This window comes from Lissotriton helveticus, chromosome 8 (assembly GCF_964261635.1).
Source record: "Lissotriton helveticus chromosome 8, aLisHel1.1, whole genome shotgun sequence".
NCBI classification, from domain to species: domain Eukaryota; kingdom Metazoa; phylum Chordata; class Amphibia; order Caudata; family Salamandridae; genus Lissotriton; species Lissotriton helveticus.
The window spans coordinates 556,502,526-556,646,704 of NC_136069.1; positions in this window are offsets into that span (position 1 = coordinate 556,502,526).

A 144,179-nucleotide genomic window follows, 5' to 3' on the forward strand; every position below is an offset into this window, starting at 1 on the left:
TCAAATGTTGTGGCTCATTGGTCAGAGTCACCTGGTTATATGATGACCTAAGATCAAGCTTACAATAGACTCTTTCTCCACTCAAGTTAGATACCATATCCATATAAACTATTCTGGGTAAAGGAAATCCATTGACCCACATTGCCTTACTGAAAGATCGTAAATCTATGAACATTTTCTTCCCTGCAACAACAATGGATGACAACTACAATGAAGACTCGATTGGTTCAATCACCCCATCCTTACACATCTTCCTCAACCGTTTAGACAACTCATCCCTTACACTCCAAGGTACACATCTCATCTTATGTTTATCAGGTTCAACACATTCTTTCACTTTTATAATATGTTCAAAGTTTTTGATCTCAACCAATTATTCTCTAAAGATGTAGAATGTTATTCCAACAACTGCACAACATCACAAACACCTAATATTTTCTTTACTTCCCCAGGCACAAAACATGTTGAGCATGACGAGGTTTTAACACAATGTCCAAACACCCTTCATGGTCCCAACTTAGAATGTTCAGGACCATCCGTAGAAGAATGCATTTTCCTTTTCAAAGATCTTCCATTAAATTTAATTAATCTAATAACAAACTCAAAATGCCCCTCAGAATACAATTTATAACCCACCAGGATTAATGACAGGGCTTGTTTACAGCAGTGATGCAACAAAATAGTAATTTTGGAACCCAATTCAGTCTTGAGGTGAACCATTACACCATCCATGCAAAAGATCCTTAAAACTGGGCACATCCTTTTCATGAAAATTAACACACAATACCAGAATATTAACTTTGTCATTGAAATTTAGGTCATCTTGGTCTTCTGAAACAATATTGACTCTTCCACTTACTCACTTACGTGAATTATGCCAAACTCTGGCAAAATTCACAATCACACCAAACGTCAAACAACGTTTTTTGTTTGCATTATTCATTTAAAAAAATCAATGGGGTTTTATGAACCACAGCAAACACACGTTTCTTCAAAACTAAGATTTTCTTTTTTCCTGGACTGGATATCCTAATCTCTTCTACTATTTCTTACAACAGATATAGTCTCTTTTTCTTCCTGAGAAGTATTTAACACCTTTCCTGAAACCTTAGAGTCAACAACCTTTCTTGTATCCTTTTGATAAAACTCCCGGTAACAAATTGGTCCTTAATAGGTTGATTTATTAGCCTGCTGTTCACGTGAAAAAAATGTAGGTCTTCTGACCAGCAAATTCTGAAAAATGTTTCTCTCTTCTTTTAACAGCCTCATCATACACATCGAGTTCATCATCATCAAGGGTAAAACCGGTAAGTCTTCTAAAATTTCTTGGCCTTCTAATCCAAGGGAATGTTCTCAAAGCCAGCATTTCCTACCTGCTTTGAATTTAAAACCATAGATAGCTCCAAGATAGGCACTGAAAGCCCCAAACCATTGCTTCCATATAATGGGAGGTTCACCAGGAGATTGCAAGAATGGAGGTGTAGGACTTATGGACTGCATTGGTGAATAAAAAGAAATTCTAAAAACAAAAAATAAAAACTAACACTACAAAAATGACACATTGAAAAGCATTTAACCAATGTACAATGGCCATCACTCTGAGTCCATGACTATGAGATTTTTGGTAGACAAATACTTGAATACCTGCCTATTTAAACATGGCAACCATGTTAGCTTCAAGATTGTGATGGTGTAAACCAGACAGCGATTGATAACACTTAACCGATTTAAGATGGATGCCACATTGATTCCAGGAGCATGAATTCATAACGAGCCAAGCAAATGTTTAAGAACTCAGACTGACTGAAGACAGCCACCATGCATGACAGCGTGATGATGTTGAAGATGGTACTGGTAAAAACACCAGAAATAAAACTATGTAGACCAAATAAATGGCTGCTGTGCCCCCCAGGTGATTACTTATCCCACTAACCAAAGAGCAGCATGTCCATTGGCAACAACACTACCTAAGCCGCGGCCGGTAGTGGGAGTACTGGCCGGGCGGTGATGTGAGGAGGGGGAGGGGCAGGGTGGTGGGTAGTAATGTATGGATTACGGACTTTAAAAGGTAAGTAAACATAAACATAAATAAAACGAATTTCGTTGCACACACTGCATCGCATTTGGTGATGCAGTGTGTGCAACAAAATTTTTATTTTTTATTTTTATGTTTACTTACCTTTTAAAGTCCGTAATCCATACATTACTACCCCCCATCCTGCCCCTCCCCCTCCCCTCATCACCGCCCGGCCGCTGCTGCACTACCTCCAAGTACAACAACAGCACACAAGGGAAACACTGCTTGTCGCCAATCTGGCATATAAAGAAGGAAGCAAAGTCAAATTTGTACAGAGGAAACAAAGCCTATAATCAAAGAAAGATAAATCCAATGTAGGGGCAACAACAACTGATGAGCACATATCGATGCAACCGTTCTTCCAACCGTCTCTGCTCTCCCTTCCAGAACTCCCTGTATCACACATATATAGAATTCTAAAATGGCAAGCAGCACAAGACATAACACAGTCTCAATATGCAAGGCTAATGCACTGTCTGAGCCTATGAGCACCTTTTCACTGGCAGTAAAAATCTGCTTTCATGACAAGCTTAGGCCCCATGCACAAGATAAAAGCAGAGGAGTCCTTTTTTTCTGAAATCTTCACCCACTGACTCCTACATCCACCCTAGGGCACAGGGTGTTAGCCTTCATCCTATATGCAAGATGTAACATATTTTTCATTATACTGATATTGTTTCACAGATTGCTAAGGCAGGAACAAACCACGTCAATGCAGTTGTACCTCATACGTTGTGATCTGTAAAGCTGTTAGGGCACTAAATCATCCGATCCCCTTCCAATTGGGTATCTATGACAGATATACAGCAATAATGAATAATAACAATTGTTTTCCATTGTCATTCATTCTGCTTTGATTGTTTGTTGTGCTGTGCCCTATTATGTTGCTGTTGTGTTGCTACTGATTCTATGCATTCTGCTATTGTGTGGTGGTATGTTTTTCTTAGCAGGTATTGTGGCAAAGTCAACACATGGTGCTAAATTATGAGCCAAAAATCAATGCATTCCTTTAAATTTCCAAACAACCAATTACCATTGCCTCATGTTTCGATGTATTGTTCCTCAGAATTTTCAACCATTTAATACTCTAGTCAGCCATAACCTGTGCAGAGACCTTGCCTTCTATCAGCACTTCTCACTTAATGTGATCAGACATTGGGAGTTGAATAATTGGACTCCTAGGAAGAACGCGCAAACTCCTTTTTAATCACGTAAAAGTAATCATCAATTGAACTAAGGTGTGTCAGTGCTATTTCGTAATTCCTCCTGAGTATGAGGAAAATGAAATCAAACCAGTAGCGTATCCCAACAGTGAACAACGTCCCCAAATGCACACGGAGTTATAATATTCAAAAAAACAATTCAAACGCATTTTTTTTTAATGGTTCCTTAAATTAAGTTTTTATTTTTGAATTTCATTCAATTATTTGATTTTTCACGATGTTTCGGGCTAAATGCCCGAAATGCATTGGGCAAGAAACATAATTATGTTTAAAGGATACTTATGATTTGAAAACAACATCATGAAAAAACAAATAATTCAAGGAAATTCAAAAATAAAAACTTTATTTCAAGAAACCATTAACAAAATTACTTTTGAATTGTTTTTTTTTAACATTATAACTCTGTGTGCATTTGGGGACGTTGCTCACTGCTGGGATAACGCTACTGGACTGAGTTGAATAATTGGCCCAGAAAAAGAAGGAATTTTCAAGGACAATGCTCCCACCTTTGTTTTGACTCTGTGGTGGGCTCCCTTGATAATGGACTGCAACAAGACAATGTAGATCATCATAGGAAGGTATACTGCTTAATGTGCACACTTTAGATTTATTTTATACAAAAGTGTAATCATTCTTATAGCATGCATGGCAAACTGTTGACACTCCCTGTGCTTAAAAAGGTGGTGATGTTAGTATTTCACCAGACATTTGTTTAATATTTTTGAAAAATTAAATTCTATGTCAACCCTTCCATGATTCAAATCAAACCTGTGATTTGACAGAATCACACACACATCATTTTATTATGTGCTTTTTTTTATAGCCGCTTCTTATTCCTAGACAGTTTGTTTAAAGTTCCTAATAATTGCAAGATATTAACTTGAAATCAGACTTAAAGGCATATTTATATGTCCCTAACGCCACAGCAGCGTCACTTTTTATGACGTACCTGTGGCAATAAGGGCTTCACCTCATTTACAAGGTGGCGTTAAGCCACTTAACATGGCTTAACGCCACCTTGTAAATAAGGCACCATTGCACACTATACTTAGCGTGAAAGGGATGGGCAATGGGTGATGTGGTGGGCGTTCTGCCACAACAACCCTTGATTTTGACACTGCCCCATATTTGCAAGAGTCATGTTAATATGTGGCAGCACCCAAAATTAAGACGACGTAAAGCCTATATCAGGAGACTTTGGGGAATATTGAGGGGAAGTAAGTATGTGGCTCCCTGCAGATTTCAGAACTTTGGTCTTAGCATGGCAAAATGTGGAGAAATTCTTTATTTCTCCTCACTTTTGCTGTTTCTATGTGTGCTGCATTGTGCACACGCCCCTTAGTTGGAGACGGAAGAGTGATTTTAAGCAATAGTTTTGTTCAAATTGACTAAATGCTATTGAGCAACAAGTGAATCAGTTAGGAACTGTAGGTATTGATTGATGGATATTTAGTTAGCACCTGAATAGTACTTTTGTAAGGGGTACTCAACGCAACATATTACACTCCCTAATTATGTTAAAGATAGATGCTAATATTCAACTGAAGGTTGACATTTCATTGATTTAAAGAATGGTTAAAATCCACTTCCCGCTCGAAGCTCAAATTTACTTCAGGAAATCAGGAATGGCTGGGAATTGCATAGCATTCATTTTAGCAGCAGTAACTAAACAGACCACTGTGATTAGAGATAGTTGTCAAATGGCAGGAGAAAATTAAAATGGACAGTATTATATATTTTAATTGTGCCAAAGGCTAAGAAGGTACAGCAGTTCACAATGTTTTATTTTATAGAAGGAATGGATCAAACCACAGTCAATGAAGTCCCCTCACAAGAGATTCCCCAGACCTTGTTTTATTCACTCCTGTCACGAGCACTAGTCCAAGTCAAATATGTGGTACAGTGTTTTTATCCATTTTCAATGTATTAACTTTATTTCGGCCACTAGGGCCATAAAAGTGCGAGAGCAATAAAACCAAAAATTTACACTTAAAGTTAAAAATTTGGATAACTCCCAATCATCTTCTTGCACAGAGTTCATCCCACAAGAGAACAAGAAAAAAGGAAACACACAGTGCATAAGAGATACAGCAGGGATGTAGAGTTATGTTTACAACTGTCTTCAACCCATTAAAACCAAAATAAAAGCAACCACCCAAAGATGAGCTGTAATTTAATTTTTACAAAGGCTAAAAATATAAGTCCCCAAGCATCTGTAAATAGTTACTCGACCTGTGCAAATTCAGTGCATTTATTTTTCCCCGTGGGATCTACTTTAGACAGGCCCGCCAGATGTGCCACATGCAACTTGAGGAACGTGATACAGCAAAGACAATCGGTGGATGGGTGTCGTAATTTAAAACTCTGTAGGCCTCAATGCAGAGCACAAAGCCCAAATTCATGCGTAGCTGGAATAACAAACACTTGCGTGGCAGTTGATAGGCAGGACAGAGGAGCAAAACATGTGGATTGGCTCCTCCTTGTAGTTACATGCAGGGCATTCACCCCTTTGGTCTTTCAACCATTTGCTAGTGAATGCTAATAGTGGAAGAGTCCCTAGTCTGAATTGCACATACAATTTCCTAGCCATTGGTGGTTGAATGAAATCCAGGAAATTTTCCTTGCTGTATACATCTTTCACTTGCAGGAATTCAGCTGTCAAACAACCACATGAGGTACTTTCTTGAATGGACACTAATTTGACTAGTCTAAAGCGGTTGACTAGTTCCAACCTCGAAATCGTGGTGCATGAAGTCTCAGGAGTTTTCCAGAGGTCTGACCTGCCTCTAAGTTAGGCAAGTCTGACCTCTGGAAAACTCCTGAGACTTCCTTATGTGGCAAAGCCATGGCATTTTCTTGATGGTGCATGGCTAAAGGTAATTTAACTCAGTCTTGTATACAGACAATTCTGGAGTCACCCATAATCTCCACCAGAAGGTTAGAGGTCTCAGGGAAATCTCTTCATCAAGATACCCCGGTCCATGCGAAGGGGGTTATGGGGGGTACTATGTGAGGAAAATGAAATTTTGCCTGACCAAGATGCCCCCTACGTGTACCCTATGTTACATGTGTGTGCATGTCACCCATGCATATTTCTCTTAGTGGCCTGAATCACAAGGCCTCTGCAATCACGTCCTGCATTAAGGTGCCTGTCATCAATTTTCCCAAACGTTAAGCTAACATGAAGGCCCATGTATTTTGCATTGTGCACTTTTAAATAAGTCACGATGAACCCTTTTTGTGGTTCAGCCTGAGCCAGTTTCTGGATTAGGGTTTTCATGACTCCTGACACACTGAAAGCTGCAGTTACGTATCTCTGACCTCGCATACTTCTAGCTCAGCCGAAAGAGACCCAGCAAGGGTTGCCAAGACTGTATTATGAATAACAGTTATCTGCCTGCTGTACAGAGTCACATTCCTGCCCAGTGAGGAAGGTAAACAGAACCCGTCCGCGGAAGATAGGGCCTCGCCTCTACGTCTCCATTGAAGTAAATCACAGTGCTTGCATCCATTGAAAGCTCACAGCCCCCATGCAATGCACGAAGAAATATATGCTTTTTCTGATTCTTAGCGATGAGCAGCCTTTGCTTCAGATAATACATCCCCTGACTTAAGATATCAGTTAGTACCAGACGTGCTGGTCGCCTTGACACTAAAGATCTCTCTACTAGACTGAAAGTCAGCTCTCCTCCCAGTTACACGTAAATTGCACGTCATGCTCAAATTGCGTGCACAAGTAGGGCAAAGTTCCAGCCTGCCATGTAACTCCTCCTCTATGTAGCCACCCACCTATCACCCACCTGTGACTCATCAAGTGTACACCCTCATGCACGCCCACATGCTCTTATCTCTTTCTTTCATGCTCTGCCTGGAGCGCTCCTCCCTATGTACAAGGAAAAATGTATATATGTGTTGTTCTTTGTAAATAATGTTAGAAGACCCTTCCTGAACCTCAGTGGTGATGGAACAGATTCTCCCTTAACTCGAGTTATTGGAATAAAGCCCTTTTAACCTGGACACCACGGACTCTCTGCCTCTCATTTGATACATGTTAATTGTTAATGCCTAGAAATTATGCCAGGGTAATATTTTATTTACCACATTAATTTGGCGCCCGAATAGGAACATATCCCTTTCCCCACGCGCCGAAGTTGTAGGTCCAGTTTTGCCCCCTTCTACAGCCGTGACGGACTTTAAAGTGTACACGCCATCGGGATTTCCTGCTACTCCCTCAGGCCCAGGAGGAGGACGGACTGTGACCAGGCATCCATACGAGGCGGTGAGGATTGCGGATCGTCTCAACCAGAGCCCGACCTGTGAGAGAGCAAGGGGTCCGAGGTTTCCAGAGGTCCACCCGTTCCGAGGCGCATGCGTAGACGTAGACGTAGATGCGTAGAAATCCGAGGCCTTCAAGTTTCAAGTTTTGCTTCTCGGTGAGTACCACTATGGGGAATGCATAAAGTTTCAAGACGGGTTCATTATATATGAACACGGTCAAGACGGGTCCACGTTATTCGTGAAAATGGTAAAGACGGGTTCACGTTATTCGTGGAAACGGTAAAGACGGGTTCGTTCACATGAGCACGGTCAAGACGGGTCCATGGTAAACGTGGGCACGGTAAAGACGTGTCTCATTTTTGAGACCGGTATGGTTGTACTGTATTCCAGTGCATATAGTTTTTCAAGTACATGTTTAGTTCTCTGTATTGGTTTAGGTCATGTTTGTTTTAATGTTATGATGTTTTAGTGTGAATGATTGTTGATTGTTTCAGTCTATTTTTGTGTATTGTATTTCCATTGTGTTGGTTTCAACATGCCACTGTTTTCAAAATTGCGTCAGATAGGGACCAGAAAAGGTATACTAGAAGAGTCAGTTAACATCCCGCCTAGAGACACACCTGGTCATTATATGTATAATAAGCATGGATTAGACGCCATCTTGTTTTTAGATTTATGAGTAGACTATACAAAGGACCTGGAGGAAAAGTATAGATGGCCTATCTCAGGAACATGGGATTCAGAATGCATTATGAGAGTAGAGGAAGCGCTATGGAAAAAGAAATCAAGACCCTCTCAGAAAGATGCCATCGAGTTATGGTGCAAAGAGTCACACAGGAGAACAGAGAAAGAATTCAATAAAGTAGAGAGAACTAAACAAGCAGGGGAAAGAGCCAAAGAAAAAGAATTGCGGGAGGAGGGGGAACGGGTCAAAACAGAACAGACTGATAGAGAAAGAAACGCCGTCGTTACTGGTATTTATCCCGTCCTGGCTGAAGAACTAGTTAGAGTGACCACCTCAGAGAGACCCAGTAGGTCGCGAACGCCACCACCTGTACCATATAGAGAACGTAGAGTAAAGCCGACAGCATCAGAGGCGTTCATTTCCTCGTATCTAGATGATTCCCTTCCGGACTACGTTAATGCAGGTTTCCCTCCACCCCCACCAGCAGATCAGCTCCAGCAACTTCAGCAGCAGCTAGTAAAAGATGACGTAGGTCCCGGGGCAGTGGGAGGGGTGCCTACTGTAGATGTAGCCATTCCATTTTGTGTATATGATCCAGAACCAGGAAAAGGTTCAATGGTCGTGATTTCACTTAGGCTAAGACAAGCCGTTGCATATCTAGAGACATTACCAGACATGAAAGAACACCTAGATAAAATGTACCGTTTTATTAGAACGGGGGAGGGACCAGATAGTATAGCACAAGCCATGGCACAAAGAAAGGTAGGGGTTAAGAACCATATCCTACGTTTTATTATTAATTGCCTGATCAGGGAACAAGACGAAGGAGACGGAGATGTAAAACAAGGTTTGATAGAATGGAGCGTGCACATAGATGCCGGTAGACATGATAAACAGGGACAGATAGATGCCATGTACAAGACAATACGAAAGGAAATAATAGAAAGACACAGAAAAGAGTCTGACGAGAAGGACGAGTCATCAGCGGAAGAGGTAGAGGATCATCAGGATCCGAAAGGCAAGATTAATTATGTAGGAAAAGCGCGACAGTTTGACAGACCCAAGTGCCTTGATTACCGTAAACAAGGGCCAGCTATAAAAGAAAGGTATTCCCTTGAAGCTCTATTCCAAGCTACTGAACAAGCCCTGAAAAAGCGGATAGGGAGTGAGAGACCTCCCACCTCACACGAAATAGAGTTGGCCCGGTCAGCCACCCAGTGGGTGTCCAATTCCAATATATACAGCAGTGATATAGTGGCTCAGACTTTCTTAAGCCTTCCACCTAATGAACAGCGTTTGGCTGGTATTTACATGGTCCAACACTTAATAACGTTGTATGAGAGTCAATATTCCGATCCCGGTAAACTGTATAAATTATTAGACGACTTGCTTCTAGACAGATGGACAGGTCTAGGTACTGAATTAATTAATGTTATCCTGGATCAACGACATAAGTACATAAATTCTCTGACCACATGTATGCCTCCAACCTCACACCACGGCGGAAATAACTTACACGTAGACAGACAGAACCCCCTACGAGAGGTACATCCCGTCAAAGATGCGGACAATGTGTTGCAACGGGTGTATGTTTACACCCCCTTAACAAAAATAGAAATACTAGAAATGAAAAAGATGCTGCCCTGCCATGATAAAGACCCGGGGGGGTTTCATCGAGAATTAAAAGACATCCTCCGCATAGGAGATTATACGTACGCTGACATTCTGAAGTTATTAAAAGTACTGTTACCTGCTGGTATCTATGAAAAGCTTAAGGAAAAAGACTGGGAGGTAGGCGAGAAAAAGTTAAGCTGGGATGCACTGGAAACGGAAGAAAAAGGTAGGCTCCCAGGGGTTGGTCTTGGGGAAAAAGCTAGAGAACTGCCTGAACTCCTGATACAAGTTTTACCGAGATTATTGATTACTAAAAAGGAAGACTGGGATGCTATTTCAGCATGTAAACAAAAGCAAGAAGAGGACACAAGTGATTTCTATTCTAGATTTGAGAAATGCTTTACTATTAATAGTGGCCTTAAGCCAGGTAGTGAATCATATCCACACCTTTTTGTGAGCAAATTAGTTGAGAATTCCTTGCCCCAGATCAAGAATAGAGTACTGAAGGTTGAGAGTACTTGGCAAGCAAACAGCCCTTCACAAATGTTACAGATGCTACAGTATCACCAGAACAGGATTAGAGAAGAGCAGGACCATGAAAAGAGACGCATGAAAGAGACAAAAATGAAAGTGCTGGTTGCCCAGACGGTATCGGCAAATTCAAACAAACATAGCACGACACCTGTCAAGGGGAACTGTAATTATTGCAAACAACCAGGTCACTTTGTAAAGGACTGCACTATTCTGAAACACAATATAGCTACAGGCAAGACAAAAGAACGACAGTACACTCCTAGACAGAATAGCACGCAACAGAACACACAACAAACAGTAGCGAATTTTCCTCCACCACCGCCTGTACAGGGCACACCACAAATGTATCAGTACACACAGTCTGACTATCCTGAGTATCAACAGTTCTCATGAAACAGCCTTGAGAGGGAAGTAGGCTTGCCCCTTATTGAGATTCCTGTAGATCAAGAGGGTCCATATGTACATAGTCGTGTACTAGGACAAGACCGAAAATTTCTGATTGACACAGGGGCGAGCAGGACTACCATCAGTCATGACGAGGTTCCACGGGTACCTCTCTCAGGCTCACAGAATGTTTCCCTGGGATTTTCAGGAAAGCCTATTGTTAATGAAGTATCGAAACCAGTTTCCCTCGGGGTTGGTCCACTGTCACGGACTACAGACTTGCTACTTACTAAGTCATGTCCAGAAAACTTACTTGGTATGAAGACATTAAAAGACCTAGGAGCAGTTATCTGCTGCTCTCCAGAAGGAGTACGCCTGTTCTTACGTGATTTTAAAGGTCATTATGTACTGACTGATTTTGACCACAGACTCAAGAATGTGCCACAGACTCTATGGGCACAAGGACCGACTGACGTAGGTTACATGGACATAACGCCACACCATGTCACACTCAAAGCAGGAGTAGTACTTCCACGTATTAGACAATACAAGTTACCACCTGACGCCGAAACAGCCTTATTGAAATTAGTTGACGAACTTATTGCACGAGGAGTAGTGGTAGAGACTGACTCGAATGTATGTAACTCGCCTGTCATCCCTATCCTTAAACGATCTGACCCTAGTGTACTGCCAGTGTACCGACTAATTATTGACCTACGAGAATTGAACAAATGTGTAGTACCACAATATCCAGTGGTGCCAGACATTTCTTCATTATTGACAGCTATTGATTCTGAGGCCACAGTCTTCACTGTCATAGACTTGAAGAATGCTTTCTTTAGTGTACCCATTCATCCAGATAGCCAATACCTTTTTGGATTTAGTTTAAAAGGGCGTAGTTTTGTCTTTACAAGAGCTCCTCAAGGTTTTACAGAAAGCCCTAGCATTTACAGTCAAGCATTGAAAGACAGCTAGACAGTGTTCACATGCCTCCCAACACTGCTCTACTACAGTACGTAGATGACATCCTAATTACAGCACGTTCAGAACCAGAATGCGCAAATGCATCACTGACAGTGTTACATTTTCTGGCTGACAAAGGGCACAAGGTGTCCCCTTCCAAGTTGCAATTCTGTGAAAAGCAAGTGGTGTATCTTGGACACTTGCTTTCCAAGGAGGGTAGACAGTTAACACGAGAACGTATACAGATCATTTCTAGCCTTTCACAGCCCAAGACACAGAAAGAAGTACGTGCATTTATTGGCCTCACCTCATACTGTAGGCAATGGATTCCCCAGTATGCCTATCTAGCCAAACCACTCATACAGTTAACTACACAGGAGGCAGCCACTTCGACTGTCCTCCCTTGGACACAAGAACATACCTTGGCATTTGAAGAATTAAAAAGAGCATTATGTCAGGCACCAGTTTTAGCGACTCCATGTTACAGCAAACCTTTTATGCTTTTCGTAACTGAACGAGATGGAACAGCGTTATCTGTCCTCACACAAGATCAAGCAGGAAAACACAAGCCTTGCGCTTATTTTTCTAGTACACTAGATCCAGTGGCTCAGGCTCTGCCTGCGTGCCTGAAGTCAGTTGCAGCAACAGCCCTAGCCATCAGACAAAGTGACTCGATAGTGTTGGGTCACCCTCTGACAGTACAGGTTCCACATGCAGTGGAGGTTCTCTTAAACAGGACACAGACACAACATTTGACTGTAGCAAGACTGACAGGATATGAACTGACATTATTTCAACCACACATAGAGATCAGACGTTGTAATATTCTGAATCCTGCAACACTTTTGCCCTCAAGTACAGTAAATGCACCACCACATGACTGTGTGGAAGTAATGAATATAGTGACGAAACCAAGACAAGACCTGACAGATATTGCACTTCCAGACCCAGACTTAACGCTCTATGTAGATGGATCATGCATGAGAACGAGTGCAGGAGAATTAGTAGCAGCATATGCTGTGACCACTGCTACTAAAGTCATAGAGACACAGAAAATAGACACACTATCAGCACAAGCAGCAGAGCTCATCGCTCTGACACAAGCCTGCATAAGAGCTAAGCACTTAAGAGTGAACATTTATACTGACTCACAATATGCTTTTGGCGTAGTTCATGATTTCGGGGTACTTTGGAGGGAGAGAGGTTTCTTGACCTCCCATGGGACCAAGATCCAGCACGGCCAGCTCATTCAAGCCCTGTTGGAAGCAATACATTTACCTACAGCCATTTCTATCCTGAAGTGCAAAGCTCACACCAAAGTTACAGACACCATTTCCCAGGGTAATGACCTGGCAGACCGAACTGCTAAACTTACAGCCCAGACACCAACAGACACGACAAGGACAGAGGTACCATTACTGACAACATGTATGACAGTCAGGGATCCCACTCAAGATGTACTCGACATACAGACACATGCCACTGCAGATGAGATAAAGAAATGGACTGAACAAGGAGGGGTCCAGACTGAACAAGGTTGGATGACTAAGGGAAAAGGCACATGGTTTCTTCCAGATTCCATGGTACAAGTAATCATAAACACAGCACATAGTCCAGCACACTTGGGAGAAAAGGCAATGATAGACAGCTTGCAGAATATCTGGTTTAACAAGCACATGCGTGCAGCAGCGAAGCAGAAAGTACGAACATGTATGATCTGTTGTCAGTTCAATCCAGGTAAAGGCATTCCGGTGGAACAAGGCGGATTTCATCCTCCTGACCACCCTTTTAAGGTCCTCCAGATGGATTATATCCAAATGAACAGATGTAGAGGTTACAAGTATGTCTTGGTAGTTGTGTGTGCACTATCTAGATGGACAGAAGCATATCCAGTTCCAGATTATACTGCTGTGACAACAGCTAGGCAATTAGTGCGCGAGTACTTCCCCAGGTATGGATTGCCTCGGGTCGTATATTCCGATAACGGTCAGCCATTCTCCTCTGAATTAATGAAACAAGTGTCTCTTCTGTTAGGATATACTTGGAAATTCCATTGTGTAAGACACCCTGAAGCAGCAGGCCTTGTAGAAAGACATAATCAGACAATCAAAACAAAACTTGCTAAGATATGTGCAGAAAAAGGCGTGGATTGTATGGTAGCCTTACCGGTTGCCCTCTTTTACATGCGTATGGTAGCTCATTCCAGAACAGGCCTATCCCCGTATGAAGTGGTCTTCGGTAGACCGCCAAATATGTGGGGTACGCCTATGCCTAAAAGAATAACTGATGTTGACAGTAACATGCTGACAGATTACCTGGCTTCCTTGATGTCTGCACTACTTTCTTGTCGTTCACAGGTTGCTGCCGCCTTCCCTGACAACACCCAGGTCAAGGAACATACCATAGTCCCTGGTGATTTCGTGTTTGTGAGGAACTTTGATCGTTCAAGCCCCCTTGAGCCACGTTGGAAGACGCCGAAGTTGGTGCTACTGACCACGAGGACCGCAATAAAAGTGGAGGGACGCAAAGGATGGCTTCACGCTCAGCATTGTAAAAGACACTTTGGACAATCTGGTACTTCAGTAAAAGACAATACAGACTTTGCGCCGCTTGCGCCGCTTGCGCCGCCTGCGCCGCCTTTACTAGAAAAGACTCCACAGCAGGAGTATAGGTCTAAGTTAAGATCTAGTAAGTCAGACGTAGTTTAATTGTTTAAGTCCACTCGGTGGTGAATCGGTTAGACTAGATTTCTGACATGTATAAGATCACATACGAGAATAGTAAGAAAAAAAACATGAAAGCAAAATACTGCAAGCTATTACGCAGTAGATGTATAGTTACTTTGATCATTCTTTTTATTCTGTGCATTGTTATAATCTGTGTCAGTTTATTACTACATATTTTCTTTCCTATTTCTTCACATATACACTCTTCCAGTAACAGCACCATAGAGCATACATTTAGTGAACTGCCACCTCATGAATTGTCATATCGACTTGCATTGCGTAACAATACTTTTATTCAAATGTTACACCATTCTCACCAGACCAGCAATGCGACTGATTGCTGGGTATGTGGCCAACTGCAACCTTATCAAAGGGCGAAGGGAGTTCTGCCCTTCTATCCTCTGCCGTTCTCACACAATGGTTCATGTGGAGCATGGTTTGCCTTAATGACCTCAATAGATAGAAAGTACATAGCTTATCCAGGTGGCTGGATATATGGAAACCTGAATAAAGTAATGAATGAAGCATGTTTTCCAGACAAAGACGGATTTCCCCAAAGGAAGGGAACCGATCTAGAGAATGAAGAGTACGAGCAGGAAAATGCATCCGTTAATTTTATAATGTTAAACGTTCAGCCCAAGCAAAATACAGGTCCACCGTTTATTTCAGTTCTACCAGCAAAAGGTGATTTATGTGTTAATAAGAAAGGCTCAGTACATATGGGACACAGCGAGTGTAAAGTTGTAGTTGAGTTTAATGATAAAGGACTTTCTTCTTTCAAAACATCACGCCATACCTATTTCATTTGCGGTCAGACAGCCTATGTACATCTGCCCTTAGACTGGGGTGGGACTTGTTATATAGCATTCTTATTACCACCTGTATTCTTGGCCCCATCCCATTATCATAGAGATTCACGACTAGAACATGTTAGAGTAAGGAGAGAGACAGATGCCTCAGGGATTGATCAGACTGAAACAGCTTGGGAGCAATATACAGATTTCAACAAAGGATTCTTTTTCTTCATAGGTCCCGTCCAAAACAGTAAACTGATACGCAAGTTAACAAGGACTCTTGAGGCAGTAGTGAATGTGACTGCATCTGCCCTGGCAAACTTGACCCAGGAACAGTCTGCTAATAGACTTGTTGTTCTTCAAAATCGTCTCGTTCTAGACGTCATATTGGCGGATAGGGGCGGAGCTTGTAGCGTGATCCGATCTAGTTGTTGCGTTTTCATCCCAAATAATGCGCCATCTGTGTATGCAGCGATAACAAGGCTCCACAAGATTGCTCATGGCATACATCAAGACCCAGGCACATGGACTTGGTCCAGTTGGCTCTGGGGTGTGATATCTGCTTGGGGATGGAAAGTGTTGTCCTTCCTAGGAATGATCCTACTTATGATATTTGGTTGCTGTCTCTGTCTGCAGTGTGGCCTGGCCATTTGCGGCCTGTGTGCAACTGCATGTGTTCCACATCCAAGTATACAAAGGGTTAAGGACGAACAAATGATGCTGTATGATCAACTATACGGTCTCATGAATATAGATGTATCCTGAAGGGTTAAGTAGGGGACAAGGAGGGAATGAGGAAAATGAAATTTTGCCTGACCAAGATGCCCCCTACGTGTACCCTATGTTACATGTGTGTGCATGTCACCCATGCATATTTCTCTTAGTGGCCTGAATCACAAGGCCTCTGCAATCACGTCCTGCATTAAGGTGCCTGTCATCAAGTTTCCCAAACGTTAAGCTAACATGAAGGCCCATGTATTTTGCATTGTGCACTTTTAAATAAGTCCTTTTTGTGGTTCAGCCTGAGCCAGTTTCTGGATTAGGGTTTTCATGACTCCTGACTCACTGAAAGCTGCAGTTACGTATCTCTGACCTCGCATACTTCTAGCTCAGCCGAAAGAGACCCAGCAAGGGTTGCCAAGACTGTATTATGAATAACAGTTATCTGCCTGCTGTACAGAGTCACATTCCTGCCCAGTGAGGAAGGTAAACAGAACCCGTCCGCGGAAGATAGGGCCTCGCCTCTCTGTCTCCATTGAAGTAAATCACAGTGCTTGCATCCATTGAAAGCTCACAGCCCCCATGCAATGCACGAAGAAATATATGCTTTTTCTGATTCTTAGCGATGAGCAGCCTTTGCTTCAGATAATACATCCCCTGACTTAAGATATCAGTTAGTACCAGATGTGCTGGTCGCCTTGACACTAAAGATCTCTCTACTAGACTGAAAGTCAGCTCTCCTCCCAGTTACACGTCAATTGCACGTCATGCTCAAATTGCGTGCACAAGTAGGGCAAAGTTCCAGCCTGCCATCTAACTCCTCCTCTATGTAGCCACCCACCTATCACCCACCTGTGACTCATCAAGTGTACACCCTCATGCACACCCACATGCTCTTATCTCTTTCTTTCCTGCTCTGCCTGGAGCGCTCCTCCCTATGTACAAGGAAAAATGTATATATGTGTTGTTCTTTGTAAATAATGTTAGAAGACCCTTCCTGAACCTCAGTGGTGATGGAACAGATTCTCCCTTAACTCGAGTTATTGGAATAAAGCCCTTTTAACCTGGACACCACGGACTCTCTGCCTCTCATTTGATACATGCTAATTGTTAATGCCTAGAAATTATGCCAGGGTAATATTTTATTTAGGTACTTTCTTGAATGGACACTAATTTGACTAGTCTAAAGCGGTTGACTAGTTCCAACCTCGAAATCGTGGTGCATGAAGTCTCAGGAGTTTTCCAGAGGTCTGACCTGCCTCTAAGTTAGGCAAGTCAGACCTCTGGAAAACTCCTGAGACTTCCTTATGTGGCAAAGCCATGGCATTTTCTTGATGGTGCATAGCTAAAGGTAATTTAACTCAGCCTTGTATACAGACAATTCTGGAGTCACCCATAATCTCCACCAGAAGGTTAGAGGTCTCAGGGAAATCTCTTCATCAAGATACCCCGGTCCATGCGAAGGGGGTTATGGGGGGTACTATGGTGTAGGCCTATAAGCTGTTGCATGAAGTTGTTCTCCACCATCATCAAGTTGGTAGTAGGTCAATGCCCCCACAAGTCCACCCCGTATAATGTGGCACCCCTTGCTTGTACTTTATAGATTTCCACCACAGGGGCGGCTGATTTGAAATCTAAGGTTCGATACAGTTTCATAATTCCGCCCACTGTCTGGATTAGCCTGTCTTGTTTTGTCCAACTGTGGCCCCCATTCAAAATGCTCTGAGAGGGTAACTCCCAGATAATCGAATATCTTCACTCTTTCCAGAGGAATGCCGCTTAACGAAGGGTTTGGATGGGTCGTGTTGGGGGGGTTGAAGACCATATATTTAGTTTTTGTTAGATTGATCTTCAGCCCTTGTTGCTTACAAAAATTGACAAAGCCATCAAAAGTGCGCTGGATACCCATTGGTGTTTTTTAAAGTAACAGGGTATTGTCTGCAAACATCAGTGTGGGGACCTCCCCGGAGACTAGCTTTGGGGGAATCCTTATACTCCTGATCCCCATCCTGACAGCGGAGTCCGAGCACTATGTCTGATGCCCGGTGGAGCTGCTCTGTTCAGCTATTGAGATCGGCCTTGTTTCATCCCCTGACCGTCACCTACCCAGCCGGGCTTTGGGCAGTTTATCTCCCCATCTCCCTGTCTTTCCCACCGCCCCATCGTGTTTCTGTGACTCTGCTTTTTCCTTGTCTCCTATCTATCTGTTCCTATTCAACATTCTTTTGTTCTTTGTCTACTTCCTTGCTCCTATTCCCTCTCACCTGAATCTTCCCCCTTGTCCGCTTCACCACCTAGCCCCCTGTCCTTTTGTGCCCTTTGACTAAGCACTCCTTCTCTCCTTTTTGGGGAAAGATCCAAGTTATATATGCTGGAGTCTCAGCATACCCGCTGAGAGAGTCCACAGCACCAAGGGAGCCACTCAAAATTGAGGTATGGTATGGCACCCCTTGCCAAAGCGCTCCCTCTCCCCTTTTTGAGGAAGGATCCAGTAGAGAGGCCTTGAAGTTTCCGAGACCCCTCTAAGAGAGTCCACTGCGCTTAGAGAGCCTCTTGCAACAGAGATATGGAAATGATTCAACTCCCCCTGGGATCATAGCTTCTTGACTTTGGGCACAGCTTTGACTCGTCTACCGGTTTGTGTCCCTGTCACCCTCCCCTTCTTCTTGCCATGCCGTGTCTCTAACCCTCCCCTCCTCTTTCCCTACTCCACTCTCTGTCTACTTCACCTGCTCTTACCCCCCCACACTCCCCTGAATATCTCCCCATGCCAGCTTTTCCCCCTACCTATATGTTCCTTTTTGTTTGTCTCAACCTTACTTGTAACTAAAATTGCCAGGCTCTAATAACTGTGTAACCTTTGTAAAGCTGTAACCTGCAATTTATTTTCTGATACCCATGTAAAGCGCTCTGATACCTCCGGGTCTAGCCAGCGCTATATAAAACCATAAATAAATAAATAAATAAATAAGATGGTCAATACACCTATCGTTAATCCAGGCGCATTTGTTTCGGCTATATTCCCTAGTACGCACAACCGGAAAAAATACATCCGCCAGTTTTGAGATAAGCTCTGCATATATTTTCCCTGGCTTATCTAGATCCAAGGTGGGACCCTCCACCTGTGCTGCCTCCCCATTTTGGTTATGAATGGAATTGCTAGCTGATAAACTTTAGCCAGCTTGGAGGGAGATTGTTGTAAGTGGCCCCAACTGACATTTCTTCTATTGTTTGTTACTGTTATTACACTGGTCACAGAAGGAGATTTAGAAATGCCAAGGTTCCATGGTTTTAAAATCATAATCAGGGCATTATGTTCACTGTCCTGCCTCTGTGTGAGACAAAAGTCAAGGACCTTGTCCCAAAGTCTTTTTTCCACCATGATGTAGTCAATTAGGGAGGCTTGACCTACTCTGCTAAATGTGGGCTGCCCTGGCTAATCGGATTTAGTCCGGCCATTACATGCCCTTAATGAAAGAGCTAAAGTGAGTGAGGTAAGCTGTATGGCCAGGGAAGACCGTACTTTAATGGGAGAGGTCAGGGGGTCGGGTACAGACCAGTACAGGTCTTCTTCCGTAGGGACTGAGTGAGAAGGGTCAGTGAGGGGTTCAAAATGGCAATTAAAAGCACCCCCATGATCAGCCATATCCCTGGGTCCATGGTTGGAATGCAATGTCCTAATTGGGCAATGTTGGTAGATTCTTGCCTGTTGTTAAAAGGACAAGAATACACGTTAATTAAGGTGATTTTTGTCTTTGTGGGAAAAGAGAGCAGGACATACTGAATGTCATTTGTGGGTGTTATCATCTGCTCTGCAGCCAAGGTGGGTGTCCACCCTGATGGATAAACCTCCCGAGGGTACTCAGCAAAGCATTAGCTAATTGCAAGAGGGAACTGGATCTAGCTGATCTTTGGTGAAATCAGTACCCCAACAAATTTAAATTCTCATTCTTTTTTTGCTACATGTAACTCTGCTTCAAGATTAGATTGTTCTCTTTCTACGCATAGTCTGAAGCTAATTAAATACAAGCATATACAGAATGCTTTTTCTAATCATACTATGGTTAAAATGGAAGGTACAGGATTTAAGATAGAGAGACCTGTGAGTAGATGGTTTTATAATAAAGTTAACCTAGAAGATGAAGAATGGTGCACAGAGTGACGTAATAAGATTTTAAACTACTTCAGGATCAATAATAATACTGCTCAAGTAGAGAATGTTTGGGAGGCCTTTAAGGCAACTATTCATGGATATATGATGACTAAAGGCATTTAGCTACAAAAAGTGGCATCCCACTGAAGGATGGAGCTGGAGGCTGAGTTACAACAGGCAATCATTGCACTAATGCAAATTAAAAATGCTGCAAATAAAGAATTATTCAATCGGGAAAAAATACACATACAGGATTATTACTATGCAGAAGGGTAAGTGGCAAATACCACATATCTCTAAAATGTATATGAAGAAATGAAATATGTGGGTAGACTATTGGCTTGGCAGTTAAGAGAACGACAAGTTAACAACAAGAAATAGAGATAGAGGTCTTTTTAACGAGTCCACTAGATATCCAGTGTGCTTTTTTTCAACATTAAGAGACAATATATAAGTCACAATATCAAGTGGATATCGCTCGACTTAAGCAGTTTTTAGATAAGTTTCCCATTTCACGGTTGAAAAAAAGGTCAAGCTCAAAACCTGTTAGCTAAATTCTCCCTAGAAGAAATAGATAGGGTGGTGAAATTGCGATTCTCCTATTACCATGACTAGAGTATCTGGATTCCATTAAAGACACGGAGGCTCACATTATGCATGAACTTTTAATGCAGTGTCTAAGCAGCCGCATACATCATAGTTAAAAGGTTCCATAAAAGAACATTCAGAGTAAATAAAGGGCATGAGCTAACAAGAGTCTGCCTCTTTTAAATGTGGAAATACAGAGAAGTCCGTAAAAGAACTTCTATCCTATGGTTAATCTGCAGAGGGAGCTGGCATTCCAGCACCACTATATAAAAGATTTGCCTCAATTTTAAATATGGAAATGTTAAAACTTGCAAACCATATACTGGAAGGAGGTGAGCTTCCACAATCTTTTCCTACAGATATTGTAGTTAGTTTCTAAAAATAAGGAAAATCTTACATCCTATAGGCCAATTAGTCTTCTTTTTTTTAAGTTTACATTTATTGAGAGAAACTGAATAAACACAAGAAAAACGTCATATATAATGTAGTACAGCATATTAAGATTACAATGTTTAACAAATAACAATTTATAAAAGAGGGACAAGGGAAGGAAATATGGGGGAGGGAATCAGGAAGGAAGGAAAAACAAGGGAACGAATATACAATATGATATTGTGACGTTAAAAGTTAAAATAACACCTGAACTCAATCTCTGTAAGCATAAAGAAGGTGTTTAAAATATACAGAGTAACTGTAGTAAGCAATACAACGAAAGGAGTAACCATAAGAGCGTATGCGAGTGAAATATAAAGACAACACATGCGTCAAGGAGGTTTCCGGACTTCATCAGAAGAGTTAACCTGTACAGCATTAATTGAGGCAATGCATGATAAATAAGTGGATAGAGGTAGCCATAAAATTTCTCTTTTAATGGATAGAGATAAGGGAACAACATAGCTAGTGTCTAGTCTGTGATGAAATCAAACAGCATTCCACCATGCCCTGAAGGTGACTTTGTCTGCATGCTTCCAATTAGAAGTTATTAAGTGGAGGGCTATTGCTAATAATAAATCAATTAGTTTGGGGTTGGATGGTGAATGGGTCAGGGGGATGATAACGAGCCTAAGAAAATGTTAGTAGGTGAAAATGAGATTTGGGTTTTAAACATTTTGTTGGTTTGGGACCAGACTAATTACCAAAAACGAAAAATGGGAGGGCATTCAAACAGCATGTGCTTTAAATCAGCAAGTGCACAAGGACAGGACCAGCAAGTAGAGGAAGAGTTTGGAGAAAAAGAAGCTAGTTTTGCAGGAGTGAATAAAATGTGTTTGTAAATGAAAAAAATGGTTTGTGAAGTGTTTGCAGCTCTGGAAGTCTTATGAATCTTGAGCCACAGTTTATCCCAAAAAGGGAAAGGCCAACATTCAGCTAAGTCTTTTTCCCAAGCCAAATCACCCTTCCTCTTGTTCCTATTAGAGGGAAGAAATAAGCATTTATATAACGAAGAAGCCAAAGATGGGGCCGAAAATAATGGAAATAGAATTGAGCATCTGGAAGAGGGAATGGAGTTAGACGGTAGGGAAAGAAGATACTGGGACAAAGATGAACAAAGTAAATCATATTGAGAATTACAAGAATATGGTAAAGAAAAATTTAATTGAAGATCTAAAAAGGATATAGGAGCATTATTGAGTATTAGCTGAGAGATCCAGAGCAATCCTTTGAGTCTCCAAGTTTTCCAATAGATGGTACGATTTTTGATACTTAGTAAATTATTATGCCAGATTGGCTACTGATCTAATGAGGAAGATGAAGGATAGGTGGAGGGAAGAAGAGGAGTAAGGATTTTACGTGTATGAGAAATTACAGGAAAATGAAAAAGAGAAATATTATTAGTAAAGGCAAGAGATTCTTTAGAGTCAAAAGGGGCTATAAAATGTTTTTCGATATTCAACCAGACAGGAGGATTAATAGATTGATCAGGAGAGAGCCAGCGAGAAGATTGTTTTAAAGAAAAGGCTTAATGATATGATTTAATGTCAGGAAATGTAAGGCCTCCAGATGTCTAGTCAGCTTTTAGAGTGGATAGGGTTATTTGAGGTGATTTGCTTTTCCAAAGCAATTTAGTTAAAAGAGAGTCAATTTTCAAAATAAACTGCAGGAATATGTACCGGAATCATGGAGGGCAGAGAGAGAATCAAAGGTGAAAGCATCATCTTGATAAAATCTAATCGTCCCCACCAATAGAGAAAGAGTGGGTGCCAGCGGTCAATAGAGTCGGATAAAGTCTTAGTACTATGATCAAAATGTATCTTTAAAGTTTCCAGAATGTATGAAGAGAACCATAAACCTAGATATTAGAGGTTTGCCAAGAAAAGCCCATATGTATGAGGTCTTGTTTAAGACAGAGTATATTTAAGGGAAGAAACTCACATTTGTCTGAGTTGAGACGATAACCGGAAAGTTGAGAGAAAATGTCAACTTGAGATAAAAAAGAGGGGATGGAAGTAGACGGATTTGAACAATATAAAAGAATATCAGACAATTTGACATGAGAGGTATTGAGCTGGAAACCAGTAATGTTAGCATCTAACCTAATTTTAGTTAAAAAGTGTTCTGAATCTATTATAAATAAAACAGGAGAGAGGGGGCATCCTTGACGCACTCCTCTAAAGAGTGGAAAATAGTCTGAAGTTTTGCCATTAACAAAGCTAGAAGCTCTGGGACCTGAGTAAATTGAGAAATAAGAGATATTAGTTTAGGAGGAAACCCTATCCATTTTAGCACCTGAAACATGAAATCCCAGCCAATCCTATCAAACCCCTTTTCTGCGTCTAATGCAATAGCATCAATGGGGTAATCAAGAGAGGAAGCTTTACCAAAAATATTAAAAACGACTCTAGAGTTATCAGATGACAGATGACCTTCTACAAATCTGGATTGTTCCAGGCCAATAAGATTAGGTAAGATAGGATCAATCCGGAGAACCAGGATTTTTGCAAAGATCTTATAATCCAACTTAACTAAGGAAATTGGCCGATAATTTTAGCAGAGAGATGGATCTTTATTCTCTTTAGGTATTCAGCAGATCATGGCCTCTTGAAAGTTTCCAGGCGATGAGCCAGTCATGATAAAGGCATTATAAAGTTTGTAGATTTACAAAATGAGCATAAAATTCAATGGTAAATCCATCCGGACCTGGAGTTTTCCCTCTTTTCAGTACCGAGACTGCATGCATGATTTCGGACAGAGTGATGTCTGATTCTAAAGAAGAGAAGTCAGTATCATAAGGTGAAGGGGGTTCAATGGATTGAAAATAAGTAGACAGTTTGGTTGTTGTTCAGGGGTATATAAGTTTTTGTAAAAAGAAACAATTTGTTTCAAAATATTGTTGTCTTTAAATAAAGATATACCTGTGTTGTTCCGTAACGATTCTATTTTAGTCGTTCATGTCTTATTTTTAAGTAATTCGCTAAAGATTTCCCCATCTTGTTTTGGCATCCATAATAATGAGCACTGCTTTTTAAAAGATAAGAGGATGCAGCTTCAGTAGATATTTTTATTAAAGGTAAATTTTGCTTCTATAAAGTTTTAACGCAGATTCAGAATTCGATTGGTAATAAGTGTATTCAAGTTGTTTGATCTTGGCAAGTACCTGGGAGTTTTTAGGCTCAAAAGCTTTTTTCTTTTGTGAAACACAATTTATAATAAAGCCTCTAGTGGCCACTTTAAAAGAGTCCCAAATCATTACAGGGGGAGAATTTGGTGTAGAGTTGTGGGAAAAGAATTCAGAAGCAAATGAGTTGAATTGGCTTGTAAAATTAGGATCAGATAATAACACATTGTTAAAACGCCATCTACGTGCATGTGGGGAAAAGGTATCAATTCAAAGTCAACAAATACTGGGTCGTGAAATGATATTAAAATAGAGCCAATTTCAGAATGGGAAACTTATTGAGATAGGGATTTACTAAAGAAGAGATAGTCTATACGGGATTGTGAGTGATGAGGAAGGGAGTAAAAACTATATTCTCAAATTTCTGGGTTGCAAAGCCTTCAAACATCAATTAAGGATTTGCGATGAATGGAGGAAGTAAATTGTGAATGCATCTTTGTATTAGAAAAATTAACAGAAGAGTTATTATCTAATATGGAATCATAAACCTGATTGCAATCACCACCAAAAATAATATATTCATCATCAAACAAGAGAGGTTTATCAGATATAAGAGTCCAAAATGTATTATTGACATTGACTGGTGCATACACATTAAAAAGAACTAGAGGTATTTGATTTATAAGTAGTTTGACAATTACCCAATGTCCTTCCAATCAAGTTCTTGATGAACTGACATCTGATATTTCTTATGACACAAGATAGAGACTCCATTTTTCTTACCTAGAGCAGGGAAGTAAAATCATTGCCTACCAAACTTCGTTTCAAATTACATGCTTCAATGTCTGATAAATGTGTCTCTTGAATTAATGCACTATCAGCATTTAATCTAGCTAGATGGGTTAATACCCATTGTCTTTTTATGGGGTTATTTACTTCTTTAACATTCCATGTTACAACTCTGAAAATAACCAATCTAATTGAACATGAATAATTGTTATGTAAACAATATAGGAATTAGAAATATTGCTGAAAACAGGAAAATAATTAGATAAGAAAAGGTTGCGCAAGAAACTCATGATTGAAGAGAGGGAGGAAAGAAGCACAAGAAAGTTGTTGTAAGGTATTTAATTGAGAAAAGAAAAAAGGAAGGAAGAGAGGAGCAAGAAAGGAAGGAAATGGGAGAGAGCAAAACATAGAGCAAAGACACAATACTGAATCTGAACAATGCTTATACAATATAAGAACCGGAATGATTGCTGAAATATAGAAAAGACTTAAGTAAGAAGATATGAAATAAGAAATTCAGGGACGAAAAGTGGGAAGAGAGGAACACAAAAAGGTTATTGTAAGGTATATCAAAGAAACAAAAAGAAAAAAGGGAAAGGAGGGGCAGGAAAGGAAAGAGACAGGGAAGAACAAAACACAGAACAAAAATAGAAAACAAATCAAACAATTGATAATAGAGAAAAATGTCAAAAAGACATACCAGCAGAAAAACAATATGAATGGGGATGGTGGAATCACATGTGGGAGGTAGCACATCTGACCAGACTCCATGAGGACGTGGTAAAGGGAAAGCAACCTCAAGGCGTATAGGAAAGTAACATGAATCAAAGGAGCACAAAACTTCACCTAAAAGAACCCAAAAAGAGGAAATATTAACAAAGCATCTCACAACTTAACTAAAAACATCAGGGAAGAGGAGAAACACAAAATAAAGATATAACATTGTTGAAGTAGTCAAAACAATTATGGTCGAGGAGTGTCCATAACTTCATCTCTGCAAGAATTCAGGAATTGCTGAAGTAGCACTGGATCTTCATAATTAGTCGTTCTGTTGTTATAAATAACTTTGAAGAGCATGGGTGGAACAGGCCATAACATGCATTCAGGAAGCGGAGGGCAGGCCTCATCTCCAGAAACTCCTTCCGACGATCTGCGGTAACTTTAGCGTAATCTTGCGCAAAACAAAGATTAGAGTCACTCTAAGTAATCCTCCCTCTCTGTTTGGCAGCTTTAAGGACTTTAAGTAGATCTGTGTACTCTAGAAAGTGCAAGATAACACCTCTAGGCTTCGTTGAGGAAGATGAGGAGGTAGAAGAACAAGAGACTTGACCTAAGCGATGAGCTCGTTGAATATTCAATGTTGATGAAGATGGAAGTCCAATAAGCGTAGGCAGAAATTATTGGAAAAAGCATATGGGTTAGATCTTCCAAGGCCCTACGCAAGTCCATAAATGCCTAGGTTATTACACCTATTTCAGTTTTCCAAGTTCTCAACCTGTTACTTAAGATTTTGTATTTCTCTGTGTAAGCATGGAACTTGGTCAGTGACTACTTGAACTGAAGCAACTCTTCTCTCTAGATCATCAACTTTTTGTTCAGTGTGAGACCAGTTCTCTTCAAGATTATGAAGCCAAGAATATGTTTCTGCCATTTAGGGTTTAATTGAACAAATTTCATCAAGTAAATGCTCCATTGAATTTGGAAGAAGAAGAGTTAGTGGGGGAAGGAGGATTCATGTTCACTTGTTTGCCTGGCGCTGAAGCAGAAGTGGAAGGTATTTTATAAGTAGTTTTAGAGTTTCGGTGTGAAGTATGAGGAGAGAAACCCTTGCAGAAGCATCATTAATTGCGTCATCCATATTATCCGGCAAAACACTGAACGGATTGACATCCTCCAATGAGATGCTGCTCGTATTAGGTTGTTAAGGGCCACTACGATTGGAGCGTGGCATTGTCATTTAATGAACGAGAGAAGGACAAGAACAAAGAAACAGCTCCAAAATTTAAAATGGCGGCCTAAAGTTTTGTAGAAACTGTTAAGACAGAGGTGGGTATAAATAACAGCCAAAGATCAGCAAGCTGCTAAGAAGAGCCCAGTTGTGTGAGCAAATCAATAGGCAGTTTGAGCACTTTCAGAAAAATATGCTTTTAAAACTGAAACGTGAGGTTTAAGTCAAGCAGGAGGCTTGACTTATCGTGCCTAGCACCAAGGTGGGAAAAACCACATCAGGGTATATTGGCTACAACAACAGCTGTAAAATGTGCAGGCTTGACTAATTGGATTCAAGCAAGCCATACAAAGAAAGTACCAGCACCTGATGAAGTAGACCCCCAACTAACTCAAGCAGTTGAGGCTGCTGATGGTTGTACAGCTGAAGGATCACAAATAACAGATCCTGAAGTAGCTGATCAAGAACCGCCTAGCACTAGTCAGGATGACTGGATCCCAGTAGTAATATCATGTGACCTCTGAGCTTACACCGTATTTTTGTTCACAGAATGTCCCCAGATGAAAGCTACCCAGCCGAAATGCATTGGGATTTCTAAAATATGGTTTAATTCATAAGGATTATTATGAATGTCATGAAGTCAAAAATTCAGAAAACCGAGTAAAAGATAACTCGTTTGATTCTACGAATAAAAGGGGAAATGGAGATTAACAAATAGACTCTATATATTTCTTGAATACCATTGTGCTTGAAAATAGAAACCTTTTCTTAAGGACTTCAGATCCAGTGCCCAGAGGACATTCCCCAATGGTTTTTGGGATGCTTCCATTTTGGATCCCAGTAGTAGACATACCTGAAGTGACTATGAGAACAAGAAGTCCAAACTGATTAGAAAGACATGACGAGAGTGAGGACAAGTTAGGAATAGAAGAACATGCACAGATAAGAGAATATTCAGTTGTAAAAGAACCGGAACAGGACCAGATAAGGAAAGAACAATCTACTCAGACGGAAGAAAATAAACTCCCCATCAACAAGTCTGAGAAGGGACAGATAGGTCTTAGAGAACACGCCCAGGCAGAAGAAAATTAAAAAACTGAAAGACCTGAGCAGGATCAGTTAGGAAAAGAAAAACAAGTTCAGGAACAAGAAGAAAAACAAATCAAAACAAATCCTGAATGTGGTCAAATTAGGGAAGAAGAACGCATCCAGGCAGAAATGGCTGAGGTGATAAGCTTCGGACAAGGTTGGATAGAGAGGAACTCTGAAGACGGAAATAATCAGGTTGTGCAACAAATTAATGAAAATAAAAGAACTCTTAAAGGAGTTGAAAACACAGTGCATGCTAAACGGGTCAAGAAAGACGATAATTGGCCTAGTATTATTAAAAGACTGAAATATCCCTTAAAACTATAAATGAAGAACCTGACCAAGTAAATGAAGTATGCAGCCAAACTGGACCGTCCACTGAAAAGCCAAGAAGCAGAAGTCCACGATTGAAAAGACTGAATCATAAACTCAAGGGTCCTGAATGGACATACGCAATCCTTGAAGATTTTGAGAATCTTGAAATAGGTCAAGAGAGTGATGAAGAATTAAATTCTGATTGAATTGAAAAAGTGAAGAAAAGACAACTCCCCAGGTTGTATTTTGTACCAAATCCCTAAAAAGGGGAGAGATCTTCTTAAAGTAAAATGGCTGACAATAGAGCTGCTGGAAAACCGAAACTGAACTGTGTAAAGAAATGTTGTAGAATATGTATATGTAGCAAATTTATTGTACTTACAGTATGGTTAGTTTGGACCTTATTTAATGGTTCCAAACTAAGAGAATAACACTTATATACGTGAAAGAGTGTCAAACATTAAACAAGACAGAATAGATTTAGAAGCACCAGATGAGACAGACCGAAATCACACGATGAATAAAAATGATACAGATTTACATTTTTTGCAAACCTATTAGTACATTATGTATAAACTATGGAGGTTAGTTACTGCTATGTGTGTATGAAATTGCCCACATCAGTAGCAGAAGGTGTAACATATCATCATTTTCCATCGACATATAGTATTTCATGCAGTGTTTTAGCAAGTTTATTTTATCGAACTGGAAAATTACAATATAAAGATGTCATTTTTCCTGAAGTTCCTCTGTGAAAAAGCTATAACCCAGTCCTTAGTACTAGAGACTTACAATTCAAGGGTGAATATTTGATAACAATGAAAACAATTGATATAGCTAAAGCACATAAGTACAATTTAAGGTGCAAGTTACGTGAAGAAGAAAATATATGTTTGAACTTAGTTGAGCAAAGGAGACAGGATTTCCAAAGAAGGGCCTCTGAACCGAAACCTCAGATACCTAAATGGGCTGAGAAAGAAGACCTAATTGCAACTGGCAAGACTCATGCTGCTATGTCCCTGGACCTTGAGAAGAAAGGAAAAATCTATCTCCATAGGTTAAAAACAGAGTATAACAATATATGTATTGGTTCCAGTGAATGTGAACACAATTTATTAGTAATGGGGGGATGGGGACTAAAAGGTGGAATAGATTCAGTATTTCCTCGAATTTATTATGTGTGTGGAAAGACATTTTATTTTAGGCTGCCTGACCATTGGTACGGGAGTTGCTATTTCAGAACAGTATTCCCTAGAGTATATTATGTTAAAAGAATCACTGGAAGCAATGAAGATAAAAACGGACTAATATGCAACAAAAGGGCAAGGGCCATATTATCAAGAAAGGGCAATACAGTATTGCCGCTTTTATCGGCAGGAAAATGCCGCTAAAGCGGCGATAATGGGCTTGATAATATTCCCTTGTGAATTCCCATAAAAGCCCAGGTTCTGGTGTTAACCTGGACTTCTATGGGAATTCACAAGGGCGTATTATCAAGCCGATTATCGCCGCTTTAGCGGCAGTTTCCTGCCAATAAAAGCAGCGATAATGTATCGCCCTTTCTTGATAATATGGCCCCTAGTTTTTCAGATATTGTAGGAGACATATTCAGTGCATTGATACCTTCAGTGGGAGTAATTCTGAATACACAAAGAATTTGTAAATTATCCACAGTAGTTGATCGCTTATTGACTGACACTGCTGGAGGGTTTCTGATGATAAATACTGAATTGGTCAGATCTATGGTTTTGCAAAATCGACTTGCACTCGATATATTACAGTCTAAAGAGGGCGGAGTGGGTAAAATGTTGAAAGCGCAACATTGTTGCACTTATATTCCATATATATCAAACAACAATGTCTCAAGGGTATCGTTTCAAGGGGCAGTTATACATATATGTGTAATGACACATTTACTTACACAGGATTTAATCCCAAAAAGGAAAAGACACCAGGGAAAGAAATCATGTAAATGCAGAATATATTTCATGTAGTAGACATGTTGGACATATTCACTTCATATGTTCAAGCACATGGGTCAGTAGCACTGTGTTACATTCAATGGCATGTAACCAACAAAATACCGTGCACAAGTGCTCGTGAAGTGTGGTGAAGGCACAAGTGACAAATAACGTGGAATAAAGAGTGAGAGTGATGGGCGCAACAGCAAGTGAGATAAAAAACCCGATTTACATGTTCAGGATACCGTAACAATAAATGAGAAGAGTAAACAAAATAGATATACAGGGTAGCCGTGGGTAGGGTCGCCAAGTATTCCACTGTGGGAGTCGATGGCCTTTCACCCTGCAAAAGTCTTAGGCCATCATCAGGACCAGGTTACATTAGTTCAATTGCAGTGCTGGGGAAAAAGGGGATAAATATGGAGGGCTCCATATATTCAGTGGACCAAGAGGAACAGGTAGATAAAATAAGGGGAAGGAAAGAGCGGAAGAGTGGAGCCGTGATAGAGTCAAGGGTTAAAAAGACCACTGCTAGAAAATGTGCATGTCTAAGTTCCTGTAAAAGGAAGAAGCAAGGTGGAAAAGCGCATGGGGGGTAATGAGTTGAACTCACTCTTGATAGCCAGGAATGAATGATCCAGGCAGGGGTACGGTTCTCGCAGAGCTTGGGACGTGAAGATTGCTACTGAAGAGCTTCAACTCTAAGTATCCGCAGGAAAGAAATTGACGCTCAGGCAGGCAGGCGATGGATGTGCATGTGTATGGAGCATCTGACATGCGGTTATCTGGCCTGCAGTCATGTGGTGAATGGATCAGTGCACAACAATGAGGTAGAGTGGGGAATAGACCGATGTGACGATAAGTAGCGTGGTGACGCCCTGTGTCTATTTAGGATGGAGGACAATAACAGAAGTCGGAGGAGCCGGGAAAGGGGAGGCATGCGTGTGCTAGAATGGGGAATGAGCGTTCGGGCTGGCAGGCACTAGTGGCGCCTATCGGTACGAAGAAATTCAGGGTGAATACCCAGAGATGGTAATTAGTATCGGCTCTGAGGAGAAACAACGCTACGCTGAGGTGATACCACGCAATAGCGGGAAGCGTCTGGGATGTCAAGGGCGGGTGCAGGTGCAGGTTGACAATTAACAGTGGTAAACAGTTACAGTCATGTGAGTACAAAACTCGAAGATACAGGCAGCGGCAAACTTACTGAAAATCCCTGAAGTTAGGACAGTGGGCAGACTCTGGGTCTGTCAGTGTGTCAGGAATAAATTGTAAGACGCCAGCAGGAGTCAGGCTGTGCTTAAGCGGAATTGTCGCAGGGTGTGATAAGAGCTTTTGGCCAACCACGTGATGGGGGCGGTGTTGTAACGCTAGAGCACACACTGATATAGTTTAAGGAAGTAGTGAAGACAGACTAGAAGAGAAGTGAAACAATGACTACATCGTAGGTAGAAGTTTCATGAGTTACCATAATTTATGAAGGAGCAGTTGTAAATAGGAAATGGGAATAGCAGTTGTTACCAGTCACTGTGGATAATGAACAATAGTTGTCAAACATGTAGATTGTTAAAAATTGGCAGTACCCCATATTTTCATACATTCTTAATTCGAGAAGAATTAGTCGGCTGGTGTTTGGGTACCCACACAAGGAGCGGTGACATAAGTAGCAAACAGATGTGAAAGCCAAATACTAGGAAAGTAAAGACAATTTATACAGAAATAAGGCAATTGGTCATAATAACACATAGACAGCCCCAATAGTGTAACGGGCCATACTGGCACAGTTAACAAGAATTGCATTGGTGCCAAAGACAAACCCATAGAATGGGAGGGGACTGGTCAACCACACTGTTTATATTGGAAAAACTTCAGCGGTTGGGGGTCAGAGTGAGTGTCCGCAATGTGTGTATTCGCTCAGGCTGCGGAAATGGAGAGTGCAGTCAAACAAAAGGACGTGAATTGTATGGATGAGGTTAGGAGAGTGTGGTATTCCATTCATCCAAAGTGTTCAAGCCCCGTTCAATTGTGTTAAGACGGGTTATCCAATGGCATTCGCATCTGTTTAGGGGTCTCTGGATGTCACACCCTCTTCTGGGGATGGAAGGTTGGTCAACCACCATCTAGATGATGTAATTCTCATTGTTGTTGTGTTCCTGATAGTGTGTAACCAATGGTGCAGTAGTCACTCCGCACCGGATGCAACTGCGGTGTTGTAGAACACAGTCTGTGACCATCTGGGTGATCTGTCCTATGTATAGGAGATTACACGGACAGGTGATTGAATAAATTACATTCTGTGATCTACAGTTGGTAAATGGTTTCAGATCATATTTTTTCCGTTATGTTCGATGCATTTTATGTTCAATTTTAGTGGGCATACAGAACACCTATGACCTTTATTATGTACAACAAGTGGTGGTAGATCCCATAGTCCCCTGACAGTTGTCTGTTTTGTAGTCGTTTCAGGCCATGTAATGGCATGCACCAGATGATCAGAAATGTTTTCCCCTCTCCGGTATGAGAACAATGGTGGTTTGTTGAATATGTTGAGGGGAGTCAGTATATTCCAGTTGGCTTTGATGACTTTTGAGAGTTTATTGCTGGAAGGCGAAAAAGTGGAGACAAAGGGAATGCGGGAATTAATTATTTCTTCCTTAGGTGTGAGTACGTTTTCTCAGTGATTGTACCATACACGTTTCCTTGCTCTCCTTACCAGTTTGATGAGTTTTTCTGTTAGGACCTTTGCCTCGCTGAAGCAGTCCTTTCTCCATTTACAATTACGGCAAATATCTACTACATGAAATATATTCTGCATTTACATTATTTGTTTCCCTGGTTTCTTTTCCTTTTTGGGATTAAATCCTGTTTAAGTAATTGTGTCATTACCCATATATGTATAATTGTCCCTTGAAACGATACCCTTGAGATGTTGTTGTTTGATACAGATTATTGCCTGGTCTCTTTATGGTTAATGGGCTACCACCTGTAGCCTGTTACTGCACTTATAATCCAGACAAAAGCGTTGAAATTGGAGGCTATATAAAAAATATCACATAATCGGAGGATATAAAACCACTGGAGGTTGACAGTGTATGGAAAAAACGAACACATGGTATTTCCACTGTAGGCAGTTGGTTTTCTAACCTAGGTGTACGAACTATAGGTCAAATATTAATGCCAATCATGGGAATAATCTTATTAGTTTTAGCAATAATGATTTGGTACAAATGTTGCAAGAAAAGAAAATGGTATGAAGTAAATGATAAAGGGAAGAAAAGAAAATATGACGAAATACAGCTTGAAGAGATAAGAGGAGATATTAACAAAAGAATGAAAGATTTACAATATAAGAAAGAGACGGGAAAAACAAAGAGTGGAAGAGGAAATTGAAATGGAAAATTGCTAAAGTTGGCATCTGATTTAGTGATTGAAATTAGTAATGGCATAAAATGCCATCAGAGAGGGGATTGAGGGAGCAAGGTTTCGTAATGAAAGAAACTCGCTCGGAAGCAATCCTCTCAAATAACATGTAGTATTGTAACCAACATGTTTGTAAATACTAATAATGCAATACACTCTTTATACTGAATCTAGAGGAAGCTTGCCTATGTGTATTTCTAATAAGTAACCCGAGTGAATAAAATGGCTACCGAAAACGCGGGAATTTTCTGCGCATGCGTCTACTGCATCTACGTAGTATGACATCCTTTGCTAGGGTGGAAAAACTTTGCAGCTGCGCAAGAACTATTAAGATGGCCGCTTGAAACTCACATGTTACTGCACATGCTATGCTTAAACTAAACCTTGCACGTTTCTTTAAACTGCTAATGTGAAAGATTAACAAAGATAATGGGATTAGAGTAGAAATATATGGTATACAGTGCATTCATTTATTTTTATATTCAAACATGTCTTTCTCTAACTTTATTATCGGTTTGTATTTAGGACTGGAGGGTGACTGAAATACCTATCCCACCTGACTTGTGCGCAAGCGCATCCAAACCCGTCCGGAACCATGATGAGACAAGTTGAAACTTAGCCAAGGTTGCTCTAGCAAGAATCGCTTGGGAACCTCACCTCTCATCCCAAGGAGGGGAACGAAAAAAGTCAAAATTTGCATACATAGTATTGATTCTAATGTGAAATGCGGGTGGGAATAAATCTTGGGAAAGTAAATTAAAGGGGTGGGAATATTGAACAATGAACTAAACAAAAAGCTTCACATTAGTATGGTGAGATGACCTCTCCCCATCTTCTTGTCTAATCAAAAGTAGGGTTTTTCATGAATATTGAAACATTGTGGATGGTACATACACATAGAAAAGTATACCTAAGGTAGGTTTAGTCAGTTAGAACACCCATGACACAGACAACACAGACCCGTCACAGACCCATCACTGATGCATATTATGATGTGGGCTGTGTTATGCCTTTCCATGGTGGAGACACTGCCATGGGGGGGTACCCATGGTACCCCTCTACATTCGCATACACAAGGTGGCAGGCACCTCGCAGTCCCTGTCACGTTGTGCATGCCAATGCACGCCACACATTTTCTACATTGTGGCAGGTGCTGCTCACAGCACTGCCCACCACAATGATGAATATGCGGGATGCAACCGCCAGGGTTGCGGTCACATCCTAATTGGCGGTGTGTGACCGCCGCACCACTGGCGGCCAGTACCAGCAACACAAGGGTGGTCGGCAGACTGAAGCCCGCTCGCCATCCTAATGGATCTCTAAGAGTATTTTTAGTTAGGAGGAGAATCAAATTCTGATAACAGAGGTGACAAAGTATGAAAATCAACTCTTTGTTAACTCCAAAATGTCATTAGGGACGAAAGAGGCCATTTGGCAGTCCATAGTGGACAAGAGTAACAGTTATGGGCAACCAAAAGGGACAATGCCAGAGTACAAGAAGTGCTGGCATGATTATAAGTATAGGACCAAGGAGAAATGGGTCAAGAACCTGAAGACAACTATGATCCACGCCCGTACTAAATTCCACCATTTTAAAAAGCTTCTTAAGACCTGGCTACTTTAATGATTCTTCTGCATTAGTGTGCTCCTCTCTCAGGCGCCGAGAGATCCCCCTGGGGATAATTCATCGCGCCATACAAATGAGTAAATAAACTATGTGGACTGGAGGAGGAGAACCTGAGCACAAGGAGTAGGTGACCCCTTTGGGAGGGCAGGTGGCAACATTCCTGTGCTGCACTGTGATGATTGTATGGGAAAGGGATGGAATTGCTCACATGTCCACTCATATTACATAAACATGTAAGTCAAAATGCACAGTTACATGTTGCATAGCCCAGTACAACTCTGTCAAGTGAGTCCAGCCATGTGTGATATGCAGCACCAGTCCAGGTTCACCTTTGAATCCTGGGACTTGTAGTATAAGGTATCACATTAGTGACTAGGACTACAAGTCCCACAATACAAAGCAAACTGGAACACCATCTCATGCCTGGACTTGAAACCCTCCCCACCCTGACTTTGACAATGCATGCCCCCTTGCATCGTGAGGTAAGTGTGTCTGTCTTGAGGCAATGCAGCCAATTCTAAACTGAAAAAGATATGCAATGGAATGGGCTTGCTAGATGATAAATTCCACAACTGGGATGGAGGTCAGGTGTGGGGAAGGTGAAGTATCACCAGCTAGGAACATGTAAATAGCCACGTTTATAGTCAATAGCATGAAACTACATTGCAAACAGCTGTTTGAATATGCGGGCTGAGAGCACACAGGTGTTGGCTACCATGGTAGAGAACACCCTAACTCCTGTCATGTACAAATTTATACTGGGGGTGGGGGAGAATTCACATGATGCACACCAGAAGAACATGTGTGTTTGTTGAAAGGATGGATGGTGTGTGAGCCCAGTGGGCCCCTGTTAGTATAGTGCAATATAAGTGTGGTTGGGGAAACATCCTTTACAACGCAACTTTTACCACGCAGTGCTTTTACATCGCAACTTTTACAATGCAAACCATTACATAGGGAATAGATTTAATTTACTATCCAACACCTTCCCTACCATCCACGGGGACTGGAGTTGGAATAGTAAATTAAACTATTCACTATCCAGCACCCCTAAGCACTATGCGTTGTAAAGGCATGCTTTGTAAAAACTGCGTTGTAAAGGCATGCGTGATAAAAGCATGGGTTGTAATGTCATACATCCGTGTGGTTGAGCACATTGAACTGCCACTGTGTCTGAATGGGGAGATATTGCATAGAAGCTCCCTTCTCCTGTGTTTCCTACGTGGTGGGGGTATGGGTGGTGGTGGGGGTCTCTTCACAACTCCCAGCTCCAAAATGGGCGCCTCCATGGTGTACTGGAGCTAGCAAGAATGTTTTGTGTGGCTTATCTTTATTTACCAGAGCTAATGAGTCATTACTTTCAACGGGTTTGCAGATGTGTAGGAATTTTGACAAATTGCAGGCTCTGACAGACACTTGATGACGATGCATCACACATAGACCGTACCATAAATATGACTGCGTTGGTTTTTCACTAAATTTTATGAGGGAACGCCTAACTTGAATACACTAGTCTCCACTTGGAGCAGCTGGTTCTGGCACAGGTAATTTCTGATGCAAGTCTAATCAAACTGATGCGTTTGGCCACATGTGTCGATTTGTAAATCTGGTGTACAGGCTGTGCCGCCGTCCTGTGCACATATTTGATGCAGTGTTGGTGCTAGCCTGTGATAAATAAGACCCTTAAAGTCCAGAACCTACCTGAGGCTCAACCTAAAAAAGAGAGGTTTCCTGGTTGGTGCCAGGTACAACAAACATGAACAAGTACAAACCTGGTCATTAATCTGTGACCACGAATCCTGGGAGGAGAACCAGTGCAAGCTAAGAAACACAAACCATTAGCATAGAACTTTCACTAATCCTACCAGCAGCTGTAAGCAACCTTATATGTGTATTGTCTTGTTTGGAAAGATTCCTTGCAAGTTTTCTGACTCCTTTCTCAAGCTTAGGCGTTGGTGAAATTAACATTACTGCCATAATTGACAGCATTTCAGAAATTTTCCATTATGTGTATTCCATTACCAGAAAAAAACACTACTGCAGCACTTTCCGTAATTACACACAATTCATGGTAGAAATGTACCTGAAAATATGCCATTCACTCAAAACTATTTCCATCAGCAGAGAGAAACAACAGAATGTGAGTGGCTGTTGTTCGACGTGCTTTTAATTAAATATGCCCTTGCACAAAATATTGATGCAAGGGCGCATTTCATGCTAAAATATAGTATGAAAAGCCAGATACAAATTATGAGATACTTGAGTGTAATTTCACATTACTTTTAGGAAGTTTCACATAATTACTCGAAATCAAAATTATGCAATTTTTTAACACCCCTACTCAAATTCTCAGCAATGTTCTGATTTCTAGGAGAATGGAGGTCCAAGCCAGAGGACTATATCAGCTGTGATGGCTGATTTAAATCCCTTATTCTGTTGCCACTGGATGGTCACCCATCATGGTGCACGTGTCCGGGTTCCACTCAGCCCCCTAATACAGCCTTTTCTACTGTAGTTAATCAATATGTAGTGTATGAGGATTTGTGGCTGTTTAAATGAGTCACGTAACCCTCAGATCATAAGACAACAAGGAAGTGTACTTTTATTCTATTGGTATAAGAAATCTAAGTTATTTGATGAAAGGGTTGCTGCAGGACAAAAATGTTTACCATTTTCCTAGTTTAGTCTATAATTAGCTTGTAAACGTTTTAAACGCCATGCACTGATTTTACACATGTATATGTAACCAACCTCCTCTCGGGTTGAAGGACGTTACATTTGCAGGTCCCTATACCAAAATACATTAATCATGAGTCATATATTACATTTGCACATTGCCAACAGGGTCTTGCCTCAGGAAGATACTGGTATTGCTGACATTTTTAATGTCAGATTGAGGACTTAAATATTAAAATGTATTTCTGCTTTGGCATTCTAGCATAGATAGCTAAATACTCCTGACATGGCTGCTTGTCAATAGATGTCTATTCTTTTTAAATCTCACCTGTGGTTGCTGCAAGGCCACTTAACACATGGAATTCCTCTTTTATTTCACTTTCTGACTCTTGGCATTCATAAGAATGAATCAAGCAAACTTGTATTTGCTATTGTAAGAACATGGGTTAATAATTGGGGTGGGTATGAGTTCACTGCAAAGAATAAGACCACACACATTCTGGGTAAAACAAATTTTCAATACTTTTAGCGTTTTTGTGTATCTACAACACAAAGCAGACAGGCTTGAATAGGAAAACACGTATGGTATTTGGCAGCAACAAGACAATGAAAAGGTCAAAACACAACACAATAAAATCCCACAACCAATTTCTAAAAATAGAGAAAGGATTAATAAGCAAAATGACTAAAGAATGACAAAATGTCTGTGAGGGGAATCAGAGATATGGATTTTAAAACATGTTAGGGCAAAACACATGAAGACAAAGTAAAGCAGCAATCAGAAGTTAATGTTTGTGGCTGACCAGGACCTAGACACAAATGTAGGCCGACTGCAATGGAACGGAGGTCAAAAAACCCAAGCAGGTGATTTTGTTAAAAGATGTTATCTTCTGAATGAAAACAAAATGGAAGTCAATATCCTCTAGCAGGAAGTGACTGCAGGCAGTTTGCAACCAAGTCCTATGATAGTTGGAAAGCAATTGGATGAGGGCTTTCTGAAAGCATTAGAATTTTTCGACTTAGTGGTTTACCCACCAATAGGTGGGAAAATCTCTAAGTTTGAAAATTCTAATGTTGTGGCCACCACAGTCCTCTCATTAAGTGGATACTTTTCGGCCCTTTGCCCGGTCAGGAATTCTACCTTCGGGGCTTAGTCTGTTTTATTGAGCTCACAATCCTCCTGAGTGGCAAATCTGGAAGCTGTATCTGAGTCTTCTTGAAGTTCTTGAAGACTTTCTGGAGCAGCTCCTTGGGCCACTGTTAAGTTTTCCAGGACCTCAGTGACACCACATAGGGAGCCAGAAATACCTCCAGCATAGTCAATCAGCAGTGTCCAGTTGAGGTACTGTGGTTACAGGTCAAGTGGACACTTCAGGAACAAATCCTCTTTAGCTTGTTGTGTCCCTGTATTCACACAGGATGTCTACCATCTGACCCTTGGAGTTCACTTCTCAGTCCTGGTTGGAAATGAGAGAAGGTCCAGACCTTCATGTCTTCACACAAGTTACAGACATGTGGTCAAGAACATTTTTGTTCTTCTGCCTGTCCAGATGTGGCCTGAGAGGGAGTCACCATGTTTTTAGAATTTACAAGCCAGTGGTGGTTTGACTACTGGACGCCTAACCAATGAGGACAATGTACCCAATGGCAAAGATTCACACTTTTGTTGCTCATCCTGTATTTCATTCTGCAAACCTTTTGGCAGTGCACTGTACTAAGAAAAATCAAAGATAGCAAAGCAGTTCTGCCCAAGGAGGTGGCTGGTGTGTCAGCCAGTGGTGTGTTTAGTGAAATTAGCAGTCCCCTCCTCTTTATCTATACCAAATAGGTTCTGGGACTAGCACCCCTCCCACTGAGCGTGTGGCAATAAAGACATTTTGTTTAACAGGTGTCCCTTTGCACTGAGCTATTTCTGGACAGGTATCACCCTGGCCTCTTTCAAGTTGATGAATTTCCTAGACCTCCACAGCTGTGCTCACCGAGCTTGAAGGAGTCATTTTCCTTAGACCCAGTTCTTCCTGCCACAAGGCACAAGCCTCGTAAAACACTGACAAAGCCCAGCTGCTGAAAGTATAATGCTAATTAGCTTGCTGGGGGTTGAGGCAGACATAGTCCAACTTTTTAAACTTCACTTTTCCTAAATAGGTTTTAAAAATCAAACTTAACCACTACATTTGATTCTTATGAAACATTAAACATAGTGATTGAACTATTCTGGTAGCTTGACTCCCAAACCAAAGATAGCAGAATTAAGATTTATTGGGAAGTTTAGTTTTTCCAATAGGACAGCCATGTCCCTTCACAGTGAAAATAGCACATGCCAACAATAAAACAATAACATCTTCCATATACCATCTTAAACTACTAGGCACACAAGCTTGTGGCCTACAAGCCTTATGCAGGGGTTACCAATTAATAATTAAAAATAGTGTTCTTGCTGGTTAGAAAGTGTTATTTTGAAAGGAATTCCTGCAGGTATACAAACTGCAATAGTCAGGCTCTAATAGTAGGGCTAAAGACATGTTTTCTTTGTCACTGGTAGATAGCACAATGAGTGTTGCCGTTCCCTGGTATCATTTAACTTTCCATGCAACTGGTATATTTTTAAACCCTAATGATAAAGTTATTTAAAAGCAGCCACTGAAGACCCACTATAAACAAGTCCTTGAGGAAAAAATTGAACTAGCAAAGAACAACAATGAGGACATTTACAGAATAGGCAGTGAATTCTCCTCTCCTATAGCGGTAGGCAAGTCATTCATCCCTAATGAGACATGGACGGACCGTTTAGCCACCTATTTCCATGACAAGATTAAAAATATTCAGGAGACCTTCCGGATGTCGTCCCCTGTGCTGAGCGACAGTGGTGAGGCAGACTTTTCCTTAATTCATGTGAGAGACCCATCTTTGAATCAGTTTCCATTGGTTCTCTTGGAGAAATCATTAGAAATCATGAAAGGTCTTAAATCCAGCTCTCCCTTATACCCATTCCCGGCCACCATTAAAGCATCAACAGCGGAGATTATCAATCCTGCGGTTAACCGCATCCTTAAACTGTCTTTATGGCGGGCCGGGTCCCTGATTGGTGGAAAAGGGCGAAAAATCTTCCCCTATTAAAAACAACAACTTTGGACCCAGAATTGGCCTCCAATTACAGGCCATTTTCTTTGCTTCAGTTTTTTTCTAAGGCCTTGGAAAAAGTTGTGAACCAGGTCACTACCGCTTTTGTTGAAACTAATTCAATTCTCCACCAGAGTCAGTCTGGATTCAGGGCAAACTTCAGCACTGAAACGGCACTGCTGGAAGTGTTGGAAGCCATAAAGGAAGTTTTGGATAAAGGCTGCAAGGCCCATTGATATTATTGGACTTATCAGCGGCCTTTGATACCGTCCCCCATGACCGACTCCGGGCGAGACTTCAGGAATGCGGTTTTGGGGGTACGGTACTCAACTGGTTTGCCTCCCTTCTAAAAGACTGCAATCAAATAGTCTGGTCCCCGCCTTTTGCAGCCCCCATCCCCCCTTTGATGGCAGGAGTTCCTTAGGGCTCAATCTTGAACCCCACCCTTTTAAATATATATATGGCACCACTAGACTCTTTGGCCGAGGCCCATGGAGCAAAAATTGTGTCTTATGCGGACGACACACAGCTTCTCCTCACCTGCCATTAAGACTCGGATTTTAAAGGAGATGGGATTAACTCCTGTCTGACTGAAGTGTTCTCCTGGCTACAGGTAAGCAGCTTAAATGTAATTCCGATTATTTTCTTTGCCCACCCCCCCAGCAGTGTATGGCATAATTGGCGGCAAGATGATTTGTCTTCCCCTTCCACTTCCGTCAGAACAGTGCAAAATCTAGGGGTGAAGCTAGGTGAGAACCTCTCTATTCAGGCCCAGACTCTGGCAGTGGTTGGCTCTTGCTTTGGCATGTTGAAGATGCTAAAGCAGTTCCTGCCTCTCCTGCCTATCATTGATTGAAAAATGATAGTCCAAGCTGTGATAGTCTCTAAGTTGGACTACGTGAACATACTGTACCTAGCGTTGCCGGAGTATCTATTGTCAAGGCTGCAAGTGGCCCAGAATGCAGCAGCCAGAGCAATACTCATGCTGGGCCTAAGGGCACGGATGTCCATTTGTTTGCAATCCCTGCATTGGCTCCCAATCCGCAAGAGGATCCAATTAAGGCCATGGTCTTGGCTTTTAAGGTTCTCCGCGGCATAGGTGCCGGGTACATCATGAAGAGAGTCCAGTTCTACTGCCCTCGCTGTACATTAAGGTCCTCAACACTTCAGTTGGCACGTGCCCCCTAAATACCACTGAGTGCGGATAGGGGGGGCGCTCCTTCCAGGTTCAGGCGTGCAACTGTGGAACAATCTACAAGTGGAATGAATTAAGACTTATGCTAGATCTCCTAGCGTTTAGAAAATCACTGAAAACCTGACTATTCCAGCAGTAATACCTAACCATGGTTGTCACGCTGCATAGTAAACTGTTTATTCTCATGCCTCAGCGCCGGTACACTCTATTGAGTAGCTGTGTGCTTATAAATACCCATTTAACATAACATAACACTACATATTATAGCTTTACTATAAAGTTAAACATGTCATTAGCTAATTTTCCCACTTTTTTGTGATCAAAGCTCATGTACTAGAGCCTGTCAGCAGTGCCCAATTGTGCAGAGCTCAAACAAAAGCAATATCAGTGATCATAATATGGGGTGACTACGCAAAAGGAGGCACTTTCACACAGTCAATTTAGGTATGTTTTTGGATGGTATCGAACATACACATTATGGCTGTTTAGCAGTACAAATTCCAAATATTCTTGCAAGAAAGAAAATGATTTGAATAGGGCCATGTGAAAAGAGAATTTCCCTCCCTGATTATGTTATATTGGACAGTCATTGCAATTTCTCAAAATACAAACCATTGCATCAAGCCTGTTTTGTGGTTACTATTTACTTATTAGAAATTGTCTGAAATACCCTTGAAGTCCATAAAAGCTTGGGTGATTAGATGAACACAAGAGACATCTTAAATAGCAAACACCTTGCCATAACAATAGGAATTTTATTTATTTCAGTTTCAAACATAACTTTCCTCTGTCTCACAGTAAGTTAGCTGCTAATGAACAGATGCAGCAGCATATAAATGAGATAACACTTCAAGGTCTAGATGTACAAAGACATTTTGTGGTTCCAAACCTTGTGATTCTTAAAATGACAGAATTGGCAACCAAAAAGGGCTTTTATTATTATAGGAAGAACCTTTTATGAGTTCTGAAAATTCTTTGTCATTTATAAAAAGGCTTCTGCGTTTCTTTCTGAATCGCAAATATGAGGTGGCATGAAAGGGGTGCCCCTTCTCATATTTCTGATTTGAAAAGGAATACATCAATGGTTTGTGGCTGCTATCCCTCCATGGTATTGTGTTTACTGATATGCAAAGGGAGCAACTTTCCATTTGTGAATTGTGTCAACATCCTCTGGGAGGGAACTCAGACCACTGCTTTCTCTCCCTGATGTCGTCCCAAATGGGATTTTTTTTAAAGCGGCACCTGTGCCTTTAATTGATACAGGCTGCTTTAAAAAAAATCCCATTTTGAAAAGAATATGCAGGGGTCGAGGTTTGCCATCCCTGGCAGACTTCCAACGCTGCCCTTGCAGCCAGTCACAGTGTCATGCCTAATTATTAGTCATTAGGCAGTTCACCTTGTTACCCCTGAGAATGGACACGTAGTCATGTGACCTGTGACTACATGAGTTGCATCACAAATGTTGTTCCTTTTGCTAATGGGAATGATACATGTGGCCCAAAATTACTTCGTATTTTTATTGCACTATATAATTCAAGATTTTTATCCTACAATTATCAGAAAGTCTTATGGCATATAGTCTACATTCTTGCTTCAAGGGAAAGCTCCAATTAAGATTTTACATTGCTGTTTGTAAACTGAATCTGGTTAACAAATCTTTGCTCCTAGCTCCCGAGGTCTTGTCTCGCAACCTCCCGCACACATTGCTGGAAGCATCAAAACTACACTTGCACAGATCTTGTCCCATATGGAACAGAAACTTGACTCACTGGCTAATGATATAGCTCACCTTGGATGTGACATCCCAAAACAGGCTAAGCTATCCAGCAATCACACCTCCAAGAGTTATAAAAGACCTCTTCATACCGGCTCTCCCATCACAGGCTCTAAATAACTCCAGCTGGCTCTTCGCTCCTTTAGGCCGTCTGTTCCACAGACCTCACCGTGCTCTCCGCACCCTATATGATCTTGAAGCTGCTGCTCTCAGCGAATCCTACCTTGCTAAACCGCAGACAATTTCTCCTCAACACCCTCACTATCCCAGTAATTGTGAGCACTAATAGAATCCCCTCAACCAGCAATGAACCAAGAACGCAAGCCCTACTCACCACCCTTCAAACTGTTCCTGTCTCCGGGAAAAAGACGAGCCCTCTCTCTTGCATGCTCCTCAACTGTAGATCAGCAGCCAAATACTCTACTGATATCGCTGATTCTATCCTCAGTGAAGAAATAGATATAGCTTTCCTCAATGAATCCTGGCTAAATTAACATGCCACCACTATTCTCGACCTCCTTACCCCTCCTCCGTATACTATCAGACAGGACAGACCTAAAAGGGCTGGGGAAGGTCTGGCCATAATTCACAAAATAGAAATCCAACCCTCCACGTTAAATAAGCAAACTACTTGACCTTTGAATACCTTGGGGCAGAACTTATAACCAAAGGCGCGCATCCTATGAAATTCCACACCATCTATCATCCTCATGGTGACTGAGCCCTCTTCACAGAAGAGTTCTTAGACCTTATTACTCGGTTCGCCTTAACTGACACAAAGGATGTGTACTTGAGCGATTTCAACAATCATTGGAACAACGCAGAAGACAACTCAATGCGACTACTTACGAACCTTCTGGATCTTAACAACCTAAATCAACTCTGCAATGAACTAACACACATCAAAGGCTCCATCCTAGATGTGATTATCTCTAAAAATGACCTGGTCTCCATCAACTCCATATCACCTCTTGATTGGTCAAACCACCATCTAATTCTGTTCAATATCAATACTACAGTCAGACCCCTCCCCGATGTTACTAAGAAGCCCAAGCAATTAACCAGAAATATCAAACGTGTCCCAATTCTTGAACTTGAATCCAAGATTCTTGAACAACTACAGTTTCCCCCTCCCTTGTACACTGCTGGAGCGCTTACTGCACACTACGACTCATCGATCTTGTTTGTTCTCGACCAAATGGCCCCGGCCAAACTAAAACAACTGAGAGCTACTAAACCAAAATAATGGTTTCATTCAGATCTCAGCAGTGAAAGAAGAAAACTCAGACAAAGACGAAGGTCTCAGAGACAAAACCCCTTGACTACTCACCTAGCTCTTCTTAGAAATTTAAGGCTTTCATACAACAAACCTCATCTTTAGAGAAAAAGCCTCCTTCTTCTGCAACAAACTGGATTGTGAAATATTTAGACCCAGGGAACTCTTTAACCTTGGGAAAAGACAAACCACTTCTCACTCCCCTCTTGCTTTAATCACCACTAATGAACAATGTAAAGAAACTGCTTGCTTTTTCTCTGACAAAGTAGCAAACATTGAGCAATCCTTCTTACAAGTCTCCTCTCTGTCCTTCGTCCTTACATCTCACTCTGATCCACCTCCCCTCCCGACAGCTCCTACTCCTGTTCCCATTGCTGACCAAACGACCCCTAAAGGTACTAACGGCTACCTTAATCACTCCAAACTGCAGAACAACTCCAACTGGTCTTACTTCAATCCCTTGACAGAAAAGGAAGTCTTCAATATCATCAGGAATCTAAAACCATCGGTCTACACAAATGACCCCTTATCATCCACGATGGTAAAAAACCTCAACCACATCATTGCTCCGTTTTGGACTCGGATCATCAACATATCTCTAACCACGGGGATTGTACAGATCTCTCCCCAACGAGGACAAATCACACCCATTCCCAATAATCCAGGGCTGACCCTACTGAGCTAAACAACCTCAGACCTATCACAAACCTCCCGTTCCTAGCTAAGACGTTGGAGAAATGTGTCTTACAGCAACTCAATCATCATTTACAAAAATTCACCCTTCTGGACACTTTACAATGTGGTTTCAGAGAAGACTGCAGTACTGAAATTGCAATGCCCAATATATCTGATGACATTCACAGATCCCTATTGGAGGGAGATGCTTTCCTACTTATCCTTCTTGACCTATCAGCGGAGTTCGATACTGTTAATCACCCAGCCCTACTTGAATCTCTGATGTTTCACTTTGGCACCACTGGCACCATCTTAAAATGGTTCACATCTTACCTACAACACTGTTTGCAACAAATCAAAATCAACTCATGTCTATCTACACCCACACGGGTCAATCTTGGAGTTCCGCAGGGCTCAATTCTATCCCCCTCTGTTTTCAATCTCTTTATGGCACCCCTTACTGTCATCTTGAAGCAGGCACGTATCAAATAGCACCTATTTCTGGATGACACTCAACTTTATTACAAAATCGAATCTCCCAGTTACATTCAACATCTTAACACTACTCTGATCAAGTTACAAGACTGGCTTTGCTCTATTCACCTTAGGCTAAACCCCATCAAAACTGAAGTAATTCTATTCTCTCCCAAAAGCAACCACCTTCCAATCCACGAATGGCTGAATGTCAGATCCCGATTAGCCCACAACAAGACTGTTCCTTCTGGTCTTAGATTTACTCCGCTTCATGCTGTAAATACCACGTTCCCTATCTGGAGTTGGTTACAAAGAAGAGTGCGAATTGGGGCAAGGTCATTCCCGTAGTGGTTCCTGGTTGTGCCGCTACTTCATTAGGTCAGCGCACTAGTGGTTATCACTGGCGGCCATTTCGTGACCGCTCGCGCTATCTCCTGCGCACTTCAACTGTGATTTTCTGGCGGTTAGACGCGCTCTGCCTCTCGCGTCTGGTAAATCCGCAATCTGTATTGATAATTGGACCTCCGCAAGTCTTGGAGCCTGGAACTGTTACCGCTCCAATTCTCCAGTCCTGCAGCACCTGATAATCCTGTGAAGCTGCTAATTCGCGTCTTGTAATTTTCTCGGCGGCTTGCTGGAGAATTCCGAGGACAGCATTTGAGAGAGTCTCTCTCAGTCAGCACCTGGTAGGAGTTTCTGTCCTAGTATCTTGACCCTACGTCTGCGGTAAGAGACTTCGTTTTCCTGTGAATATTTTGATTTGAAGACATTCGTTGCGGAGCTGAACTGTGTTGAACTCAGTCAAAGGAGAACAGTTTGAGTAATTGGTTTTCCACTCTGGGCTAATGCGTAGAAGCTTTTGCTGAGGACATTTTCATTAGGGATATTCTTCCATAACTACAACCCAGCCTCCAGTCAACTGATGCTAAGTATATAGGGGTATCTTATTCTATGCATAAAATAGATACAGTTGTATACCACCTGTAACATTCCAGTCTGGAGTTCTAGCCCTGGAAATTCCACTTGAGTAGTTTCATTCCTGAAAAGAGACTATTCTTTCAACACAAGAACATATTTACAGAGAGCAGCAAATTCCACACATTAATAAGGTAGGCTGAGTCTGGGAATAAAACAAGAGTAGTTTGAGAAGCCTATTATGTGTAGAACTGTAGTAATGTTGTGCTTACTGTTCTAGGTGCGACTTGACCAGTTAGAAGAGTCTAGAAGGCACCAGTGTGGCAGTCTCTCTTTTTGTCTATCCACTTCCCCTTTCCCTTTCATTCCTGGACTTAGAGTTCTCTGGGTTCAGGGGTGTGGGGGAGTTGGGAATTACTCTTCAGAAGATATTCATCCTTCACGTCAGCTGCTCCTACGGAATCAGAGGAATTCAGGTACCTTCTTGACACTGAATGACCTGAACACCTTCAATTGCTCTCTCATTTTATCCAACTCTGCAAAGTCCCTTGGCTTCTTCCTGGTCAAAAACCTGTCAATGAAAGAACATATCAAAAATTCAGCAAAAGGAGTGCTGTACTCACTAAAAACATTAGGAAAATTAAACCTTCATTCCCGTCGCCAATCTTAAGATTGTGGTAACATTTTGGTCCTTAACAAACTAGACTATGGTAATGCCATTCTCACGGGGATGCCGAAATCTCACCTCGCCCCCCTTAAATCCTTTCTTAACTTGGCATCCCAGCTAATTTCGCTCTAGTGTGCACTGTGGCTGTCGAACTATATGTTCACAATTTTCAATCATTAATTACTACCAAACAATAAACATAATACCACAATGTTGATATATTACATATCACTATTCACTCGATATTTCTTTTTTTCACAAATTGTTTACTTTTTCATGTTCATATTTCATTTATATGTTGTTTCATCACATATGTTAACGATACAAATTGTTGAAAAGTACTTCATCTCATTACGATTCATGAAAATTGTTCAACTCTCAACTTTCAACGATGCTTCCATAATTGCTACTGAACCAAATTAAATCTCTGGCCCAATGCATTTCGGAACGCTTGTTCCTTCCTCAGGGGCAGTGTTCTGCAAATAAAGATTATCAATTACTATACATATATACATTCACGGCTACATGCATTAAAACTCGTTTACTAAGTCAGGGTCTACCATAACAATCATTCTTGTTCTAACTCTGTCGTGAAATACAGTAGAGTATAATTCTATCTCAAAAATACACTTATATTATGTAAAACACCCATAATTTCATAATAATTTCATAGACATTTTGATGAAGCCACTGACAGTTCTGTTGTCTACTGTATATACTAGAAACCAATAATCACAACACGATTTCTAGAACATTTACATTGCTTCACGCACTCTCAAAACCTCTAGTAAACCCTCAAAGTATCAAGCATATTCATCACGACAATAAACTCACTAAATGGGTAACGAAATCTGTATTTTACACATGTCGGGACTAACATTATCCTAATGTCTAAGCATAGAACCTTGCTCTGTTCATGTGAATCTTCCTACAGTAGTCTAGAACTCACCGCCGTTGCAATGAACCTGTCTCTTCGCCGTTAGCGTATTTTTGTAAGTTACACGAGTCAGTTGTCCTTAGATATCTGAAACTAGATACATAGTTGCCATGAGTATGCTATCTGGCTTGGTAATTACTTATTTGGCGTATTTTATCAAAAACGCACTCACCGATCGTCACTATGTAAGGTGAAACTTCCTAGCAGCGATCAAGTGCTCGAGATGTAAGGCTTTTATTCTGTATCATCCGATACTAAAAATAAACAAAGAGCCGCTTACTATGCTGCGCTATTTTCCATGTTTCCATAATACTATCCCATTAGATAATCCTGTCTCGACTTACTTTCAGCATTGCGTAACCCTTCTCGATATATGCTCAACCTGGGGACCAATGCTGCGAACTCCCCGCTGTATCCTTGTTCTCTAGTCAAACGCCGGCGACTCCATTACGGCCAGTTAACCTACGTTGGTGATCACGTGACTCAAGAATGCTGGGATATGTAGTGTAAACAACTACTCTGTGCCGTATAAGCCCTATTACTGGCCCAGTATTATGACTATAAATCTCAATACCTATGTTGTTATTCATGCAATTCTTCTTACTTGAAATCCCTGACGATAATATACAAATAGGATGTTTGGTGGAATATATTCCATACCGCCTTCTTTCTATGAATTGCAGTGCTGGTACTTCTTCCTCCATTGTAGCAAGTCTACGATAAACTTGATTCTTGTGGATCCTAATACGTAATCCCCTGATTCATTAGGAATTATATACCAATGTCATGTTACAACAATATTAATTCCCTTATCTCCAGATGCTTTTCCTAACCACTATATCAACATTGTAATAAACATAAGATTACATTAAATTCAACAAAAATGTTATTGCGCCATCTACCTAATATTGTACATTTTGGTATTCAATGTAGTATTGTGCTACACATTTCTGAACCATTGTTTATCATGTAGTCATAAAAATAGTCGGCTCATACAGTGTGTTGGAATATTTGCATTAGTCATATGATATGCTTAGGGTTTGTGCTTGCTCACAATAAATATGTCTAAAGCTAGCATGTTATTCTATTAACGTTAGTTGTCAGCCTAAAATATACCGTTGCTAGATTTCTTTCAAGAAGACCTCGGTATAGTATAACATTTAAGCAACATAATGTCCTCGTTGTTTAGCATATGGATAGTCAATTACTGAACAATATAGGACATAGTGTTATGTATCAATTTTTCGATTACAAAAAACAACTCATGTCTATCTTATCGTTTAATCCTTTCGGCTGCATGGTTTGTAAAAATTCTATCCAAAATACTTCTCTCTGTAGAAGTCTCTGGCTATTATCAATACCTTCAAATTTCATGACAACTTTGACTAGTTGTGCCCTTAGTTGTGCTATTGTATGTTTTTCTTCGATCCAATGCATTTCTACACCTGATGTCATGTTTTTCAGTCTTATGGTGCTTTTATGTTCTGATAATCTAAGTTTGAATTTTCTCTCTGTCTTTCCTATATATGCCTTCCCACATGGGCATTTTAGGCAGTAGACAATGTTTGCTGTGTTACAATCAGAGGTATGCCTCAATTTGATAGCAGCTCCTGTTATTGGATGTGTGAGAGTTTTACCAATAATGATATTGTTGCAATGTATGCAATTATAACATTTTTGAGTTCCTTTATACTCTATGTTTTTAACTTTACTTGTTCCTGTCTAAGTGAGTTCTTGAAGATTTCTTGCCCTCGTATATGCAAAAGTGGGTACTTGACTGTAGATCCCATTGAACTCAGGTTCATTAACCAACAACTCCCATCTATTCTTGATGATTTTCTTAATCTGAACTTACTTATTGGAGAATTTGGAAACAAAAATGGGGGTCTTAGATTGTATTCTCTCTGTCTTTATGAAGAGTTTTTCCCTTTCTTTCATCTGAATTCTGAGTATGTTTTTCTGCAGTATGTTTTCTGGATAACCGCTATTCACGAATCTATCCTTGAATTCTGTTATTTTCTGTTCTGCAACTTCATGATCAGAACATATTCTTTTTATCCTGATAAACTGTGAATAAGGGAGGTTTTCTACAAGGCTCCTCGGATGAAAACTGGAGTACATCAACGTGCTGTTCCTATCAGTTAGTTTCATGAAGATCTCTGTGCTTATTTTCTTGTGTTTTTTCTTGATTAAAACATCCAAATAATTAGCTTTGTCTTGATTAATGGTGTAAGTAAACTTAATCCTTGGTTCCTTGTTATTAAGTTCCTCAATCAATTGTTCAAGTGTTTCTTGTGGGGAGTTAATAACGGGGTATACCCTAAGAACTCTCTGACCTGGGTCAATTATGTAGGTACAAAAATATTGGTCAGGGTCTAATGATTATGACACAGATTATATCATACGAATCTTTACATTAATGAATTATTCAAAGCTTCTTCTGTGCAGTACAAAAGTATTTATTCACACATTTCGGTATTCCGTATAGTTGTTATCATGAGAAGTGTTAAAAGTAGAAAGTTTGCGAAGACCAATTACTTCATTGGGTCATGCATATATTGAGGAGCATAAGTCTCAATCAAATCAATAATAAACTTTCTAAAAGATTCACATGTATTATCCACATAGTGACATTTCGACGCGCTCAAAGTGACAAAGAAAGGAGACAGTTAAGTGGGATAGGTGTGATTGGGTAAAGGTGAGGACTGGGTAAAGGATGTTGTGACTATACTACAATCTCAGTGGTATTCAGTACAGCCTTTACAGACTAATTTCGTTCATTAGTTCCAATAAGTTCTTTAACATAGGGTCCGTATTAATCCATAGGTTGCATCCTATGTTAAGAAAGTGAGTACATTCCGGTCTACGTTTCGACCCCTGGATTAAGGGTTGATTGAAGCCTCATGCTGGGGTCTTCTTCAGGACTTAAAGCTGCAGGAGCGCTTATTATATGGCCGTCCAGTGGCCTTTATGGTTGGACCATCATTGGTTCCATTATGGCTGTTAATGACTGGGAAAACACAGGTTTTTCAATTCAACATTGTGTAATTTTCTGTCCTTTTCTCGAACTTCTCCAGATGTGGGGAATCTTTAAATGGCCCAAGTATTTTCATCGGGGCCCTTCAGGGGCGCGTGTGTCCATCGGCGCTGCCGACCCGCAAGTCAGCGTTAAAGCCTTGTTGTTGGCAATGCCTTGTATCAAATAATTTTCATATTTTGTCAGATTGGATATACCTCTTCTTTTGTAATCTAGTCTTGCACAATCATGCTTAACCAGTTTCAGATATCTAGGGACAACTAACTTGTGTAACTTACAAAAATACGCTAACGACGAAGAGACAGGTTCATTGCAACGGTGGTGAGTTCTAGACTACTGTAGGAAGATTCACATGAACAGAGCAAGGTTCTATGCTTAGACATTAGGATAATGTTAGTCCCGACATGTGTAAAATACAGATTTCGTTACCCATTTAGTGAGTTTATTGTCGTGATGAATATGCTTGATACTTTGAGGGTTTACTAGAGGTTTTGAGAGTGCGTGAAGCAATGTAAATGTTCTAGAAATCGTGTTGTGATTATTGGTTTCTAGTATATACAGTAGACAACAGAACTGTCAGTGGCTTCATCAAAATGTCTATGAAATTATTATGAAATTATGGGTGTTTTACATAATATAAGTGTCTTTTTGAGATAGAATTATACTCTACTGTATTTCACGACAGAGTTAGAACAAGAATGATTGTTATGGTAGACCCTGACTTAGTAAACGAGTTTTAATGCATGTAGCCGTGAATGTATATATGTATAGTAATTGATAATCTTTATTTGCAGAACACTGCCCCTGAGGAAGGAACAAGCGTTCCGAAAGGCATTGGGCCAGAGATTTAATTTGGTCCAGTAGCAATTATGGAAGCATCGTTGAAAGTTGAGAGTTGAAAAATGTTCATGAATCGTAATGAGATTAAGTACTTTTCAACAATTTGTATCATTAACATATGTGATGAAACAACATATAAATGAAATATGAACATGAAAAAGTAAACAATTTGTGAAAAAAAGAAATATCGAGTGAATAGTGATATGTAATATATCAACATTGTGGTATTATGTTTATTGTTTGGTAGTAATTAATGATTGAAAATTGTGAACATATAGTTCGACAGGCACAGTGCACACTAGAGCGGGTCTATCCTGTTCATGGTTTGATTACAAGCATTAATGTGGAGCCAACACATGATTATAGTGTAGCACCCTTGTATAAATATAGTGAAGAGTGAAAACAGTGTGTGAAGATTGAGTGCGCCTCTCACCCAGTTGTGGCTATTCAACTTTAGTTAATTAATTGGCACCAGAGGTTGCACCAGTTAGAATCATTTGAAGATATGGCTATTTTTGAATACATAACAAACATTACGGACAACAGGGCAGAAACACATGTATATACGAGGGAACAAGCTACAGATATCTATGCATTAATAGATGAAGTCAAATTAGTTGATTCACATGGGGGGTCCACCATGCAACAGCTGAAACATTTAGAATATCTTACAAGACGGCAGGTCAATCAAAGATTACATGCTTCAACACTTGTTCAATACCATAGAGCTCAGCGTATACCCAGGGGATTAAGATTAGCAATACGTCCAATGTTATTTAGATTTCATTTAAACGCAAAATTTATGGACAGATGGTTCGCTATTCTGAACAAGTGCTCTCTCGATCTCATTTTATTGATAATTGAAGAGTTATCAAAAACCATACGTGAACTGGAAGAGGAAATATTTAATATCAAGAAAGATTTGGAACGACAACTAGAAACTACAATTTGAAGTACGACACTAGAAGAACTGAATGGGAGATTGGACAAATACAGTAAAGAGCTTCAAGAGGGAAAGATCAGGAAGTATCGGAGAGATACTGTAGATTATAAACTGAATGAGGTTTATACCTGGGCCGAAATTTATGCTAAAAAAGATTTTTTCAAAATAAGACAACCACATCGTCATCAGAGGAAAGTATAGCAAGGGACCAGGATGCATCTATGAACAGACCACCAGCAACGAGAGTTACTGGACAACCAGCTAAATCTATTGTAGGGAAAGCGGGAATGGCTTCGCGACAACAAACCACCAGTGAGATAACAGCTACTACCTTTGTCTTTTTTGTTACAGGCTACAGATCGAGGACAACCCCCCTCGAGTCCCCCAAGCGTAACACTAAGTTCACCAAGATCAACAGGTCTAGCACCTCCAAAACAAGGAGAGGACAAGGCAGGAAAACAACTAAGAAGCGGCAAGAACCTAGTTTAATAATCAACATCTCGTCTATTCCACTAACTAGCCAAGAATTGGCAATCCTCAACAAAGGGAGAACATTCGTACCCACTGCTGGCACAACTAAATTAGACACTGATGCTGCCATATTTAGGTTAATGCAGAAATTACGACTCAAACACTATTTCACTAATATTGTGCAAGATATAGGAGAAGATCGCAATGATCTTATCGAGAGGTTAAAACCCAAAAGTAAATTTCTGGCACCCAGCTCACACAAAACATTGGATATGTTTGAGAACTTGGTTAAGCATGATTGTGCAAGACTAGATTACAAAATAAGAGGTATATCCAATCTGACAAAATATGAAAATTATTTGATACAAGGCATTGCCAACAACAAGACTTTAACGCTGAAACCTGCTGATAAAGGAGGAGCATGGGTAGCAATGGATACTGAGTTTTACGAGACAAAAGTGCATGAACACGTATCGGATACTGACACATATCTACTACTTGAGGGAGATCCAGCGCAGAAGTTACAATCTATACTTCAAGAGATTTTGAACCGAGCAGAGGAGGAAGGAACCATTGATACTAATTTGAAAAGTTGTTTAACATCACACAATCCGAGAAGGCCACGGATCTACAGGACTCCAAAGATACATAAGAACCCCATAGATCTGCCATTCAGACCAATAGTTTCAGCTTGCAACTCAATTTTTGAACCATTGGGTAAATATTTAGATTATTTCCTTCAAAAAGTTGTACAAAGCTGGTGCACGTATGTGAAAGACACTACAGATTTCCTCACCAAATTGCGAACAATTGAATTTTTGGTTCAAGACCATTGGTTACTCTGCACTATAGACATCACATCTTTGTACACCTCCATATCACATGCACAAGGGATGGAGGCAGTGGAATGGGCACTATTAAAGATGGACTTCATACAAGATCACAATATTTTTCTGTTACAGCTATTATTCTTTTGTTTGCACAACAGCTATTTTCAGTGGAAGGATGATTTCTTTGGTCAACTCACAGGAACTTCAATGGGTTTTTCGGGGGCACCTGCATATGCAAACATTTATATGGCAAAGTTTGAGAACGACCATATATTAACACACAACGAATGGACACAAGGAATAGCTCAATACTGTCGATATATCGACGATATTTTTTTGATATGGACCCGCTCACAAGAAACACTTGAACAATTGATTGAGGAACTTAATAACAAGGAACCAAGGATTAAGTTTACTTACACCATTAATCAAGACAAAGCTAAATATTTGGATGTTTAAATCAAGAAAAAACACAAGAAAATAAGCACAGAGATCTTCATGAAACCAACTGATAGGAACAGCACGTTGATGCACTCCAGTTTTCATCCGAGGAGCCTTGTAGAAAACCTCCCTTATTCACAGTTTATCAGGATTAAAAGAATATGTTCTGATCATGAAGTTGCAGAACAGAAAATAACAGAATTCAAGGATAGATTCGTGAATAGAGGTTATCCAGAAAACATACTGCAGAAAAGCATACTCAGAATTCAGATGAAAGAAAGGGAAGAACTCTTCATAAAGACAGAGAGAATACAATCTAAGACCCCCATTTTTGTTTCCAAATTCTCCAATAATTCAGTTCAGATTAAGAAAATCATCAAGAATAGATGGGAGTTGTTGGTTAATGAACCTGAGTTCAATGGGATCTTCAGTCAAGTACCCACTTTTGCATATATGAGGGCAAGAAATCTTCAAGAACTCACTCAGACAGGAACAAGTAAAGTTAAAAACATAGAGTATAAAGGAACTCAAAAATGTTATAATTGCATACATTGCAACAATATCATTATTGGTAAAACTCTCACACATCCAATAACAGGAGCTGGTATCAAATTGAGGCATACCTCTGATTGTAACACAGCAAACAATGTCTACTGCCTAAAATGCCCATGTGGGAAGGCATATATAGGAAAGACAGAGAGAAAATTCAAACTTAGATTATCAGAACATAAAAGCACCATAAGACTGAAAAACATGACATTAGGGGTAGCAATGCATTGGATCGAAGAAAAACATACAATAGCACAACTAAGGGCACAAATAGTCGAAGTTGTCATGAAATTTGAAGGTATTGATAATAGCCAGAGACTTCTACAGAGAGAAGTATTTTGGATTGAATTTTTACAAACCATGCAGCCGAAAGGATTAAACGATAAGATAGACATGAATTGTTTTTTGTAATCGAAAAATTAATACATAACACTATGTCCTATATTGTTCAGTAATTGACTATCCATATGCTAAACAACGAGGACATTATATTGCTTAAATGTTATACTATACCGAGGTCTTCTTGAAAGAAATCTAGCAACGTTGTATTTTAGGCTGACAACTAACATTAATAGAATAACATGGCAGCTTTAGACATATTTATTGTGAGCAAGCACTAACCCTACGTATATCATATGACTAATGCGAATATTCCAACACACCGTATGAGCCGACTATTTTTATGACTACATGATAAACAATGGTTCAGAAATGTGTAGCACAATACCACTTTGAATACCAAAATGTACAATATTAGGTAGATGGCGCAATAACATTTTTGTTGAATTTAATGTAATCTTATTTTATTACAATGTTGATATAGTGGTTAGGAAAAGCATCTGGAGATAAGGGAATTAATATTGTTGTAACATGACATTGGTATATAATTCTTAATGAATCAGGGGATTACGTATTAGGATCCACAAGAATCAAGTTTATCGTAGTCTTGCTACAATGGAGGAAGAAGTACCAGCACTGCAATTCATAGAAAAAAGGCGGTATGGAATATATTCCACCAAACATCCTCTTTGTATATTATCGTCAGGGATTTCAAGTACGAAGAATTGCATGAATAACAACATAGGTATTGAGAATTATAGTCATAATCCTGGGCCAGTTATAGGGCTATACGGCACAGAGTAGTTGTTTACACTACATATCCCAGCATTCTTGAGTCACGTGATCACCAATGTAGGTTAACTGGCCGTAATGGAGTTGCCGGCGTTTGACTAGAGAACAAGGATACAGCGGGGAGTTCGCAGCATTGGTCCCCAGGTTGAGCATATATCGAGAAGGGTCACGCAACGCTGAAAGTAAGTCGAGACAGGATTATCTAATGGGATAGTATTATGGAAACATGGAAAATAGCGCAGCATAGTAAGCGGCTCTTTGTTTATTTCTAGTATCGGATGATACAGAATAAATGTTTTTTCAAGGTGAATTCATATTCGAGCAACATTTTCGTGAGACAGATAAGAGAGATTGGTGCATCAAACTTGACTGCCGCTGAAGGAAAGGACCCTGCCCAGATGGATTCACGTTTGCACAGCCAGGAAGATGATTAGATACCACAACTCATTCAAAGTTCTGCTAAATATGTGGAGTGGTGGTTTGTCCTGAAGTCTCTGTCAAGTGGGTAAGAGACTACATCTGATTCTTAGTTCCAGCATTTGGCATATAAAACTAGAAAGGAGCACAAAAATCTAACCTGAGAGCCCTACCACCTACAGAAATCTAACATATTACCTATTTTATGTGTCTGAACTGAGTAGTCACAAGGCAGCCTCGAAGGCAATCCTACGGTGGTCACCTTTTTTTGACAGTCTGCACGCTAGGAAAGGTGAAGGTTGTTAGTTGCTTGTACCACTGGGTGTGACACAGATGATACGCTTGTCCTCTGGGTGTAGCACAGAGTTGAGGCCTCAATGCTTGTACCACTCGGCATAACACAGATGGTAAGCATAGGATCTGGGTGTGATATAGGGCCAGCACCTTGATCTTACTTTTTATTCTTAAAGGGTTTTCTAAGTGCTGCAGGTTTTTTTTAACACTGTTGGTACCTGAAAGAGTGAGAGATTGTTTGCTTGGACAACTGGGCATTATACAGATGGTTCACATGACCCCTGGGTGTGATATTGGGTAAAAATTCAGAGATTCGAACACATTTGGACCTTAGGGATTAGGTGTAACTTATGCATGGCCAAGAGGAACCTGTGATTGTCAAGTTGTTCCTTGTTTCCACGTAAATTGTCATTATCATTTCAGTTTTTAATATAGAAAAGTAAAAGATCAAGAATCTCTCTTCATAAACCTCAAACTGCCAAGACTCTTGGAAGTCTAAACTTTCCAAATGTTCAGAACTATCAAATAACCTTCTTGGTTAGACAAGTACTATAGTGGTTGCACCCAACAGCTGTAAACTGACCTGCCTAGGTTGATATTGAATCAGAGCTTGTCTACCCACTCTGTCTCATTAGCATCCTAACAACCAGACAACTTAAATTACCTCTCTCCTTACATGTTGTTAATGATTCTATTTTAGCTATTAAATATCTAGACATATGCTTCCCCTATAAACTTGAGGGATCAGAGTTTGCGTCCATGTGGTTTAACAAAACTATTAAACCCTAGCCTTACTTATGGAAACAAGGGTCATCTGCAGGCATTCTGTATAACAAAAATATTATTCAACCAGAAACCCTGTTTCTTTTGAAATGTTATCTAAAAAATCTTATCTTCAGCTTATGGACTTTTACCATTTTCTAACATTAAGGGTAGCACTCAGGGACTTTATTAGGATACATAAATCTGATTATTTTCTGCAGAATCGTATCTCAAAGCCCCATACAGCATCAACAATATATGAAAACCTACAAAAATATCCAAACCTAAGAATGAAAAGATTCAAAGAAAATGGGATGACTCATGGTCTTAGTACAATACCAAATTTATCCCTCCAAATAATTGGAATAACATATGGAGTTCTTTGCTGCAATTTTAAGTCGCTTACTGTCACGCTGCAAATTCGGGACTGAAAATAGATCATCCTGGACTCTTGTACTCTTACATAGATAGAGACCTTTGCCTCCAATTGCTTGTTGGCATTACAATCAGTCTCTAGCCAACCTGGATCATTTACGATATTACTTAAATACATTTGCCCTTTCTGGATCTTTATTAAGCATGGTACTACATTAGATGTTAATGATTTTGATAGCAAATGCAGGGCAGTCCAAGACATTTGAATTCAGGGACTGGAAATAAATCGTAAGCATATGGGCTTGATCTTGGTCAACTGCTATCTTAAAGCCCCAAGGAAAGAAGGGTCAGAGCTGGCAAGCCACCTCCTTGAAAGCATAAAAATCTTCTTTTATACAATCCTCAACATGACGTTATAATCACTGGAGATTTTAACATCAGTGGTTTGGGGTAGACTATCGCCAGAGCCTACCAGTCGAGAGCAGGATCGGCAATGAATGAGTTTTGTAGGCTACACAATCCTGATTCTGCTCTGACGGAATCTGAGGTGAAAATGAAGGACCGCTATTCCCGCCAACCTGTAAATATATAAATCGACTATTGATTACACTTTTTTATCTTATTTTGAAATAATGTATACTATCCGGACTATTCACACACAGGGAATTAACACTTAGCCCCTATTTATGAGTAGGGCGGTCTGAGGAGCGCCACCGTGGCTGTGCTATTACGAGTTGGGCTGTTCCCCAGAGGTGGCGTGGCAGTCATGAGATACTACAAGTTTCTTGTCCTCTAGGGTTTACATGGAAGTTCTTTTTCCATGTAAAACCTGGAGGAGAGGAAACAAAGGGGGCCCTACATAGCATGTGCCACCCTGTGTGCATGCACAACAGTTCCTGATTGGCATGGATTTTAGAGTCCATGCCATGCAGGAATCTTGTGAGGCGCTCTTATTGTGATGCCTTTTTTAAAGGCCATGTCTGAGCTGGGGTGGCAGAGTGGGCTAAAGACCGGTGATGGATTAAACCCAGATCTGTTGACTGGGTGTGAGTGTTTGATCGGTTCAGATGCTCCGTCCATCACCACCCCCTTTTGTACTGCTTTGTTCGCCACAAGTTGGCAGGGTTTGCTCAGACGTGAGTCCCTTACTCACTTTGCCACTGGATTCAAGCAAGCCTGGCTGAAGATGGTTGTAATGCCAGAAACCGGTCCTAGGAAGCTTGAATCCGGTCAAGGGAAGGCATGGCTTGGCAGTTCGGGCTGGACTGTTCCCATGAGGCCGAGGGTCAGACTGATTTGCATATGGCAATGTCTGAACCGGGGTGGCGGAGTGAGGTAAAGAATGATGATGGATTAAACCCAGATCAGTTGACTGGGGTTGTGTGCTTGCATTGTTCAACACTCCGTCCATCATCCCCTTTGGTTTTACTTTGTACGCCAGAAGTAGGCAGGGTATGCCCAGATGTGGGTCCCTTGCCCACTTTGCCACTGGATTTAAGCTAGCCTGGCTGATGATGGCTGATTAGCCAGAAACCGGTCCCAGGGTGTTGTTTTAGGTCCAGGGAAGACATGGCTTGGCAGTCCGGGCTGGACTGTTCCCATGAGGCACAGGGTCAGACTGATTTGCATATGGCCATGTCTGAACTGGGGTGGCGGAGTGGGCTAAAGAACGGTGATGGACTAAACCCAGATCTGTTGACTGGGTGTGAGTGTTTGATTGGTTCAGATGCTCCATCCATCACCACCCCCTTTTGTACCGCCTTTGAATGAGGCAGCATCCTGGGACCGTCAAGCCGCCTACCCACAAGACTACTTGAAAGTCGTAATCATTTAAGACACCCGCCGCACCACTGCTCCACTAAAAGTCAGAATCAGGCCCTAATGTAATTTTAACCAAGTTTTTTAATCTGTGAAAATTCGCTGGATTCTGTCATTTTTATGCTAATAATGCTTAATACGATGATAATCAAGTTTCTTTAATTGGGAAAATGTGTTGCAATTTGTCTAGTTCAAGTTAACCTTGTTATGGTTTGAAGTAACTAAACCTACAGAAAATCAATACTCCCTGCACATACATCATGAATTAAAAATGAATGAACCTTTACAAACTGTATCTCCTTTTCTTTCCTCTTTACTTTCCTTCGTCAACTTCCCTTCTTCTCTCTCTTCTCTTTTCCGAACAATGTATTACTGCACAGACAAAATCAATTTATCAGACTAACCAACATATATTTTGCTATATGTTTTACGACTGAAGTAGATATTATGTAATTAACTTCGGATGCATTGTGCTGTATTATCATTGATGTATTTTGTTTCTTAAGTATAACATTAGAACTATTTGAAATTAAAAAAAGAATAGGAGAGATGTTTATCTTTAGATATCCATCGTAAGGCAAGCCATTTTAGGAAGCTCCCACGAAGTGTGATATTCAAATTGTTGTTTTGTTGAACGCAGATCGAATAATGGCTCACTGGGGTGAATATTAAGTACAAGTCAGAGAAGCTGTTTACTTTATAGAACAGTGAAAAGTTACGTCAAGCGCTATATTCCAGTGACAAAGTGCTCTGCTTGCACTTAAATCCATATAAGAAGACATTGCCTTTGTGCTTTTCGAGTGTACTGTTGATGTACCATGCAAAAAAAGATAATGTTTTGCACACAGGTTTATGAAAGAGATTAAGTCTATTTATATTTTTGTAGTTCATTTGATTCCTTATCTGCACATTTTGATTCAGAATGTAACCATGCATTAGTCCTGGATGATAATTCTAGCAAACTCCGATGTTTCATTACCAGAATAATTGTCTCAACTGTCTCTCCGGATAAGTGCCTTTTATTTTTGTTCCACGCAATTGTTCCGTTATGATGTGGAAATGCCAGTAAAATACGTGCAGTGTCTGTGCTGCGCTATGCACCCTGGGAATCCGTGTGATGAGAGTAGAAGGTTAATATCTGCCAATCATTGTGCAATTGCGATGCTGTGTACTGTGCATGGAACGGAGCTTCCATTCTTCGGTGCGCCTAATTGAATATGTCAAGCTTTTATGACAGGAATCTTCCTTATCACACAGACATGCGAAATTATATTTGCACTTTGTGAATAATCAACAAGTGCACGATTGCTACACACACTCTAGAACTTCTTGATATAATACAGACATACAAATTGAAGAAGGAATTTATAAAAAATTTAAATATCTTCCAATTAAACTCTTTTATTCCACCTAAAAATAGAGGCACTTTTACTACAAATAAACACATTTAATTGAATATTCTTTGCTATAGTATTAATTTCATCATATGCCCAAGCTGTCCAGTGCAGATTTTCTGAAAAATGTTGAGGTTGTGTCACCTTTGCAACACACAACAGTCACTTAAACAATCTGGAGTAACGCATTGCAACGTAAATCGCTGTGTTTCATTACTTTGCCCCAGGTAGGCATTCTATGGGTGTTTTGTGGGTGTTCCCATGCAACTCAAATGTATTTTAATGCATTCTTAAAGCTTGTAAACCTGGTAATGCCCTAAAATCTTACAGCTTCCCAGGGGAGGTGTAACAGGGATTAATATAACTATTTCTCCTCTTTTCTTCTGCAGTACACATAGAAAAAATGAATCACTGACAAAATATTGAGTGACAAAATGTCGTGTTCCCAAAATATTGGGACATAAATATCAATAAGAACACAACACAATAGAAGTCAAGGTTAAAAAAAGAAGGCCAGGCCGACCCCCACTCAAAGTATTATAAACAACAATTGGCCTCGCCTACACCACACCCAATCCTTAGAATAAGACAATTGGTAAGAATTTTCAATATTTTTCAATTCCCTAGAATGTGTTCCCTATCACTACTCAAATTGTCATGGTGTGTCAATTTAATGTCATAAAAACCATCAGAGGCTAAATCCCTCCTGAAAAAAACAAAAGACACACTATCTTCATGGTAAGTAGTAAAATATCGAATATCGAAAAAATGATATAGTTGCTAAAAATTTGGTTTCTTTAAATGTATAAAAAATAATGTAAAATAAATTTAATAAAACATAAATTAAAAAAATTATTATTAGAAAATATTAACAATTATAAGTAATAAATGTATTTTAAAAATAAATTCAACATACCTATATACAATTTAATATATACATATACACTTAATGTCAATTAATAAATAATTATTTTAATAAATTATAACATTTTAGAAATATATTAAAATTATAAATACATGTATATATAGAAGACACCCTGCTGTTCTCACACAGATCCCGGGTTCGTACTTGCGAACTCGACGGAGCGGGGAGTGCCGTGTGAATGGACTTTGAAATACGGCCCTGCGGGGGGGTTTTCAGCTTCCTTTCAACCCACTAGGGTTAGAATTTGGATTAAAGTGAGCGAGGAAAAAGGCACCCACTGTGGTAAAAAACAACAGGAACTCAAAGTACCAGCATGCCTTGCATGCATACGCCCACTGAGGCGGGACTGTTTGGGTGCATATCAGCTGTTCCTGATTGAATGCCTGCTACCTCCCTCTACCATTTGCCCGTGAACAAGAGCATCGTAATGCTTGAAACGTGTTGGGCTGCCTACAAACCTGAGAGTGAGACTGCTACCCTGCTGTGCCACAGCCATTCATTAAATGGTATTGAACTCTCTGCTGTGTGGCGTCTTCACTGTTTTGAAGTTTTGGGTTGGATTTTAGTGGCCGGCCTGGTCGCGAAGACGCCCTGCTGTTCTCACACAGATCCCGGGTTCGTACTTGTGAACTCGGTGGAGCGGGGAGCGCCGTGTGAATGGACTTTGAAATACGTTCCTGCGGAAGGTTTGCACCTCCCTTTCAACCCACTGGGGTTAGAAATTGGATTAAAGTGAGCGAGGAAAAAGGCACCCACTGCGGTAAAAAACAACAGGAAATCAAAGTACCAGCATGCCTTGCATGCATATGCCCACTGAGGCAGGACTGCTTGGGTGCATATCAGCTGTTCCTGATTGATTGCCTGCTACCTCCCTCTACCATTTGCCCGTGAACAAGAGCATCGTAATGCTAGAAACGCGTTGGGCTGCCTACAAACCTGAGAGTGAGACTGTTACCCTGCTGTGCCACAGCCATTCATTAAATGGTATTGAACTCTGCTGTGTGGCGTCTTCACTGTTTGGCAGTTTTGGATTTAATGTATATATATATATCTATATATATACATACACCTGTAACATAAAAAAATATATGTTATAAATTAAAATATTAAAATATTTATTAATTTTAAATCAACATTTTACACTACATTAAGTGCTACAGTAGGAAAAGTGTTGGATAGCAGAGGCAAATAAATTACTAATCCCACTCCAATTTGTGCAACTGCAGGGAAAGTGTTGGATAGCGAAGGGGAAAGTATTACTATTCCTACTCTAGCAAGTGCAACAGTAGGTAAAGTGTTGGATAGTGTAGATATAAAAATGACTATTCTCACTCCAGCGAGTGCAACAGGATAGAAATTGTTCGATAGCGTAGGGGTAAAAATTACTATTCCCACTTCAGCAAGTGCAGCAGTAGGGAAAATCTTGAAGAGCGGAGGGAAATAATTTACAATTCCCACTCCAATGAATGCAACAGTATGGAAAGTGTTGGATAGCAGAGGGGAAACATTTACGATTCCCAATCCAGCAAGTGCAACAGTAGGGAAAGTACTGGACAGTGAAGGGCAATCATTTACTATTCCCACTCCAATAAGTGCAACAGTACAGAAATTGTTGGATAGCGGAGACATAAAATATACTATTACCACTCCAGGGAGTGCAACAGTAGGAAAAGTGTTGGATAGCGGAGGAGTAAAAATTACAATTCCCACCCCAACGAATGCAACATTCCAGAAAGTGTTGATACCGGAAGGGTAAAAATGACTATGCCCACTCCAGCAAGTGCAACAGTAGGGAAAATGTTGGATAGCAGAGGGGAATAATTTACCATTCCCACTCCAGCAAGTGCAACAGTAGGGAAAGTGTTGGCTAGCGGAAGGATCAAAATTACAATTCCCACTCCAGCGAGTGCAACAGTAGGTAAAGTGGTGGATAGCGCAGGGGAATAAATTACTATTCCCACTCCAACGAGTGCAACAGTGGGGAGAGTTGGATAGCAGAGAGCATACAACCAAAGATTACAGCTATTGAACCTATATCCCCAAACACATGAAAAACAAAACAATTACCAAAGATATGTATCCCTTAATAAATGAATATTAATGACCATCTAATGATTAATTTATTCAAACTAAATTACATTCCACACTCTACCCCAATAACACCAAAACACACACCTAAAACTAAACTATAACTAATTTAACATTAATACATTATTAACAATTACTAACAAATCATTAATGATTTATTTAAACATTTCATCCCATTTACAACTATACACACCACAACTCACACATCAAAATTATTCCACAATAATTCTAAACACGGCCCAAACCAGCCTCTTCAAAAACCGTTTCACAATTCCGCGTGACATTCCACAAGCCCGTACTTACGTTGGATTTTGGGTTAAAAAAACAGATCCCATTGAGACAAGGAGATCTGGCAAAATGCTAATGAAGAATGAGGGCAGCGGATGAAGAGTCTCTGGCACACTGGCTGGATGTTGAAAGGCAATCCAGATGGAGTAACTCGGTTTACCCATTACTGAAGCAATCGGTTGAAGCTCTAAAGTTAGAGGAAGCTTGGCACACAATACCATCCTATCTGGAGTTCAAATGCATAGTCAATAAAATGATCAAGCAAATATCTCAGGAAAAAGACAAAGCCTCATTGACCTAAAAAATCAATGCATGGATGGTGTTGCCAACATATAAAATGTTGAAGCCTCAACCATATCTGTCAGAACATTTTGCAGATCGCATAAAGCAGAAACTGACTTTACTGAGACTGGGAGCTTATCCATCAAAAGACCTAATCCCAAAATGGAAATGCCTGGCCCTCAATGGACCTCCGCCTTTGTGGACAAGTAGTAGAATCATTGCTCCACCTGCTATGCATTTGTCCGGCATTATTATCCATACGGAAAGAACTCTTACTGCCAACAATAAAAAGTGAACAAATAAGGACTTGTAGATACGCCATAATAAAATGCTTAGGAGGCTCGACAGTACAACTGACATCTAAAGCAATAAAGTTTCTGAGCTTAGCTGCAAACGAAGTAGAAAAGAGACAGAGAATTTGACCAGGCAAGGCATGCAAAGTGATAAAGCGCAAGTAGTCATTCCACAGTCTATTTGTTTACAGCACATTGCACATTAATTTGAAAAATAACAGGAATTCATCAATGGCACCAGCACGTTATCTCAGACCACCAACCTGAATTCAAAAGATCTCATATAGGAAATATACACACAAAGACTTAGGGGCCCATTAGGATGGCGGGTGGACGCCAGTGATTAGGATGCCACCGCCACTGTAGCGGTGGCATCCTCCATTCCCAGCATTGTGCCAGTACCCCATGTGCACCCCCCACAATACGCTGGTGGCCCACAACAGGCCCCCGAAAGAGAATTCTGCATGCCTTTCCGTGGCGGCAACGCCACCCCAATGCTAATATGGATGGCAGTTTCTAGAAGACACTGCCACCAATGTAAACCCTTTTCTGCCCAGTCGAGTTGTCGACCGTGCGGAAAAGCATTGGACGGTCTTCCCATCTGCCAGGGTACCCCCAATACTAATATTGTGGGGGTAAATGGGTGGCAGGCAGGCGGGCAAGGATATAGGGCGGATCGCCACCGTCATGTGGGCAATGGCGATCCACCCTACATCCTAATGGACCCCTTAGTATCTTATAATCATATATTTCTTTTAAATGAACATCGTTTCATTATTTGCTAATTGCCCTATGGCCACTATGAGAGATCACAGAACTAGCCTGGCCGGGCACAGCCCAAGTATAACCTCCTAAGAAGTACGTTTTTTCATAGCATGACTGGCAATCACAAGACTGTAGGAATCAATTACACTCTGTTTTAACATGTTTTTTTTACAACTTTTAATGAGAGTTTACCAACAAATGTGTACTTTTGCTCGTGAATTTTATGTGCATCAGCGTTTGTGCTGCTCTTTTCTGATTTAAACTAAATCAAATAAAAGTAATTTTCATCATTATTACCATTTTATTTTTCAGCAACCTTTCATGACCTATCATGACCTGAGTAACAGGACGGGGGGTGGGCAGTAGATGCATATCCCTTTGTTCGGCCATCTTTTAATTAAGCATGGGCTGTAAATTCGTTCCGCTGGCGGATTTCCCGCGATTTCGTGATCTGCAAATCTCGCGAAATCGCGGTATAATCCTCTAATCAGCGGGGAAGAATTTTCAGCCAAGCACTTACAGGGTTACAGCAGCAGGTGCAAAAGTTAAAGCTAATTTTTTGTAACCTTTTACAAAAGGGTTACAAAGAAATTAACTTTAACTTGGGCACCTGCTGCTGTAAGCCTGTAAGTGCTTCCTGGCTCCTTGTTGCCTACTTGCAACTATTCTCTGACCCTGCTCTGACCCTTGAAGCAGGGTCAGAGAATAGTTACAAGTAGGCAATGAGGCGCCTGTCATGAAAATTAAACCTCAACAGGAAGCACTGACAGATATAAAAACAAGCATTTTCAATGCAATAGGTCTCGCATTAGGAAAGTTTGAGCTATTAGTCTTGTAAATGACAATTTTTTTATATTTATATTGTTGGTTTTGAAAATAGCTAAATTAATAGCTTTGTCATTTACAATGCCAATAGTTATAACATTCGCAAATGTGACACCTATAGCATTTGTAATGCAACACGTTTTGAATTTACGTGACTTAGCTGTATTGATATTACAAATTACAATGGCTTTTAATTTTCTTAAATAATTAATACTTAAATAAAAGTGATTTTAATTTATAATGGCAATAGCTTAAACTTTTGTAAATAACTTTTGTGAAGATTATGTTCAGTGTATTTTATTGTGACCAAAATCCAAGAACAGAAGTGAAATATTAACATCTTTTTGTGACATTTGCAATAAAGTTTGGAACATTGAGAAAACATATTTGAACCAGTTGTTGTTGAATGGTTGCGCAGGTTGATGCTGGGGTGGCGCTGAGTGGTGCTGTGGTGGTGCTGAGTGGTGCTGTGGTGATGCTGAGTGGTGCAGTGGTGGTGCTGAGTGATACTGGGATGGTGCTGAGTGATGCTGGAGTGGTGCGAGTGGTGCTGTGGTGGTGCTGAGTGGTGCTGTGGTGGTGCTGAGTGATGCTGTGGTGGTGCTGAGTGATGCTGTGGTGGTGCTGAGTGGTGCTGTTGTGGTGCTGAGTGATGCTGTGGTGGCGCTGAGTGATGCTGTGGTGGCACTGAGTGGTGCTGTGGTGGTGCTGAGTGATAATGTGGTGGTGCTGAGTGATAATGTGGTGGTGCTGAGTGATGCTGGGGTAGCGCTGAGTGATGATGTGGTGATGCAGAGGGCAGAAAGGCACAAAAAGCAGTCTAACAAAGGGCAGAAGGGCAGAAAAACAAGGGAAAAACGTGTCTAACAGAGGGTAGAAGGGCATAAAAAAACAGTCTAACAGAGGACAGAAGGTCAGAAAAGCAAGGGAAAAACGAGTCTAACAAAGGGCAGTAGGGCACAAAAAACAAGTCTAACAGGGTAGAAGGCACAAAAACGAGTCTAACAGAGGGCAGAAGGGCACAAAAAACGAGTCTAACAGAGGGCAGAAGGGCACAAAAACAAGGAAATAACAGAGGGCAGAAGGGCACAAAAAACGAGTCTAACAGAGGGCAGAAGGGCAGAAAAACAAGGGAAAAATTAGTCTAACAAAGGGCAGACGGGCACAAAAAACGAGTCTAACAGGGGGCAGAAGCGCAGAAAAAAAGGGAAAAACGAGTCTAACAGAGGGCAGAATGGCACAAAAACAAGGGAAAAACGAGTCTAACAGAGGGCAGAAGGGCACACAAAACGAGTCTAACAGGGGGCAGAATGAATCCCGCCCTGCGTGTTTGTCCACGAAGATGCCACCTTTTTGTGCAATACCTCTACTCAACTGGAGTACTTTCTACTGTCTAATCAGTAAGTGCTCCCTCGTTGGCTAAATGTATAGGGGCAGATTTACAATAACTGGCGCATCCCCAGGGATGCGCCAGTTATTATGCGCCGCAGCTCCGCCACCCATGGTGCGCCGCATTTACAATGCCGCGCACCTTGTGGCAAAAACGGCACATATGCGTCACGCATCTGTGCCATAAAAGCAGTGCATTCCTGGAGCTGCTTCGTGCTTGCGAAGCAGCTCCAGCAATGCTCTGGGGGGCCCTATCTCCCCAATGCTGCATCAAGCCTTGCGCCTGCTTCAAGCAGGCGCAGGGTTTTGACGCAGCATTGACCTAAAAGTGACTGAGTGAAATCTTGTAGATTTCACTCAGCCACTTTTAGGAGGCATTCCTGCGCAGGAACGCCCTCCCCTGCGCCAGAACGCCTCCTGATGGCGCTGGGCTTTACAACGTGATGCATCTTTCAGATGCGTCACGTTGTTAATACCCATCACCATGGCACATCTTTTGTGCTGCCGCTGCATCACAAAAGGTCTCGGTAGAGGGTGGCAGTGGTGAACCAGAGGGTGGCAGTGATGAACCAGAGGGTGGCAGTGTTGAACCAGAGGGTGGCAGGGGTGAACCAGAGGGTGGCAGTGATGAACCACCAGATGGTGGCAGGGGTGAACCAGAGGGTGGCAGTGGTGAACCAGAGGGTGGCATGGGTGAACCAGAGGGTGGCAGTGGTGAACCAGAGGATGGCAGTGGTGAACCAGAGGGTGGCAGTGCTGAACCAGAGGGTGACAGTGGTTAACCAGAGGGTGGTAGTGGTGAACCAGAGGTGCTGTGATGAACCAGAGGGTGGCAGTCGTGAACCAGAGGGTGGCAGTGGTGAACCGGAGGGTGGCAGTGCTGTACCAGAGGGTGGCAGGGGTGAACCAGAGGGTGCTGTGGTGAACCAGAGGGTGGCAGTGGTGAACCAGAGGGTGGCAGTGGTGAACCAGAGGATGGCAGTGGTGAACCAGAGGGTGGCAGTGCTGAACCAGAGGGTGACAGTGGTTAACCAGAAGGGTGGTAGTGGTGAACCAGAGGTGCTGTGATGAACCAGAGGGTGGCAGTCGTGAACCAGTAGGTGGTAGTGGTGAACCAGAGGGGGACAGTGCTGTACCAGATGGTGGCAGGGGTGAACCAGAGGGTGCTGTGATGAACCAGAGGGTGGCAGTGGTGAACCAGAGGGTGGCAGTCTTGAACCGGAGGGTGGCAGTGCTGAACCAGAGGGTGACAGTGGTTAACCAGAGGGGGGCAGTGGTGAACCAGAGGTGCTGTGATGAACCAGAGGGTGGCATTGGTGAACCAGAGGGTGGAAGTGGTGAACCAGAGGGTGACAGTGCTGAACCAGAGGGTGGCAGGGGTGAACCAGAGAGTGGCAGTGCTGAACCAGAGGGTGGCAGTGGTGAACCAGAGGGTGCTGTGATGAACCAGAGGGTGGCAGTGGTGAACCAGAGGGTGGCAGGGGTGAACTAGAGGGTGGCAGTGGTGAACCAGAGGGTGGCAGGGGTGAACCAGAGAGTGGCAGCGGTTAACCAGAGGTGCTGTGATTAACCAGAGGGTGGCAGTCTCCTCCCTTTTTACTTCACCCAGAACCAATCTGGGGGAGCAATTTAATCCTTCCTGGACTAGTGGAAACCCTTGGAATTGATGAGGCCTGGGTAGCAGTGGTTGGTGGATGCCTGACGGTGCAGACCAGCCATAAAGAAGCATAGCCTGGGGAGACACTGCTTAGTGTGCTCCCTGTGCATAGTTCCTGTGGGCCCTGTGTCTGGGACGGGTCCTCCTGAGGCCCAGTGGCTGGCTGCTTGAGACACGGGTGTGGGGCTGGGGGTCCGAGCCCTAAGACTGGCCCCTGGCTGGTCTGGGGTGTAACCCCAGTGGCCATTAACCCTTTGGCTGTGGCGTGAATTCCCCCGCTGTGTGTGGAAATTTGACGCCCGACGCACATGCCCACTGTGACGTTGGACGGCCAGGGGCCGTCCGACTCACGCAACGGGTTAAAGCAAATCCATCAGAAGGCCATCACATAGCTACTGTGCCTTGCACCTTGGTGGAGCATGTGACCTGAGGGAACAAAAAAGGGTGCAGAAGCTGACGGGCTGAACGCTTTTGGATTTGGCCCATGTTGGATGGCCTAAACACCTAGAGGTAGTGAGTTGAGCCTGTTGCTTCCATCCCGGCTTGTGCTGGGGGCCTTTGAACTCCCTAGTGTCACATTGCCTTCTTCTTACGCCTCTGTAGGCAGTTGCTCCCTCTGGTGTTGGTGGCCACCAACCATGGCTGACGCAGAGCTGAGGCCACTCTAAGAGGACTGTGAACTTTACTCCCCTGTTGGATTTGACTTTGCAAGTGCTACTGGGGGCTCTACACCTAACTCTCTCATAGGCACAGTCCTTGTTTGTTGTTTAACATGGAGCACACCAGGGCTAAAAATTATTCTGCTTCTCCTGCGTGCTCCCACTCCACTCCATGAGAAGGTTCCCCAACCAATACACCGGGTGCTGAATCCCCTCTGCTGAGTTGACTTGCCAGATGAATAATCTAAATCTTATCCTCCAAGAAATTCGAGAATCTAGGGATGTCATTGAGCAATGGCTGGGGTCCTCACCTTATACAGTAGCCTGTTGAAAGACAACCATTGCAAACTGTCTGACAGGGTAAAGGCTAACCAGTTGACACATTCAACAGTGTCCCCAGGTCATGGGGAACTCACTGTGCAGGTGGTACAGCTGCGACTTAGGGTGGACCTCCTCCAGGACCGGGCAAAGGATGCAGAGGGGAGAAGATGATGGCACAACATGTATAAATCTGGATTCCCTGAAGGTACAGGGGGCCCATATGACACTCAATTTGTAGAGGACTGGTTCCAGATGGTGGTGGCCTCCAAGGGTCTATCTTACATCTCTGTGGTCGACCAAGCCCCCACAGGCCCCACCAGAAAACCTATCCTGGGAGCACCACAGAGACCCAGAGAGTCTAGAATCGTTAACTTTAGGCACCAAGACATGCTATTTCGAGCAGCCAGAGAATGAGCATCCGTCCTAGAGGACAATATGAGGGTCTCCCTTTTCCTGGTTTATACAATTGCAGTGCAGCAAAAAAGGGCCTCCTTTCTGGAGGTAAAAACACAACTTACTCCTGAGGCCCTCATGATTGTGCTTCTCTTTCCAGCCAAATGTAAAATACCACATGACCAAACCGTTAATTTCTGTGAGGCCCCGAAACTGGCCATTGGGTGGCTTGAACCTTCCTGATTCCCAAAGGTGGGAATAAACTATGTTAGCACACTCTAATGCAAGATGAGCTCTGAAGACGTGATGCCATGGGTCATCCTTTCAGAGTGGCAGCAGCAGTGTAGGGGCCCCTTCCCCGCAACAGGTACTGGAATGTCAACCTGTGGCGATTTGATCAGCGACCATCCTGCAGACCTCTCATCCATCCATTAGCTCCAGTTCATCCCAAGACAGTGGTTCAGGCTCACACTAAAGGGAGTGTACTGTTGCTCCTGATAGTTACTTCCCAAACCATGGATGAATAAAAGAGGAGACCAACATGAGTGCTTCGTCTTTTTCTGCACTCAGCCAGGGGGAACAAGCTAGGCTGTCTGTATGCTGGTCCCTATTGCTCTTGCTTCTTCGGTCCCCTCATAGAAGGGCACCCTCAAACTGCAATGGATACTGAAGCATTTATAATAAAGAGCTTTGCTTTACTTACAATATGCCACAGGCCACTAGCTGATGCTGAAACCTGTTACTTGCTTGTTGCTCATAATGGTTTGGGGCCTGAGGGAGGACCAAGGAGCTTCTTAGACGTTGCTGGTTTTGGTGCTCACACCGCTAGGGCAGGTGCATCTAGTTTACAATCCCTGTATTGTTAATGCCCTTTTTTAGGTTTGGTCTAATGGTGGAGAATCTCTGGACCGAGGATTGTAAATGTTTTAATCTGTTTGAAAGTGCCACCTGCAATGATAGAAAGGGGGTTGTTAAACAGGGTGCTTCAAGCCAAAACATGTATGCAGTTTCATAAGTACAGGAATGTGGTCAGTAACCAAGGTTTATAATATACAAAAACCAAAGCGGAAGGTGCACTCAAATCAAAGTCAATAGAGCGAGAGATGTTTAGATGATTATTTCTTCTTTATTCAATTAAAAAAATTCATTGCGTACAGGCACAGCCAACACGTTTCGATCCCTACGTGCCGTGGGAACTTCGTCAGGGCATCAATGGAAATTGCGACAATTAAGGTGGCAGAGATGTCAGTTAGCGACGTAATGCGAATTTCTTAACCGATACGTTAAGAGAAAACGTCCTGAGTTCCATGGAATGTAGGTCCGTCGTGAGATATCATGTAAGCCCGAAGATCGAGCAGAAGTAATCTAGAGCCGACTCAGTAAAAATGAAATAGAATTCTGAAGAAGTGTGCCCCAAAAATATGAGCCGAATTGTATATACAATCGATAAGGAATGTAAAAGAAGTTTTTATTCATAGACCACCATCTCAGGTCAACTCGCATGGGAGTAAGTAGTGCATAATAAATATCCCCAGGTTATGTCAAAGGTCAAGAGTCCAAAAGTGACCAGTTCCAAGCAGGCGCCAGGAATACGGCACCTATAATAGGGCGCCGAGTGTAAAAGTCACATCGAGTCGGAGAATAACAACTTCTTTTACATTCCTTATCAATTGTATATACAGTTCGCAATTCCAAGGGTGCCAGGGTGTCCAAAGGACACCTGTTGCACCCCTGGAATATGCCTGTAAGTACATGTGGCCCACATACATGCCCCAAGGGCATGTCTGTGCGCCACATGGCACTTTGAATTTAAAAAAAATGCATTTTGACAGGAAATCGCAAAATACCATCTACTTGGAGTATGTGGTATTTTGCGATTCCTTAAGCCAAAATCGCAATTTGAAAGGCAACCCTACATAGCATTTAAGGAATCGAGAAATTGCGATTCGTTAAATGCTTGATCAAAATAAGGAATCGCTATTTTTGCGATTTCTTATTTTGCTATATGGCACCTACATACCGAAACGTCGTTTGCCACGAAGGAGGTAGTGTGGCCGTTCGCTCCAGCAATTCTAGTGATCTGATGGGCATATTATCAAGGGGGTTTATCTCAGCTTTTTTGGCTTTAAAAGCCAAGAAAGCGGAGATAAAATTATCTCCCTATTACCTAGCTGTTGCTAACACCAGTTAGCGACAGCTAGTAGGAGATAGCGACCATCTTGGGCCCCACTTTGCATGTCAGTGATATTTATCACTAATGATATGCAAAGTGGGCGTGCCAAGATTTTAGCGACTGGAAACAGTCGCTAACATCGCTATCTACTATTACCAACTTTTGGAGATATTCGCGCTAAGCACAAATATTTCCAAAAGCTAACACCTGCCCTGAGCAGTTCTTAGCCATGTTATCCAATGGGAGGTGGATAACATGGCTAAGAGTATTAGCTCGGTAATGCATGAATATCGCTGACTTTTCAGCGATATTCATGCATTGCGGCCGTTTTTTATCGCATTTGCGATAAACCTTGGTAATACCAAGGTATATCTGCGATAAAAATCGCCGCAGCTTAGCGGTAAAATTTTATCTCTAACCAAGCAATAGCGATAATTATCGCTATTGCTTGGTAATATGCCCCTGAGTATTTTTAGAGTAGTCGTTAGGACGCAGGAGGGATGATGCTGAGATGAACGCTCTTTAACGACTACTCTAAAAAAACTCAGATCGCTAGAATTGCTGGACCGAACGGCCACACTACCTCCCTTCGCGGCAACCCGCCCGAAGTACAGATACTTCGCCGCTCACGAGGCCTCCGCTTCCACTTCAAATAAACACCACAATTGCCACACCAAGTCAGATATGTGCGCTCAGTGAGGCCGCTGCCCCCATTCATCTTGACAATGAATACTACATCCAGCTACTGCTTTATCCAGTCCGTGTCCTGAGGAGAACCCCAATCGCTGTGTGGTTCGAAACGCGTTGACCCCGAGCCAGGGATAAAGAAGAAGGGTGCAACTAGGGATATAAATAACACCACGCTCTCCGTCCCTAGAAGTGCAACCACAAAAACATCTAATCTCTGGCTCAGCAAGACTAGCAGGCAGTACCTATGAACTGTGTTGTCAGCCCGTCTTCTGCTTTATAATCTAAAGGACTGGTGCCTATTTTGAAAACTGCTTTTAGGCATCGCACTAATTTAATTTATTTGTTGTTATGTATTTTTGGTGTGTTTGAAATCCAGTATTGATGATGTACGTATTGAACACTTGTATATATTGCGCACATTGTTTTCTGAATGCATTCTTTATTGTTTGATAACTGTCCTTTTTCTATGACATACAAAAAAAGAAATATCAAAATCTAAGAAGATTTATATATAAAAAAAACACAAATAAAATATTGACCACTCAGTACTTGCAGGCTGGGTATGATCATATAAGAAACAAGTAAAACCTGGTTGGCTATCTCTTTTGTTTGGTATATTGTAGCGGTCCAAGCCAGTCAGAGATAGGACCCTAACCTTCCTTGTTGCACTTTTAGAAGTTGGCATTTCTGTGTGCAGTGTCTGCTTGCCTGATGTGAATTGTATTTCTGGCTTGTGATTGACAGGGGTTGGTTGGTGTGCCTGGCTCCAGGAGGCAGGATGGGTCTGCCCGGTGGTGAATTGGGAGATCTGCATGTAGATGGGAGGGAGGAGTTGCACCTGGGACCTGAATGGGGCTGTGCCTTCCCTCCACAATGCTGGCTCCACCTCCTGTGGTGCGTCTGATGTCCCTGGCCTCTCCTGTGAATAGAGAGGGGAGCTGACCAAACAAATTGCTCCTGAACCAGTTGTATCTGGTTCTCCCCTTGCCCTACAGTTGAGATCAAAGGATTTAGGTGTATAAAAGAAGGGGCTGTGACCCCATGAAAATGTTCTTATTCGTGGACTTGAATATACCAGGGGCATGCTTCTGCTGGGGCTCAGGGGGAGGCTTGCCTCCCTGGGCCCTGTCCTGCCCCTGGATGCCTGGAGGACTTTCCTTTTCAGGGAACTGTCTGCTCCATTTCCTTGCCCTAGGACCTTGGGCTTAAATTCTTATAGCCCTTGGAGGGCTTGCTTTGCTTTAGGAGCACCTGGCCCTTTTTGAACACGAGGAGCACGCTGCCTGCATTCCCCTGGGGCACTGGAGCTCGTTGCCCTGAGGCTGCACAGCGCTGCTGGAGGGGGAATCCCAAGCGTAGGGACTCTCCCGTGATGGCGGCCTTGCGGGTGCTACCCCGCATATTTGTCTTTTAATGGAGTGGGTGCCCACCCTGCCTGATTGGTGCTTATCTGCCCATATTTTAGTGCCCGGGGCCCATCCTGCAACTTTGCCCGCAGTTTCTATTTAAATCACAGCGGGTGCCCACCGCATGACTTTGCCGATATTAGCGCTCGCAGGTGCCCACCTTGCTCTGTTTTAAGGCTGGAGGGAGACTACCCCTCATGGCCGAGCCGGAGTTATTGCCACGTGCGCCGCCCGCCTGGTTGTGAACACAACAATGATGGACAGAATGTGGATCAATGTCACACAGTCACCCCAGTCAAAAGATCTGGGCCCAAATCCATAGTTTTTCCACTCCACACCACCCTGGGTTAGACAATGGCGATATGCAAATCAGCGCTGACCCTGTTGCCCCATGGGAACAGTCCAGTCCGAACTACAAAAGCCATGTCCTTCCCAGAACGGAAACAAGCATCCGAGGACCGGCCCGGTTTCGAGGTAACACCTCTCATCAGCCCGGCTAGCTTGATTCCAGTGGTGTGGAGTGTCTGGGGCTCACGTCTGAGCATCCCCAGTACACTTAGAGCGGTAACTGCAAACACAACAATGATGGACAGAATGTGGATCAATGTCACACATTCACCCCAGTCAAAAGATCTGGGCCCAAATCCATCGTTTTTCCACTCCACACCACCCTGGGTTAGACAATGGCGATATGCAAATCAGCGCTGACCCTGTTGCCCCATGGGAACAGTCCAGTCCGAACTACAAAAGCCATGTCCTTCCCAGAACGGAAACAAGCATCCGAGGACCGGCCCGGTTTCGAGGTAACACCTCTCATCAGCCCGGCTAGCTTGATTCCAGTGGTGTGGAGTGTCTGGGACTCACGTCTGAGCATCCCCAGTACACTTAGAGCGGTAACTGCAAACACAACAATGATGGACAGAATGTGGATCAATGTCACACATTAACCCAAGTCAAAAGATCTGGGCCCAAATCCATCGTTTTTCCACTCCACACCACCCTGGGTTAGACAATGGCAATATGCAAATCAGCGCTGACCCTGTTGCCCCATGGGAACAGTCCAGTCCGAACTACAAAAGCCATGTCCTTCCCAGAACGGAAACAAGCATCCGAGGACCGGCCCGGTTTCGAGGTAACACCTCTCATCAGCCCGGCTAGCTTGATTCCAGTGGTGTGGAGTGTCTGGGACTCACGTCTGAGCATCCCCAGTACACTTAGAGCGGTAACTGCAAACACAACAATGATGGACAGAATGTGGATCAATGTCACACATTCACCCCAGTCAAAAGATCTGGGCCCAAATCCATCGTTTTTCCACTCCACACCACCCTGGGTTAGACAATGGCGATATGCAAATCAGCGCTGACCCTGTTGCCCCATGGGAACAGTCCAGTCCGAACTACAAAAGCCATGTCCTTCCCAGAACGGAAACAAGCATCCGAGGACCGGCCCGGTTTCGAGGTAACACCTCTCATCAGCCCGGCTAGCTTGATTCCAGTGGTGTGGAGTGTCTGGGACTCACGTCTGAGCATCCCCAGTACACTTAGAGCGGTAACTGCAAACACAACAATGATGGACAGAATGTGGATCAATGTCACACATTCACCCCAGTCAAAAGATCTGGGCCCAAATCCATCGTTTTTCCACTCCACACCACCCTGGGTTAGACAATGGCGATATGCAAATCAGCGCTGAACCTGTTGCCCCATGGGAACAGTCCAGTCCGAACTACAAAAGCCATGTCCTTCCCAGAACGGAAACAAGCATCCGAGGACCGGCCCGGTTTCGAGGTAACACCTCTCATCAGCCCGGCTAGCTTGATTCCAGTTGTGTGGAGTGTCTGGGACTCACGTCTGAGCATCCCCAGTACACTTAGAGCGGTAACTGCAAACACAACAATGATGGACAGAATGTGGATCAATGTCACACATTCACCCCAGTCAAAAGATCTGGGCCCAAATCCATCGTTTTTCCACTCCACACCACCCTGGGTTAGACAATGGCGATATGCAAATCAGCGCTGACCCTGTTGCCCCATGGGAACAGTCCAGTCCGAACTACAAAAGCCATGTCCTTCCCAGAACGGAAACAAGCATCCGAGGACCGGCCCGGTTTCGAGGTAACACCTCTCATCAGCCCGGCTAGCTTGATTCCAGTGGTGTGGAGTGTCTGGGACTCACGTCTGAGCATCCCCAGTACACTTAGAGCGGTAACTGCAAACACAACAATGATGGACAGAATGTGGATCAATGTCACACATTCACCCCAGTCAAAAGATCTGGGCCCAAATCCATCGTTTTTCCACTCCACACCACCCTGGGTTAGACAATGGCGATATGCAAATCAGCGCTGACCCTGTTGCCCCATGGGAACAGTCCAGTCCGAACTACAAAAGCCATGTCCTTCCCAGAACGGAAACAAGCATCCGAGGACCGGCCCGGTTTCGAGGTAACACCTCTCATCAGCCCGGCTAGCTTGATTCCAGTGGTGTGGAGTGTCTGGGACTCACGTCTGAGCATCCCCAGTACACTTAGAGCGGTAACTGCAAACACAACAATGATGGACAGAATGTGGATCAATGTCACACATTCACCCCAGTCAAAAGATCTGGGCCCAAATCCATCGTTTTTCCACTCCACACCACCCTGGGTTAGACAATGGCGATATGCAAATCAGCGCTGACCCTGTTGCCCCATGGGAACAGTCCAGTCCGAACTACAAAAGCCATGTCCTTCCCAGAACGGAAACAAGCATCCGAGGACCGGCCCGGTTTCGAGGTAACACCTCTCATCAGCCCGGCTAGCTTGGTTCCAGTGGTGTGGAGTGTCTGGGACTCACGTCTGAGCATCCCCAGTACACTTAGAGCGGTAACTGCAAACACAACAATGATGGACAGAATGTGGATCAATGTCACACATTCACCCCAGTCAAAAGATCTGGGCCCAAATCCATCGTTTTTCCACTCCACACCACACTGGGTTAGACAATGGCGATATGCAAATCAGCGCTGACCCTGTTGCCCCATGGGAACAGTCCAGTCCGAACTACAAAAGCCATGTCCTTCCCAGAACGGAAACAAGCATCCGAGGACCGGCCCGGTTTCGAGGTAACACCTCTCATCAGCCCGGCTAGCTTGATTCCAGTGGTGTGGAGTGTCTGGGACTCACGTCTGAGCATCCCCAGTACACTTAGAGCGGTAACTGCAAACACAACAATGATGGACAGAATGTGGATCAATGTCACACATTCACCCCAGTCAAAAGATCTGGGCCCAAATCCATCGTTTTTCCACTCCACACCACCCTGGGTTAGACAATGGCGATATGCAAATCAGCGCTGACCCTGTTGCCCCATGGGAACAGTCCAGTCCGAACTACAAAAGCCATGTCCTTCCCAGAACGGAAACAAGCATCCGAGGACCGGCCCGGTTTCGAGGTAACACCTCTCATCAGCCCGGCTAGCTTGATTCCAGTGGTGTGGAGTGTCTGGGACTCACGTCTGAGCATCCCCAGTACACTTAGAGCGGTAACTGCAAACACAACAATGATGGACAGAATGTGGATCAATGTCACACATTCACCCCAGTCAAAAGATCTGGGCCCAAATCCATCGTTTTTCCACTCCACACCACCCTGGGTTAGACAATGGCGATATGCAAATCAGCGCTGACCCTGTTGCCCCATGGGAACAGTCCAGTCCGAACTACAAAAGCCATGTCCTTCCCACAACGGAAACAAGCATCCGAGGACCGGCCCGGTTTCGAGGTAACACCTCTCATCAGCCCGGCTAGCTTGATTCCAGTGGTGTGGAGTGTCTGGGACTCACGTTTGAGCATCCCCAGTACACTTAGAGCGGTAACTGCAAACACAACAATGATGGACAGAATGTGGATCAATGTCACACATTCACCCCAGTCAAAAGATCTGTGCCCAAATCCATCGTTTTTCCACTCCACACCACCCTGGGTTAGACAATGGCGATATGCAAATCAGCGCTGACCCTGTTGCCCCATGGGAACAGTCCAGTCCGAACTACAAAAGCCATGTCCTTCCCAGAACGGAAACAAGCATCCGAGGACCGGCCCGGTTTCGAGGTAACACCTCTCATCAGCCCGGCTAGCTTGATTCCAGTGGTGTGGAGTGTCTGGGACTCACGTCTGAGCATCCCCAGTACACTTAGAGCGGTAACTGCAAACACAACAATGATGGACAGAATGTGGATCAATGTCACACATTCACCCCAGTCAAAAGATCTGGGCCCAAATCCATCGTTTTTCCACTCCACACCACCCTGGGTTAGACAATGGCGATATGCAAATCAGCGCTGAACCTGTTGCCCCATGGGAACAGTCCAGTCCGAACTACAAAAGCCATGTCCTTCCCAGAATGGAAACAAGCATCCGAGGACTGGTTGTGAGCGGGGCCGCTGGAAAGAAGCGGACGTGACACCGCAATGTGACGCTGTGGGGCTCCCATGCGGAGGGGAGAGCCCCGTGATGGTGCCGATAGGGGAGAGCCCCGGGTCCCAGGAGGGGGCCCGGGTGAAGCAAGGAAGGGAGCCAAGGCTGCCAACGGCAGTGAGGGGCTCCCCGAAGTCCAGAGAAGCCATGCAAGAGAAGTACTGCCGCCGCTCGGAGGAGCCCCCACCAGTGGAGAGCAGCCCGGTGAGTGTAGAAGGGCTGGGGTGCTCCGGGTATGTATCGTGGTGCCTGATCGAGGCACAGTTTCCTGTTCGTGCTCCGAGCAGCCTCGTCTTGCAGCGGGCCGCTCCAAAAGGGGGCACATTTGCTTCAAGAGCCCCAAGTGGCTCCAACAGTGGGCATGTTCTGTTTTTGAGCGCCAGTCCGCTCCAACGGTTGGCTCCATAATCCTTAGAGCTTTGAGGGCTCCAACACGGCCATATATGCTTAGAGGGCCCCTGTGAGGGTCCCAAGGCCCCATGGGCCCGTGACACCCATGTTCGATGTTATTCTCCAGCTGCCCCACTTTTGCAGGGGTCAGCTGTAACATTGTTTTGGCATAAAGTACTTCAGGAGCCGGTGTACTCCAGAGCACCATGATTACAGAGCCAGATGACTCTAAAGTTGGGCACAAGTATTTCAAGGGCCAGTGAGAGCCCATGCCTCATTTTAACTTTTACAGCTGCCCAGCATGTAGTGGGCAGCTGCACCGTTTAGGTGCACAGTTCTTTTGGGGGCACCTCTTGTGACGTTAGGAGTGAGAGGCACTCCTTTGCCCTACACTTTCCCCCGCTGCCCAGCAAGTAGTGGGCAGCTGCTAAATTTAGCTTTGTACAGTGGCGCACCCTTGACTTTCGCTGCCTATGCAGCAGCCCTGACTCTTTTGACATAGGGCATTTGAGTCCCCTTTTTGGAGATGGCCAGTTTGCCAGGGGGATTGTTACATTTATTGGGCGCTAGGCCCTAATGTGATTTATGTGCTAAATGTAATGCATTTAGAATGTTTTACGCACCCTGTTTGATACCTCTAAATATGGTTTATGATTATGAGGTTGTTTTGCATATTATGGTTTATACTAGTGAGATTATGTTTCACAGTGTGATTTACGCCCCTTATGTGAGTTATACTTAGGAGGTTAGGGTCTAATGTCTTTAGACTTGTGAGTTGATTGCATAATGTGTTTATGCTGGAGAGGTTGGTTCAGAATATATTTGCGCCTGATGTGACTGTGCATAATGTAGTTTATGTTACAGATTGATGCTGGTTGTTCGGTTATGATCTGTTTCACTTTTACTAAGTTCGCGTTATGATGGTTCTGACAGATAGATAGATAAATAGATAGATAGATAGATAGATAGATAGATAGATAGATAGATAGATAGATAGATAGATAGATAGATAGATAGATAGATAGATAGATAGATAGATAGATAGATAGATAGATAGTACTAAATATTACCAACTTTAGGTCCATCCACCAGAGGAAAGAGAGTTGATCTGCAGGTTCAGTTATGTATTTAGAGTGTCAGATATGAGCCTGTATTAACAACAACTGATTTGTCAAACTTATACAGCACAACAGGGATCTTGAGTTGGGTGAGTGAGTATGGGCCAATGTTTGTGTTATTAATGATTATCGACCCCTGGTTGGTCGCGCTGGATCATGTCACATCCTTAATGATAGGAACATAGTGCTGAGATGCATGTGACTAAAGAGTTTAGCATGGTATGATGTACAGACCACACACGTAGTCGTATCAGGTTTCCTGTGGAGTGCAATAAGTCTTCATTGATTTTATCTCCCCTTTAACCTCTTCTTAAAGCCCTTAGGGATCTGCTCCGCAGTCACTATGTTTAATCCCACAAAAACGATGCATAATGACACATCAAAGTCACTGGCAGTCTATCTAATTTCAAGCAATACTCCTCAAAAACATTCAGATTTGGATTGGACAGTACAGACACAAAATTTAATGTATTTAAAACATAAATCTTGAGTCAATGTCCAATATACACCCTCAAAAGTATTGACACTCTGAGACGAGCCACTACATTTCTAGGCAATTGTGTCCCCATCATAAACAAATCATGAAATCTGTGAACGCTAAGGCATGATGGTCTCATTATAAATTCACCCACAGGAGCAGTAGCCAAAGCAGGGAAACCATCCCTTTCTTACTCTCTCAACAGCACCCCATATTAGTGGCCTGTTTTCCTAAAGACAAAACTACGGTAATGCTTTGTGTATTGGACTACCAGTATGCCAAACTAAAAGGCTGACATCTTGATTGGAAGACTGATTTAGTTTTAAAATCTGAATCAAAAGCAGCCTACAACACTGGCTAATACATCTCACAAGCAACTTATGCTCAGCAGAAGAGCAGCTGGTGGTTAATCTATTACTCATATGCCTATAAAAGTGTTAGCGATGCTTCTGAGTGGCAGCTCCAAGACTCAGGTATCACCTTCACAGGTAGATCTGACAGTCTTAATCAATGATGTAGTTCACAGCAAAACTTAAGACATAACACTTATAACCCATTTAATCAATTTACATGTATCATGACTATGTATGTTACCTTATGTGCTTCACTATTACAATCACTGGACTTGGTCACTGTAGCCACGACCACTCAGCCATGGTTGGGTTGGTTGACTGGGTAGGAGTGTTCTGCTTAATTCAGATACTCTGTCCATCACCACCCCCTTTATGAATCGTTTTGGCCACCACAAGTTGTGGTAAATAAATAATTAATTACCGGTCTATTTTTCAGGATACTCTAATAACAGATAGCTCAATAAATAAGAGACAAGATTCGAGGTATCTTGAGTCACAGGCTTTAATAAGGCATAAAGGTCTGAAACAGGACAGCCTGCATGGGAATAGGATGGCAGCTGCCGGGGGCAGGATCTGGGAGCATAAGGGGTCACCTTTAATAACAGTGCACAATATTTATAGTTAAACAAATACATTGCATTCAATACAGTAGGCGTAGCAGTAGGCGGAGTTTGTAGCAGTCGCGAAAGATAAGGCAGAAAGTGGGTGTAACAAGAGGCGTGTACATAGACATGTGGTATGAACGTCACAGAAGTGTCATGAATGGGGCGGAAACATGGAGGGGGCTACCTGAGCAGCTGGGACCTCTAACCTAGTGGTGCGCGCAAACGGACAATGACGTGTTACCAGGGAGAACTGGGGGCTATGACTTCTGCGCTAGAAGAGGAGACTAAAGTCTGGAGGGTCAGAGCGACATGTACCCAGGCATATCTAGTATCTGGTGTTTAGAGTACATGTTGATAGAATCCAAAAGTTATCAGGGCAAAGGCTAACAGACACTAAGACTGGTGCATACATAATTCTATATGTAGTGCGTGTGCGAGGAATATTCTATGAATATTAATACAGTATTTCTCTTACATGGAGACATAAAGGCTAGATCATGACGGAAACTATTGATGCGATTCAGTAGCTTAGGAATGCAGAGAAGGAGGGCTGAACTGATAACTAGAAGCATAACATACTCTTGGCAGACTGGGAGGCAGAGCCAGGCCGAGCCGGGCACTGTGAGGCAGGAAGTAAGTGAAGGGTCAGGGATACAGGTGGGGGCTGCATCGCTCCTCGGAGAGGGTTCAGGAAACAGGAGCTGAATCTGAGTCCGGGCCCTTTTGAGGCCTAGAAACGGGGACTTTTACTGAATTAACGTGCACACTGTAAAATGTGGCAACGTAGGTTTACATAGGCCTAATATTCGTAGCTTTCACGAGAACTGGAAATTGGCATACTAGAGTTGGACACAACTGTAATTGCGTCTTTAATCGATCATAGGGAATACATATGCATATTGATCATGCACATATAACTTAGGATGGGGAACACGTAGGCACATACAACATGGCAAAATTTACTTTTGAAATCACAAAAATAGTGACAGAGTGCACACCAGTTCTCTCGTGTAAAGTAAACGGTCGTTTTTTTCTTTGTTTAGCGTGCTGGCCCGGAACCGTGGACTGCCCAACCACGTAAATTGAAAAATCACAGGAGAAAGTGGGGCCAAAGTGTGCCCCACACCGGACGCACAGCTTTAGGTGCAACATACTGATGCCAGACGTCGTTCAAGTTCATCACATTTTATTTGCTTTGAAGTTATTTCATCCATTACGTTGATCAGTCACATGGTGGACAAGCTATGTTCACATTTAAACACCTTAATGCTAAAGACATGCCATAACGAGCCTTGTTCTATGTAGCATTCCTGGCTACAGAACAAGGCTAATGGATTAAATAACTTCAAAGCAAATAAAATGTGATGAACTTGAACGACGTCTGGCATCAGTATGTTGCACCTAAAGCTGTGCGTCCGGTGTGGGGCACACTTTGGCCCCACTTTCTCCTGTGAAAATTTACTTTTCCACATTCCCTCCTTGTGCCCTACGTTTCCATCAGGAAACATCAATATTCATGATACCATCTATCATTTCATATAGCATCATTTGCTCGTCTCGAATTGTCTTGGAACGGGATTTAGGACTAGGAATACAAGAGGTAGCGCACATGCCGCAAATCGCAGGGCCACATTGTATACAGAGGCAGCAACTGAATATGATCATTACTGCAATACCTAGGAATGACAATACTTTCCATCCCCAAGCAGATATGATATCCCAGAGCCAACCGGACCATGTCCAGGTGCCTGGATTCTGGTGTAACTGATGGGCAATTTTGTGAAGTCTGGTTATAGCTGAATAAACAGACGGCGCGTTATTAGGAATGAAAATGCAGCAACTAGATCCGATGACTCTACATGCTCCTCCTCTATCGGCCAGTATGACGTCAAGAACGAGACGATTTTGGAGCACGACAAATCTCATAGCAGATTGCTCTTCGGTTAAGTTACCTAGAGCGGAAGTAGTCTCATTCACTACTGCTTCAAGGGTTCTGGTTAACCTACGTATTAACTTACTATTCTGGACAGGACCTATAAAGAAGAATAAACCTTTATTGAAGTCTTGATACTGTTCTAGAGTAGTTTCAGTTTGATCGACAATCGGGGACTCGATCTCCCTTCTATGTCTAATGTGTACTAGATGTGTGTTTCTGTGATAATCAGATGGGGCTAGAAAAACTGGTGGCAGTAGGAAAGCAATGTAACAGGTTCCATCCCAATCGAGGGGCAGACGAACATATGCGGTCTGACCACAAATAAAATAAGAATGACGTGAGGCTTTGAAAATAGATTTCCCACTGTCACTATACTTGACAATAGTAGTACAATCACTATGTCCTATATGTGCGGAACCATTCTTTCTGACACATAATTCGCCTTTGACTGGTAGTACTGAAATAGCGGGCAGATCTGGAGTAGTATCGGACTGAACATTCAGGACCATGAAATTCGAGGAATAATTACCTAAATCATATACTTCATTTTCTAGATCTAACCCTGTTCTATGGGAAAGACCTTGTTTGTCTGGAAAACATGTTCTATTCAGAAGGGATATATCATTGGAGGATGACGTTAACGTGGACCATGCTCCACACGAACCATTATGTGAAAACGGATAAGGAAAGAGTGGCAGAACTCCCTTCGGTGTCTGGAAAGGGGGGAGTCGACCACACACCCAACAATTAGTGGCATTGCTGGTCTGGTGTGAATAGTGTAACATTCTGATAAATGTATTATTTCGCATAGCAAGATGATAGGATAGCTCGTGAGGAGGCAGATCACTAAATGTGTGCTCTACTGTAGCATTAGAAAACTTATTTACATGAGAACTTGGAAAACATAAATGTAATGCATAACTTGTGCAGGTAACCATTAAACTTAGAAACAATAAGAAACTTAGAAAAACGATACATCTTATGGAGTTTTGACTAACTCTCTCACTATGGGGGTCTATCTCATACATGTCAGATACCTGTCTAACCGTTTCACCCGAGAGGGACTTAGACAATTAAACTGGCTGACTTATTTTGCTAGACCGGAGCTTCAACTTATACTCCTCTTGCGGAGTTTCCTCTAACAGGGGAGGCTTGAGTTCAGAGTTTGTTTTTAGGCAGTCTTTAGGAGGAAGGTAGTCCTTAGCAAATGTTTTTACACGCACTCCATGGAACTTCTTTATGTGGGACAGGTGGACCCATCCTTTTCTCCCCTCTAGTTTGGCCGCAGTCCTTGTTGTAAGTAAGACCATACGAGGCTCCTTCCAACGGGGCTCCAGCGGACTTGAACGATCAAAATTTCGGACCAATACGAGGTTTCCTGGAACGATTTCATGCGGTTTCACCTCGGTATTGTCTGGAAATGCAGCGGCAACCTGTGAACGACAAGAGTGTAGGGCAGACATCAAGGAAGCTAGGTAATCTGTCAGCATATTACTGGAAACGTCTGTAATACTTCGGGGTCTAGGTGTACCCCACATATTTGGGGGGCGGCCGAATACGACCTCATACGGGGACAGACCTGATCTGGAATGTGCGACCATGCGCATATAAAATAGAGCAACTGGCAGGGCTACGAGCCAGTCTACACCTTTCTCCTTACATATTTTTGCAATTCGGATTTTCAGAGTCTGATTATATCTCTCTACGAGACCGGCTGCTTCAGGATGGAGCACACAATGGAACTTCCACTGGTACCCTAACAAGAGGGAAACATGTTTCATTAACTCGGATGAGAATGGCTGGCCGTTATCAGAATACACGACCCTAGGGAGTCCATAACGGGGGAAGAATTCACGAACCAACTGCCTGGCAGTGGTCGCAGCGGTGTAATCTGGAACTGGATATGCTTCTGTCCACCTGGACAGAGCGCATACAACTACGAGGACATACTTGAAACCTCGACATCGCTCCATCTGAATATAATCCATCTGGAGGACTTCAAAAGGGTGGTCAGGAGGTTGGAATCCACCTTGTTCCACCGGGACACTTTTACCTGGATTGAATTGACAACATATCATACAAGTACGGACTTTCTGCTTGGCTGCAGCTCATAGGTGCTTGTTGAACCAAATGTTCTGGATACTATCTAACATGGCTTTTTCTCCTAGATGTGCTGGACTATGTGCGGTATTGATAATGACTTGAACCATAGAGTCGGGGAGAAACCATGTGGCTTTTCCCTTTGTCACCCATCCTTGATCTGTCTGGACCCCTCCTTGTTCGGACCATTTCTTGATTTCATCGGGAGTAGCATGTAACTGGATATCTATGACATCTTGTGTAGGGTCCTTAACTGTCATACAAGTAGTCTGATCTGGAGTGAGTGTCAGTGTCTTGCTAACTGGAATGTCTGGAGTCTGAGCTGTAAGCTTGGCTGTTCGATCTGCTAGATCGTTACCTTGGGAAATGATGTCAGTGACTTTCGTATGTGCCTTGCACTTCATGATAGCGATAGCTGTCGGTAAATGTATTGCATCTAACAGAGCTTGAATGAGGAGACCATGCTGAATCTTGGTTCCATGAGAAGTCATAAAACCTCTTTCTTGCCAGAGCACTCCAAAGTCGTGTACGACTCCGAATGCATAATGTGAATCTGTGTATATGTTAACTTTCAGGTTCTTGGCACGTATGCAGGCTTGGGTCAGAGCAACTAGCTCTGCTGCTTGAGCGGACAGGGTATCAATACGGTGTGTCTCTATAACTTCAGTTTCAGTAGTCACTGCATACGCGGCTACTAGTTCTCCTGTACTTGTTCTCATACATGAACCATCCACATAAAGTGTCAGGTCGGGATCAGGTAATGCAATATCTGTCAGGTCTTGTCTTGGCTTAGTCATAGTGTTAACAACTTCCACGCAGTCATGTGTGGCAGGATTTGAAGTAACTAACGGTAACAGTGTAGCAGGATTTAGAATGTTGCAGCGTCTGATTTCTATGTGTGGCTGGAACAGTGTCAATTCATAACCTGTTAATCGTGCAATAGTCAAGTGCTGGGTCTGTGTTCTGTTTAAAAGAACTTCCACGGAGTGTGGAACTTGTACTGTCAGGGAATGTCCTAACACTATGGAATCACTTTGTCTGATAGCTAGAGCTGTGGCTGCAACTGACTTGAGGCACACAGGCAGAGCCTGGGCTACTGGATCTAATGTGCTAGAAAAATAAGCACAAGGCTTGTATTGTCCTGCTTGATCTTGTGTGAGAACAGATAATGCTGTACCTTCACGTTCTGTGACAAAAAGTGTAAAAGGCTTACTGTAGTTCGGTGTTGCTAGAACAGGTGCTTGGCATAAAGCTTTCTTTAACTCATTAAAAGCGAGTGTATGTTCAGATGTCCAAGGGAGGACAGTCGATACGGCTGCCTCCTGTGTCGTTAACTGTATCAGTGGCTTAGCTAGAAATGCATACTGAGGAATCCATTGTCTGCAGTAAGAAGTGAGGCCAATAAAAGCTCGTACCTCCTTCTGTGTCTTGGGCTGTGGAAGACTCGCTATTAACTGGATTCGATCTGGTGTCAACTGCCTACCCCACTTGGACAGTAAGTGGCCTAAGTAGATCACTTGCTGGACACAGAATTGTAATTTGGAAGGGGACACCTTGTGCCCCTGCTCGGCCAGAAAATACAGGACTGTAAGTGACGCACGCTCGCAGTCACGTTCAGAACGGGCTGTGATCAGTAGATCATCGACATACTGGAGCAGGGCAGTGTCAGTTGGCATGTGAATATTGTCTAGCTGTCTTTTAAGTGCTTGACTGTAAATACTAGGACTTTCTGTGAAACCTTGAGGAGCTCGTGTGAATTTATAGCTCCTTCCATTTAAACAGAATCCGAAAAGGTACTGGCTGTCTGGATGAATCGGAACACTGAAAAATGCATTCTTGAGGTCTATTACAGTGAAAAATGTAGCTTCAGAATCAATAGCTGTCAATAGGGATGAAATATCTGGGACTACTGGATACTGGGGTATAATACATTTATTAAGTTCTCGAAGGTCAATCACTAATCGATATACTGGAGGTGCATTTGGATCAGTACGTTTCATGACTGGAATGATAGGAGAATTACATACATTGGAGTCAGTTTCTACAACCACTCCTTGAGCAATGAGCTCATCAATAATTTTGGATAAGGCTGCTATAGCCTCAGGTGGCAATCTGTACTGTCTGATTCGTGGCAAGACTATACCTTGCTTGAGAGTCACACGATGGGGTGTGATGTGCATAAAACCTACATCAGTTGGACCTTGCGCCCATAAATGCTGCGGTACATTTGATAGTCTTGGATCAAAATCACGCAATACATAGTGACCTTTAAAGTCACGCAAAAACAATCGGACTCCTTCCGGGGAACAGCAAATAACTGCCCCTAATTCTTTCAATGTTTTAATGCCTAACAAATTTTCTGGACATGATTTCGTAAGTAATAAATCAGTAGTTCGGGACAATGGACCAACTTCTAGAGAAACTGGTTTTGAAATCTCGTTCACAATAGGCTTTCCTGAAAATCCAAGGGAAACATTTCTAGAGCCTGAGAGCGGAGCCCCTGGAACCTCGTCATGACTGATAGTAGTCCTACTTGCCCCTGTATCAATCAAAAACTTTCTGTCTTTCCCTAATACTTGACTGTGTACATAGGGACCCTCTTGATCTACAGGTATCTCGATAAGAGGCAAGCCTACCTCCCTCTCTAGGCTGTTTCATGAATACTGTTGATACTCTGGATACTCGGACTGTGCGTACTGGTACATCTGCTGTGTAACATGCTGTGTTGCAGCGATAGGCTGCGGTACTGTAACTGTCTGTTGTGCACTCTGTGGTGACTGAGAAGTCTGTAAAACTTGTTTTTGTCTAGGCGGACGTGGTCTTTCTTTAGTCTTACCAGTAGCTATGTTGTGTTTCAGAACTGCACACTCGTTTATAAAATGACCTGGCTGTTTACAATAATTGCAGGTCCCTTTAACGGGAGCTGCAGGATGACTGGCTTGATTTGGACCCCTCTTCTGACTGTCTTGGGGAACAGATTGTGCAACTAATACTTTCATTTTCGTGTCTTTCATACGTCTCCTTTCGTGTTCTTGCTCTTCCCTGATTCTGTTCTGGTGATACTGGAGCATCTGTAACATTTGGGACGGAGTATTAGCTTGCCAGGTACTTTCGACTTTCAGAACTCGGTTTTTAACTTGTGGACTTGAATTCTCGACTAGTTTGGTAACAAAAAGATGAGGGTATGACTCGCTACCTGTCTTCAGACCACTGTTGATAATAAAACATTTTTCAAATCTAGAATAAAAATCACTAGTATCTTCGTCTTGTTTCTGTTTACAGGCTGAGATCGCATCCCAGTCTTCCTTTTTCGTGGCTAGTAATCTTGGCAAAACTTGTATCAATAGTTCGGGCAATTCCTTACATTTATCCCCAAGACCGGTACCTGGTACTCGTGAATTGTCTTCAGCTTCTAGAGCTGTCCAATCTATCTTTTTCTCTCCCACCTCCCATTCTTTTTCCTTGAGTTTTTCATATACCCCCGCAGGCAACAGGACCTTTAACATTTTAATGATATCTGGATACGTGTATTCTCCCATACGGAGCATGTCTTTTAATTCACGGTGGAACCCTGCTGGATCTTTATCATGACAGGGAATTAACTTTTTCATCTCTAAGAGTTCCATCTTTGTGATAGGGGTGTAAACAAATACTCGTTGCATTTCACCACCCGCTGTCCTAACTGGGTGTACTTCTCGTAACGGATGCTGTCTATCTATGTAAAAGGATTTATTTTCTGGAGGTGGGACATGAACAAAATGCGGATTCAGAAACGTTCTATATTTGTGGCGCTGTTCTAGAATGACACTAATTAAATCGGTACTTAAACCTCTCCATCTATATTGGAGTAACTCGTTCAGAACATCGTGTAACGGACCTGGGTCAGAATGTTGCCCCTCATACAGTGTAATGAGGTGCTGGATCATATACATACCCACCAGTCGCTGCTCGGCTGGGGGCAGTTTCAGAAACATTTGTGCCACTATTTCGTCTGGAAAAGTGGTAGAATCAGTAGTCCATCGGACCGCTGATCGGGCTAGTTCTTGTTCATGCATAGTACTGAGTTCACCATAACCGATTCGTGATTTCAGAATGTGATCGGTAGCTTGAAATACTTGTTCGAGAGAACCTTGTTCTGGTACTGGAGAAAGGGAAACTTTCTTGTGTTCTAGGCGTGAATGTCGGTCGGGAAGTCTAGTTCTACCTACATACGCTATTCTGGTGGGATTCTCGTCGTCTACCTCTTCAGTATCAGAGGCGTCTTCTTTCTCGGTTGCTTGTAATGCTTCTCGTTTCTCGTGTAACTTTACTATTTCCCTACGGATTTTCTTGTACATACTCTCTATACAGTTCTGGGTCTTGTGTCTTCCCTCGGCTATATGGTCACTCCACCTGGTCAGGACTTTCATTTCTTCTGGATCTTTTCCTGGATAATCTTGTTCTCGTATTAAACAATTAATTAGAAACTTTAATAGCATGAGCTGAATCTCGACTTTTCTTTGAGTCATGGCCTCGCCAATACTTCCTGGGTCTGCTCCTGTACGGATGAAACGATATATTCTGTCTAGATAACCTTTCATATTCGGCAGGGTGTCCAAATACTCGGTCACCCGTCTTACACGCAGTGAATATATAACCATATTATCATCGCCTGGGACTGGATCATAACGGCATTCGGTAAGGGCTCGCTTGATATCGGCAACTGACTGATGCTTGGGCGAACGTTGTAACGCTCGGGCATGTAGCTCGATTAATGTCACACGCTTATGTTGAGGCGGGGTTCCAGGAGGACTTCCCCCCGAGGCCCTTGACTAGAATCGTCGATGGGTATCGTACGTGCTGGGAGAGTGACTGATGTAGCGGGCACATGTACTGTAGGCTGGACCGGGGGCACCGTAACAGGTGCTGTAACGGGTGCCCCGGTGGCTGGAGGTACAGGAATTACATTATTTACGGGAGCAGGCGGAGCAGGATTTGCATATTCTGGGACTGTGTCGTCCAAATAGGACGAGAGGAAAATATCAGCTGCGGTCGGTTTATGACGTAGCTTAGTCGGAACTAGTGATGGCGGGAAATTACTGGATGCCTCCGGGGTTGCTTTTGGCAAGCCCTCGGCAAGAAGAGGATACATACCCTCAACAAGGGCATTTCTCTGTCTGTCGGACTGTTCGCTTTTAACTCGTTCACCTATTTCGATTAATTCCCTTTCTTGGGCTTTCTCTGAGGATTCTCTACTTAATTCTGTTTTTCTGATTTCTTTTTCGGTTCTTTTATGAGATTCTTTGCGCCATAACTCGATGGCATCTTTCTGTGACTGTCTGGCTTTCTTTTTCCATAATGCTTCTTCTACTCGCATGATGCACTCGGCATCCCATGTGCCTGATACAGGCCATCTATACTTCTCTTCGAGATGTCTGGTATAATCAGACCATAAGTCTAGGTATATTATGGCACTTAAGCCATGCTTGTGATACATAAAATGTCCTGGACTGTCCCTAGGAGGGACAGGGACTGCTTCCTCTAACAATCCTTTTCTAGTTTTTAACTGACGTAATTTCGAGAATAGAGGCATGATTTAGGCTGGAATCTAGACACAATACAATACACAATGGACACGATGATAACTTGAATAACAAATCACTCATACCACGACATAAAAATACATGAATAACATTACAGAATATTACCTGGAATACTTTAGAACAGATCACATGAATTTCTCGAGAACAGAACTTACTAGAATTACTAGATGTACTGCTAAAACAGCACGAAACTTACCGGTCTCATAAAGAGACACGTCAGGACCCGCGTCCACCTAGGTGAACACTTCGTGTTGGATTTGCGTACCCAAACCCACGGACCAGAGACAAATTAATTGACCCTGTCTAGATACTACCCCAGCAACGGTACTCACCGGGCAGCAAGAACGGAAGGCCTCGGACTGGACTGGACTGCTACGACGACGGACTTCGGACTTCAGTTACAGGTGGGCCTCCGGATACCTCGGACCTTGGACTCTCGGCTTGGGCTCTGGTCGGGACTCGCCGCGTTCCTCCACCGCCTCGTCTGGATGCTGGACCGCAACCTCCGTCTCCTCCGTGGACCTGAGGGATACTTGAAGCAGAAATATCTGCCGGTGCGCAGGATGGTTCCGTCACGGCTGCAGAGGGTCAGGGGGCTTGCGTGGCTTCGCCGGCGCGTGGGGAAAGGGCAAGTTCCTATTCGGGCGCCATTATGTGGTAAATAAATAATTAATTGCCGGTCTATTTTTCAGGATACTCTAATAACAGATAGCTCAATAAATAAGAGACAAGATTCGAGGTATCTTGAGTCACAGGCTTTAATAAGGCATAAAGGACTGAAACAGGACAGCCTGCATGGGAATAGGATGGCAGCTGCCGGGGGCAGGATCTGGGAGCATAAGGGGTCACCTTTAATAACAGTGCACAATATTTATAGTTAAACAAATACATTGCACTCAATACAGTAGGCGTAGCAGTAGGCGGAGTTTGTAGCAGTCGCGAAAGATAAGGCAGAAAGTGGGTGTAACAAGAGGCGTGTACATAGACATGTGGTATGAACGTCACAGAAGTGTCATGAATGGGGCGGAAACATGGAGGGGGCTACCTGAGCAGCTGGGACCTCTAACCTAGTGGTGCGCGCAAACGGACAATGACGTGTTACCAGGGAGAACTGGGGGCTATGACTTCTGCGCTAGAAGAGGAGACTAAAGTCTGGAGGGTCAGAGCGACATGTACCCAGGCATATCTAGTATCTGGTGTTTAGAGTACATGTTGATAGAATCCAAAAGTTATCAGGGCAAAGGCTAACAGACACTAAGACTGGTGCATACATAATTCTATATGTAGTGCGTGTGCGAGGAATATTCTATGAATATTAATACAGTATTTCTCTTACATGGAGACATAAAGGCTAGATCATGACGGAAACTATTGATGCGATTCAGTAGCTTAGGAATGCAGAGAAGGAGGGCTGAACTGATAACTAGAAGCATAACATACTCTTGGCAGACTGGGAGGCAGAGCCAGGCCGAGCCGGGCACTGTGAGGCAGGAAGTAAGTGAAGGGTCAGGGATACAGGTGGGGGCTGCATCGCTCCTCGGAGAGGGTTCAGGAAACAGGAGCTGAATCTGAGTCCGGGCCCTTTTGAGGCCTAGAAACGGGGACTTTTACTGAATTAACGTGCACACTGTAAAATGTGGCAACGTAGGTTTACATAGGCCTAATATTCGTAGCTTTCACGAGAACTGGAAATTGGCATACTAGAGTTGGACACAACTGTAATCGCGTCTTTAATCGATCATAGGGAATACATATGCATATTGATCATGCACATATAACTTAGGATGGGGAACACGTAGGCACATACAACATGGCAAAATTTACTTTTCCACAAAGTGTGGAAGTGTATACTCAGATGTGAGTCCCTTGCTCACTGCACCATCAGGATTCAAGCAAGCCGGGCCGAAAACGGCTGTAATGCCAGAAACCGGTCCCCGGAAGCTTGTTTCCTTTCCAGTAAAGAATTGGCTTGGTAGTTTGGTCTGCCCTGTTCCCATGATGCACTGGGCCAAGGACAGACTAATTTGCATGTAGCCAGGTTCTGAACTGGGATGGTGCAGTGAGCTAAAAAACGGTGATGGATCAAGCCCTGATCTTTTGACTGGGTAGGAGTGTTCTGCTTAATTCAGATGCTCTGTCCATCACCACCCCCTTTTATGAATCATTTTGGTCACTATAGGAGTGGAAGGGTATGCTCAGACATGAGTCCCTTGCTCACTGCACCATCAGGATTCAAGCAAGCTGGGCCAAAGACGGCTGTAATGCCAGAAACCGGTCCCCGGAAGCTTGTTTCCTTTCCAGTAAAGAATTGGCTTGGTAGTTTGGTCTGCCCTGTTCCTATGATGCACTGGGCCAGGGACAGACTAATTTGCATGTAGCCAGGTTCTGAACTGGGATGGTGCAGTGAGCTAAAAAACGTGATGGATCAAGCCCTGATCTTTTGACTGGGTAGGAGTGTTCTGCTTAATTCAGATGCTCTGTCCATCACCACCCCCTTTTATGAATCAATATTAAAGATGACAATCTCCTTGGCCTGGAAAACGACTTTCTCCCACTCTCAGCTTTTCCCACCATTGTCAACAGCTTCTCTGAGACTTCGTATAGAGCAGCCAGAAGACTTCTTCTTGCACACCGACTGCTGCCTTGCTCAGTTGAACTCTACCATCTACTGGACTTTACTTCAGAATTTTTTCTAACTGCTAAGGTAAACTGAGAGTGGGTCCAATTTGTTTTCTATGTCTGATCCATGCCCTATCGTAGCCTTAATTTTTGAGTTTGCTGTGGTAACACCCAATGAGATACCCACGGTTGGCACTTTGATTTTTTAGGAGCTAGATTTCACTAACAACTTTAAAAAGTCATAACTCTTGTTACAGTTTTATTGATTCCATTTTTTTTTGTTTTAGTGTCATTTTATTTATCATGTTGTTCTCTAATATTTGTTCTCTATTATTCTAAATTGGTAAGGGATTCTTCTTGTGTTACTGTTTATTTGCTGCATAAATACTTTCCACATTGTCTCTAAGTTAAGCCGTAAAGCTTATGTGCCAAGCTCCCACATGGTTAAGCTCCCAGAAGGTTAATCAGTGTTGATGGGGATAAGCATAAAGACTTTCGTGGTTCATCCACACAAGGACTGGGGTTGTTGCATGAGTAGGATTTCCACTCACCTCAATCAATAACAAATTTCTTTCACAACCATATATAAGTTTTCTTATATTTAGACATTGTCTGTCAGGTGGACCTTGACTCCAGTGCAACAGTGAGTACATGACCAATAGCTAAGCATAACTTTTAGCATCCATCCGAGCAAAGCAAAAACGTGATACTGCTTAAATTAGTCTCAAATATTGTCCTTTAGCTAGCAGCAGACAAGCACCATACTTAGTCCAGCCTGATATGCCATGACATATACCTTCTTAATGAGAAACAATCTACCCTGTCAGGTTTTGGATTACTTCGGTATTGTCACTTTTGAAAATGGGTGTTTTTTCAGGGTTAGCCCCAAACTTTTTGCTTCTTCCTCCTTAATTTTTCCTGACCTGTGGTTGTTGGCAATAGGACTCTGGGCACTTTACCACTGCTGATCAGGGCTAAAGTACATATGCTCTCTGTGTAAATTGTTATTGTAATTGGTTATCCATGATTTTCATATTTGTATTACCAGGAAGTCCCTAGTAAAGGGGCACTGAGTTTGCCAGGGTTGGTGATTCAAATGCTATCAGTGGGCCTGCAACACTGATTGTGCCATCCACATGAGTAGCCCTAAAATCGTGTCTCAGGCCTGCCACCGCAGTGCCTGTGTGCAGTCTATGAACTGCCATGTCAACCTGGCCAGTGTCCCCACTGACCAGGCCTAACCCTTCCCTTTCTGTACACATTAGACACCCCTATGGAAGGCCCAAGGTACCCCCTTGGGCAGGGTGCAGTGTATGTGAAAGGTAGAGCATGTACTAGTGCAGGTGACATGCTCTGGTAGTGAATTACAGCCATTTTCATGTTTCACTATTGTAAGACTATCTTGCCCTTAGGCTATCATAGGGAATGCTGGCTACCTGCATATCTTCCCTTAGGGGCAAGATAGGACATACAATTCTGTTATCCCTGAACTCAGAATTTAATAACACATCTTTTAGGAAAGGTGTTTTTTAAATCCTGTGTTTGAGAACAGCACTTTTAGAAAGGGGCTGTTCTCTTGTCTGCCCTTTCTGTGTGCCTTGGCCTGTTTGGGCCATCCCTGGGCTGAATAGCTCCATCTGCATCTAAAGTGGGGGGAGGGGATAGCACCTGGGCCTGAATAGGGCTGTGCCTGCCTTCCACAATGCTGGCTCCACCTCCTGCTGGGTGGCTGATGACCCTGCCCCTCTCTCTGAAAGGAAACGAAAAGCCAGGAAAACAAAGTGCTCAAGGAACACCCAGAAGTGGTTAAGACTGCGCTCAGAACCCTCCTGCACAAAGGGAACAAACACTTTTAGGGGTATAAGTACAGGACCCCAGACTACAGAACATTAGATCATCCTGGAATCAAGAAGGAACCTCTGCCAAGGAGAAAGTTGGAAGACTGAAGAGAAAGACTGTCCTGCTGTGTGTTTGTAGGCTGACATGCAGTTGCTTTGCTGCCAAGGAGAGGGGAAGGACTTTGCTTTTTGCTGTGTCCCCTTGCTTGAAGATATCTCCAAGGGCCTGAGTAGAGCTGGCTCCCTGTTATGAAGTCCCAGGAACAAAAGGACTTCACCGCCAGCTTCCCCCCTGAACTCTACTGAGAGAGTTCTGTCCTTCCTAGAGTGCTTGGGCCAGTTGTGGTGCCTCTGGAAGTTGCACCTGTTGTTGGGAAGCTGGATAAGAAGAAACTAAAGACAATCTACTACATTTTATGCATCGCTCCTTTGCGGAGTGCATCCTGTCAGTGTGAGGAAATTCCCGGGGTGAAGATCGAGATCGTCGCAGCGCCTGTTGCCGCTGCAAGAACCAACGCATCCTTAGCTTGCGGAACGCATCGCTCCGGTGCGGGAAGACTACCATTGCTGCGAGTATCGTCGCAGAGCCTATCATCACTGGGTGAGATCATCGCACCGCTTGCTTGCAGACCGCATCACGTCGCTGCGAGCTTCATCGCCATTGCATCAAGGGGCCGCGAGAGGAGAAGATCGACGCTGCGCTCCGCATCGCCGCACCGGAGATTGTCGCCATCCCATAGATCATCGCATCGTACCTTTGCGAGATGCTTCCTACAAAACCTGCGCACCGGAATCCATACAAGGTATCGCATCCCTCCCCATATAGACCGGAGTCATCGCAACACGCCCGCTGCGTCCAGCGGTGTTGTCGCACCGCCTCCCAAGGGTCGCAGGAGTGACGCATCGCTTGTTTTTCAAGGCTACAGCTTTCACTTGGAACTTTTGTTGCATCTAAAGGTACTGTTGGCTAAAACATGGCACAACTGTGGATTATTTTAATGTAACCTTAAGAACTCTTTTGAAACCTTATTCTTGAACTGTGTATGTTGGATTTTTGTCGTTTTGGTCTTATTTAGTTTAGATTAAATACTTCTATTTTTCTAAACTGTTGTGGAGTCCATTTGTGGTGTTTTCACTGTGTTACTGTGAGTGTTGGTACAAATACTTTACACATTACCTTTGATCAGCCTGGCTGCTCGTGCCAAGCTACCAAGGGGGTGAGCATGGGTCATCTAAAGAGTGTATCCTTCTTACCCTGACTAGAAGCAAGGGTCCCTATTTGAAAATTGGTACCTACCTCTGCCAACTAGAGACCTCCAGATCTAACAGTCACTATGGTGCAGTTTGAATCCTAAGGCAATGTAAAATTCTGCAAAATTGTAGAACTCCATAAAAATTGAACCGTGACAATCTGTCTGCTTGAATATTGATTGTTTTTCACAGCTATATTTTAGCACATCAGGAGATTTGTGTTGCAATTGCATCTTTCATCAGACACTTATCCACAGAGAACGACATGCCACATATCTTCAACCTGCATCGTTACAAAAATTTGATAAATGTTTTGTGCAGCATGTTCCATAGCTTATTTAATTTAATTTAATTTAATGTATTGCTTTGACTCTACTTTTTCACTCATTTATATTTTGTATGTTAATTGAAATATGTTCTACTGTGCAGATGTCTGGAAAATAATGTCCTCTTCATTAGTGCTTTTACCAAGATGTTGCTTTTTAGCCCATACAATGATTGTTTTAAATAACAGATAAACACCTACTTGGAATATAAATTAATGTATTATAATTTTTTCTTAAGATCAATAGCTAGGCAATTTTCTTTAGCTGTTTTAGCAGTGCATGTCTATAGAACACATATGAATCAGGTTCGAAGCAAGCAACATTTAAATGCTTCTTTTTGATTTGTACCACTTGTTTTGGCGTCATATTAGAAGGCTGCATTCATCCCCTCCCTTTTGAAATCAAAGGGAGTTATGCACTCTATTCATAGCCATTTCTGTCAAGAGGTTCAGATTCCCCACAGCCAAAGGCTTTTTGATTTACATTCTAAAAATACAACTAAAGTGGTCTCTCTTACAAAATGTTTAATAGACTTGTATTCTTTTCTAAATAATTCATAGAAAGGTATCTTGCTTTGCGGCTGAAAAATTGAAGCATGCTGAGGGTCTTGAGTTCATTGACGGTGTTAGCATAACAAGGCCTCAGAGGATGTAGCTTTTTGTGATCCCTGTTTTATTAAATGTCAGAATGTGTAATGCTGAAGGCTCATGGTGAAGTCTGTTGTACTGTGGGTTGCCTAACAGATATAACCTTCAGAAAACATCTTCCACGGGCACTTGCTGAAAGATTTATGGCATCATGCAAGTTTTAAGCCAGCCAGTGCACTAATGGCTTTTCGTGACGATTCCCACAGGAGTCATTTTGCTTGTAAAATGTCAGAGTATAGAGCAGCACTTAAGCTCAACAACACACGCCTAGTTTCTGGAAAAGTTCGAGGTCACGTAAAATAGCATTTAAGGAAGGTGGAAGCGGAAGTTTAAAACTTTCCTTTGGATGTATTGGACACAATTCCATTTCATAGGTATCCTTTTTATTAAATATGCTATTCATATTTATGTCGTCCGCGTATGTATTCCTACAGTGCACATGTTAAATGTCACTTATTACCACAGTACAGTAACACTGACATGAGTAATCCAGTGTCTCACAAATTGCACGTTATTTACAATGGATTTTGAAAGCATTGCAATATTGAATATCGAGGCTTCAAATGTCGTGGCACAAGAACATCGGGGAGAAAATATCGTCCAAAATTTCAAAAGGTAAGTGCGTGTAGAAGAAGTAAACATGTGTTATAGCTAACTCCATCCACATCTACGTACTTTGGCGATATATATATATATATATATATATATATATATATATATATATATATATATATATATATATATATATATATATATATATATATATATATATATGTATATATATATATATTACCTACTGGCGGTCGCCAGTAGGTATATATAGTTAGGATTTTTTTGAATAGGGATTTCTGAAAATTCTATGTTGAATAACTTTGGCGTTGATGGACGGAATTGGCTGAAATTGTTAGGAAAATGGCACATTTTGTTTCTGAGCGTCCCCTGAAAGTTTGGAGGGGTTTTGTCAAGCGGGGGCCGAGAAAAAAGGGGGGTCCAAAACGTGTTTTTAACATTGAGTTTTCCATAGGGCGGTTTGACTCACTTTTAGCTCGAACGGCAGAATGGATTTCCACAAAACTTGGCAAAATTGTAGGGACTGCTAGCCCGATGTGCCTTTGCTATGTCTCAAGATATATGCTCCAGTGGTTTTTACGAAAATTAACTTTGAAAAATATATATTGGGCTACATTGGGCTATATATATGTTAGAGCCCATATGTAGCCCAATGTAGCCCAATGTAGCCCAAAGATGGCCACCAGAGACAAAAAAAAACAAATGTAGCCCAAATATCAGCCAGATGTAGCCCAACTATAGCCCAGTGACAGAATGTCCCAGAGTGTTCTAAAGAACAACTAGAGCGCTAACAGTCTTACTTATGACAAAAGTATGGCACACCTGAAGTCATCTTGATTGGAATAAAGTGTTAACACTTAAAACATTTAATTTGCAAAGGAACAAAATGAGGGGTTTCATTTTGCCATAAAAATGTTATATATTACCTACTGGCGGTCGCCAGTAGGTATATATAGTTAGGATTTTTTTAAATAGGGATTTCTGAAAATTCTATGTTGAATAACTTTGGCGTTGATGGAAGGAATTGGCTGAAATTTCCAGGAAAATGGCACATTTTGTTTCTGAGCGTCCCCTGAAAGTTTGGAGGGGTTTTGTCAAGCGGGGGCCGAGAAAAAAGGGGGGTCCAAAACGTGTTTTTAACATTGAGTTTTCCATAGGGCGGTTTGACTCACTTTTAGCTCGAACGGCAGAATGGATTTCCACAAAACTTGGCAAAATTGTAGGGACTGCTAGCCCGATGTGCCTTTGCTATGTCTCAAGATATATGCTCCAGTGGTTTTTACGAAAATTAACTTTGAAAAATATATATTGGGCTACATTGGGCTATATATATGTTAGAGCCCATATGTAGCCCAATGTAGCCCAATGTAGCCCAAAGATGGCCACCAGAGACAAAAAAAAACAAATGTAGCCCAAATATCAGCCAGATGTAGCCCAACTATAGCCCAGTGACAGAATGTCCCAGAGTGTTCTAAAGAACAACTAGAGCGCTAACAGTCTTACTTATGACAAAAGTATGGCACACCTGAAGTCATCTTGATTGGAATAAAGTGTTAACACTTAAAACATTTAATTTGCAAAGGAACAAAATGAGGGGTTTCATTTTGCCATAAAAATGTTATATATTACCTACTGGCGGTCGCCAGTAGGTATATATAGTTAGGATTTTTTTAAATAGGGATTTCTGAAAATTCTATGTTGAATAACTTTGGCGTTGATGGAAGGAATTGGCTGAAATTTCCAGGAAAATGGCACATTTTGTTTCTGAGCGTCCCCTGAAAGTTTGGAGGGGTTTTGTCAAGCGGGGGCCGAGAAAAAAGGGGGGTCCAAAACGTGTTTTTAACATTGAGTTTTCCATAGGGCGGTTTGACTCACTTTTAGCTCGAACGGCAGAATGGATTTCCACAAAACTTGGCAAAATTGTAGGGACTGCTAGCCCGATGTGCCTTTGCTATGTCTCAAGATATATGCTCCAGTGGTTTTTACGAAAATTAACTTTGAAAAATATATATTGGGCTACATTGGGCTATATATATGTTAGAGCCCATATGTAGCCCAATGTAGCCCAATGTAGCCCAAAGATGGCCACCAGAGACAAAAAAAAACAAATGTAGCCCAAATATCAGCCAGATGTAGCCCAACTATAGCCCAGTGACAGAATGTCCCAGAGTGTTCTAAAGAACAACTAGAGCGCTAACAGTCTTACTTATGACAAAAGTATGGCACACCTGAAGTCATCTTGATTGGAATAAAGTGTTAACACTTAAAACATTTAATTTGCAAAGGAACAAAATGAGGGGTTTCATTTTGCCATAAAAATGTTATATATTACCTACTGGCGGTCGCCAGTAGGTATATATAGTTAGGATTTTTTTAAATAGGGATTTCTGAAAATTCTATGTTGAATAACTTTGGCGTTGATGGAAGGAATTGGCTGAAATTTCCAGGAAAATGGCACATTTTGTTTCTGAGCGTCCCCTGAAAGTCTGGGGGGGTTTCGTCAAGCGGGGGCTGAGAAAAAAGGGGGTCCCAAAACGTGTTTTTAACATTGAGTTTTCCATAGGGCGGTTGGACTCACTTTTAGCTCGAACGGCTGAATGGATTTCCACAAAACTTGGCAAAATTGTAGGGACCGGTAGCCCGATGTGCCTTTGCTATGTCTCAAGATATATGCTCCAGTGGTTTTTACGAAAATTAACTTTGAAAAATATATATTGGGCTACATTGGGCTATATATATGTTAGAGCCCAAATGTAGCCCAATGTAGCCCAATGTAGCCCAAAGATGGCCACCAGAGACAAAAAAAAACAAATGTAGCCCAAATATCAGCCAGATGTAGCCCAACTATAGCCCAGTGACAGAATGTCCCGGAGTGTTCTAAGAACAACTAGAGCGCTAACAGTCTTACTTATGACAAAAGTATGGCACACCTGAAGTCATCTTGATTGGAATAAAGTGTTAACACTTAAAACATTTAATTTGCAAAGGAACAAAATGAGGGGTTTCATTTTGCCATAGAAATGGTATATATATATATATATATATATATATATATATATATATATATATATATATATATATATATATATATATATATATATATATATATATATATATATATATATATATATATATATATATATATATATATATATATATATATTACCTACTGGCGGTCGCCAGTAGGTATATATAGTTAGGATTTTTTTGAATAGGGATTTCTGAAAATTCTATGTTGAATAACTTTGGCGTTGATGGACGGAATTGGCTGAAATTTTCAGGAAAATGGCACATTTTGTTTCTGAGCGTCCCCTGAAAGTTTGGGGGTGTTTTGTCAAGCGGGGGCAGAGAAAAAAGGGGGGTCCCAAAACGTGTTTTTAACATTGAGTTTTCCATAGGGCGGTTGGACTCACTTTTAGCTCGAACGGCTGAATGGATTTCTATGAAACTTGGCAAAATTGTAGAGACTGTTTGCCCGATGTGCCTTTGCTAGGTCTCAAGATATGTGCTCCAGTGGATTTTGAGAAATTAACGTTAAAAAAATATATATATCTGTGACAGCGTCCCAGTTAGCGCCCCGGTTCGCGTACCAGACGCGTAACGGAACTTCGCGAGGAGAAGCGGATTGGCTCTCCGGTGACTCTCAACATTCTAAACAGTCCGGAGCGGCCGCCATCTTGTCTCTCGGTAGGATCGAGAGACAAGAGGTGGAAATAAACGAAGGGGGAAATGAATGAAAGGGGCAAGGTAGACCCCTCCTGACCCCCTAGGATTGATGTGGGGGCTATTAAAGTGCCCCGCGGGGCAAACAAATAAAATACTTTTTTTTTCGATTTTTCTCGGTGGAAGCGCTACCCGGTACGCGAACCGGGTAGTTCACCGGTAGCATAACGGGAGTCCGCCATCTTGTGTTTCGGACGAATTTAGTCACAAGATGGAGGATAAACAATGTTGGGAATGGGTATAAGGGGGCACGGGAGACATATCCTGACCCCCTAGGTTTTCTGAGGGCGGCTGAGGAGGCCCATATATGTTCCGGAAAGCGTAACAAGGGGAAAACCAAGGGAAATAGTAAAATAATATTTTAGAGTGCTTTGAGGTAGGGTAGCTCTGAATAGAGCTGTTGTGTTGTGTGGGTGATGTAAGTACCAACATGTAGGTACCAATGAAGAGTCTAAAATTCAATGTACACCGTCTCCTCTGTAGATATTTTGTATGTTCTAAGATGGGTTATTTAAATGTATATGTGTGGAAAAGCACTTCATGCTTTAAAGCAACTGTATTTTTGAACTGATTGTTCTTTCCTCTTAGGCCTCCTCTTAGTTTTTTTTTCCCCACACTCTTCTTCAGCATGATAGTTGATAAATTCGTTCCCTCAAAAAAGTTATATACATAAAAAAATTATATTAAATACATATAAAATATATTTTTCCTTTAAAAGAAGAATACATGTTACAGCTTTTGATATTTGCTATTAAAAAACCATTGAAATTCACTGAAAAAACATAGGTTATAGACCATATATAGTTCAGAATTAGCATTTACAAAACCTTGAAAATTCACTGAAAAAACCATAGGTTATAGACCATATATAGTTAGGAATTAGCATTTACAAAACCTTATTTTACTCACACAAAACCATTGAAATTCGCATATATAGTTAGTTGCACTAACTATATATCGCGCACCCGCAATCCACTGCTGATCATGTCACATATTACATCATTCATGACATGGTCAGTGACATCACTGATGACATCACTGATGACATCTCAAATGACATCACTGATGACATCACTGATGACAACATCCAGTGACTGTATGTTTCTGTAAAGTTAAAATATGTCTTACATATTGAAGAATGAGTGGATGTATAAGTGTCTGGATGAAGGATTTAGTAGGTGCATGACTGACTGTATGAGTGAGTGATTAAATGTGTCTCACTGAGTGCATGGGTTAGTGACTAAACTGTCTTAATTTGTGCATCATTATGTCTGTTGTTCTGTAAACTGCTGCATGTGTTGATCAGTAGCTATATGAGTAACTATATTGGTTATTGATTGGTTGCCCAAGTATTTGTATGGGAGACTGAGTGTGTGTGTGGGTGGCTGGGAGGTGTATGACTCTGTGCATAGATGTGTGAGCAGTTGATTCACTAGGTGTATGGGTTCAAAAGGGCATGTGGAAACAGCTGTATGGGCGGTTGACTGTGTGCATGAGTGTATTGGTGAGTGAATGGATATCTCAGTGGTACATGTCAAAGTAAGTACATATGTAAAACACAGTACATGTGAGAGTTGACATATATAAATAACTGTGCATAAGAGCCAGTGAATGTGTGAGTGGCTGTATGGATCGTTGTGAACTTGTATCAGGGATTGTATAAGAGAGTAAATATGTGTTAGTATATGTTTGAATAAGTAAGGTGTGTATAACTGTATAGTTGAGGAAATGGAGGTGTGATTGATTCTTTGCATGACTGACTAGGTGTGTGAGTAACTCCATGGATGAGTGACAGTCTGTGAGTGTCTGTTTATACTGAGTGTATCTAAGGTTATATTAGAGTCTGAAGAGGTTCATCGTATTATCACATGAATGATGTCATCAGTGATGTGATCAGTAATGTCAAATGAGATGTCATCAGTGATGTCATCAGTGATGTCATTTGAGATGTCATCAGTGATGTCATCAGTGATGTCATTTGAGATGTCATCAGTGATGTCATCAGTGATGTCATTTGAGATGTCATCAGTGATGTCATCAGTGATGTCACTGACCATGTCATGAATGATGTAATATGTGACATGATCAGCAGTGGATTGCGGGTGCGCGATATATAGTTAGTGCAACTAACTATATATGCGAATTTCAATGGTTTTGTGTGAGTAAAATAAGGTTTTGTAAATGCTAATTCCTAACTATATATGGTCTATAACCTATGGTTTTTTCAGTGAATTTTCAAGGTTTTGTAAATGCTAATTCCTAACTATATATGGTCTATAACCTATGGTTTTTTTCAGTGAATATATATATATATATATATATATATATATATATATATATATATATATATATATATATATATATATATATATATTCACTGAAAAAACCATAGGTTATAGACCATATATAGTTAGGAAATAGCATTTAGAAAACCTTATTTTACTCACACAAAACCATTGAAATTCCATATATAGTTAGTTGCACTAACTATATATCGCGCACCTGCAATCCACTGCTGATGATGTCACATATTACATCATTCATGACATGGTCAGTGACATCACTGATGACATCACTGATGACATCTCAAATGACATCACTGATGACATCACTGATGACATCTCATTTGACATTACTGATCACATAACTGATGACATCATTCATGTGATGATACAATGAACCTCTTCAGACTCTAATATAACCTTAGATACACTCAGTGTAAACAGACACTCACAGACTGTCACTCATCCATGGAGTTACTCACACACCTAGTCAGTCTTGCAAAGAATCAATCACACCTCGATTTCCTCAACTATATAGTTATACACACCTTACTTATTGGAACATATAATAACACATATTTACTCTGTTATACAATCCCTGATACAAGTTCACAATAATCCATACAGCCACTCACACATTCACTGGCTCTTATGCACAGTTATTTATATATGTCAACTATCACATGTACTGTGTTTTACATATGTACTTACTTTGACATGTAGCACTGAGATATCCATTCACTCACCAATACACTCATGCACACAGTCAACCGCCCATACAGATGTTTCCACATGCACTTTTGAACCCATACATCTAGTGAATCAACTGCTCACACATCTATGCACAGAGTCATACACCTCCCAGACACCCACACACACACTCAGTCTCCCATACAAATACTTGGGCAACTAATCAATAACCCATATAGTTAGTCATATAGCTAATGATCAACACATGCATCAGATTACAAAACAACAGACACAATGATGCACAATTTAAAACAGTTTAGTCACTAACCCATGCACTCAGTGAGACACATTTAATCACTCACTTATACAGTCAGTCATGCACCTACTAAATCCTTCATCCAGACACTTATACATCCACTCATTCTTCAATATGTAAGACATATTTTAACTTTACAGAAGCATACAGTCACTGGATGTTGTCATCAGTGATGTCATCAGTGATGTCATTTGAGATGTCATCAGTGATGTCATCAGTGATGTCACTGACCATGTCATGAATGATGTAATATGTGACATCATCAGCAGTGGATTGCAGGTGCGCGATATATAGTTAGTGCAACTAACTATATATGGAATTTCAATGGTTTTGTGTGAGTAAAATAAGGTTTTCTAAATGCTATTTCCTAACTATATATGGTCTATAACCTATGGTTTTTTCAGTGAATTTTCAAGGTTTTGTAAATGCTAATTCCTAACTATATATGGTCTATAACCTATGGTTTTTTCTGTGAATTTCATTGGTTTTTTAACAGCTAATATCTGTAGCTGTAAAATGTATTCTTCTTTAAATCCAAAAATATATTTTATATGTTTATGAATAATTTTTTTTTTAAATATTTTTTTTTCTTCGTTCCCGCTTCGCGAATCGGGAAGCTTCCCGTTAGCTGACCTTGATGCCGCGAAATAGACCGCGAGCCGGTAAACGTTTCTTTACCGCAAGTGCCGCGTTAGAAAACAACATCGTGACGCCTCCCGTCCGCATGACGTTCCACGTTGTCGCTTGATACGTCATATGACGTGCTACGTTAGCGAACTGGTACGCGAAGCGAGTGCCAAAGCGCAGGTTTCTGGAAGCAAACAGGGAGGCCCTGCAAAGCGCTTAACGTAAACACAGCAAGTCATGTGACTTGGTAATAACACTTTTCATTGGTTCATTTCACTTTTGGTTTCCTAATGATGTAAGACTAGGTCATATAATCTAAAATGAACACTTTTGATTGGTTGAGAACTCTTGTTTTTCCCAAATGATGAAAATCCCTCCTTCTTTCCTCACTCTGACTTTCATCATTGTGAGAGAAAGACCCTTTGTGATCACTGAGCAATGGCTTCTTTAGTAGCTTCAGCTGGTGCTTCCCCACCACCTCCACCACATCCAAGGAAGAGTGGACCACCTGCTCAAGTTGTAATTCAACAAGAAGAAGAAGAAGAGGAACAGGAGGACGAGCACGAAGAGAGGCAGTTTTTGCCTGAGCAGCCCAAGACGTCTCACCGGAAAGAAAACTTCATTTGGCAATTTTTTAAAATTCCCAAAGGTCAGAAAAAAGTAAATGCAAGATACGTAACTTGCCTTATATGTCAAGATAGACTGTCCAGAGGGACCGACAAAAAATACAGTTTCGGAAACTACACAATGCATCGCCATATGACTAGGTGGCATCCTAACAACTACAGTGCTGCACAGTTTCGGAACGACCTAGATAATCTCCCTATTATGGCCAGAAGATCTGTTGTACCGGAAGTAACGGGACCAGAGGGCAGGGAGATGGTGCCAAATATACAAATGAGATTTGGTGAAGTAAAACACACCTGCGTATTTTGCGATGGATTCATTTCCTACGGAGAAAGAAGCATCACTCTGATCAACAGAGCTATTGACTATCATATGCAAGTTTGTCCGAAACGCCCAAAATAATAAATACTTCTTTTTTTTGTTTTGTTGCTCCTGTTGAGCCCTTTACAATGAATCGTTTTCATTGCCCCCTCCAAGAAAAACCCAAAAAAATATAAAACTGTTCCGAAAAATTCAAAAACAGAAAAAAAATGTTCAGAAAAAAAAAAAAAAAAGTTCTTTTCAGAACTACCTCCCCGTTATTAAAAAATTGGTACAATATTTGGAACTGTGCCAACCTCTATTTCTCTTAGTTCGCTTCCTAGTTCGCTCGCTGGTAAGCGAACTGGAAGCGAACCAAAAACAGTAAGTATAAGGGAAGGAAACACACACTTATGTTAAAAGAAAGACAGCTATAGGGGAGTAAACTAGAGATACTATTACCCATAATCCACTACTGATGATGTCACATATTACATCATTCATGACATGCTCAGTGACATCATCAGCAGAGGATTGCGGGTTTTTTGGCAACATGCCTTATCCACGGTTTAATAACGCTGCCTTTTGCTTTATATAAGTTTTCAAATTGTATGAAATATATACCAATAGGTCTTTATGAACCTTTAGGTAGTGCTTTTGTTCATGAGGTCTGGTCGCTTCCATACACATACAGATGTTTCAAAGATGATCAAGAAGTTTATCTGAATGGAGAGGAATGCACTGAGACGCCAGATCATTCACTAATGTGTAGGCACATACAGTTACACGATTCATGCAACAAACACCGACCAAATATGGCTTGCGTGTTGCAAGGCACGCCAGTTCCTGCTATCATCCCCACGTTCAAGTTGTTGGAAAATGGTAGTTATTTGATGCTCAATAATGAAGATTGTTCTGAGTTAATTAAAAGTATTCCTTTTATCGTAACAGTAAGTGAACGGGTTATTTGCTGCAGAAATGTTCTATTTCCTCCCACACATGAACATAGGGAGTTTTCAATCTGGCTACAAATACCAACCTTGGGACACGTTTCAACGGCATGACAAGAATAAGAGCTCTTTTGTCTCAGAGAGAGGTGGCCTTGAGTTCGGCCTGTGAAACTTTCCTACTTCACATAGCGAACACCCGTACACAGGTTTGCCTTTCAATTTCAGCAACATGTTTCCGACTATCTTTAACGCATCCTCCACAAAATCCCTGGCACACTTTTTTAAAGTTGTTACCAGTGGTCTCGTGACTTCATTTGAGAAAATCTTTGGAGTCATCCCTGCTCCCTTTCATTCCATTTTCTCCACTCTGGTTCGTGGATTGCATTTTTACTTGCATTACCAGCGGACGCTCTTGTGCTTTTTTACATTTTTAAATATGGATGTCCCTCCTATGCAACCTCCGACCCTGCAGCTGCTGACACTGTTCCGCAATCGCATGCTAGAATATTATGGCACAATGCCGTTGGCGATATTAAGCACGGCATATGGATTATCTTTTCGGTTCTCCTACTTCACCTGTGTCCAGCCTGTATTTCACTGCCTGACCTGTGATTTCGATTGGGCCATTGATTTGTGTCTCTGCGGACCGGTTTCTCCTGACGTCGACTTTAATCAGCTGATGACTCCTATCATTACTCACGAGTTGATTTGTCCTGGCGAAAGGATTATGGCTGTGGCATTGATGCATGGACTACTTGGTCCCTGGAATTTACTGGCGGCAGCACAGTCTTTCTTGGAACACAGCTTTCTTGAAAACCCACCGAGCTGTCCTCTGATGGTGATAGAGGATCCGGTGCTGGGAGAGCACGTATGTTCTTTTCCGCTTTTAAATTGGATGGCTGAACTGTTTTCGGATGAAGACGGTGACTTCCTATTGGAGGCTGTTGCAGCTTATTTTGCATACACAGTTATGTCATAGACCTTTTTCATGTTTGATATGCTGAGTACTAGCATTTCATTGACAATTCATTGACTTATTTGTCAAGTTTTTATTATTTACCTTGCCTATTGGCTTAAGACTCGATAAAGTACTTGGCTGTTTTATTTTTCTTTAGCATTGAATTTTCCTAGTTTTTAATGCTTTACCTTGCGGACCGTCCACATATAAACTTGCAATCTGCTCTCATGAGATGGCACTTCTATTATCTTATTCAGTTCGTTTCCGGATCATGAGGAGGTGTCATCTAGGTCCTGGATATCTTTACACCGTGTTAAGTTAGCATGGGCTCATTACCGGTTTAAACGCCATTTTTCCTTTTTTGCAACTTCTGCACACGACACTTAGTTGTTGCTTTAGCTTTCCACCTAGTAGTTCATCGTGGTTTACATGAGAATAATATGTTATTGGTCTACTATCTGCTTTACTTGTTAAACTATATCTGTACAGCGAGTGCTAAAGTTTCAAGAACAACACGATACAGAATTGTTATGAGGTCTGATCTCCACGACTTCATACTCATAACATAAGTGCAACTTCTGCCAATTCTGGGCATGAGGCGGGTTTTATATTGCTTTGCCGAACACACATACACAACAGTTGATGCGGTTCACATGAAGAGAGAGCTGGTGTATGCTGATGTGATTCCTTCAAATCTAAGACACTAAAGTATGGACACGCCCTAAACCAACACAAAGAGACCTTCTTAGCAAATAATATAATATGTGTATTAGGGAGGGTGAGATATAAGCAGCCGCGGGCCGTGGAGGGAGTTACGATGGGGCAGGGAGGCGGGGAGGGGGAGAAGCAGGGTGGAGCCCTCTCTACCTTGCCCCTCCCCCTCCCCGCCTCCCTGCCCCACCGTAACTCCCTCCACGGCCCGCGGCTGCTTATAAGTGTTGCTAACTCTTATTCATTTACAGCATGTTAACATACTGTCACCATTCGCTTTTTATGTACTAGTAACTATGCTGGTAATTTTGCTACTGATAATATGTGTACTTGTATTCTCCACCCTGCTTCTCCCCCTCCCCGCCTCCCTGCCTCACCGTAACTCCCTCCACGGCCCGCGGCTGCTTATAAGTGTTGCTAACTCTTATTCATTTACAGCATGTTAACATACTATCACCATTCACTTTTTATGTACTAGTAACTATGCTGGTAATTTTGCTACTGATAATATGTGTACTTTTATTATCTAAGGTACTACGCCTGAGAAGACGGCATTAGTAAATAAACATTTCAAATACACATGTGTTCTTCTTAACTCCATGTTCTGGTTTCTAAGAAATATATAACGACCGACTGTTCATGAGTTCCACGTATCCTGAGGTACTATAAGTTCATATTCTGGATTGTCTAAACATTGAGAGTTTGTTATATCCAATGTGACACTGTACCTAGCTTGCTAAATAGTTTTTGATTACTAACGTGAGTTTTGGGACACCCTAATTCGCCGAGGTTCCAATCCTCTGTCCACAGTTCTGTGTGAGAACAGAAACCCTGCGACAGGGGCACCCCCGACCCTTGCTGGAGCTTCATCACACTTGCGATACAACTCCAGCAATGCGCCACCTTTACGGCACAGATACATCACGCATCTGTGCTGTTTTTGCCCCATGATGCGCCGCATTGTAAATGCAGCACACCATAGGTGACGGAACAGCGGCACAGAATGACTAACACATCCCTGGTGATGCGCCAGTCATCATAAATCTATCCCTATGCTTCTTATCTTGTTAGAGATGAACCGCCATATGTATCATCAAAGTTATTTGCATTTCCTAAATAGCGAACTTTAAGGAATAAATAGCGATTCTTTACCATTCCTAGTTTGCGATGAGCTATTTGCTAATTAGCCGAATGTAGCCCAATGAAGCCCAATGTAGCCCAATGTAGCCCAAAGATGGCCGCCAGACACACAAAAAAACAAATGTAGCCCAAATATCAGCCAGATGTAGCCCAACTATAGCCCAGTGACAGAATGACCAATCAGCTTCGCAAACCTCCGTTACGCGAAGCGGAGCGCTGTTACAGATATATATCTTTTTTTGAACGTTAATTTCTCAAAATCCACTGGAGCACATATATTGAGACCTAGCAAAGGCACATCGGGCTACCAGTCCCTAATATTTTGCCAAGTTTCGTGCAAATCCATTCAGCCGTTCAATTATTATTTTTATTATTTTTTTTTGCCCCGCGGGGCCCTTTTAAAACCTCCACATCAAACCTAGGGGGTCAGCGAGGATCTACTATGCCCCCTTATAGTTATTTCCCCCTTTGTTTTGACCTCCTCTTGTCTCTCGATCCTACCGAGAGACAAGATGGCGGCCGCTACGGACTGTTTGGAATGTTGACAGACGCCGGAGAACCAATCAGCTTCGCTTCACAAAGCTCCGTTGCGCGAAAAGTCCGCGAACCAGAGCGCTAACCGGTCCGCTGTTACAGATATATATCTTTTTTTAAACGTTAATTTCTCAAAATCCACTGGAGCACATATATTGAGACCTACAAAAGGCACATCGGGCTACCAGTCCCTACAATTTTGCCAAGTTTCGTGCAAATCCATTCAGCCGTTCGGGCTAAAAGTGAGGCCAACCGCCCTATGGAAAACTCAATGTTAAAAACACGTTTTGGGACCCCCCTTTTTTCTCGGCCCCCACTGGACGAACCCCCCCCAAATTTTCAAGGGCTGCTCAGAAACAAAATGTGCCATTTTCCTGAAAATTTCAGCCAATTCCGTCCACAAACGCCAAAGTTATTAGACATAGAATTTTCAAAAAACCCATAGAGAAAAAATCCTAACTATATATACCTACTGGCGACCGCCAGTAGGTAATATATATATATATATATATATATATATATATATATATCGTCAAGGCACATATATGTTGAGTCAAGTATAGAAAGTCTACACTTAATTACCTTTCAATATTTTGGATTCGATAGTCAGGGTATACACCTTTCAGAAGAGATACATATGAAAAAAAGACATTGCATAAGCAATATAGGATGTACAGCGCCTAATATGGTAATACTATTGTAGAGGGAGCGGGGAGCCAATGCAAGTTTCACCAGTCCTGAGACATGGCCCTTTGGACATTCAGCAATGGTAATAAAGTATATATTGCATTCTGCACATGTTCTATTTATTAGGCAACTCATTATTTCCTTTTCTGTTCCTTTAACAAATGTTAATGACATTCGTGTTAATTCTTCTAAACCTCGTTGGTTTCAGGTTTATAAGATTGTAGGTAGGTTGCGAACAAATAATCACAAATTGTTGTGTTCATTTTTACATTATGAAAGCCTCAACACTTTTTTTCATATGTTTTATAAGTGATTACAAAACTTAAAGCAAATAGTTTGCCAAAAACAATTGGTCTTATTTGAGGTATATGGAAATTATATACTATCAGCTTTTAAGGTGACTCGAAGACTCAAGGGAGATAAGTGGTCTCTGATGACATATCATAGGACTAGGTGTCCCAAAATGTAATTTTGATAATGTTAAAGCAGTCTTTCATCTATCAAAGTTTGATCCTCTAGGTGCCAATAAATTGGGAAATGGTAACACAATTTACCTATTGTGTTAAGAAGCAGCAACAGCATGGTAGGAATCACTGTGTATCATTAAAATAAACTGTATTGGGTTTCACGTTGGAAAACCATAAAAGTTACAACGTTTACAAGTACATAAAAAACAGTAATACGTTAAAACATGATTTAAAAAATTTGACCCTATACACATTTTATGGATAAAATAATGCACAATTGTTAAAATTGCTTATCTTTATGAATCACTATAAACAAAACCTAAAGTAATTCTGGATAATTATATTATCTATACAAGTTAGCGGCGAATCAGGCTGCCAATGTGTTGCTATCTACTTACTGTGTACCTAGCTGATTACTAGCTTTTAATCGCGGCTCCTCCGCAATTATTCCTGTGCATGTGTGTTTTTAAACTTGTGTTTATTTTAATCGCTATTTGCAATTGCTTGGCTCCTTTGAGCAACCTTACCTGCTATCTCCGCTCCAGACCCCGTTCCGCCCCGGCTGAGTGCCGTTTGCGCGGAGGGTCGAACTGGTGAGCGCCATTCCCCGCCTTCTTTGCTCCACTTCCGCCCTGATGCATTCAGCGCAGGTTAGCGGTCTAGTGGTTTTGGACCTCGAGTATTTAATGGGGCCATACGCGGGACACAGTTGACAGACGCGGCGAATCAGGCTGCCAATGTGTTGCTATCTACTTACTGTGTACCTAGCTGATTACTAGCTTTTAATCGCGGCTCCTCCGCAATTATTCCTGTGCATGTGTGTTTTTAAACTTGTGTTTGTTTTAATCGCTATTTGCAATTGCTTGGCTCCTTTGAGCAACCTTACCTGCTATCTCCGCTCCAGACCCCGTTCCGCCCCGGCTGAGTGCCGTTTGCGCGGAGGGTCGAACTGGTGAGCGCCATTCCCCGCCTTCTTTGCTCCACTTCCGCCCTGACGCATTCAGCGCAGGTTAGCGGTCTAGTGGTTTTACGTCCCTTATACATATTATGACGTTATGGCGGAAGCGCAGCGGACGAGCGCAGCGGGAGCGCCGTTGTCGCGCCGAAGTCAAGCCAAAGTCCTGCCCGTCTGCGCCCGTCCGCGGCCAATCGCGCCCAGCGGCCTTACACTCTGCCGAAAAAGTCTCATATTCTTCTCAGGACTTATACTTCTTCAACCACAATGTCCCCTTGCCGCCTGAAGCCATTAGGAGGGCCCAGGCGTGCGGCATTGCTCGCGCTTCGAGCATGTCCCTCGCCCCTTTACCCAGTCCTACCTTACATTTTGTATCCCCCTTTTCCTCCCCTCCTACCCCGTGTCTTGCACTTTATCCATTCGGTATTTAAATACGTGTTCCCTGGTGAGACACCAATTGGACATTTATCGTCTATTAGATGATACTGATACAGATATTCTTTTCCTGTCTGAGACTTGGCTGACCGAGGACTCAGTGCCTGATATTTTAGCTGCCATCCCCAACGGGTACTATATATTACATGTTAACCGTCCCAGGGGGCAAATCGGTGGCGGAGTTGCTGCTATTATTCGCAAGGAATATGTCTTTTCAATCTTAGATTGCACTTCTATTCCTGATACCCAGATTCTTGTTATACAGCTTCGCTCTGTTACCACTTCCCTTACCTGTGTGCTCATGTACAGACCCCCCTCCTACATGCCTTCTTTCTCCCAGTCAGTCGGGGAGATGGTTTCCCAGCTTCTCATTAATCACTCTAGGATTCTTATCCTGGGTGATTTTAATTACTGGCCCAATGATCCTCAAGAAAGTCGACTGTCTGAACGGTTCTCTGAAACCCTCATCAGTCTGAACTGCCAGCAATTGATCTCTAGTCCTACCCACTGTAAGGGTCACACACTTGATCAGGTTTGGTCCGCTAATCTTGACATCGACCCTCCTTTGATTACTCCATGTACCTGGTCAGACCATTATATTATTTCTTTTTCAGTTGATCTTCCCAGTTTTCACCGCCCCTCTCGTCCAGCGAACATTAGGACCCGCAATTGGAAAAATGCCAACCTGCCAAAACTTCACTCTCTCTTGGCTGCTTCAGCCCCTCTAGATTCTGATTCAGTATCCCACCAAGCTTCCTCTCTTGAGCACTGGTTGAAGGAAGCAGCTGATACTGTAGCTCCCCTAAAGACCATAAAAGTCCAGCGCCCCCACGATGCCCAGCGCTGGTTCAATGACCAGCTTAAATCTGACAAACTCGCCCTTCGCCAAGCTGAACGTCGCTGGCGCCACAAGTACGACCCTTCACTCAAGAAAGAGTTCACCACTCTACTGATTAAATATAAATCTTCGATACTTGAGGCAAAAACTTCCTATTTCTCCACAAAAATCTTGGAGTCGGTTCTAAAACCAAAGACATTTTCTCAATTGTCAATGAGCTCTCCCTCCCTGACCGTATTACTCTTCCACTGGTACCTACCCAGGCTCTGTGTGATGAGCTCAATGCCTTCTTCCAAGACAAAATTGCCATCATTAAAACTAACATTTCTCCACCTTCCCCTTCTAAATCCTTTCCCCTTCCTCCTGCAAACCCTCAGGAATTCTCCACTTTTCCTCTTGTCTCTATTTCTGATTTCCACAGCCTTCTTTATAAGGTCTGCTCCGGCTCTCCTAGGGATTGTTGCCCCCCTCACATTCTGAAGGAAATTTTCATGGCCTGTCCCGGTCCAGCCTTGGCCCTCCTCAACTCCTCTTTAACATCTGGAGTTGTCCCAGAGGCCTTTAAGCAGGCCGTGGTATTACCCATTTTAAAAAAAAACGGCGCAGACCCACTTGTGCTGAGTAACTACAGGCCCATCTCCCTCCTCCCTTTTTTGGGAAAGATCTTAGAGACCTATGTCACCAGGTGCCTGAGCTCGTTTGTGGAGACTTCTCTTTTCCTGGATCCCCAGCAGGCTGGCTTCCGCCCTCTCCATTCCACCGAGATGGTGATTGCGGCTGTCATGGACACCCTCAGAGCGGGTGCTGATAACAACCTCTCCCAAGCCCTGGTTTTGTTGGATCTCTCGGCGGCATTTGACACGGTCGATCATACTATTCTGATCGACCCTGTCAGAAACGCCGGCATCCAGGGCATCGCTCTGGATTGGGTGCGGTCCTTCTTGCAAGGCCGCTCGCAGGCAGTCCACCTGTCTACTTTCGCTGCTCCCTTCTCCCCTCTCACCTGTGGTGTCCCTCAAGGTTCTGCCCTTTCCCCCCTTCTTTTTAATTTATATATGCAACCACTTATGGTTTCCCTTCGTCACTCCCCTGCCACTATTTATAATTATGCTGATGACCTTCAGTTGGTCTTTCCCTTGGACACTTCACCCTCTTCCCGATCTAATTTTCAAACCACAATGTTGTTTATCTCTGACTGGATGGCTCACAGCCAGCTCAAGTTGAATCCGTCAAAAACGGAACTTGTCCTGGTGGGTGGCCCTACTAATCCTTGGGATGACAATTATTGGCCCCCTTCCCTCGGCACCCCTCCTTGCCCGGTCAGCACTGTGAAAAGCCTTGGAGTGGTCATCTCTGAGGATTTATCCATGAAACCCCAGATCTCGGCAGTGACATCATCCTGTTTTTTTCAACTGCGCAGGATCCGTAAGATCTGTCGTTTTCTTACCAGAGAGGCACTCATCTTAGTTTTACTGGCTTTGGTCATCTCCAGGGTTTACTTTGCTAATCTCCTGTATGTGGGGATTCCTGCTTATCAGCTCCAAAAACTCCAGTTAATCCAGAATCAGGCGGCCCGTCTGGTGTTTCACCAACCTAAACACCAGCATGTTTCCCCCCTTCTGAGGCGCCTTCATTGGCTCCCAGTGGCCCAACGGTGCTCCTTCAAACTCGGATGCACCGTCTTCAAATCTCTTCACGACCGCGCCCCTGAATTTGTGTCTTCCAAACTAAAGAGATACCTTCCCACCCGTAATCTTAGATCATCTGCTGATAATCTTCTCTGCATCCCATCTATCCGTCGGAAAAAGCATGGTGGCCTGCGTTTTTCTTCTCTCGGCCCCATCTTTTGGAATTCCCTCCCTTCTTCTTTTCGCCACTGCCCTACCTATGAGTCATTTAGGAGAACCTTAAAAACTTTTCTCTTCAAAGCAGGTGCAGTATGATACCCTTGCCCTGGCTTGTTATGTCTGTTATGAGTGCCAAGAAACCGTTTCGGTGTACGTGCGCGGTATAAATTATTTAACATAACATAACATAACATAAAGTTAGCACAAACCTCACCAATTGGGTCATTTTCAAGCTCTATGCTCTACCAAGGTGGGATCATAGAGTATATGTGGATATATTAATATAAGGATCACTGACACAATAACGAGATAAACAATATCGGTTGACATGAATATTGTGTCAAGAATATCACTTACCCAAATAATTTGCCCCTATACTGATAAGTGCAAACATAGTGGCAAAAATATATCATCCCATAATATTAAAAAATCTAATTTTTAATATAAATATAGCTTAACGTAGTAAACGTTAAATATTTTAATATATAAATATAATATAATGTAATTACATGCATTCCACTAATATGTAATACTAATATAAATATAATATTATATAAACACAAAAACACATACACATATATGTGTGATTGCATTTATATAAAATATATATATATAGTGTAACATGATTAATACAATGATTTACTTTACTTGATTACATTATATTAATTTTTTTACATGTAAATTGTATTTCTATGAAAATAAACATATGTAATGGCGGTAGCCACTTTGTAGTTATAGTTAGGGTCACCAGCGATAGAAATTCTTTGAATTTTTGTCCCGTAATATCTTTGCACCCGTTTGACGAATGCCAGCAAAACGTTACTGCCCCTGTTTCATTTTCAGAGTACTGAAAGATTTGCTGTATGTGTTCAAGAGGGTGCAATGAAAAAAAGGTGGCCCCAAAATGGGCGCAAAACCCCATGCGTTTTACATATATAGAGCAGCCCTGAACTCACGCTCCCTGGGGCAGCGCATTGATGTAAAATATAGAGCGGCTGTTTAAAGCCTCTCCATGGTTTTGAAGTGCAGGCTTCAACTTGCCTGCACTTTTAAAGGGGAATAGGGATCCCTTGCATGCGGGTGCAGTCAGTGACTGCACCCTCCTGCAAGGGGACATCTAAAGGGTCCGTGGGACCCCCTTCACCCCCTCCAGAGGTCTGCCATCAGGGGGCGCACTGACAGTGTGCCGCTTTCTCGGTGGTGCCCTGCCAGTGAGCCTCCTGAGAGCTTCTTTTCTTCTGTGTATCAGTTTGTGAAATGGCACGGCAGCAGAGCCAAAGGGATTCCCCCATTTGCATGAGGCACACCCCCTTGCAAATAAGGGAATGCCCTCCGAAGACAGCACTGGCGCTTTATGAGCACCAGCGCTATCAGTATTACATAATGGACCTAACAAGTGCCTGCTGCCCCTTCAGTAATACCAAAGTGCCCCGGGGTGCGCAAAGCGGGCGCAAACACCTATTGTGCCACCGGGGCACCTTCATAATATGGCACCCGGAGTAGAGTGGGCTTACAATTTATAGGAAAGGAGGCACTTCTACCTGACTATTGAACCTGTGATATGAATATGTTAAAAACCAATGTGATACATCAAAACTACTTTTTAATTTAAGTTAGAAATCACTTGTGAGCCAAGAGGCAAAAACATGAATTAGTTTAATAAAGTTGTAAAAGTTATTGGAAAAATACCAAACCTAATGCTCACCTTACAAGGTGTAATGCAGAACACAGAGAAACTCGAGATGAAAACAAGATGGCTGCCTTTAACTTTTGTAAAGGCATGCATTGGCTAATGACTTGTCATCGCTATCTACCTTGGAAGTATTGCGGTACTACTGCGGCCAGAGATATAGCTAAAGAAAATGCTTATAAACATTTAAAATACTTACCTTACTTACCTGCTGAACCTCACAAAATCATCTGTGCACCATAATATATAATCCTTCCAAATGTCTTCAAAGTCTGACTGACAGTTTTCGCAATACATGAAATACAAAAGTATATTACATCTGTAATATGGAACCAGGTGTGTCATGAGTTGCTTGCTAATCATCTTTTCAAGTACCTTCGCTAGGAATGGGATCAAGGATATTGACCAATAGGTTTTGAGTTTGCAGGGGTTGGCGGAGGGTTTTTGGAAAAATAATCGGACTTTGGCATGTTTCTAGGCATCTGGAAATGTTGAGTTGGTGATAAAGGTGTTCATCAGGGTGGGGAGTTTCTGGCCAATCCTTTGGTTTCTGAGGTTGAAGAAATGGTGTCTGAGGGTGGATGGATTATATGGTCGATAGGGTGTCCTGGGTAGAGAGGTGACTCTAAGTTGTCAGTCTATGGTTTGCGTCGGTTGTGGTGGTGGTGCATCTGTCGAGGAAGGAAGTAGGTGTGGGTTGGAATTTGAAATTTTGGTATGTGGTTACGATCTTATCATGGAAGAAGTCAGTGAGGTTGTTGCACAGCTCCTGTGAAGGTGTTATGTCGTTTTCACTGGCAGTCGGGTTGGAGAATTCCTTAATGTTGTTGAAAAGTTTCTTGGAATTGTTGCATGCAGCTAGGGCTGTCTTCTTTACTGCCCTCAGCAAGTTGTGTTAGAGATTGAGGGAGGTGTTGAAGGATGCACTGTCATAGGTATCCTTGCTGGTGCACCATCTCCTCTCCAGCTGTTTGCTGTCTCGTTTCACTTTTTTAAGTTCTTGGGTGTACCAGCTGGCCATTTTAGAGGATTTTCTCTGTATGTTGATTTTGAAAGGGATGATGATGTTGCCCCAACTGGTTATCAATGGTTTGAAGTCCTTCACTCCCTGTGAAATATGACTCATTACAACGCATAGTAATACAACGCGTGCCATTACTACCCGGGTATTACTATGCGTGTCATTACAACGACATGTCATCACATCATATACTTTGACCAAGCATATTCCTTTACCATGGATGCTATTACAACACAAAGGCATGTATGGTAAAGGCATACTCATGGTAAAAGTATGGAAGGTACATGACACTACCCTGCCCTAGGCTAAACCCTAATTTAGTATTCCTGTACAACACTCCCCCAACCCCCAGTCCTAACACTACTCTGCATGACCCCCCAACACTACCCTAAACTCTAAAACACTACACTACACAAACACCACAACACTACCCTAAACCCTAATACACTACCCCCAGCACGACCCTCCCCCAACCCCCAGTCCGGTCCCTTCACTCAAACACTACACTTTAGGACCCGCTGAAACTACCTAAACCCTATCCTAAAACCTAAAACACTACCCCCAGAACGATCCCCCCTTCCTCCAGTCCGGACCCACACTCAAACACTACTCAGCACTACCCAGACACTACCCTAAACCCTAAAACACTACCCTACACTACACAAACATGCCAACACTACTCTAAACCCTCGAACAGTACCCACAGCACGACCCTCCCCGTTCCCCCAGTCCGGTCCCTACACTCAAACATTACTCTGCACAACCCCCTGACACTACCCTACACCCTAAAACACAAACCTACACTACACAAACACAACACTACCCTAAACCCTAAAACACTACCCCTAGCACAACCCTCCCCATTCCCACAGTCCGGTACCTATACGCAAACAGTACCCTGCACGACCCCCTGACACTACCCTAAACCCTAAAACACTACCCTACAGCACACAAACATCACAACACTACCCCTACACTACCCTAAACCCAAAAAAAAGTAACCCCCACCCCTGGCCTAATCCCCCTTACCTCTCTATCTTTGGGGTTCCTCTCTCACTGTTCCTGCTTCACGGCGTTTGCACTGTGCACGTCATTGCGAGGAAATGGACCAGCCTCAGTTTCCTCACAATGATGTGGATCGCAATTACACCGCATGCAATGTAAAAATATGCGGGGAAACAGATGCGTTGTAATGGTTCTTTAACCTCCCTGTTAGAGGTTGGTGGTGGCAGCTGAGTTGAAGATGTTGAAAGCATCCGTCCAGCTGGTCTCTGAGATTTTGTTCCATCTATGGTTGGGAATGCTGGTCATTTTGGGGGTAGTGGAACGGGGCTGGAGATGCTAAAGTTGACAATGGAGTGATCTGTCTATGTGAGTTCTGTGAAGTGGCTGTATTTGACGTGGTTGCTGGAGGTGAAAATTGGGTCCAGCATGAGTCCTGTGATGTGTGTAGGTCTGTGGACATTCTGAGTCAAACGGAGGCTGCTCATACTGTTGAGGAGGTGTGCTGCGTTGTTGTCATTGGGGTCATCGATGTGGAAATTTAGGTCACCGAGGAAGATTTAGTCCCAAAATAATACTAAAATAAATCAGTAATACAAAATGTATATAATAAATATCAATCACTTACTTAAAATTATGAACTAATAAATAATTAATTGGTACTTAATTACCTACTCACTCACCCTACCCCCTATAAGCCCAGCAACCTGTACAACAATATAAATTACAATTAGCAATTAATTTAAATAATCTAAATCCCTTAAAAAATATCAACAGTTATACAAACAGTAATAACACATCAAATTAACATATGAACTAAAACACATTAAAATAGTGAAAAAAAAATACTTTTTACAATTATAATATTGAAAATGATAATAACAAATATTCTTGACAGCGATATTGCAAACTTTATTTCTATTCACATCTTTTCTTTTGGCTTTTTTGTCTAGTGTCATCATTCTCTTTAGTAGCAAAACAAATAGCTTCTTCTTGAGAGCAAATGCCTTATCAACTACACAATATTTGTGGATCACATTATTGTTTTTCTGATATTTCGGTCTCCTGATATGAAAAACCTTGATATTTTGTCCAAACACTTACATTTAATAAAATATTTTGTCATCTTAGAAGCACCCAGATTTAACTATGAGTCACCTTCTAGTTCTAGGTCAATCATTTGTGTTGTCAAGTGAGTGCAAAGGTTTCAAAAGGGTCATTCGTGCCTCCAACTGTCTGACTCTGATCTTTGTATATCTGTGTTGGGCCCTGACCTACAACAGTCCCTATCCTGCTATGATATTGTGTCCCATACTGCTGGTTCGTTTATAGACACACTGCTTAGACTAGATTCCTTTACTGTCCAAGTGCTGGGATCTGGGACCCCTCTGTTGAATTAATTCACGGACTGTGAGCAGATGTACCCTGAATCAAAACCTCTGATTTAAGTGAGCTGCAGTATACCCTCTCCTGAGTCCTCAGAGACTGAATGTGTGACAATTAGGATTTAGTAAAAGAAAATCTTCCTGGGTAGTTTTATCTACTCAGTGGACGTTCTCATAGGTAAATCAGAAGGTCCACCTAGTGGCAAAATACCATTGGCCTTAACGGATGCATCATTGAACTGGGTCCTTTTCCTGTTAAGTGTTCCTCCTCACAACCCAGAAGAATGGCAACTCCTGATTGGATGGGGACTACTGGAGGTATGTTTATACTATGTATCTGCCTTGGGGCATTGGTGAGCAGCAACATCCAACCAAAGCACAAGCTATGTATAATATGTGAACAATTCATGGGTGGCAGATTGGAGGTTTAAAAAGTATGTTATAGTGGCTTATAGACAGGGAAGGGTAGGAGATTGGCTTCTGATAGGCTAGCACACATCAATTATATGTGCGATGGGTATCTTATCAAATAGCCCACCACAACATGTGACTTTTGGAGGACTTGTTTTTATTTATTTATTTTATAGTTTTATAGAGCGCGAACTAGACCCGTAAGGGTATCAGAGTGCTTTACAGGATTAAGGGGGGAGGAATACAAGGCATAACGAAGGGAGGGATCACATTGGGAAAGTTTGGGATACATTGTGAGGGAGGAGCACGCAGGATATAGTTCAAGCTACATGTGAGGAAGAAAAAAAAAGAAAAAGCAAGTAGAATATACATGATGTGCGTGCCGTCAAAGGCCCAATCTACGTGTGGGATCAATATTAAGGTAGTTAAACAATTCAATCAGGAAGTGATAACATACACGCAGTCTCATCTCTTGATGGGATGATTGAAAGGTATTCATTAGATGAGGTATTTTCCCATTAAGAACGTTTTGGTCTCCTTTTTAAAGTGTGCCAATGACGGAAGTCTTCTAATGGAGGGTGGGAGAGAGTTCCAGATTCTTGGTGCGGCACCAGAGAAGGCCCGGTTGTAGGATTTTTTCTTCCGAAAGCGTGCTGGTTGCAGCAGCATGTCTTTGGCAGATCGGGAGTTTCTGGTTCCTCCGGATATCACAAGTTTTCATGTGAGAAATGAAGGGGAATTGAAGTACAGAGCTTTGTGAGTAATGCAGGCCAGTTTAAATTGTATTCTAGCCTCAAGGGGAAGCCACTTCAGTGCTTTGAGGTGGGGAGAGATGTGGTCCAATTTTTTTGAGCCTGTTAGGAGTCTGGCAGCGGTGTTGAGGCAAGCTTTTAATGGGGACAGAGAGTTCTTGGGTAGCCCGGCAAGAATACAGCACCCATATTCCAGTCTGGAAATGACTAGGGCCTGGGTTGCCGTTTTAAGGTTGTATGCCTCAAGGAAGGGTTTTAGGTTTCTTAGGTAGCTCAGGTGGAATCTAGCCATTTTGGCCACAGACTTTATATGGCCTTTCATATTCAAGCTGCTGTCAAGGTTTATTCCAAGGGAGAAGGGCAGTTTAGTGCAGTGATAGTCTTGATCCATTCCTGGATGTCTGGATTGGGTTTGGGATGGGAGGTACGAAGAAATTCGGTTTTATTTGCATTGAGTTTCAGGTGGTTGGCAGTGAGCCAATGGACTGTCAGCTTCAGGGCCTCGTTAAGGGAGAGAATGTCCTCAGGGGAAGAGATTTTTATGTAGACCTGTGTATTGTCTGCTTACATAAGGTAGGAGTTGTTGGCGGCACGAAGCACCTCGGTGAGCGGTTCAAGGTAAAGGTTGAAGAGGGTGGGCGAGAGGGTTGATCCTTGTGGGACTCCAACAGAAACCGGCGAGGGGGCGGATAGATCACCGTTGATGAGGACTCTCTGTGATCGGTTTCGGAGGATGGATCTAAACCATTCAAGGACGGTGCCATCCAATCCCATCCTGAGTTTGAGGCGTTCTATGAGAGTTTCGTGGTTCACCGTATCAAAGGTGGAGAAAATGTCTAGAAGGATTAGGCCTAGGTCTAGGGCTTGGAGGGCGTCATCCACAATATAGAGGAGGGTGGTTTCCGTACTGTGCCCAGGTCTGAAACCTAATTGGAAATCATCTAGCAGGTGAAAGTTGTTGATGTGTAGACTTAGTTGCTGTTGCACACATTTTTCGAGAACTTTGGCAAGGAGTGGGATGTTAGATATAGATCTGTAGTTCTCAGCCGAGGCAGGGTCCAGCGTGGGCTTTTTAGGATGGGGAGAACTTGGCCAGTCTTGAGCGAGTCAGGGATGATGCCCTGTAGGAGGGAGGCGTTGATTATTGCAGTCCAGGAAGGGTTGATAGCCTGAGAGGGGGCAGCTAGGCAGTTAGAGGGGAGAGGATCATTAAAGTGATTGTTCGGTTTTAAGGAGGCAAGAATTCGCGAGATAGAGTGATTGTCATAGAATTTAAAGTTGGACCAGTGAGCTTGGTATTTTGGTGAGGTTTGAGAGGGCAATGCGAAGAGAAGAGGTGGAGCTGGCTGATTTTGATTTTGGTGGTGGGATGCGGATTTAAGTTTATTTCCTAGAGTAGAGATTTTCTCACAGAAGAAAGTGGAGAATTCCTCACTTGATATTATGGGTTTAGGTGTTTCTTTGGTGGTTTTCGCTAGTTTGTTGGATTGGTGTTTAACCAAGTTGAACAACTTGCGAGGTCGATTTTTGGCGTTCTCCAGTTCAGTTCTGAAATATTCTTTTTTAGTGTTAAGGATTTTCTTATTGTAAGCATTTCTGGCCTGTCAAAGGAGTTTAAGATGTGCTGCAGATGGGTGTTGTTTCCAGATTCATTCCATCTGTCGCAGAGATCTCCTCTCCTTGTTAAGGAATCCGTTGAACCAGGGATTTCGGTCCTTGATTTGGGTTCTTTTTAATTTTAGAGGTGCCAGGTCATCTAGAATTTCGGTTATGGTGGAAGAATAATGGTCCGCTAGATTGGAGATCGATGTGCACTGTGGGGGGGGGAGATCAGACTGACAACGCGCTGCCAGTTTCTTGTGGTCGAGGTTCTTGGTGTCCCTAACCCATCGTTTGAGAATCACAGGTTGAGGTGTCCACGATTTATGGGTGCTGGGCAGGAGGAAGGTGATGGCATGGTGATCAGACCAATCACAAGGATCAATGGAGATAAGTTTGACCGCTGATTCTTTAGCAATGATCCAGCCTAGGGTGGTACCGTTCGAATGAGTGGGAAGGGAGCAGGCTTGGGTAAGGGCTTGGTTGGCCAAGAAGTCTCTGAACGCATTGACCTGAGGGTCCTTAGGATCATTCCAATGCAAGTTGGAATCGCCAAGGAAAATGTCGTTAGAGTTTGGGGTCACCTTGGCTGTCATGATTTCCATGAGAAGGTCCGTAAAGGAGTCGTTCTTGCCTGGGAGGTGGTAAAAGATGTGAAGTTTGCTCAACTGTGAGGTGTTATTGGAAATGGCTCGTGCGAGGTATTCGCAGGAGTCCGAGGGGACCACCAGCAGTTCCTTAACTAGGAGTTTGGAACGGTATATACAGGCAATGCCACCCCCTTTTTTCTTTGAGGGCCGGTCCATCCTTACATTGTTATAGTTGGGCGGGACTGAGAGGTCGAGGTAAGGCGATGAGGAGTCCTTGAGCCAAGATTCATTTAGGACCGCTAGGTCAGATTTATGACTCAGGATGAGGTCAGCAACATCAGATGCATGCTTTACAGCTGACCGGCAGTTAATTAGGAGGCCGGCTAGGAAGGGGTAGGAGTAGGTGTCGAATGTAGAAGTGAAGGTGGGAACTACAGCTAGGTTGCTATTGGCCACCCCTCTGATGCGGAGGGTAGCAGATCTGTTAGGGTTTGTTGCAACCGTGCAGATAGGGTGTTCATCCCTCAGGTTTAAGGGGCATGGGGTTGACAGGGCCGAGTCGTAGCTGCTGAGGAGGTCAGCCACTTCTTCCTCCGTGAGTTCTGAGGGATTAAGCGTGCCATGGGTGTGTTTGTAGGTGTGAAGGAGATCAAGGATTTCCTCCTCAGAGAGGTGGCAGGGTTGCTTACGAGGGCGCAAGTGTCTCAGGGATAGTGGTAGAGGGTGGAGGCGGGGCATCGTGAGGGGGATGTGGGTTGCATTCTGCAAGAGCCGTAGATTAGAGAAGGAGAGTTCAGTGATGTGAAGGAGGTGCTTAAGGTCCAGAATCGATTTGTGGATGCTCAGTTTTAACTCAGAGGATCTGCGGTGGAGAATATCAATATCACTAAGAGAGGTATGTGCTGGTGGCCTAGAGGTGGGTTCAGATGGGCTGAGGGCTGGTAGGAGGCAAGCTGTTGGGACGGTGTGCGGGGGGCTAGGTCGCTTTGCATTCCTATGGGTGGGGCCAGCTCGGCCAGAGTTGTGGGCCAAATTAGGTGTTTCCATACCAAAGTTGCGCCCTCTAGCGGGTGTTACGTTAGGCCGGTAGCAGGAGGTGAAGGGTTTGGGGACGTTTCTGATGGCCTGTGCCGGCATCATGATGGCGGAGCTGGGTGGACATGTGAGGTGGGTCCTAGGGGGAGTTTCAGCCTTCGACGGAGCGGGAATCCCTAGGTGGTCTAGGTTCTGTGGTATTTGTATCTGAGTTTTATTTGTATCTGAGTTTTATATCGCGTCCAAATCACCGACAGGTCTCAAGGCGCTTCTGACAAAGTACAGCAACAAGAAATAAGGTGACGAAAAGTACAGATTACCGACCAATCTTACAGGGAAGCAAAGGCGTCCCTGAAGAGCAATGTCTTCAGACTTTTCCTGAAGCGGAGAAGATTAGATTCTTTACGGAGGACCTCCGGTAACTTATTCCAAATGATGGGGGCTTGGACTGAAAAGGATCTACCACCTTTGGTCGCCATTTTAAAACGCGGGCATGATAGCAGTAGAGAATTGGCGGATCGTAGAGCTCGCTTGGGATTATACACTTCAAGCCTCTCTTTTATATAGGCAGGCGCCTGCCCATAAATTGCCTTATGGGCAATGCACAGGCTTTTGAATTCAACCCTCTGCTTTATAGGGAGCCAGTGTAACCTGCAAAGTAGAGGGGAAGCATGGGTCTGTCTAGGTAATCCAAAAATCAACCGTGCTGCGTCATTCAAGGTGACTTGTAGACGGTTGATTACATTTTTTGGAAGACCGAGATATAGTGCGTTCCCATAGTCGATTCTGGAGACTATTGTAGCTGAGACAATAGTTCGAAGCATATTTATAGAAAGCAAAGGGGCTAGCTTTCGCAACTGTCTAATCAAGTTGGTACATGATCCGACCACAGCGGATACTTGGCTGGTCATCGAGAGCTCCTGGTCAATCTTAATACCAAGGCTCTTTACGCTAGGACATGGCTTTGGGGTAGGTCCAAGTTCTTGGGGCCAGAACAGATCATTCCAGGGTGAGGCAATAGCTGAAACTACTAGGACCTCCGTTTTATCTGGATTGATTTTTAATAGGTTAGACGTCATCCAGTTCACTGTAAACCGCAATATCTTTTGGGCCATGGACTGAGCCGATGTTGTATTATCGATACTCAGCAACAGCTGAGTATCATCAGCATAGTTAAAGACTTTACAGCCCATTTTTACCAAAGAGTCTATCAGTGGCTGCAGATATAAATTGAATAGGAGTGGCGAGAGTGCGGACCCTTGCGGGACACCACATTCCAAGACGCCTACATCAGATACACGAACCCCCAATTGGATCCTCTGTGTCCTCCCTGACAGAAAAGACGTTAGCCATTGGAGAGCTTGTTCTTTTATCCCAGACATGGCTAGTCTGTCCAGGAGCAGTGCATGGCTGACAGTATCAAACGCCGCTAAAAGGTCTAAAAGTATCAGGGCGCTTGGTTTTTTACTGTCAGCCATGCATCTAAGGTCATCCAGCACTGACAGCATTACTAATGCAGTGACATGGTGGGCACGAAACCCCGCTTGCCGCTCCTGGAGTAGATGATATGATTCCAGGAGAGGTGACAATGATTTTAATACATGCTGTTCCAGAATCCTAGACAGGAAAGGCAGTTGGGAAATTGGCCTGTAGTTTTTCAGACTGGTTGGATCAGCCTCTGTTTTTTTTATCAGGGGTTTAACACGTGCCTCTTTAAAGCTAGCTGGTAGTAGTCCTGTAGCTAATGAATTATTTAGGAGGTCTAGGATCTGGTCCTCCAAGATAGGGAGTGCCAACCGAAAGATTTCAGGGGGGCAGGGATCTGCAGGGGAGCCTGACTTGTTTGAGATAGCGAGTTGTCTGAGGGTTGTCGACTCTATACTAGGAAATCTAGAGATAATGGAGGTCGAAGGGATTTGAGGGGGCAGTGAAATGATGGATGTATTTGGGATATCTTTCTTGATGTCTGACAGGATGGTTGCTACTTTTTCAAGAAAGTAGCATTGGAAGGTGTTGCAGTCTATCACTGTATCTACCTTTTCTCCCATCTTACTTAATTCTTTTAAAATTAGGAAGGTTTCTTTCTGGACATTTACTGCATTTTTTATGCGGGTTTCATAATAGTCCTCTTTAGTTGATACGATAAGTTTTTTATACGACTGAAAAGATGTTCTATACAGTTCGCGGTCTGTATCGTTTTTAGATTTCCTCCAGCATCTCTCAAGATATCGGAGCTTTCTTTTTTGATCCCTCAAGCTCTGGGTATACCAAGGGGCCCCTTTTTCCACACCCTTTATTTTCTGTATCTTTTCTGGGGCTATCTGGTCAATCAATTGTCTAAGACTAGCTACTATGGTGTCATAGTTTAGATCTAAGTCTAAGTTATCATGTGAATTCATTGATTTGTGTACATGTTTGGAGATGGCATCTGTTAGAGTTACTGAATCAACTTTTTTCCATTGGCGCACTTTTTTAGTTTTTAGTGGGAGTTTGATCTGAGGGCCATCTAGTGGTACATTGCATAAGAGTAGATGGTGGTCAGACCAAATACAAGGTGTAATACTCATAAGGGCCACCTCTGGCATAGAAGTCCAGATTAGATCGAGAGTGTGGCCTTTTATGTGAGTTGGGGCTTCCACTAATTGTTCCAAGCCTAGCGCAGTCATAGAAGTCTGTAACTGACGTGTTGGCAGATCTTAATCTGTCTTATCCCAAATGAACGTTGAAGTCACCTGTCACCAATATTTTTTTATATCATGTACATATATCCGATATAATAGGGAAAAAAAGGTTGTTAAATGTTGATGTACATTGTGGTGGACAGTAAACTGTTAGAATGATAAGACAGGAATTATTCAGGGTGATTTTTATCCCAAGTAAATCTACAGAATTTATTGTCGCAGTTAAGATTTTCGCCACTGTGAGTTGCTTTTTAAAAATAGTTGCTACGCCTCCACCCCGGACACCATCCGGGCGATTATGCCAGATAATGTCATATCCACTTGGAAGGGCGGCTATGATGTCGGGGGAGGAGTTATCACCCAGCCATGTTCCAGTGAGGGTCAGTATATCAATGGACTCATCCTGTAAGAGGGTAAAAATTTCCAGGTGATGTTTCTGTAGTGACCTAGTATTTAAAGTAGCTAGCTTCAATGGAAGTGGTAGGCGAATGTCTCTACTGCTAGGGGGATCGAAAGATGTTACAATCCTTGAGAATGGAACACGTGGTGGAGTTTAAAAGGTGCCTGCCTGAATCCAATGCTAGGAGGTCATTAACAGAATAGATAGTACACCTAACAGAGTGCCTGGTCCCTGAGCCCGATCGAGCGCGGACGAGCGCAGACAGGCAGGACACTGGCACGACTCCGGTGCAGGTCCGGCGCGTCCGTGGTACGTGTCCGCTGCGCGGAGCCATCACCGTCTGTTTTTGTAGCGCTGCCACAGCGCGTCACCAGCCCAACCCGACCCAAGATGGCCGCCGAAACCGGAGCCCTGCCCTCGGCATCAACACTCAGCCGAGAGCAGGTCCGGAGCTGAAGAGAGGGGGGAGAATGAGCCTAAAGCGCCACGAAGCGCAAGGGAGTCTCTAACACACCTCTTAAGTCAGGTGTGCACAAATACCATTAATTGTGCAGATTACAATTTGCTAAAGTTAAAAAACGGCTAAAATACAAGGAAAGGTAAGAGACCTCCCGGCTTCCGCCTCAGGAGGGGAAAAATGCTGTTGTCAGTGTGGTAAGGGCACGCAGTGGATGGAATGCGTGGGTAAGTGGATGACAGGGCCGGGTCGCCCAATGACGGGGTCGCTTTCAGGAGACGTTGGAGAGGGACCAGGTATATTTGGCAGAGTGGGCGCGAGGAGGAGCGGCGGGAGCGTGAGCTGAGATGGGTTGTGAACATGTTTTTTAAGGAGGGTGAAGAGGTCCGCAAATCTTAAGAGGTTTTGGGAAGGCCCTTAAACCAGGATGGTGCCGCTATTGTATAAGGTGATGGTAAGGTCACCTACGGCCCCTCGCGGCGGGATGCCTGGCTTTCACCTTGTGGACACCCTGCCGGGGTTTCTCACAGGGGAATACCAGGACGGGTTCCCTAAGCAAGCGCCGGGACGCTTACGGGCAGCTGTGCGCTTTACAAGTCCAACACATTTACAAGGTCTGCACGCAGATTTGCAGACGGAGTGATTGTGAGTTTTCTTCTGTGATGGATGTTCCTTGTTTCTTGTACTTTGAGGAGGCTCAAGAAGGCATTGCGCCAGCGAGATGTTTTCCTGGAATGGCAGATGAGGTCGTTGATGACAGTACCCTGGTTTACGCAGAGCCGAAGGTCGGATATCAGCGTTTCCGGATGACTTTTCAGGATGGAGTGTTTAAGGATTTTGTCGGCAGATTTGGAGAGCTTTGGAGGGTAGATAACGGTGTACTAATTGGCTCCCGTGGAGGTCAAGCGTGGCTCAGCCATGCTGGAGAGAGTGATGATGTTGGAGCCCCTGTGGTCGATTTGCGGGGTGAGATGGCTCCCGGGTCTGCCCTATAGACAGGGTTGCGTTAGATGAGATGAGTAGTGAAAGGCAAAGTGTAAGGGCCGGTGGGGACGGTCCCCTTTCACTAGCTAAGAGTGGTGCAAGTGGGTATCCAGAGCAGGAGAAGGAAAAAAAACTGTAGAGCTTAGTCCTCTTTCTGTTGTTGTAGGGGTTTCTGGCTAAGTAATCTTTCTGTTGTTGTAGGTGGCTCCTGGCGTAGTCTTCTTTCCATTGTTGTGGGTGGCTTCAGGCTTAGTCTTCTTTCAGTTGTTGTGGGAGGGTTCAGTTTAGTCCTCTTTCTATTTCAGTGGCTTTAAAGAGCAGTCCTCGTACTTTTTCTATGTGGGTAGGGTTAGTCCTCTTTCAATGGCAATGAATATGGCAGCCCAGGAAATCATCAGGACGTCTACAAAGTAGCATCTCATAAGTGGCCAAGACCGGTAAAGCCACAGAAACATGGCGAGGGGCTTACTGCTCGTTAGAATCCAGCATCATCTGGCAGGCAGTCAGTTACCAGGTCACAGAGCAGGCGAGTCGGACGTTCGTCAGGGTGCCGAGAGGACATGAGTCAAAAAAGCCCGACAGGCTGGGGCGGGCGGCAGCAGTGAACCGGCACCAGCTCAGCTCAACCTGGGAGTGGAGGGCCGGTACAGCGCCGATACATCACTTTTGTAAGGAAATCACTAATGTATCATGTTAACCAACAGCAGAGCACATTCCTCACAAATGTAGCATGAAGGGTTTGGTATTCAATAATAAAGTTATACTTTCACTAAATATCCAGCATACACTGTATTGGTTTTTACATCATATAGAATTATCACATCAGTGCCAACAATGTATTTTGGAAGGAAGGTTGAGGAAGAACTACTAAAAAAGAAGAATGATTAAGCATTTTTCTTGGAGGAGAGAGTGAGGAAAAAGTGGCAAGCTGGTTGTTTTTCAAATTACGAGTATGAGGAAAACAGTGGAAAACTCCTAGCTTGGAAGCTTAAGACTGACTCTAACAGAAATAAAATCATGGCTATAAATAAAGACATCAATGGAAGAAGAGTAGAGGACGTGGCAGACATAGAAGATGCGCTTGTAAGCTTCTTTCAGGGACTGTATGATGAAGACCTAGTGCCCTTACCTTCAACTATAAGTACTTACCGTAGGAAATTACAACTCCCAGAACCAGACAAAGATTTATACGATTCACTAAATGCAGCTATTACAACAGAGGAGGTAACAGCGGTGATATCCAAATTGTAAAGAGGAAAAGCTGTTGGCCCAGATGCCATCCCAAATGAACTTTATTTAGCTTTACAAGACTTAGCTTTACAAGACTATCTGGCTCCTTGACTTATAGATCTGTTTAATACTATTTAGTTGGAGGGTGCCTTACCACCACCAACAATCAGTTTAATTTTAAAGCCAGGTAAAGCCCCTTTCAACTGCGAATCATACAGACCGATCTCACTCTTTAACAATGACTATAGTTTTTTTACGCAAATCTTGGCAAGAAGACTTAGCTCACTATCAAATAATCTTATCCATGACAACCAGAAGGGCTTTATAAGGGGAGACAGTTGCACGACCTTACTCACCAACTAATCGGAGCAATTGACATTGCCGTGCATGAAAAACTACCTTTGGCTGTCCTCATTTTTGACGCAGCCAAGGCTTTCGACCGTGTGAATTGGTCCTTCTTACAAGAAGCTATTCTTCACTTTGGTCTAGGGAATAATTTTTTAAGAGCTATTATAAATATCTACAAACGTCCTGTGGCAAGAATACTTATTAATGGCAGGTTGTCTAAAGGTTTTCACCTCTTTAACCTATATATAGAACCCTTGGCCAAGAAGATAAGGAGTTCCCATGATATTACCCATTCAACTTTAATGGATGGAATTTGAAAGCTGCGTTATACGCAGACGATCTAATGATATATACAAGCAATCTCAATGATTCTATTAGCAGAATAACAGCCATTTTATCTAACTTTGGGAGTATATCAGGGTATCAAATCAATCACCAGAAGACCGAGGTGCTATAATGGAACATCACAACACCAGTATTAAAATCGAATAGCAACATTAAATACTTGGGTATGGAAGTCTTAAACAACATTGACGAAATAGCCCAAGTGAATCTGGTGACAAAAATTAAGGAGATGAGGAACCTATTAAAGGCATTGAACTGTTTATCTCTTACTTTTATAGGGAGAGCGAATATTGTTAAAATGGCTATTTTGCCAAAGTTTACATTTCTTTTTAATGCCATTCCCTTGGAGTTTAAATCACAGATGTTAGGAAAGGTTCATAGTGAAATAAAGACCTTCATCTGGGCTTTCAAAGGAGCTAGGATAACATGGAAAGAGCTATGTCGAAAGAAAAACCGAGGGGGAGCTAGCCAGCCCAGACCGTATGGCATACTATAAAGCCTTTAACTTTAAAAACATCAGGATACTTCTTAAATCACAAACTGTCTATACTGCCTATCGGAAAGCTGTAACCAACAATGATTTCTGCCTCTATAAGTTTGGCCATCCAAAGTACTTAAAAAAATTAAAGGTTTTAAAGTCAGCATTCAAAGTATGGTATGAAATAAGGAAATCATGGAACTACAGCGAGCATGTACCAGTCTGGAACTCCTCGGGCACTCCAGAATGCTTGAAAGACTCCCTTGCAGACCCTTTAAAAAAAGCTGGGATATTGAGATGGGGGGAGCTTATAGAACATGGTAACCTATTAAGTTGGATCGCATTACTGGAGAGGACCAACGCAACCATTTCAAGGTTTAAATATTATCAGCTTGTAAGCTGGTGCAAGGAACAAGAGAACATGCCAGTTAATATGGAAGGAATAGAGGATGGAATACTAAAAGATCCAGCTCCAAAAGAGGTTGCTAAATGGTACTGATTTTTGACCCAAAGAGATGAAGCTGACTTTAGTACACCAGACGATAATTGGAAGAAGATCTTCCCGGCTCAAGACTTGCAACAATTATGGCAAGTATCTTGCACTTTTTTTTGGATTATTACTTTTTCTGCACTACTCAGGAGAAATCATCTCTTTACCCTACACAGATCTTATTGGACGCTAGAGAGACTATCAAAAATAAATAATCAGGTAATGAGATAATGCCCCAAGTGCGGTGAAATAAAGGCAAATGACATCCATATGTTTAATCAATGCGCACACCTTGATGCCTATTGGAAAAAGATTGGTAAGATAACTAACAAAGCTCGAAACACTAACATGAAGGTAAGCTCTTTTAAAGTTATTTTTGGTATTCTAGAAGGTAACGATCATGATGTTGCTTTAAATAAAAACCATAAATGCCTTCTATTCACCTTGATGTTATTGGCTAGTCGCAAGATATGTTGAAATTGGATTCTTCCATCTCCCCCTAGGATAGTTGACTGGCTTTAACAAGTTAATAAGTTGAGGCAGTTAGACACACTCAGAGGGGTGAGCAAACGTACAAAATATTGGGACCTTTGGGACAAAATATGGCATAGGGTAGGAAGGGATGTCCAATGATTTCACCAATACGCGATCATTGATTTTGAAAGGATCCATCAGGTGGCCACTAGAAGGTGGATTCTAAAACATTTGTTGGTACTATTTAGACATGGTCTTGCCTCTTCTACCTTGGGCGGTTCACTTTGCTAAGAGGAGACCTGGCTTGCTAAAAAAATATAAAGCTCGCATAAATGAGGAAAAAAAAGACACAATGTATTTTATATACATTGTAGATTAAATGTGCATAAAATTGTTAAAATGTTGCAGAAATGTCTTTCGCAAAGGATACTTTTTCCATAAGTGGTGAGAAGCCTCTGATGATAAGCATGGCATTAGATCCTCCCCCAATGTATCTATTAACATCACTACTTGTACAAGCTTTGATTTGAGGACTCTATCCACCATCTGCTCTTTTAGGAGAGGGACTAGAATCATGGGTTTGGCTCACCTTGAACGTAGTCCCTGCCTGAAGTATGCAGCAAGTGTGTCATGATGCAGTGTTGAAAGAAGGATCTTGTTCACAGTTTCATCACAGTCATTTGGAATTTGAAGTTCAGTCAATCAATCAATAAGCTGATGTGTAAAGCATGGCTACTCACCGTTAGGGTCTCAAGGAACTCAGGGAGGGGAGACTACTGATCTGTCTAAGGCACTGTGGTTCAGTTGAAGAGCCAGGTCTTGAGGTCCTTCCAGAATTGAGGCAGTGACAGTGATTGCCTGAGGTGGAGAGGCAGGGTATTCCAGGTTTTTGTGTAGGAGTAGGATCCACCTCAGGCCATGGTCTTCCGGATACATGGAATGGTCGCCAAGGCGAGTAGGGCGGGGCGGAGCTCTCGGCTGGGTGCGTGGAATGCGAGGTGATGGTTGAGGTATGCAGGTCCCCCATTGTGTAGGGCTTTGTAGGTGTGTGTGATGAGCTCGAGGGTGATTGTTTTGTTGACTGGTAGTCAGTGGAGGTCTCTCAGGTGGTTGGTGGTGTGGCTGCAGCAGGGGATGTTGAGGATAAGTCTGGCAGAGGCATTCTGAATGTTCTGCAGTTTCTTATGGAGTTTATGGGTGATGCCATCATAGAGCATAGAGGTGTTAGGGAGGACTGATTGCTGGGGAGAGGGGTGATGATGGTTAGAATGCGTGATGTTTGCGAATAACAAATCATCTTGTGAGTAACTGGAATCATGTCACAGGGCTCTTTCGGGACTTTGCAATGTTTAAGTGTGGGCAAGTCTTATACTTGGCTGCTGGCATTTTTTTAAAACTCCGTGTAGGAAAGTATCATCTGCTTCTTATGGTTACTCCCACTTTTCTGCTTCATGTTACACTGTTTTTGACTAGTCTGACTGGGATCCTGTTAATCAGGACCCAAGTCTATCTGCTTTCTCCATAAACTGTAATGTTATGTACTTTGGTACACTCCAGATCGGATACTGGGGTACTCTTGTCAGTCCCTAGTATAAGGTACCCAAGTACCCAGGGCATAGGTACCCCAGATGCCTCGCATGGGCTCAAGCATGTATTATGCCACACATGAGAGACCATGCAAAATGGATCTACAGGCCTGCCATTGCAGCCTGTGTAAGTTGGTGCATGCACCACTCACTTAAGATATAGGTTTACTATATCTAAGAGTTACTACTCTTAAAACCTATGTCACCCCTATAGCAGGCCTATACTATCCTGAAAGCAGTGTGTTTGGCTCTAAGTGAGAGGATGCCACTGCATGAGTAGGACACCCCTGCAGCCTACGGAGTCTATTCTCCGGGGTTGATAGTGCTGCAGCCACTTATGACATAGAGTAGCATTATGCGACCGCGTGATGACCAACTCTAAAATGGCTAAAAGTAACCCTATAGTGTTTGGCATCAAACATTGTGGAATTATATCCCCACACTGTTAACAGGTGGGAGAGGTATGATTTCACCTCTCAGAAATGAGCTTTGTGAGGTCCCTGGTGTTTCCGGTACCAGCCTTCTAGTCCCGGGCAGCCCAAAATTGTTGCTGCGGTCTAGAGACACATTTCTGCCCTCCTGCTGCTGAGCCAATCTCGAGCAGGGGAAGGCAGAACAATAGGTATCCTGTCACAGGGAGGTGTGACCAGCTCCCAGACAGGATTTAATGTGTTAGACCTGGGTGGGTGCACTTGCCAGCAACTGAAAGTCTTATGAGGGGCACATTTAGTGTCCCTGTGCATAGTCCAATTCAAACTAGTCCTGGGAGCCATTGGCTCCTGCTCTGGCATGAAACTGAACAAAGTACATGGGAGTAAACTCCCCACCATCCCTCCCCTCCCCTGGGAGGGTCCCCTGAATTTGTCCAACCCTTCCCCATGGGTACGCAAGTGCTTACCTGGCTGTAGGACCCTAGATTCGATGTGGACAAGAGTCTGATCAAGAAACCACTGACCTTCACCGTTCTGCACACTTCACTGGACTTTGTTTGAGGCCAACTTCCTCTCCCACTCCGTCCAAAGCATTGTCTGTGCCCATGCACCATATAGGCTCCGTGCAGGACCTGTGGAGCCTCAAGGACAGCCAAAGACATCTCCCTTACAGTGAAGGAGTCACTCCCCTGCAACCGCAGGCAGTGTAACGCTACTGGCTGATCCTGAACTCCTTTGGACTCTGAAGTAGGTGGGTTCCATGTCCCTCGAGGTTCAAGCTGCCCTCTCACCAAGTTTGAGGTCAGAATCCCTCGTGGGGGGTGCAATACCTGTATCCCTGTGCACTGCATACTTTTGCAAGTGCATATGCTTGTTGGCATTCCCAAAACAAGTGCATTGGGCTCCGAGTAGCCTCAACTTCTGGCACCATTTCCACCAAAGAACTTTGGCCTCCTGGCACCAAGTGCTCCGTGGGCTGTTGCTTTGTAATTCTGCTAAAGGTTCCCTTGTGACTCTTGTGACTCTGGCCTGTGAGTCCTCTTGAGGGTCAACTCTGCTTTTCTTGGGCTCCCGTGGTGGCTCTAGGCTTGCCATGACTCACCTGTGTAGGGTGAGTCTCCTGGACCTTGCTGGTCTGAACCATAACCTTTCTTGACCTTATTCATGGGTTGCCGCTGCCAAGGCTTGTTGGTGCTCCAGCCGGACACCGACCCCTCAGCACTTGACATCCTTTGTGGGACAGATCGTATTCAGCGCCTGGTTGTACTCTGCATCTCCTGGTCCCAGTGGCTGCAGAGTCAAGTACCTCCTCTTTGCACCTGAAGCATCCAACATCGGTGGGCATTCGTCTACCAAGCCCCTGGTCACCCCTGAGTGACCCAGACTCTCTCCCCTCTGCTTTCAGGTACTCTTCATCAGGAATCCACCTTTGCATTCCACTGGACACTTTTATTCTTTCCCGCAGCAGCCTTTTCCTTGAAATCTTCCATTGAGATCAACGGAAGTTTCGGATACCATTTTTGCCCTATGCACCCGGCTACCCTGAGATAGGTAACTCTGGTACTACAGTATCCGCAGATGGGGTGGCTCTTCAACCTCCTATGATCCAAAGTGCTTCCTCGTAATCCACTGGGAAGGGCCCATAAACTTTAAAACTGCAACAGCGACTCTCCCATTTAATTATACATAGCATTGGTCATGTTCTCACACTGTATCCATCCTCATTGGGGTCCCAACTTACTCACCTTGGTGGTTCCTTGGGGTGCTAGAGATTCCACATCCTCTAAACACTGTGTTGACTCGAGTCTTGGTTCTTATACCACTATTGTACTACAGGGTTTGGTCTCTCCCTGGAGCCCACAGTGTGTTAGTGCTACTTACAACTGTTTCTATGCTACAGTATTGTGTGAATTGTGTTTATCTGCATGTGGCAGATACTGTGAGGCATTTAGAGTGTGTTATAATAAATACATATTTATATAACTACTGTGTGGTTCTCCTTCCATTTAACCAATACAATAAGGTGACATTCTGGGAAAACAAGCTGCTTAACATTCCTTCGAGACTAAGCCTGAAAGCTGCTCTCCACAGCTACCCCTTGGATAGCTTTCTAAGGTTATCTTTGACCTCTTAATTCACCATAAGGGTTGTTTGGACTGGTGCAAGGTGCCCACTTGAATTAGACTTCCTCGACATCACCATCAAAACAACCAATTGTATTCCACCTTGTACAGGAAACCAGCTGGACGGAACTCATTACTCTGATATAATTGCCACTACCCCAGGGGCCTAGGAGATAACCTGCACTTTGGACAGTTTTTAAGAATCCACCGAAAATTTTCCCAAAAGAGAGGATGATATGCTGGAATCAGAGAATCTGATCGACCGCTTAATAACCCAAGGTTACCCCAGGAGACTGGTAAAAAATGCTCGTAAAAGGGCATGGTTCAATCCTAGAGAGACTCTACTGACTGCGAGAGCAAGAGAGAGCAATTTCCCCGCCAGGATGATCTGTGTCACCACATTTGCACTCGGAGCCATGTGATTAGAAAAATCATCAACTGTCACTGGGGTTTAATCTTAGATGATTTGGAATCACAAGATCCACCAATGCACTTGTTTAAGCAGGGAAAAAGTTTAAGAAACTATGTGGTATGGTCTCTTTTAGAGTCTGCAACTAAACCATCAATCCAATCCATGTGGCACCTCCCTACTACTCTGGGCCACTACAAGTGTGGCCACTGTAAGGCCTGCAAATTGACTATTCAAACTAAACAGATCACCCACAAACATCATGTGATAGATTTGAAATTGTTCACCAACTGTGACTCCTCAGATGTATTCTATGCAATCATTTGCCCCTGTGTGAAGGTATATGTGGGCCAGACTAACAAAAAGTAAAAACACGCATACTTGAACACTGTAGCAGAGTGTGTTGTGGTGTGATTGGAGCACACCTGGTTGAGCATTTCTAGAGCTGCCAGCATGAACCAGAGAGTTTGAGGTGGGCCATGTTAGAAAAGGACACACTAGGGATCAGGGGAGGTAATATCCAATCCTTCTTGAATGTCTGAGAGTGTAAATGGATGCATCTATTGGACGCAATTCAAAATGGTCTCAATGAACTAGATGCCAGTAGCGCACAGCTATCTTGCTTAGCTACAAAATAAGTACCATGTTACTTTTTAAACCACACTGACCATGTGCATTCAATACTATGATGCTTTATGTCTTTCTAAGTAATTTTCGCACTTAAACTATTGTATTATGCTGTTTTACTATTCATTATGTAATAATTGGATTTTGTATTTCTTTCGAAATTATATGCTGTTATTTGTAACATGCTTGACATGAAAAGCAAGTTGTATTACAATTATTAATTTCCATCTCTTATACAAGAGAAACAAATCACACCTTACATTACAAGCTCCATGTTGTTGTACATATCATACTAAATGTAATCTAATACATCGTTTTGCTTCGTCCTGTGCCTTTCCGTTTAGAAACGGTTAAACTTTGTTCCCAAATAGTCTTTTTTCTATGATGCTACTGCAAGAGCCCGTGTAATCTCTGTCACTATGTGTAGGGAGCATCTAGCGACCGCTAAAGCGTATGCAACATGACAGTGTCATTAGGCATTTAAGAAGCTGAGTAGCAGAGCTCCAGTTACGAAGCAACGACCGGATGCACGTTCCCTTGAGGTAAGTGACTATGCCCCAGTTAAATCTTGTAAGAGCTCTGTTCAGTTATATCGGTATCCAACTGTATGTCCCTGTGTTTCCTCAGAAACGCGAACGCTTATTTTGAATTGGACTTTTGCAGCGCCCCTTTTTCGACGGTCCATGGACTTCTCCCTGTAGTAATTAACTAAGGTTTTTTCCTCTTCCCTCACCTAGAGCAATGTTATCACTTGAATGTATTTCATCTGTGTTGGAGTGGCAAACATCGTGTCCTTCTCCTCATTTTCCCCAGTGATTTGGAACTCTTTTGACTGATTATTGGCGATATATCATCGAAAATAACTTTGAAATAGATCATTAAATAAAAGTAAGTGCTCATCTCAATTTTTTTGCGAGTTTAACATACACCCACGAAATGTAGCTCTAAGGCTGATAATCGATTCATTTTGAAATTTCTGATGGCACACACAACCTCTTTTCTAGGTTTCCATCTGGTCGCTCTCTGCCATAGGAGTCCACGGGTGCACTACCATCATTTAACCACCCCAGTCCTTGGTGGTCCACGATAATTTATTTCCCTTCACTTATGAATGTCATTACTGGTGCATATCATAGAATGTTCATGATCTAAGGATAATCTCCGCTTTTTTGTCTAAATCTTAGGTGAGCCCGCCCACCCCACACCCACACCCTATTTCAGTCCTGAGGAAGACCTCCCCTGTAAGGATCATGCCCACCCTATGATTATTTGGGGCCGAAACTTTGACTTTTTCTACTGTCTACGCCATTGTGGTAACAGTGTTTTATTCGCTGTGCCGATTAAACAAAAATGCTCTGTAGTAATTGTTAGCCACATTATCAGGCTGGACAGGCTTCCCTGTTTAAATAATGATGTGAATGTATATCCCCTTCCGTGCTCGCATCGGCCTGCACTCCCTCGTGCTGCGCACGACCGTTGGCTGTCGCAGCCCCGCCCACCCATTAGAACGCCCGCACCGTGGCGAAATTGCTGCCGTGGTCAAGGCGTTAAAATGTCACTACCTTTCCTTTCTTATTGAACCTTCACTCTGTGCACCAATTTTTCTTTCTCCCTTCCTTTACGGGACACTACTATGTGTAAATGTTTTCCAGATGTTTGCTGGATCCTGAACATTCCTTTTGGTGTTCAACATGAATAAACAATTTTGAGTAGAAACTTATAGTGTAAGCAATTAAATATGTTTGAATTAGGTATTATTCATAAAAGTGGCCACTGGGACCATTTTTCTTCTGTATCGATACTACCCAGGTCCCAGTGGCTTTTCTAGGTTATACACATTTTTTGTAACCAATTTAATTAGTGGACATCATATACCAGGTCAACTTCTCACATTGGTGTGCTGTGGTTGGGATTCAAGCCTGCATTGTTTTACCAGATAAATCTTTGTATTGATTAACTGAAAACCACTAAGTACTAGGTACATATAATACTAGCTTAGAATAAGTATGTTCTACTGAACTTAGGGTTGGGTAAGTCAAGGGTTTAGTACATTTCACTTAAAGCCTTCCCAATATGTTCCAGCTTTGTCCTAAGTTACTGCTGGAATTTCCTGAGCAAGTCACATCTGTCCATTGTTAGTAGAATAGTTTGTTAATTGTGTCTAATTGGGGCCCAAAATATGGTTGGAGACCAAACAAGTGTACAAGAATATGTCAGCAGGAAAGGTGTTACTGCAGCCACAGGATTTGATGTTGTTTATAGAGGGAGGCAGAAGCATAATCTCACTGTACCTATGTAGCTTTCAATTAGGTTGCCTCTAATATTTGCAACGATTGAGTTGTTTCCTTTGTGCTTACCTAAACTTTGATTATCATCTGTGCAGTGAAGACTGAAATTCTAAGATAGTTTGTGATTTTCTCCTGACATACTCTTCTAGGACCATGCTCAGGTAGATAAGGTTTGACTTCTGCCACATTTAATGAATACATGAATGAATAAATGATGGAAAAAAGTTTAGACAGTATCCCAAAATTTAACAAAATACGCATTTGAATAATTAATTATATATAAATAAAAATCAGATTTCTTTAACTGTTTCCATGCCATTGTTTAATAAACAAATAATCTATTGGATCCAAACTCTATGTATAGTATTTAAATTA